The following is a 122,459-nucleotide window of genomic DNA, read 5'->3' as shown; positions in this document are numbered from 1 at the left end:
AGGGTGGTAAAACTAAACCAAGTATGTCCTCTTGCGGATGTTTAAACATGACATCTTAAGTGATTTCATTAACCTGTATATGGTCTACGTACGGTGCAGAGATGAAGGAACTCAGTCCCTGCTGGGTTACAGGCTTAATGACTGTGTGCCCTAAATTCAGCAATATTATTTCCCTTCTTTGACAAGGTGTGTTTTCCACTTTTTCTACCATCTCCTGGAGAAACTGCCCATTCGCAGCTTGCATGGAAGTACTATTCTTTAGGTAAAGAACTGGCTGGGTGGATGGGTCCAAAGAGTTGTTGTGAATGGAGTTAAATCCATTAGACAGTGGTCACAGGTGGTGTTCTCCAGGGCTCAGTATTAGGGCCAGTTTCCTTTAACATCTTTATCAGTGATATTGGTGAGGGGATGAAGTACACCCTCTGTAAGTTTGGGTAGGAGTGTTGATCTGCTTCCTAGGCTCTGCAGAGGAATATGGATGGGCTGGATTGATGGGCAATGTCCAATTATATAGTTAAATGCCAAGTGTGGCACCTGTGTCATAACAACTCCATGCAATCGGGTTGACAGCAGAAAAGGACCTGGGAATGCTCATCAGCAGCCAGCTGAACATGAGTCAGCAGCGTGCCCAGGTGGCCAACAAGGTCAATGGCATTCTAGCTTGTATCACAAATAGTATGGGCAGCAGGACTAAGGAAGCACTGAGCAATGGCGAGACTGCACCTTGAGTGCTGCGCTTAGTTGTGGGCTGTTCTCTACAAATAGGGTGTCGAGTTGTTCGGCTGTGCTGTGCAGAGAAAATAAGATGGCGCAGAAAACCAGAGTTATGAGGAACAGCTGAGGGAACTGGAGCTGTTTTGTCTGGAGAGGAAAAGGCTGAGGGGAGACTTCATAGCTCTCCACAGCCACCTGAAAAGAGGTTGCAGCAAGGAGGACGGTGTTGTTGACAAGGGAGGAAATGGCCTCAAGTTGCACAAGGGAAGGTTTACACTGGATATGAGGAAAAAGTTCTTCATGGGAACGACATGAGAACAGGCTGCCCAAGAAAGCAGTAGAGACCCCATCGCTGCAGGTGCGGGCATAGCGCTTAGAGACACGGTGTAACAGCAGCCTCGGCCGTTACGTAGCCGGTCGGACTCGATGACCTCAAAGATCTTTCCCATCCCGAGACCGCAGCCCGAGCGCCGCCCCTCGCCGCGCTGAGGAGAAGCGGGAACGCGCGCTCGAGCTCCCCGGCAGCGACTGGCTGTGCCTGCGGCTCCGCCTCGCTCACCGCGCATGCGCGCTGCCAATCCCGGCATCCTGAGGCGCGGCGCGAGCAGAGCGGAGCCATGGCGCTGCACGTCCCTAAGGCCCCGGGCTTCGCCCAGATGCTCAAAGAGGGAGCGAAGGTGAGAGCGGCGCCGGGCAGTGCGCGCGCTTCCCGGACTCCTTCCTCCGTTCCCCCTCCCGCTGCGCTGTGAGCGGGCTGCGGGGCGTTTCAGCGCGGCGGGCAGGGAAGGTTCTGGAAGGCCTGGCGGCTCCACGCGGCCCGGCGCGGCCTGGGTTCCCGGCTACTCCTCTCGGACAGTGGGCGCCGGGAGGGCGGCCTGGCCCTGTGTGGCTGCGTGCTGGGACGGCCTTCTAGAAGGCTCTGCAGTCGGAGATAGAGCCAGTGCTACCGAAAGATGGGATAGAAAGCAAGCAGCTTATTTTTCTTGTAGGTGGAAGAAAGGAGGGGAGCTTTGCTCGCTGCTACTGAATAGAACGGATAGCGAAGCTAAGCAGCTCAGCCCTATTTTTCTTTCTTTTTTTTTTTTTTTCTCCTTTTTTTCCGGAGGTTTCTTTGAGGGCAAGGAATGGCTTCTTTCAGGGGTGGGGGAGAGCAGAGTGCCATAGATGCTGGTGCTCTAAAAGAAAAAAAGACCAGCCATAGGGAGAGCTGTGTTCTACCGAATGAAGAGGATGCGTTCTGAGGTGCTTGTTTTGCATTTAAAGAGAGATTCTTAGGGAGCTGCATGCTTATAGTGGCCTTCCGGTACCTGAAGGGAGCCTACAGGAAAGCTGGGGAGGGCTTTTTATAAGGGCATGTAGCAACAGGATGAGTGGAAATGGTTTTAAACTGGAAAAGGGTAGATTTAGACTAGATGTTAGGAAGAAATTATTTACTGTGATGGTGGTGAGACACTGGAACAGACATTGGTTGCCCAGAGATGTTGTGGATGCTCCCTCCCTGGAGGCATGCAAGGCCAGGCTGGATGAGGCTTTGAGCAACCTGGTCCAGATGGAGATATCCTGCCTATAGGAGGGGGTTGGAACTAGGTGATCTTAAAGGTCCCTTCCAACCAAACTGTTCTATGGCTCTCCTCCTGGGAGGCATAAACTATGGCTTACCTGGTTCACAAATAAGGCCCTTTCAGGAGATTCCTTTTTCCAAACTGGAGCCAGGCTGATCAGCTTCTCAAACACCAATATTTTCTGAATCATAAAATCATTTAGACTGGAAGAAGATTGAAGATCGTGTAGACCAACCGTCAGCCTGACCCAAGTCTCATGACTAAACCATGTCACTTGGTGCATGAGCATACACACTCCAGTGTGTTAAATTAAGTCACCAAATTAAATAAATGTGCAGACTGTCTACTCTTAAGTTTTTAAGCCATTCATTTGAATATAAAACTGAGTTAAATGATTTTGTGATGTGGAGTTGTGCATAAAGAAGCAGAACCCTTTGTTGCATGTCCCTGGTTCTCCCTTCTTTATCCAAGCTGCTCTTTTGTTATTTTCTATATCCATTTGGTATGCCATTAATATTTTGTTTAGTACCCTTTTGACATATAAAGAGGGGCTATAAGAAAAGAGACAGGGGAAATAGTTTTGAACTAAAAGAGGAGAGATTGAGATTGAATGTAATGAAGAAGCTTTTTTTACTATAAGGGTGGTGAAGCACTGCAACAGGTTGCCCGGAGAGGTGGTGGATGCTCCATCCCTGGAGACGTTCAAAGTCAGGCTGGATGGGGCTCTGAGCACCTGATGTACCTGTGTGTGTCCCTGCTTATTGCAGGGGATTTGAATCAGGTGGCTTTTAAAGTTCCCTTCCAACTCAAATGATTCTATGATTTTTTATTTTTTTTTTTTTAGAGGAGTTTAGATATAAAACTATAAAAAAAATCATGTCATACTGAGTTGAGTAGGAGCACATGCAATCTCTTGCCTCATTGTCTTTGGGTAAAGTTTAGGTTTTGTTTAAACTTCTTGTGAAGTATCGACTCTATCAGAAAGTTTTGTGAACTTGCTGGATTATTACTGCTTCTTTGGGAAGTGAGTAGTTCTGAGCAGTTTATTTCATTTGTTTTTAGCATTACTCAGGACTAGAGGAAGCTGTCTACAGGAACATCCAGGCATGCAAAGAACTTGCTCAAACCACCCGTACAGCTTATGGACCCAATGGTAAGTAAATCCAGAAGCTGCAGTAGTTATTTTGAGCAAAATTACGTGTCTGAAGGCTAATCTTGCCTTGACGAAGAGGCAGTTAATTGTTTCTTGGGAAAACTTGTTGGACTTGCTGTAGAACTCCAGATACATTTGTTGTGTCTGGTTAGTTCTTAAGTTATGCAGTATGTACCTGCCTTATGGCTGAGGTTTTTGTGCCTGTTATGCTGCAGTTATTTTGTCCTCTTTGCTGTCTGATTGCCAAATGGAAGACTTACAGAACTTAGAGGTGGTAACATGGTAGTCATGATTAATGTAACCTTACAATTTTCTGACAGATACGCCACAACAGCAGTGTTCTCCAGTGTTAAATTATGCACCAGTATTTCTGAAAAGAAAACTGCTTGTTCAGAAATAATGAGTTCTGATAATGTAATGCATTCCCAAGTGTTATTTGACAAAAGTACATAAGAATCTGAAGTTATAAATAGAGCTCATGTTTTAATGCGTCAGATGAACTGGAAAGCTACGGAAACTGTATTTCTGTACAATGCAACAATTGCCTAATGAATACTTTTTGTTTTGTTTTTTCCCCCCTAGGAATGAACAAAATGGTAATCAACCATCTGGAGAAGCTTTTTGTTACAAATGATGCTGCTACTATCTTGAGAGAGTTGGAGGTGAGTTCTCTTAGAGTGAGTCAGTTGGAAGAGACCTTCAGAGATGAGAATCCGACTGCTTGACCGCTTCAGGACCAAGCAAAAATGAGATGATGATGTTGGGGATGTTATCCAAGTGCGTCTTGAACACCAAAAGCCATGGGGCATTTAGAGAAGAGTATGTTTAGACAATACAGTGTTTGGAAAACTCTGAGTGAAATAGCCACTGTGTTAATCTGGTGGTGTTGGTGGTTGCCATCTTCTGTTTGCTTGGAACATGATAATTGGATGTATGAAGCTGGACAGCACCCACTTCTAAGTAAAGTAAAAGAAAAAAATATAGAAAGGCTGATGTACAACTTTTTTCTTTTGCTGTCAAATGCGTGCTAGAAATGATACTTGCACTGAGTTTTTCTCTTAGATAGAAATTCTAGAATAATTAACAAGAAGCTTTGTCAACTGTAGTTTCTTCAAACCAGTATTGTTACTGGTGTTAATGACAGTGATGTGCACCTTCTTTTAAAGGTCCAGCATCCTGCTGCAAAAATGCTTGTGATGGCTTCCCACATGCAAGAACAAGAAGTTGGAGATGGAACTAACTTTGTCCTTGTTTTTGCTGGAGTCCTTCTGGAGTTAGCAGAAGACCTTCTGAGGATGGGATTATCAGTCTCAGAGGCAAGTTACGTTGTTAATACAGTTCATGTATCCTGAGATATTCAGATTGCAGCTGCTCGGTGTTCTCGAGTCATAGAGCTGTGAATAGCATACTTCATCTGAATCGAGTTTTAGTTAGAAGTGTATTGATTGCTGCTGGTGATTCCTTGTTTCCCTGGCAAGCTTTTTTATCTGTACGTTATAGTGGACTTTTGGAAGGAAACATAGGCAGTATGAATGCATAATGAGGTAAAGCAGTAAATATTTGCTGTTGTTGCACAGGTGATTGAAGGATATGAAAAAGCGTGCAAGAAAGCTCTAGAAATTCTTCCAGATCTGGTGTGCTGTTCTGCAAAGAACCTTAGAGATGTTGATGAGGTGGCATCTTTGTTGCATACTTCAGTAATGAGCAAACAGTATGGCAATGAAAGTTTTCTGTCGAAGCTTATTGCTCAGGCCTGTGGTAAGTGCATCTGAAAAATGGAGTGCGTTTCCTTGTGGTTCTTCACGGCCTGTTTGGTTTACTAGGTTAAGTTAATGAAATGCAGTAGCCTCTGAAATCAGTATGTTTCTCATGTTGAACTCTTCCTTGACACGGTGGCTCAGAAAAGCCCTGTACTTTCTACTAAACTTAGAAATTGCTCACTACTTCTGCCTTTCTATCCATCTTGTGTAGTCTTTCTTGACATTAAGGGAATATGCTACACTTCAGATAAGCTGTTTCTACTCTCAGCCTCAGAACAATGAAAGGAAGACTGTAGTTGTATTAAGCTGTTGGTTTCTCCTTTTAGACTTCAAAGTAAAACATGCAGTTGAAGTGCTTTCTAAAAATACCCTGGGTCAGGCTTCACTCAAACATAAGTTTCTAAATGGATATTGGACCTCATTCAGAATGTTCAGTTAAAGTAATATTGCTTTCTGATTACTGCTGCATTTTAAAAAGAATTTAAAAAGCAGGAAATATAACCACCTTAAATTAATTAGGCAGTTCAAACCATAGAATTCTAGTATTTTGGGGAAAGCTCTAGGTATCGTAATCTTATTCATTAAGCAACACGTTTTTTTTTCTCCTTTAAACAGTTTCTATTCTGCCTGATTCTGGTCATTTCAATGTTGATAATATCAGAGTGTGCAAGATTGTGGTAAGTTGAATATAGATACACTGTAAGCTAAGAAGTTTAAGGAAAGGACATAATTTTTAGACCTTTCAATTTTTGAAAAGTGCCTCTACTGCTCTAATCTCTGTTGTGCTGGGGAATGTGTGATAAGTTTTAGGAAATTGGTCTCCACATTCCTTGTTTACTGCCCAGCAGCTAATTCCAGGAATAGAAATAGTAAAACTTGCATTAAATCAGATATGTTAATTATCTAGAGGGACTGCTGCTTTGGAGTAGAAGCGTAGAATCATTAAGGCTGGAAAAGACCTCGCAGATCCCCCAGTCCAACCACCAGCCCACCCCCCCCACGCGCACTGCTCACGTCCCTCAGTGCCACATCCACACGGCTCCTGAACACCTCAGGGACGGTGACTGCAACACCTCCCTGGGCAGCCTGTGCCACTGCAGCACTGCTCTTGCTGAGGAGAAATTGTTCCTAACATCCAAGCTGAACCTCCACTGAATTCATGTGGATAGGCTGAGGTGCAGACTGGCAGAAATGTAGCGATATAATCTTAAGGTTTATTTCTAAGTGGGGCTTTAGGCCTCAGTAGATTATGTAGAATTGGAGCAAAGATTTTCCCCTTTTCATTTTTTTCTTAAGTCTTCTGTTTGTGTGACAGTGGGGATTGGTAGGTTCAAGTAAATGGGGGACTGCTTTTGGAAAGTGTAGTGCAACTTTCTGACAGTAAATGAAATGATGAGTGATGGGACTTTCCTTCTGTTCCATCCCTTTTCTACCAGGGTGCCGGTGTCTCTGCTTCATCAGTGCTACATGGCATGGTTTTTAAAAAGGAAACTGAAGGAGATGTTACTTCTGTCAAAGATGCAAAAATAGCTGTGTATTCCTGCCCTTTTGATGGTATGATAACTGAAACTAAGGTATGTAGAAGCTCAAAATAAATTCTGTATCTACATATACTTATTAGTGGCTCTTAGCCTCTTATTTTTAGACTTATCTATAAATATTTTTGACACTTGGTGATTAAGATATATTTGTTAAGACTGAGTTCATTAGTCTAAAAAAGTTCATAGAAAACTTCTGAACCTAATTTTGTTACGTAGGGTTTTTGATGGTGTGGGTGGATCTCATGGTTTTTTTTAATTATTATTTTAATACATTTTGCCTGGGAAGTGTCAGTGTGATTCAGTAGGCAGATTTGAGGTTTATGGATTGGTTGGGAGACAGTGATTTATCTAAAATTTAGGGTTTTTTATTTGACACTGAACTGATGTGTGTATGTGTTTTACTAGGGCACCGTACTCATAAAGAATGCTGAAGAGCTGATGAATTTCAGCAAGGGAGAAGAAAACCTAATGGATTTGCAAGTCAAAGCTATTGCTGATAGCGGCGCAAATGTAGTTGTAACAGGTGGCAAAGTGGCAGACATGGCACTTCATTATGCCAACAAATACAATCTTATGGTAGTCAGGTAAGTGCTAGAAGACATAAATCTGGCAGAGCAAATGTCTTATGAAATGCACTTGGCATATTGTCTCTTGCCTTTCAGATTACTTACAGTGCAAAGTACTGCAGGCAGTTTTTCTAGTAGGTAAAAACCTGAGATGCAGACAGGTGGTTTCCTAGCTTATGTTTCTTGACAGTATTTCACCTCTATGTGGTAACTAACTGGGTACTAATTAGTGTAGGTATGGTACTGTTTCTCTGTCTTAAGGTCTTTTACAAATCAACTGATTTTTTTTATTTAGAAGACAGATGTATCCACAAATGTGTATGAGGGTTCTTGAGGTTCATGAGGGTTCTTCCTGGTCAGTCGTCGTGTGAAACCTTAGCAATGGCAAGATGCATCTCTGTGCATCGCTGTTACGTTGATGAATGGAAAAACTAATTCTTAATACTTCTCAGCTGCTTCTTTGGATCTTAGATCTGCTTAAAATACATCCTGCAAAACATAAAGACAAATCTCTTGATAGCACCTTTTATGTCTTACCTAGATAAGTTGCTGAAAACTAACTTCATTGATGGTGTCTCAACATTCTTAACTTCTGGAAGTAGAGCATGATACTGCCATTTCTTGCATGACAGGTTGATGTGTTGGAAAAATCAACTGCAGTAGGAGATTAGTAATTTCCATGTATTTGGATTCTTTGTTTTCAAACTCTTAAAAGAGCCATTATATAGAATCTCTTTTACTTGATGGAGTAAATTTTGATGGATGTCACAGTTGACAAAATGCTGTCAAGTTAAGGGGAGAATACTTGCTCGTCTGTGTTAGCGTTTGTTCTGGAAGGCTGTAAACAAGACTGCTTTTGTTTCTGAAAGGTTGAACTCAAAATGGGATCTGAGAAGACTGTGCAAAACTGTTGGTGCAACAGCCCTACCCAGACTGGTATGGAATTTTCAAAAATGAGGAGCAGATAGGAGAGCGTTGTTGGAAACGTTCATCTCCTGACCTTTGTTTTTTCTTTCCAGACTCCCCCTACTCTAGAAGAAATGGGTCACTGCAATAGTGTGTATTTATCAGAGGTTGGAGATACGCAAGTTGTTGTGTTTAAGCACGGTATGTATCTTCTGTAGACATTCTAATGCTGCTCTTCTACAAGGATGGTACTCGTGTGTTCTCATCTAAAAACTTAGTTCAGTAATGAGCATCTCTCTCTTAACAGAAAAGGAGGATGGTGCTATTTCTACTATACTCATTCGTGGATCTACAGACAATCTGATGGATGATATCGAGAGAGCAGTGGATGATGGCGTGAATACTTTCAAAGTGCTCACAAGGGTAAATACCCAGAATGTTTCTGTTATCAAAACTGAGCAGTGGATCATTTGAGGCATGGTACCTGTTTGCTTTGGGCTTGTTTCTCAGGAAAGCATCAACTGCTCCTTTCATTGTCAGTTCAGGAGCATTTTTTAGGTTGAAAACGCTGTGTAGAGAAGACTGCTGCCAGCGTTCTCATGAATATGATGTATTTAAAAGCACTGTTTGTACTGAATTCACTTTTTCAGTCCTTGAAGATGCTCTTTGACCTCTTTATGTGTGCCCCTTGTAATGTTCCTTCAAAACCAGAGAGGACAAAAGCCAGATGGCCTTTCTTGTCTCTGAAAAGTGGGAGGAACTGTAATTTTCTCATTCATGGGTCACAAGATACGTTTTCCCCACGTATCACAGACACATTTTATAACTTAATTCTTCAGTGCTTTTTTTGTGATCAGCTTTTGTGGAGTAAATTTCCTTTTGAAGGAGAAAGGAAATGTTTGAAAATTTACTCGGAAGATGGCATGCAGGAAGACTAAAAGTCTGGACACTTAAAGTCCTGCATTCATGCATATGGACACTGAGTATGGGAACACCCATAAACTGTACATTTATGGCTGTCTGTAGTTATGGCTTACGTTGATAATTTTTCTGTTTAGAAGTTCTTGAGTGAACACTGGTTTTCCAGAGGGTTTATTAATTTCTTGGCTTTTTCTTTCAAACAAAAAACAAAACTGTTATGATACCTCTTGACGTATTGAACCTAGTTTTAGAGGATTTGTTTTATGCTTATTGTTTCCCAAATACTTAATAGAAAAGGTGGGGGAAAAACAAAACAAAACAGAGGAATTCAACCCTCAGCTTATGAATAATTGAAATAACTTCAAATAAATAAGTTGAAATATGAAGAGAACAAAAAAACCTGCATTGTTATTTTTCTTGAAGGATATTTGGAAGGAATGATTAAATTCTGGTAAATGTCTCTTGATAAAGTGTTCTAAAAAAGCTAAGAAATGGGTGTGATGCTTTCTGTTTTGGTATGGTCTGTTCACAGGACAAACGTCTTGTTCCTGGAGGTGGTGCAACAGAGATTGAATTGGCCAAGCAAATCACATCTTATGGAGAGGTACAAATGTTCTTTTGTTCAATGTTTTTTCTTATATATATATATATATACATGCTATTAAACAAAAAAATACATATATACATGTACCTACATGTAAATCAGTAGAAAAATGTGAAGGAAGTACCTCCCTTATATTACTGTTGTTTAAAATGCCTGCGTGGTGTTCACTTTAGACTTGTCCTGGGCTTGACCAATACGCCATCAAGAAGTTTGCTGAAGCATTTGAAGCCATTCCTCGAGCATTGGCAGAAAATTCTGGAGTAAAGGCAAATGAAGTCATATCCAAACTTTATGCCATGCATCAGGAAGGCAACAAAAACGTTGGATTTGATATTGAGGTAAGTAGTTTCTCACATTACTTACTGCTGAGTAATACAAGGTTGTATTTAAAAGTACTTCCATCAGTGGTACTGAATAGTTTAAGATGAATTGAAATCTTTGAAGCTTGGTGTTGCACATTCTACAGCTAATGGCTTTTTTTAATTCATCAAGCTATTAAACTGGATGTAGCGTAGTAACCACCTGTAGGAGGTAAAGCGAGATACTGAACTAACTTGATAGATACAATAAATGTTTAGTGATTACTTTGTCTTCCTGTAATGGATTAGAAATGAAGATTTTCTGAAGAGAGAAGATAAGAAAATTGTAACCTTGCAAACTTAATGACTTACCAAGTAGAAGCCTGTATAAACTTAAAAGATTTTCCTCCTATTTGAAAGGCTGAAGCTGCTGCTGTGAAGGATATGTTAGAAGCTGGCATACTAGACACATACCTGGGAAAATCCTGGGGTATCAAGCTGGCCACAAACGCAGCAGTAACTGTCCTACGAGTGGATCAGGTAAGCTTAACAATACTTTGGGTGCTAAACTGAAACCTCTGCTATAACTCAGTGTTCAGAACACTCATACAATGTGTGAGAGTGTTCTGGGATCACAAGGCATATAAATCTGACGTTGGAAAACTTGGTTTGTTTTAACTTTCAAAAACTGAGGAATTGGTTTCTTCAGGAGCTCATATTTTGGAATATGAGTGGAGATGTTTCAGCTACCAAATGTTGCTGTTTCATGTTCCTTTAACATTCAGTTGATACTCATGCCTACAAGGGAATCTTCTATAGGAAGAAGGATTATCACAAAAAACCTTTTCCCATATATGATTCTTAAATTAAAATCTCACTTCAGGAAAATGTTTATAATCTTAATGGAAAAAAAAAAAAGTTTATTTCTTGTGTGGAATTCTAGCAAAAATGTATTTGCATGTAAAATTTCTGTAGATTATTATGGCAAAAACAGCAGGCGGTCCAAAAGTCCCTAAGCAACAAGGACATTGGGATAAGGATGACTGGAGAGATGAGCCTGACAAGTAGTATCAGTAAGCTCTGTCAGAGAAGCATCAGAGTGTTAAAGCATGTGTGAACATACTGACAATCACATGATAAATCTGCTTGTTTCTTGAGGGCATGTAACACTGCTGTCTTATGTGTGCTGATTTCTTATTTCCATCTCATTTGTGCCACAGTGAACGATGAAATCTTACTCTTTCTAACTAAACTTTCATTGAAGAGATGATGAGTGTGGTTTTAGTTTTATCTGCCACTGGAACAAGCGCAGAAAATAAGCCTGTAACAAAGCATTGCTGGTGGGACTTGTGCTTTAAAGGGTGTATCTAGGCTGGAGTTCAATAGCTCTGATAGTTTTGCTTTGTGTTGAGGGCAAGCTGTAAAGCAGTCACTGCTTAGTTTATGTAAGCACTCACATTTTATTAGACTAACTTATTTTGCATGCAAAAGTAAGGTAAAAGCACTTTGTATGTGAGGGCTCAGCTTCTGCCATTTTCAAGAAAAGATGTGTTTCAGTAAGATGGATAATAGTGACTGGGAGTTCAAGTTCAGAGCAGAAACTGCATAACTTAAGAAATGTTTTCAGTCAGCATCATAAGGCTATAAATTAGAGGTGGGAGAAAAGTGAGTCTAACTTCTTTTCTTTTCTACTTTCTCATCATCTTCAAGATCATAATGGCGAAACCAGCTGGTGGTCCTAAACCTCCATCAGGAAAAAAAGACTGGGATGAAGACCAAAATGATTGAACAATTGTACCACTTAATTACACCATTATGTGAGTTTTGTAATATTCCAGTTGGGACCTGTCATGATGTGTTGGTCTCTTGCCTTTAAGTTATGAACTGTAGCCAGTAGAGTGCAGAACTTTGAATGAACACTTCAATAAACTTACTACTACTAAACTGTTTGGTTTGATTTTTATTTGGAATTATCATAACACAGTTCTTCCCTGCTTGGGCCTAGCTGTGTCAGGCAGGGGGCAGCCCTAGCCTTGCCTCCCCCAGGAGCTCAGCCACCCCCTTGCCTCTGCCTGGGCAGCTTAGCTTGGTACAGGAGCTGAGTGAGACTGGCCATAAGCCTGCTATAAGGAATACAACTGAAAGCACAGTCCATAACCTTTGCACCTCATTGCAGTCCTTGCCCTTCTGTGTAAAAAGTTACCTGAGTTCTGAAATAATACGGTGGTTACGCTGTGGTCTACGCTTTGTGTTGATACACGCATCTCTCTCATCCTCACACGTTCAGAGGCTCTACATGCTCAAATCTCAGTCACACAGTGGTGAAACGGATCTCCTAATAGCTTTACAAATGAAGAGAAGGTTAGCTGTTGAGAGGTATCAAGCACATACACGCAGAGCACTGGAAATTTTTCACACAGACATAAAATTTGAAGTCCTGTGCTAAGTTTCCTTGGAGAAAGTAAGAAAACCTGTGTGCCTTAAAGTCCCTTGAAATTCAAACCACTTCAATTTTATTTTTTTTTTTAAATTACTCTTGTCTGTACTTCTTCACAGCCAGAAGGGAGTGGACAGCTAAATCAAGTCTGGAACTACTGCATGCCTAAATAAGGTTGCCATGCAGCAGCTATACCAGAGCTAGCCTTACAGTTGGTAGCTGGCATGGCTGAAAAACTCAGCAAGTTTTTGGAAGGATTGGCATACTGATTTCATCAGCTGCACAAGTGCTACTGCTGATGACTTCAAGGGTAACAAACACATGAGAGCACTCATTTTCTAAGGAAGGGTGTTGTAAAAAATGCACTGAATGTAAACAGCTGCTGGTCTAGCATGAGGAGCCAGGACTTCATGTGAACCAGTATGAAGCCAAGCCTGGGGAGAAGGACAAGCTTTCTTAATCCTCCAGAACAAAAATAGTTAACATTAAGAGCTGTGATCACAGCCTTGTCAATATGCTGCAGTAAGGTGCTTGTACCAAGGACCTCCTAGAAACTTTGCAAATTGAGGGCTCTACTGGAAATAAACCAGCAACACAAAGACAGCCAGTACAGAATCTGTTGGCTCTAACACACCTAGAAAGTTCTGGAATACATACTGAAGTAACAGGTAACTGTAGTCAATGTTATAGCTGGTCTCTGGTGAAATGAAAGAGCAGCAGCTGCTTGTTTGTACCAATGTAAGAACACTCAATAGAAACGTCAGGTTCTAATTTTGAAGAAAAAAAAAGTTCTTTATTTATAAGTAGTGAAAACACTGGAAAAAGTATAAGTTAACCATGTGCCAGTGTGTCTAAGAAGCACTAAGTATACTCTTGCAGTTGCATACAGTAGCTCTACCATGTTAATAGGATTTGCTTGTTCCTGCCTTCTTTTAGGGTGCTGAAGGTGGTTACAGCCCGAGAAGACATTGTGGAGGAGTTACAGCAGTCGCTCGTAGAACAGAAGATAGGCTTGTGAGCTCAGCACTTTTGATGTAGACACAGCTTGTACATGGGTATCGCTGATGTGGAACCACTGTCCTTCTACTGGTTCAGTTTCTAAAGCTACAAAAGTAAGAATTTCAGAGCAGAAGTAGAGCAGGGATTAGAGCACTCAGTCTTGTTACTGTTCGGCAGTAAAATGTGATTTGTAAAATACAGTTAATTATTTACCTTGAGGAGGTTGTCCTTGAAGGACAAGATCAGAAAGATGGTTGTTCATATTTCTCATTTTAGCATAAGCAGTGTAGTGCCCAGACCTCATTGTTCCACTGTGTTCAACAACTCCATAGAGAGAATATAATACTTTGGTATTCCCTTCAGCCACGTTCTAAAAAAGTGGAAATTAAAGCATGTCAGTGTGGCACTGGCTTTTGAACTATGTTAGAATATAATCTCTTCACTTTGATTTGTTTGCCAATGAAAAGGAAGGTGGTCATCTGTGGTAGTACACTCAAATTAAGATAGCTTTGAAGTGCCACTTGCACTTATCACAAAACAACCTGATAAGCATTCAACACAGATTTTGCTAAGCAGCAGAACTGTGAAAGCACATTGAAGCGTGGGAGAATGCAAATATTATTTCACTACTTACTTTACATTTAACTGTACAGAAAGGAGCCAAGTCTATCACTTCTGGAAACTTGATATGCCTGTTAACCTTCCGCAGGTTAAATCCAGCCTTAAACAGACAAAAAGTAGAAGGAAAATCCATATTTTAAGTGTAGCATATTAAAACTATGCTTAATTGCTAAATACTTCAGGTTAATTTTTTAGCAATACAAATTAAATGTTACAAATTTAGACAAGATCATAAGGAAGGAAAATTGTCTCTATTTTTCTCCCGTGCCCAGAGTGTTCTGGCATTACCTCCTTGCCCCTACAGGCTGCACAAGTTAAGATGGCTCTTCAGCTCACTCTTATGGTAACTTAATGGTGGCAGGAGAGAACGAATCAACTCAGTGTACACTTCTCTAACTATGAAGACATCTCTTTCTTCTAGATACTGCAGTATACCTGAAGACCTAATTTTAGATTGTCAAAACTGATGGGAATTCTACTCCCACCTTATTCAAATAATCTTCCAGCATCAAACTGGAAAAGCAAGGGAAAAAATGATAAATGTTATTTCCTTAGTTGTATAATCAGCCTTAATAATATCCTATACATTTGCATTTTCTCTGTGGAATTGCTTTTCATCTACAGTAAGTCACCTCCCTTATTTTATTTTTCTGTCTTGAAGTATTTTGACCAAAATTTATATGGTTTTAAATTGAAAAGAGACAATACTGTCTACTATCCTCATCTATTCCCTTTTTTTTTTTTTCCTTTCAAATTTAAAGCCCTACGTGTAAAGCTTTTCTAAGCCTATTCATTAAATTCTTTCAGTGAGGCATCCTGTTCTATCTGTACAGGAACAGAAGAGTTCATCAGCTGCTGCAGTAGCAGGAAGCAGCGTTAACAATGCTGCTGAATACAGTCTGCACTAACAATAGTGAAGGAAAAAAAATTATTAAGCAAATAAGCTCACAACAAGAAGTTCCTTAGACCCCTACTAGAATGTTTTGCTTTTTTTTCCCCCCTGACAAAACACACCCACCTCACCACCCCTTGAGAAGCAAAACAAGCCAATGAAACAAAAAACAACCACAACCTTGCGTGTATCTGCCTCCCAAACGCTGGAAGGAAGAACAACAACAACAGAAAGAAAAACACAAAACAAGTTTAGAGATAAACGGAAATATGCTACCATCAGATTTAAGTTAAGCTAGCACAACAGCACAAAATCATAATGGCTTGGGTTGGAAGGGACCTCAAGTACCATGAAGCTCCAAGCCCCGTAGAGTAGGCAGGGCCACCAATCTAATCTAATACTAGACTGCCCAGGGCCCCACTTGAAATAAATGCTGTTCATTACCTGCTGGAATCTCTTTAAGTGAAGAGTTAAAATTGGAGGAGCAAGAGAAATCAGCATTTGCTTTTTGGCATTAGTATAAACATGCTTTTCATCTGCAAGAAAGAAAAAACATCAGTGATTAACATGTAAATCCAAGCATTCTGCTTTAACACGATGCACTGTGAAACAGTTCCCATCGTGCAGCTCTCAGATCACAGAATTACTAACTGCTCATACTATGTCTGATCAGAGCTAGCACACGCAGGATGAGTTCCTGCATGTTCTCTACAACTCTCACAATCTGAAGCTGCATGCTGCTTTCACTGGTCTTTTGAGCAAACACCAACATCATCTCCCCATGACTGTTACAGAAATTCCACATTTGAGAGAAGGAATAACAACCACTTCATTCATCCACATTACAAAGTTCTAGATTGAAATGAACCTCCTGAATTAAACCCACTCCTCTTTAACCATCTGTTCCTGTCCTCCAGGATTCTGTACCCAAGCCTGTGAGCACGTTACTTTACTTGATTAATAACTTGTAAACAGTCTACACAAACAAGGTTCTCACAACCTACACATCAAATACTATTCTACAGATCCAAGTCAGGTTTGAAGCTACACAAGAAATCACACTCTTCTAAGAACACCCCCCTTCAACCCAAGCAGCAATCGGGACATTTGTTCATTTAAAAGATTAAAAAGTATATATAATCAATCATACTTTTTGCGTTCTTTGGTCCATAACGTCTTTGTGTACATACATCACACAGCAGTCTATTGTTCTCACTAAGTTTTTCATTACGGGTAAATTGATACAAACAGTGATGGATTGAGCCTTCTTCTGGGTTCAGGTCTTCCCTGTTAGCAAGAGTACGAAATGCCATTTCTGCATCTTCGGTCAATATTTCACATGTCTTGGCTGGAACAGTTTGAAGGTCATCTATGACGTTTATATCCGATTCAGCACTGGCACCCAAGTGTAGTTTTGAGAAGTCAGCAGCAAGCCCTTCTTCATCTTCATTTTCTTCATCTTCATCTTTCAAAGATAAGTCATCAAGGCCATTGACAAACTCTACAGGAGAATCTAAGTCTTCCGTGGGGGGATCCCCTATAGACTCCTTTTCTACACATTCTTGCTCTGGCTTTCCTGTGCTTTCATGCATGCTTTGAACATCTGTACTATTTTCCTGTACATTTAAGTCATTTTGAGTTAAGTAGTCATCTTTGCAATCATTTGATGATTCCTCTTCCTGCTTCACATCAGGAATTTCAGAGTTAATTTCTACCTCTCCTTCCTGGTCACATGCTACATCTTTTTCTGACTCTTCAGTAGCACAGATCTCCGTCAATTGAAGCACCTTTCCCTGGAGTTTTTGCTGGCGGCGCTGGCACTGCAAATTGGTATACATAATATATAAGCATAGAAAAAGCATAGAATCATTTAATTGCTCAGGATGGAAAAGACTTTTAAAGATCATCCACCACGACCTAACCATCCTACCCTAACTCTAACAGCCTTCCGCTGAATCATGTCCCTGAGCACCACATCCAAATGGTTTTTAAACACATCCAGGGATGGTGCTCAACCACCTCCCTGGGGAGCCTATTCCAGTGCTTCACAACCCGTTCTGCAAATAAGTGTTTCCTGATATCCAAACTAACCCTCCAGCAGAGTATGCTTAAATGATACTTAACATTTCTGACCATTTCTTGAGGAAATTCCTTGCTGCACCTCATATCTGGGTCAAAAGGGAGAAAAATACCTACTATTAAGTGATCTGATGTCAGTTTAACTAACTGAATTTATCCTTGCTCAGATATAACAACCCCCACTGCACCCTGTCGCATAGGATCAAGGAGGTACAAAGGGAATTGCTGTATTTTAAAGACACTTTCTTAAGCCTGTATTCTAAAGTTTTGTGACTATCTTACAACCAATGAGTAGAGAACCTGACACAAGCACGTTGCCCATCTGAAGCAGCATTAATTTCACATTCCCCTGGATATCAACTTATTCCTTGTACAGCAGCTCTTAACAGAATGTATCATTTCTTCACAGCAATGCCCTACATACAATTGGTCTTTTTTGTTGTGCATTTGATTGATTCTAAATTGAAATTCTAAATTCTCCCCTCTTCTTCCACGTAAACTGAGGAAGCAAAAAAAACAAACTTGTTTTACCCCAAGTTTCAAGTGCTTCTTAGTAAAAATGAAATACTTATCAAAACCAACCTTGGCTTGTTTTTTGGCCTGTTTCTTTGCTTTCTTCTGAAGGTGCTTACTTGTACCAGGGGGCTCATCTCTCTGCTTAATATAATAATCATTGTTTTTACCTTCTTCTTCCTCTTCAGATTCCTTTCCTTTATTTTTTTTTACGTTCCTCTCATTTGCATTTTTTGTTTTCTGGTGGTAAAAAAAGAGAAAAGCCACAGAACAGTCACAGAAGCAGATATGTTACTGTCCTGAATAACAAAACAGCATTCCAGAGAAAACTACACGAATGTTATTTGAGTTCTGAGCCCCAGACATAACATTTTAGTGATTAATATACAACCAACTCATTGACGCCAGCCACCCTAATGCTTAGAAGAGATGGATCTCACTCCACGTGAAGCCCATGAGAAATGATGACTTCAAAATGAAACAGTATGAAAAAATTTGGTATATTAGACCCATATTCTGGACCCATAAAGGAACAACCTTTGCCTCTAACAGATGTAAATCTCATCAAATTCACTAAAGAGTAGCATTTCCCACAAGTAGAGACGTTTGCAGTTGAACTGCATGCCACACAGTTTGCAGTATTACCGTTTATTTGCTTCTGCTAAAATGAAATCTGTTCATTTGCACGATTCCTTTGGTTGAGGGGATTTCATTTCAATATATATTCATTAGTTGTGCAGTGCTACATGGCAGATCTGAAATACTACACATGCTGATTCTTAATTTGAAGCACAAAGCAAATCAAGTATTCCGAGTGTCAATTTTTGAGAGCAGGCAAATCAAATAAGTATTCAGACACTATTCTAGTGTGTTTCTCAATTTTATTCAATATGCATTTAGATTATGAGAAGTATTATTGCACTGAGTGTAGAAAAATGGATGAAAAGTCAGAAAATAAATTGCTCAAGTAGATCAGTAGGCAACCATCACTGTCATGCCACTTAGTTCATCAATAACAGTGAAGGCAAACTGGTAAACATTGTTTTTTGCAACTCAGTTTTCCACAGTAGTGAGAAAGCATTTGAATTTACCAGATTATTCCCTAAGCCAATGTCTACACCAAAGGAATGAACTGACAATGCAGCAAGATCACCAACATACTATCACTGATTTTACAAAGGCAACTTAAGAGCCGTAACTTACTTTCATGGGACTTACATGAGTTAAGTGCACAAGAAAATCTTATTCTCTGCCTTTCTGAGGCAAGATCAGTACTTTAATATGCAAAGAGGCATTTAGAAAGATGCATAATTTAATTCCCAAATGATTATATAATATGTGCTTTCATATAAGCAGACAAAATTAAGCCAGGTCTCAAGCACACACAGGTCCTTACCTGATCATCTAGTACAGGAAGCGACAAATCAAGGAAAGATTCATGGACCAAGGATACCTGTAAATGAACATTTAAGAGTTCAATTTAAGTTTTTGGATGTGGCTGGTGTGCTGTCAATAAGCTTATCTGTATGTATCCTTGTTGCACTCAATGTTGGGGTTTTTTTCCCCACTTATGCATACAAATGTAAAACACAGTCAATATGTATTCACAAAGAGCTATCCACAATCAAATTCTACCAATTCTATTGCCGAAGAAGTAAGAAATACTTTCTCAAGTCTTGGTTTTCTAGAGCATGAGAATACAGCCTAAGGCCTATGAGATTCATTCTGAGATCTGCCAGGATAATCATCTAACCCACTCACTCATATCCATAACGATCCCATTTTTGGGGTGCCTCATCCCCACAGTGCCTTCTTCCTTAACCATTTTCCTAGGAACCCCATGGTAATTCTCACATGGGAAAGGGATTAGGAAAGCCCATTAATTGTCTAATGAAAAAGTAAAGAGAGACCTTCGTAGCATACTGCTGCTGGTAACAGAACAGAGCAATTCATTCACTACAGTTTGCATCACTGGAAGGCATTTATCTGGAATCTGATAATAAATTATTTTGGTAGGGGCAGCTTGCTGCTGCCACCCTCTTTTTTTGGAACTCTTGAAAAGAAATGGAAGATTAGCTTTGTAGGAATAAGGAAGACAGATCTCCAGTCAACCATGCGACTCATCAGCTCACAGATGTGTATTAACTGAAGAAAATCTCTCTAATTCCATTTATTTCTACAAAGTTACTTTGGGGTTCTTCTCAAAAGGACATAAAATCATACTCCAAGGCATTCAAAGCAGGGCCTTTACTCACTGTTCTGCATTCCTCACACATAATTGCACTGGTTAGCTCTCCACCAAAGATCCGATCTACGAAACTTTTTATTCCCTTCTTCTTCTCATATTCTGAGAATTGACAAAGTATACATCACAGTTAATAATACTGCATATAATATACTGGCAGCCCATTTAGTTATGGCATACCAAATCCCAAAAAATCCCACCAACATTATGCAAGAAGTACAATACATGTGTTAGTCTGTTCCAGTCTACTCAGGAAGCGCAGTAAGACTCTTACAGTAAGATCCTTTCATATCTTAAAGGAGCAGGTGTAAAAATACATCTGCAAAAGACACCTTGACTGAACTGAAAACGTCACAGCTTTCTAAAGTCAAATGCATTTTTTAATTGCCTCAGAACTACCACACCCCAGGAGTTCCTATTTTCTCTCTGGATTTACCTCAGACAATTGTCTGAAGCTAAAGCTAAATATCAGCTTTCATCACAGTAAGACCTCTATAAAGGTCTTACACTCTATAACACTCTATAAACAAAACCAATTTCCTCAAGCTATATTTCCACTGTAGCACATACTGTCCTGTTCCACTACAGAAAAACACCACAAAGGTCAGTAAGACATCATTTAATGTTTTATCATTCCAAGTCTTATGTTCTAGACAGACACATATTCAAGATTTGGCACTCAACATGTATCTTTTAGTGACAACTGTTGGTGTCAGAATGAAAAAGAAAAATTTATATAACTTTATCATAGCATCAGTAACACATTTTTACCTTTAATTTTCCTTCTCAGTTCTTCTTCATTTTGTTTGTCTGAATCAGTCAGAGCCTTCAGTATTCCAACACTTATTCGCTGAAATGTTCAAAACAAGCACACATTTTGCACAATTTCCTAACTGAATTCAGTTAGCTTTATAAAATGCCTCAAAGTGAGAAAAAAAAATTCTCTTCACTGTTAAAAGAATCCATACAAACAACACAACTGCCTGTAAAGATGAAAGAGACCTCCTGCATTTTGGTGTTAAAAAAAAATAGCCGACCAATCCAGAAACAAACTTGCAATCGTAACATCACAATTAGTATATAAGAAAATTAGTCCAAGGATTAAATACTTTATAAGATATAGAACTGGACATATATATAAGATATATAGAACTGGACAAATACAGCATGAAACTTCCACAAACGTTCCCCCAGATTTTTCAGAAAGGAACACAAAAAGGCATTCTTTAGGATGACTGCACATAATCCAAATCACTATTTTTACAGTAGTTTTGAACAAGTCAATCACCTTTCTGAAGAACAACAGACATTTATATGAAAAGTGTTGAATCTACTCTAGACTCTTAGAGCAAACATAACTGAACATTTCTACTTGATTTTAACAGAACACCATAGAGAATAACAAGTACAATGCTTTAAAAAAAACAACACAGAAAATATCATTGCATTTGCAACTTAAACAATGTGTGCAACCTTGAAGAGATACACGATAGGAACAAATTTATTTCTTTGAATATTCTTTTCTAAAATTAAAATAGCAAGACACATGATGGTCTCTTCACAACGATTCTACTTAGAGCCTGCTATGTTCTACAGCTCTATTGTCAATCCTCTGCAAATAAGTGCTGATGGGCAGCACAAACCACATTACATAGGGTTGACCTCTCTGAGAAAGAATGCATTTTCTTCCTTCAGCAGAGATGAAAGTCTTGATCTGAAGAAGAAAGTTATATGCAACTATGAAACTAACACTCACTTGTATTTCTTCTGCTCTCATTCCATCAAGTAAGTACCGAAGCAATTCCTGACTATCTTGCTGCTGATAACCTTTAAATCGTATTGCTCTGTTAAAGGAAACAATAATTGTGAAGTATAGCTGATCTTAGAGATAAAAGAGTAAAAACAACATGCTCCAGACACAAAAGTGCACAATCTCAAGCATCCATGCATGTAAGAGCACCAAACATCCGCGTACGTTAGTTTCTAAAAATCTGAACATATCACTGCATCACTGAATCTCTTTCATTTTATTTCTCTTCACTTATATTTTGCTTTTCACCCTTTCAGAACTTTAAGTACTATGGTAACTTCAAATGCAGTGATGTAAGCTCAAGAAAAAGAGGAAGAAAACTCACCTTCTGTTTAAAGAACACTCCCCCCAGCTCCCCCCATACTCATTATGCCATGCAATTATATAGATACTCACTTTTTACAAACCTGAGCAAAAAGTTCCTTAGGAGTGACTACCCCTCTCTTTGTCTCTTGCATTTCTGTCAGGAATTGATGCATGGCTAAAGTCAAAGGACCTGGCTGATCTAGTTTTACCAGTTGAGGTTCCTGTTTTAAACAACAACAACAGAATTGCTCCTTAGTTTGGTGACTGATCCTTCGGGATTAGGATTTTCCCTGTCTGATTTCTCAACTTCTTGAAAATACTCTTACAAGACAGAACACACGCAATTTCAAGATGGCATTGTGTTAGACTGACAAGAACAAGCAACAAACGGCTTCTCATCACATAATATCAAAACACTGACTTGAAAGTCATTAGCTATTTCTTTTTTGTTCAGTTCCAAGTCCATATTTCTTGTTTTTATTTAGTGCTTTAACCCCTTTTTTTTCCCCAGCCAAATCCCCACTGGGTTTGTGCTGGAGACATTTTCTAGTTCCCTATGTTGCAGTCAGACGAATGCAAATGTTACACAGTTCCATTTCTTTGAAAATGAAAAGCATTACTGACTTCGGCAGCAGCTCTGTTAAATTCAGTGGTGAAGTTCACACTGATTTTACATTTTAATCTTGTTGATAGTTAAGCAGTTTTCAAATCTAGAGAAGAGAGTATTGCTTGCTTTTTTTTAATCAGACCTGAGGAAAATAAACAAACACAATGAAGGTTGAAACATATATACCATGGACAACTCAGGTGACTCAATCTTAACTGTTGTGTCAGGCATTTTAGCTTCTTTAAGCAGCTCCCTCAGGACTGGGGTCTGTGATAAATTCTGCAGAAGACAAAGGAAAGAAAAATAACCAGGGAACTGGTAGCCAGGGAACAATAGGAAGGGAAGTTCCACTTGCCACGTGTTAGCAACAAGATTAACAGTAAGTTATATTTGCCAACCATAACTAGAGAGTTAAATATGACCTTGGACACAAATTTGGAAATTCTATAAATGTTTAACTGCTCAAAGTAAATCCCACAGAACTAAAGGGACTTGCAAATATCTTCTCTCTATATTCTCATTGGTCATAGAAGCCCTAGACGTATTCTACAGACTGACCTTTTGATGGTCTACTCACTAGAGTCTGTTTTAAATCAAAAGGTTAATCTAGTGCACATATTTATTCCCTTGCTTTTAGATGTATTACAACATAAAATCAAGCTGTTCATTAAAATCTACAAGTGCAATGTGAATTTTGCTCAAGAAAAGCCAGCAGCCAAAGAGTACAAGGTAACACACAAGTTTTAAAACATTCAGAAGAGTAAGCTTACTTTATCTATGCATTTCTTAGCTAAGAAAAATGGCAATGGAATATGCTGATCCAGTTAATATTTTCCTCTATTTGATTTCCTGCTGCCTACAGCGAGTATTTTTTTCAGTAAACATCCATGGTCTTTGGGTATTAATGTCATATTCTAACAGGTCAGGAAGGGTAACATACCAGGCTACTTTACAACGTATTTTTACATTATTACTAAATTTGGATGTTGGCATGCTTAATCTCTATCAGTAAAAGATGCTGTCCCTCAAAGGCAAGGCAATTGCTTAGATCTCCACTTAGTGCAAGTCTGAACCTGTAGTGCCATTCCTTCATATTGCTCTGGGCCAATGCACTATTTTTAAAATGAACCCGTCATTCTTGGCAGATAAAAATCATATTTTACTGGTGCCATTTCTTTGCTTGATTTTTTTATTCTTTACTTTCTAAGAACAGCAGTAACTACTGTACCTGCATCACTGCGTTAAAGAAACATGTATTCCCCAAGTTACTAAGTCCTTTCACAGTCACTTCAGAGTTGGTACTGGAATGAGAACTCTCTTTCAGCAAGACTTCTTTTTCTTGCTCATTTCTGCTGTCTTTTTCTACTTTTTCAATTCCAACATCTTTGTTCTCTTGTTGCTTTTCTGCTGAAACAAAGAAATCTATTAACCCAATAACAACGAAGGGGCAAGGATAAAGTAGTGATATGCATGAGCAACACAAACATATGATAATTAATTCCATAATCCTACAGATGCAAGGTTCTTAACTCCTATCACTTAGACAGTCTAAAACAAACAAGAAACTTTTGAAACACCATTTCATATCAGCTTAGCACTTAAACATGACACTCAGCCCATAAGCCATTCATGCCAACAATCTCTGCAACTCAGCATGTGTTATCTGAAATGTCATTCCCATTGCAACATCCTCTATGTTAGGGGTTTCTACAGCATCCAACAAGATGGCATCTGGCCCTCTTGATATGGCATTATTATCTGAAATTAAACTCAAAAGGATTCCCACTGTGAAAGAATCCTCACATTTTCCTTATTATTATAAATAGATAAAACAGAGAAGAACATATTCTTCAAGAGACATTAAAGATACTTTCCCCAAAACTACCTTGGTGTATAGCTCAAAATTCCAATGACTTGTTTAACAACACTGTAAAGGAACACCAGGTAGTTTCCAGAATAACACCTGCACTGGTTCTACCAGTTTGGCAGTCTACCCTTGATAAGGTTTCTGACAAAGAGGGCTGGGAGTCAAGGTAACTTTTAGACAACGTAAAACAGCTCTGAGAAAGCAAAGAAATGGACAATATCATATTTACCGATGAACGAGGAAAGAATAACTGCTGGAATTTCTGAAACAGGCAACCAGAGGCAGGTATGAAATCAGCAGTCTACTTCAAATCTGAGAATAAATATTCCAGCAAGCAATCTAAGTCCAGATACTACATGCAATGAAACTACTTATCTGGCAAAGACGGAGCAAACACACCCAAAGATTCTGATCCCCTTTGGGAAAAGCTCAGCTGATTCCTGCACAAAATATTCAGAGACAACTACTTGGCGTTGCTGGTTTGGGTGTGATCTGTTTCCAAAAGGGGCTATGAGGTGACTCAAGCGTAGGACAATGTTGGAAATCTTGGTAGGAGTTAGAGCATTTATTTTGCTATGAAAACTCCCCCAAGTGGAAATGCCTTGTTGAGAAACAGTTTTGCATAACACAACATCCATAGCATAGCAAACTGGAGGAGCAGGTTGGGCTTTTTGCTTTTAAACATCCACATTTTGAAGGTAGACTGCAGAGTTCTCAACGCTTTGCAGCAACATGTACGCCCTCAGAAAACAAATCTTCTTATATCCTAATGGAAGGAGTGTACAAGCTGCAACAGCTGAAGACCTAGCCATTCCAGCTGATACTTGCAAATGTCTACATAAATACATAAAAAATAGAAATTAAATTACCTTTCAGCAATAACAATTCATTTTTTTTCCCCTCAAATCTTGAGACTGGGCAATACTGATGAATTAACAGGACCCTTCTTAGTACTGAAAGTCGATTGTTCAATCACAGTATATCCTAATAACACGCTTAATTTCCTGCTCCTCTTTCATTTTTCAGTCTATAAAAGTTCACGAGAGATTAAGAAAAATCTGGTCCAGTTAAGTCTATGGGCTAGAATGTTTTGTTTTCAGAACTAACAAAGAAAAATCAATGAAAAAATTAGCCGTTTAAATTATCATAAGATACTCTTTAGTAAGCAAAGAATTAATGAACGTTCTTAATTTACAAAATTATCTGCTGTAGTTAAGAGTCTTTCTGATCTACTCTATGGATACTACAGTTACTTACCTAAACGTGATGAGCTGACACAAACTTGTTTTTTAATATAATCCACAGTCTGGCCCAAACGCGTTGAAGTGCTGTATGGAACTTCATTATCACATATGTAGCACCTGTGGTGGCCCACCCACACCCCCCCAAAAAAAAGATAACAAAAATTATTCCTATTTTTTTTTTCCCATTACAATTCCTAAACTACTTACTCATTTCATGCAATTAATTACACAAGCACATAAAATTACAAGTTATGGGGGTTTGGTTTTTTGTTTTTGAAGATTTTGAAGTCTGACAGAAGAGTGCTCAATATATTTCTGATTAAAAAGTAAGTACAGTGACCTACAAACAAAAACGAGACCTCGAGACCTGTAAGGGAAGTGCTTTACAAACCTAGACTGCATGCAAAGGAAGCATTAGGCAAATTTTGGCCCAATAAAGGAAGTCAGATAATAGGCCTTATAGGAAATGGCCTTCCAATCTCATAGCACTGAAAAAAATACCTGATTATTTTTGTGCTCCATTAGTTCTGCATGCTTTTTTTCCCCCTCTTTCATTACTGAAATAAATCTATTTGTCTCTTCACAAGCAAAGAAGTAACTAACCACAAGCACACAGTTACACCACTGATCTGATTTCAACAAAGTCTTGATAGAAATTACAGTGATAAAGGCTTGAGTAAGGGTTAATTTTTGCTGGAACACATAAAGCATATGGAGAGCTGTATGTATCAATATTGTAGTCCCGTTCAATCAACTATTTGAAGAGGTCTTAAAAGCTATTGAAGGGAATACAAACACTTCTGCACTTAGAAACATGGCAATTACAGTTATTAGGCACAAATGCATTTAGCAGATCTCAGGATTATCTATAACTTTCTGGTCTGAAAAGCAGCAGAAGCCTGCAGTAAATTGCTTCCCTGAATCTCTAGCATCTTCAGTACTAGCTGTGATTTTTCTATTTTTTTTCTTTCCAATGTTTCATTAAAAAATAAACAAAAACAACAACAACACACCCTGGCTCTACCTGTGGAATCCTTGAGTATGTATTTATTGTCAGTTTGTTTAATTGTAAAAATTGGCATTCTCACTCTTAGAATAACAGATGACAGTTACTTCCACGGGCAACTTTTAACACAATAACCTTTCAACAGCTACTTTTATAGGAAGTCTTGAAGAAATCAGAAGATTAAAATTAAGTTTCTTCAGTGATGCCAGTTTGACTAATGTGTGAAAAACCATCATTAGATCCAACTGTTAGGTCCTACTGCAAATGCGTACAATAACATTTCTTGTAAACCCCAAAGAGTAGAAGATAACGAATCGCTAGAGCTCTCCTCTTCCTCTCCATATTCAAAACTGCTTACAGGTGTTATTCGAGTCCAATTTCAATCGTGTATGCATATGCACTCTGTACATTAATTGATCAATTCATAGCATTAACAGATGCTGATTAAAATTGCTTTTGACTTTTTGGCTTTATGTACTAAAGTCACAGTGAAATACAGTTCTGGATAGTTCTGATTCATGACAATACTTTAAGCCCAATATCCAGTTCTCTGGTTAACATCTTATACAAGTTCATACAAGAGAAGAAAGCAAATATTTTGTTTAGACAACTTTCTCTCATTCAATAGTACTTTCATTTAAAAGCTATGGATATTTTCCAACAAAATACCTCAATTAATTAAAATCACAACTACTTAATTAAAATCACAAATAAATTCATTAGTTCATAAGTAATATACATGTATTACTAAAACTGTTTGCATCCAATCAAGAATAGTATATAGAAACATGACAAAATATTAATCATCACATGTATGTGCTAAGTACGATCACATAAAGAGACAGTCTAATATAAAAATCAGCATAATGATGAATAATAAGTTTAGAAGAAGGTGACTTTAAGCCAAATCAAAACTATGCCAGATACCATACTTCTATACAGCACAGTTGAGGATGCTACCGTTCTCCATTACACACTAATGTACTGCTCCTTTAAAGAGAAGAGAATATTACCAGGAAGACAGAATTCGTATTAACTGACTCAATAGCATCATTTAATCCTGCAGCTGTGCCTCTTGAACAATGCATCTTGTATTAAGAGGTCATAATTACTTTTATTTTCTCAGTAAGTAAGGCTTTCATTAAGTTTGCACCAGAAAGGAGCTTCTACCAAGCATCAAAGTTAAGATTTAAAGCTATATAACATGTTTCTGCGTGTCAGTATTTTGACCAAGCAAAAGCAAGAAATCAACAGCATTTACTGATTGGTTACTTCTAAGCTCAATTATAAAAACATTCTATTTAGGAGTTTTACAAGAGAGTAATATTTACTCAGCAGATCTTAACAAACACTACTGTGTGTGGAAACACTTCACGTATTCCTAAAGAACTCCCAGAAATCACAAAGAAAACACAAGATATCCCAGCCTCTGTTTCCCTCTAGCTACATCTTAACTGTTTCCTGACAAACTCACCACACACTCCAGTTGTCCAAACTGAGAACCAAACAATGGGAATCTGATCTTGGCGTTGTGTAATGCTTTAAAGCATGCTGCTCTTGAGAATTTCTGCCACAGCCCTATAATGTTGATAACCAGAAGCGTCACAAAATCCAGTTTTGACTATCAATGAAACATAAAAAGAGTCAGAGTATAAAGAAAGTATTTAAACGAAAACCATTCAATTATGTTCAACCAATTAGGATGAATAGATGGCTCTTTATTTCAAGACATTTGTTCTGCAGACAGAAAAGTACCTTCCTGAATGCAGAATAAAGACAGAGTCTTTCGGGGACTGAAAATCTAATTTACAAATTCTAGTTTGAACGGCTTGAAGAACCCAACAGGAAAAGAACAAACAAGCAAACAAAACCAAAAGCAACCAATTGTTTGGCATGCAGAGTTCTAACTTCAACAAACTAATGTTAGCACAAGATATTATGATGAAAATAAAAAATTTAGAGCATTAACATAAATTTATACTTTCTTGGAAAAATAATTTGGACTTTCATAGAAAGCAAACCCTCAAGATTGTGTTTTAGCCTTAAGTCTGCTAAATGCCTTTGTGCCAAGCTTTGAAGTACTTCATGTGCAATTCAGAGCAGACCTTTCCCATAAGACTAACGTATATCAAATCACTCACGTAGCACATTTAAAATGATAATGAAAAGGTGCAACCGTTTAATTAAAGCTCTGTTGTTTCACTCTATTATGAGGCACTGAAAGATGTTAATAGAAATTAACAAGAAAACAAGAGATACCCTATGGCCACATTTTAGACATAACCATATTGGAGGGCTTTCATCAGTCTCTTCCTCATTCTCTTGTGTCTTGTTGTTGGCCTTGCAGTCCTGACAAACATGCCATTCCACATTCAGCAGTGCCTTTTTCAGATGACTTTGTTCCAGTCCTTTACGAATATGCTTGCATACAGGCTCTACAAAACATAAAGCACAAGAATCTTGTAGGTATCATAACAGATGTGGAATGTCTATGGGTTTCAAAGACGCACGATATAATCCAGAAACTGTGACGATCTCTCCAAACTCAAAGGAACACTGAATGACAACTTAGTAGACATACCAGAAAACCCATTCAGAAGCCCATACTTTGTTACCTCCACTCACAATCTGAGCACATTTTTGATGAATTCTAAACTCCTGCATTACTACGAAAAAAATACTAATTCAAATATCACTCATATCTACATTGTCAAAGCTTTTGGTTACAAACCTACCTAGTGAGCCAGGCTGTGGGCTTCTACTACTGTGGTGTTACGATTCCCACACCTCTCAAGGAGCAGCCACAGCCCACTGCCACAGTTCCCAGTCACCAGGGCAGCACCTGGCTGGCCTATAAAAGTGGAGATTGTGGAGGTTATGCTTCCAGCTGAGCTGCTCAGTGAAATTATGCAGCAGATCGTGGTTAAAAAAAAAAAAAAATAATGGCAGAACCATCCCACTTTATACCATCATCATTTTGCACTCTAATACTACATTCCACATACAGCTACATCTTCTGGGCCGGGTTTGAACTTCATCTATTCAGACTCTATTTACACTGAGAAAAAGCGTTTGCTGCTAGAAGGTTTGTTTTCTTGTTGGTGGTGACACTGTCACTTGAGAGTGAAGATAAGCTACCTGTATGCTTAAGTCATATACAGAGAAATTGGGCTAGAAACGTACATAGTTCAGCCATTTTATTATCATCACCCTACAATTCCTCACTATTTGCAGTTACAAATGTTTAAATTTGCAAATAGAAGGTCAAATATCTGACAGTATCAATAGGTAGCTCAGAAAAACAACACAGAATAAAGAAACTCATGCTGAAAGAAAAATGTTCTCTGTATTCCATATCTTAAACTAACATACTTTAGTGAAACTTCTATTGAAAACAGTTATCTTGTCGTTTACATAATTCAACCCTTATTAACTTCTTGCTACAGAATTACTGTTTTCCTCTTCAGAACCAGAGACTTCTCAGAAGAAACCTACCCACTATATCCAGAGACTCATCAGCCTGTGCAGTTTTGCCTTTGGTGCGTTTCTTTCCCATATTTGTAGCCTATGATTTTCTTCACACACAACAGTGACCTAGCAATGAAAAAAATCAGAAATTAGGTTTAGGTTTTATTTGTTAGTTGCTAGACAGTACACTGTTTCTGTGGCCGAGATACTCCTTCAGGAAAATTAACTTGTAGCTTGACATTCTCAAAAGAAATTAATTCTAATTTAACAGAAGCAACTGTGACTGTGGTAGAAACAAGAAGCCAGCACGAATTATTAAAAATGGGCTAAAACCCTAAAGCAAAAGCAACGCAAAGGAGAACAAAGTGAATTAGTTATGTACCAAAAATCCTACAGATTTTCAGAACTTGGATTTTAAGTAACTAGTAAAACAGCAATTCCAGGAAATGAAACTGACTTTTTCCCTACTAAGTCTTCAAGACTTGCACAATTACAGTCTTTCACTTTTGTTTTCTGTAAATCCCTTGTATCGTTGATAAGACCTGGCATGTGCGAATACTCGAACATATTTTAAAATATACAAACAATGGGGTTCCATCTTTTAAATTACTTTGTTGGAGGAAATTTATCACTGCTTCCCAACATTACAAGAAAATACAGGGGCTGGTATTTGGCATACCCGTAAACCCTTCTACAAAAACCAATCTACCACTGCAGAGCCCTATGCCAAGAGGTTGCCTTCAAAAAGTTTGTTGCTTGTCTCACCTTTAGCCTGGAGTTCCTGCAAGGCTCTGAGACTTATCTCACAGATGTCAGAACTGACATTTGCAAAGATGTAAACTGAAAGGATGGAACACCTCCTCTGCAAGAACAGGCTGTGAGGGCTAGAGCTTTTCAGCCTGGAGAAGAAAAGGTTCTGGGTAGAACTGAGAGTGGCCTTTCAGTATCTACAGGGGAGCTGTAAGAAAGAAGAGGACAAAGTCCTTAGCAGGGTCTGCTGTGATAGGGCAAGGGAGAACGGTTCCAAGCTAAAAGAGGAATACATTCGATTGGATAGAAGGAAAAGGGTGTTTTGTTTTGTTGTTTTTTTTTTGTTTGTTTGTTTGTTTTTTGCAATAATGATGGAGAGGCAGTGGAACAGGCTGCCCAAAGATGGTGGATGCATCATCCCTGGAAACACCCAAGGTCACGCTAGACAGGGCTCTGAACAACCTGATCTAGCTGTGTTCTAGTGTTCCATTTATCACAGAGAGTTGAACCAGATAGCCTTCAAAGGCCCCTTCCAACTCAAATGATTCTATGATACTATGAAAAAAGTTCCTAATTGAGTCCCTGCAGATTCATGCACGCTTTGCAAGCTGGCCTGGTTCTGCTCTCCACCCTTCAAGTCAGCTGCGGGTAAATGCGTAAGCACAGAACTCAGTCTGACTCATAGCATCCATCCTTTCGAAACCAGGTCTAAGCTTGGAATCAGCACCACACCAAGAAAACAGCTGCCTGCTTGGTGCTGCCACAGCCAGAAAACAAAACCAGCATAAACGAATCAGCATAACTGAGCTTGGGGCAGCTCAGACACACTACATACAAAGGACTTTTTTGTATGAAAAACCTTTTAAGAAGCATGCTTGTAGAGCTGATGACCCAGATGTTAAATGAGAAGTAGGAGAATGGCTAAATGATTTCAAGAGAAGTTCCTGGGGCTGCTCAAGGCCAGGTTGGATGGAGCCCTGGGCAGCCTGAGCTGGTGGGGGGCAGCCCTGCCCATGGCGGGGGGTTGGGACTGGCTGGGCTTTGAGCTCTCACCCAGCCCAAATTTTTCTTTCACCCAGCCCAAATGTGATTCCATGATGACATTTATAAATATGCATTCAGTTTATTGAGAAGAGTTCATCCAAATTCCCTCCACAGCACATTTTTTTTTCCACAGAAAATCACAATGCTTGGTCTTTAACAGTCAGTCCTAAGCCATTACAGCCCTTTCCAAGCTGATTTAGCCCCAGCCAGGCTGATAGGTCAACACCAAGCTGTTCACATAACCCGCTGCAGTCAGCCAGACACGTCTGACAGGATCTCCGCCAGCAACCTACGCTGGGAAGTGGGCCACAGAACCCAATACCTAACCCAAGGAAACTCTGAGTTTGGTTTCAATTCACGACGGCTTTATTTTTTTGCAAAGAGCACTCTGAAAAGCACTAAAAGCGCAGGGTAATGCCCCCAGGCCGGCCAAGCCCATCGGTCCCACCGGTCACCTGCTGCCAGCAGGGAGCCGACACCCCCACCCCATGGCAGGAGCCGGACAGGGCCCGAGGACCTCGGGATTGGGGCTGGGGTTGGGGCTGGGGTCGCGGCCACGCCACCTCACTCACCGCGTCCCGCGCCGCTCACGTGTCGCCCGCACGGCCCCACTCCGGCCTCTCCACGAACCAGCACGCGACTCCGCCTTACTCGCTTCCAATTGGCCAAAAACGCCTTCGTGTCTTTACTGACAGAAGGCGCAGCCAATAGGAAAAGAAGAGAGCCGCGGCTGGAGGAGAGACAGCGGACAGCCGGCAAAGCAGGTGTCGGGATTGAGGTAGCCGGAAAGCCCGGCGCGCCGCCGACCCTCACCTACTCCGATCGCAGCACGGACAGCATGGCGATGCATGGCTCAGCCCCAGGCAGCCGGCAGCTTCACCTCAACCCTTAGCAACGGTCAGCCGCTGCCGCGCGTACTTCCGGCGCGCTGCATTGTGGGCCGTGAGGGCATAGGGTGGGCCGTGGAGGGGAAAGGGAGGAGGCGGCGGCGGCGCCGGCGCCGGCGCATGCGCGTTAGGTGGGTCGCGGTGGCGGAGCGACGGCCGGGCGCTTGGAACGGGTGCGGGTGGGGGCGCGGGCATGGTCACGGCAGTGCATTGGAGCTGGGTGAGCTTTGGGCTCCTTTCCAACCCAAAGCATTCTGTGATTCGATCGTGTACCATTACAAATTAATGGAGCTGTCGCATGAACTTCATGTTTCCCCCAGTATCTATGAATTAGTTTTGATGGAGTTGGTTTTAAAGACTAATTGGGCTTACGTGGGGGTATATGATTGACTTCTTCACGTATTCATACAACATACACGTATGTTTTTCTTTTCCCTCACTTAGGAAGCTGCAGAAATGACTAACCGAGAAGAAGCCGAGATACAAATATCAGAATTAGATTTACTCTCTAGCATGTTTCCGTATGAGGAAGAGTTCACTGTGACCGACCAGCTGGCAGTGGCAGAACTAAAGCACTTCGTTGACAATGAGTCTGCAGAGATGCCATCTTCTAAAATTCAGTTTATACTGAACGTGAAGCCAGAGGACTCTAATGCCTCTATGGTATTATAATAATGTTTTGGAGAGAGTGTTTTTGTTTTTTTATGATTTATTATTATTTTTTTTTCCTAAGACTATATTGAGAGACACCGAGGTTTCTTCAAACTTAACATGTGCTTATTGTTTTTTTTTTTTTAGGTAAAATTTTCTATGGTCTGTGCTTTACCATTTAAATATCCATCTGTTCTACCAGAAATTACCGTGAGGTATGTTATTGAAAATATTGCTAGTAAAAATAATTAGAAGCTGTTGTAATGTGTAAATAAAGATCTAATAGCAAACTACAGTTCGGGTGTTTTTTTGGTAATTTACTATCAAATTATTCAAATTCGTTCGCTAGTCAGATTTGGCCAGGTGGACAGTGGTGCTGAATAAAGTCATACCTACAAGAATTTGATTTCATCAGTCACCTTGGCAGATAAGACAAAAAATGGGAATAGTGAGGAGTTCCATCTTCCGTACAAAGGGGTTATGTGTACATAGTGTTCATTGGTCTGATGCTCAAGCAGAGTACATTTTCCATTTTGACAAGGTTTAACGCTCTTGAGAGGAGTGAGAAGTTACTCACTGGTACTCTTTCTTGGCCAAATGCTGTTACTGGCAGACCTCAAGTTTTTGGTTGTTTTTTTTTCTGTATTTTCTGTCATTGTGTGTTACAGAAAATTAGTTCAGTCACCTTGCCTCTTCCTCATGTGCTTTTTCCTTCATTCTGATTTTTAGTACTGTACCTGTATTCAAGAGTTGGCACAATAATTGAAAGCTTTTTATGACATTTATATTTCACTTGACTTAAGTGTCAATAACAAGTCCATATGGCCTGATTTGTTTGGTAGCCTAAGTAAACTGTCTGAAAAAATATGGTAGTCTGTAAGCATATTACAACTCCTTTTTTCTTTTCTTTTTTTTCCTGTAGATCACCATTACTGAGCCGCTCTCAACAAGCCCAGCTAAACTCAGATCTAAAAACATATTTGATGCAGAACTGCAGTGGTGAGCCTTGTGTGTTGAGTGCCAGAGAATGGGTTAAAGACCAGGCAGCTGCTTACATTGACAGAGAACTTTCACCTTCCTCAGTGACGACATCTAATGCTGTTCGGTCAGAGGACGTCGTTTTCACTAGATTGTGGATCTATAGTCACCATATTTACAACAAGCAAAAAAGGAAAAATATTATAGAATGGTCCAAGGAACTCTCTCTGTCAGGATTTTGCATGCCTGGGAAACCAGGTGTTGTTTGTGTAGAAGGTCTGCAAAGTAGCTGTGAAGAGTTCTGGTCAAGGTTAGCCTTTTCTTCGTACTTAAATGCTGTTAATATTAAGAGTAATTTGTTTTTTTTTGTGTTGTGTACGTGGGCAGAAGATGTGACACCCAACCACCTTCCAGCCTATAAGGGTCTGCAAAGGTTGTGATTTTTTTGTTCTTGTTGTTGTTGCTTTTTTTTTTTCCCCATAATGTGCTTGCAACTCTGAGTATCCACTGTAATGGCGGTTATAGCAGTCAAAGCTACTAATACTGCACAGTGCACATATATTTCTGTTTTTATCTTGCTCTGTATTACAGAGGTATAGCAATGGACAGCAGTACACCATTCTTGTTAGATATGTATATAGTTGTATTGCTTTATGTTCACAATTTATTTTGCTCCCATCACTCGTATAGGTAGTAGAGACTAAATGAACGTAATTGTTTGATTAAAAGGATTTGACAACACGTGGCAAGAATGTTAAAATTCTTAGCACAACAAGGCAGAAGTGAGTACTGAAGTTGAATTCATCAATTATTTTGTGAGGAGACATAACGGTTTTTGAAGGAGATGAAACAAGCTGCTGCCTGTGGTAGTTATTTACATGTGAGCAGTATTCCTATAACCAACTAAGGAACCATTAGTTCTGTCCCGATGTACATAGGAAATCAATTTGTTGAGTTTTGCGATAATTACTAGTTCATCCTATTTTCTAAAAGAGTCTGTATCTTATAGGTAGGTTGACATTTCTCCATTTGCTTTCAGAATAAGAAGACTCACATGGAAAAGAATACTAATTCGGCACAGAGAAGATATTTCTTTGGAAGGTGGATGTCATGCTGAGATTCAGAAACAAAGAAAGTTCTCCGCTTTGGAAGAAAAATGTTTTGATGCACATGGTGCTAGAGGAAATCATATGGATTTGGGGCAGCTATATCAATTTTTAGAAGAAAAAGGATGTGCTGACATTTTTCAAATGTACTTCGGGGTTGAAGGGCATTAAATCATCACAGGTCCAAATGCCTGCATTTCTAATTTAATCCTCATAACAGATTCCTTAGATTTTCTGCAACAGTTGATCAGGGAGGAAATTTGTAATTCTTTCTTAATGTGATTTCCAGTTTTCTAAGAAAACAAGTATTCAATGACAGCTGAATAATGAAAATGACTTAATGAATGGACACCTGGATGCTTTCCTGTGCGACCTGCTCTAGGTAACTGCTTTAGCAGGGACTGGACTCAATGATCTCCAGACATCCCTTCCATCCCCAATGATTCTGTGAAGGTGTTATTACAGCTGCTGATTTTAAGGACCTTTGCATACACACCGAATTACAAAAACTGTTTGGTAGCCTAATGGGTAGAATTACAGAATGTGGGATTGTAGTGAGTGAATATGTGAATAGGAAGAAGAGGGAAAAAAAAGTGTGTGCATTGGAGAAGAAATAGGATGTTTACATGTTTTATTACTGTTTATGTATGCTATGCTCAGACTTCTCTAACAATGTTTTCTATTGATTTCTATATGAAAGTTTATGAAGCTGTGAGATCAATTTTCATTTTTCAGGGGAAATGGCTTTAAGTTGAGGGAGGGAAGATTTAGGTTGGATGTCAGGGGGAAGTTCTTTACAGATTGGTGAGGTACTGGAACAGGCTGCCCAGAGAGGTTGGATGCCCCATTGCTGGAGGTGTTCAAGGCCAGGTTGGATGGGGCCCTGGGCAGCCTGGTCTAGTATTAAATGTGGAGGTTGGTGGCCCTGCATGTGGCAGAGGGGTTGGAGATTCATGATCCTTGAGGTCCCTTCCAACCCTGGCCATTCTGGGATTCTTAGAAAAAAAGAGCAGACTCAGAAAAGCCTTATTTATGCAGATAGTGAGCTCGGATATCTTTTGTAGTGACAATTCGCGGTGATTTTGTTTGATACGCAGGGATTTCCCGGCCGCAAACCGCCGAGCACTTGTAATTTTACACAGAACACAGCGCCTTAATAAAGGCGCCGCGCCCTCCTCCAGGTGCGCGTACGCTCAGGCGTGAGGTGAAGGGGCGGGGCCAGCGAGCGGGCGGGCTCACGAGGGAGGCGGGACTTCCGCTGGCTCCGCCCCTCTCGCGCGTCGCTGCTGCTCGTCTTTCCGGAAACGCCGCTCCTCGGCCCGTAGCGCAGCCGCAGCCATGGGGGGCAAGAACAAGCAGCGCACCAAGGGTAACGTGCGGGTGAGTGAGCGCTGCCGCCTTCCTGTCCTAGTCCCCTCTGTGAGGCCGTCTTGCCCAGCCTGGGTGGGCGGCTGGGCTCGGCTTCGCGGTTCGTGGCCTCCGCCGCTGGCGGGCAGTTGAGGCCGTCCTGCTCCGTCCGTTCCCTTTGTAGGGGCTGCGGCATGGCTCTTCGCTGGACTGGGGTTAGTGTGGCCTGAGTGAAACTTGACCGAGTGCCGGTGAGGGCTGTTTTTGGGTACCTCTGACCCAGCTCGCCGTCGTCTTCAGAAGGGGTACCATGGGGCATGTCACTGGTGCTGAGGTTTCATGCACAAGAAGAGTATCTTACTACTGTGGGTAGTGTGTCTATGTGTCTTGTGAGGGGAATTAGGAAAGTAGGGTGAACCTCAGCAAGTTGTCATTAGCCCAGATCAAAGCTAGTGACAATTAGGAATTAAAAGGTGTTTAGTGTATATTAGGGTAGGAAGGTTCTACAGAGGGATCTGGGTAGACCGGACCAGTGGGCTGAAGGCAACCCTTTGAGGTCCAGCAAGACTGAGCGCTGGGTCTTGCGCTTTGGCCACAGTAACCTCATGCAGTGCTACTGGCTTGGGGCAGAGTGGCTGGTAGGCTGTGTGAAGGAAAAGAATGTGGGGGTGTTGGTCATCAGCCTGCTGAACGTGAGCCAGCAGTGTGCCAAGGTGGCTAAGAGAGTCAACTGCATCCTGGTTTGTGTCAGAAGTAGTGCAGTCAGCAGTACCAGGGAGATAGTCATCCCCAATACTCCAGACTGCACCTGGAGCATTCGGTTTTGCACCCCTCACTATGGGAAAGGTGTTGAGACCTTTGCCTGAAGTCCAAAGAAGGACAGCAAAGCTGGTAAAGGATCTGGAGCACAAGTCTTATGAGAAGTGATTGAGGAAAGAGTAATTCAGTCTGGAGACCTCATCGCTCTCTACAGCCACCTGAAGAGAGGTTGTAGCACAGTGGGGGTCAGCCTCTACAGGTATCAGTGATAAGATGAGAGGTAATGACATCATTTTCTTCTGGGGAGGTTCAGGTTGGATATTAGGAATGATTTCAGAAAGAGCGGTGAAGCACTGGCACAGGATGCCCAGGCAGTGGTGGAGTCACTGTCCCTGGAGATGCTTAAAAATTGTGTGAATATGAAGGATGTGGTTAGTGGGGGTGGGCTGACATTTGGACTGGATGACCTTAGTGGTCTTTTCTAATCTTAATGATTCTATTGTTGGATTCTATGATACAGTATTACAGATGACTTTAAATCATCACGCAGTTTCAGGACTGCCTCTTCAGAAGAGCATTCTTGAAATAAACATGAGGCCATAGTGTGATCAAGGTGTTGATTTAACTGGGGCGGGCGAGATTAAATGCTGAACTCCAAACCACCCACTGCAGTCTGATGGGATAGCATTACATTGTCTTACATACGTATCCTTTTGATTCATTTTTCTAAATTGTTCTTGACCTTTTACTTTGTTGCCGGTAGGATGTCCTTGCTGTGTTGGTTCGATTTCAACGTTTAAATTGTGGATGTCCCGCTTTGGAAGGCTTTGTTTTAAATAGAAGGTTAATTATAAATCGTACCGTTATTTTGAATGCCTGATGGATGCAAAATTAAATAAGTGATTGATGTGTATAGCTGACTGATGTCTCTGTCCTTTGTTAGCCTTCTAGCAGCGGCCGGGCTGCAGAGCTCCTCGCCAAAGAACGCGGAACAGTGCCTGGGTTTATCGGCTTTGGAACATCGCAGAGTGATCTAGGTTATGTTCCTGCAGTTCAGGGTGCAGAGGAAATAGACAGCCTCGTGGATGCTGATTTTCGAATGGTCTTGCGAAAACTCTCTAAAAGGGATATCATAACAAAATTAAAAGTAAGTGTATGCTTTCTACCCAATTAAAAAAATTATACTGGAAGAGTTGTCCTGATTTTCTGAGGGTTTGGAGAGGAATTTATCAAGGTATCCAGTCTTATGTTCCTACAGTATATTTATTAGAGCTCCAGTACAGAAGATAATTTGAAAGACTTCTAAAGCTGCCCATCAGACAGTGCTGACAGAACATTCATAAAATTAACTCTATGGATGCTGAATTTCAAGAAATAAATTAATTTTTGAAAGAGAGTTGCAGTATCTCGAAGAAGCTAATAAACTGGAAAATGTGGCTATGTGTCAGTTCTTAAATCATGCTGATATCTTTTTTTTTAGGCTATGCAAGAGTTTGGTGCGATGTGCAAAGAAAGAGAAGCAGAAGTTGTTAAAGGTGTTCTTCCTTACTGGCCAAGAATTTATTGTAAAATCTCACTAGTAAGTACAAAAGTATATAGATTAGAAATTTCTATGAAGGTTTTCTGTGAAAATGCCTAAGGTGGTCTTATTGATCTGTCTTTTTTTGTTGGAATTGTTGGCTTGATCTAGGAAGAAGACAATGAGGGAAAGTAGCATTCTTTGTTAGTGAGATGTTTCTGTATTGGCAGTGGGGTAACCTTCAGCTGTTGATGCCTGGGCTTTTTCTGTTGTTTGGACCTTGTTCTTTAATCATGATACCTCCATCTGGAATGGCTACTGTTGAAAACATGATATTGATCAAAATGAATCGTTAGAATACATTGAAATCATTCCTGATGTTTCTTTTAGATGCCAAGAGCATAGAAAATATGATCTAAATTGATATAGAAATAACCATATATACACAGACAGACTGCAGATAAGTGCACAATTTGTGTAGGCTTATGGTCGTTTCAATTCACAATGACTTCAAGGCTTTCTGTTTTTGTTTCCTCCTGTCTTTTTGTTAAATGTTTGTATAAAACAGAGATGATGACTGTAGTTATATCTGGGAAAGGTTATGGTTCTGGATGTGTGATGTATCAAGAACATGTTAGTGTGGAGTTAGCACTCTTCTTTATTGGGGAGTGTTTGAATATTCAAATCTACATAGCTTGATTCATTGCAAAAAATGGCTGAATTGAGAAAAAGCTGCTTTTGTTTCTGTGTGTGTGTGTGTGTGTGTGTGTGATTTCTTTTGCTCTGAAATGCTTAGCATCAGAAGTATACTTCTTTTTGCTTCAACAGGATCACGATCGCCGTGTTCGAGAAGCAACTCAGCAGTCTTTTGAGCAACTGATCCTTAAAGTGAAAAAACACTTGGCGCCTTACTTAAAAAGTATCATGGGATACTGGCTAATTGCACAATGTGACACTTACTCCCCTGCCGCTTCTGCTGCAAAAGAGGCTTTTGAAAAAGCTTTTCCTTCAAGCAAACAACCTGAAGCCTTAGCGTTCTGTAAAGATGAAGTTCTTAATGTGAGTTGGTATTTCTTTAAGGCTTTGTGTGCACGTGTCAACTTCTATTCAAAGTTCAAAACTCATCTTATCCCCACCTATTCATTGTTAAATTTCAGTAAGATAAATTTGGTTTTCACCTGAAGCTGTGCTCCTACTAATGTGAAGAAAAGGCTGATACAAAGATAACTCTTGTTTTTTGACATGTTGTTTCAATGGAACCATACAACCAGAAGAATTAATGGGATGAATGTTACTGTGTGCTTTTCTCTGTAGTGTTGCTTGTCATCAAATAACGTTGCTGACAGCTAGAATAATGATGCAGATTAGCTGCAATAGTGGATGATTAAAGAATGCTGAACACTCTCAGAAAGCCGCAACAATTGGTATTGTTACCAAGTTTAATACTATTCTGCTATTCAATATGTGAAACTGAATTTAAGAAGATAAAGTTTGCATTGCTAGCCATCGTACACCAACTTAACCATTTTGCTTAGCCTCAGTTTATCATCTTTTTCGCCAGAAAAATGTCAGTGTAGGACTGCAGCTTAAGTATTAGAAAGTCTGGATTCAACAACAGCCATTGTGGGGTCAGTAATACTGTTCTTGCTCACTAGCATGTCTGTAATACATTTAAGAAACTCGGCTCAGGGATTTGCAAGTTTTACTGTGGAGCTGTTTCTGAATAATATATGGGCTATACTATTCACAGAAGTATTATATTCTTGTGCGTGTGTATGTGCATAGGCATATTATTATTTTTTTTTTTCCTCCTTAGGTTCTTCAAGATCACCTTCTGAAAGAAACACCTGACACACTCAGTGATCCTCAGTATGCTAACCTAAATATGTTTAAGTCTTGGTCTATGTTGGGTTTTACTCTTCTTGCTGATGTAGTGGATCTAGCTCTGTTAAAGAGAGAGAATAGTTATGTGACTCTAGATCCCAGGAACTTTCCATGGGATTTGTGAAAGTATTTATGCTTATCAGTTGCCTAATTCCTCTTTCGGATCTTTTAAAGTCGTATTTACGAATAGCTGTGGAAGATGGGATGACTTGAAACTCCAGTACTTTATAGAGTAATTTGGTAGCACTGGAGCATATGGGAAGCCTGTTCATTAATTTAGGGTTCACTTTAATTTTGTTTTCTTTTTTTTTCCTGAGAACTGTACCAGAGGAAGAAAGAGAAGCCAAATTTTTCCGGATTTTGACCTGTTCCCTGTTAGCTTTAAAAAAGTTGCTTAGCATGCTGCCAAAGAAAGAGATGCATTCATTGGAGGAAAAATTAATGTCACTTCTGTCTCAAAACAAATTTTGGAAATATGGTAAACACAGCGCACCACAGGTAATTTTATTTTAATTATTTTGGAGAGTTTTCATTCAAGATAATGCATTGGATCTAAGCAGATAGGAATGCCTTATGTCCTTCAACAATTAACTCTGTATTTTGTTGCATTACGTTTGAAACAGTTCCAGATCTCTAGACTGTAAATGGATAATATTGTTCTAAATTTCACCTAACAGAAGATGTGTTAGGAAGTGAAATGTAACGTTAGTAAAATGCATGTTATCAAGGACCGAATTATTTTAAAATATTAAAAGTTATTGTAATAGTATTTAAGCCTTTGCTGTTGTGCCAAAATATGGAGCCTGCCTTTTGTCTTTAGAAGTAATGTTACATAACAATGTGTAGCAACACTGCTTTGCCATTTGCCTAATGACTTTGTTTTTCTGTGGTCCATCAGGTTCGTTCAGCTTTCTTTGAGCTGGCTTCTGCTTTTTGCCAGTACTTGCCTGAGCTGGTGAAAGCTGAAGCACCAAGAGTTTGTCCTGCTGTTCTTCTCAGTATTGACGACAGTGATGCTGTGGTGTGTCCTGCTCTTTGGGAAGCTGTTCTTCATGCTATTGCCACTATTGAGGTAACATAATAGACATAATAGACCTAAGGGGCAGATGTTTCACTGGAATGTCGCATTTAATTTTTCACCAGGTACCAGAATTTTGTGTGGAATAAACAACAGCTTATCTGGGTTTTCTTCTTAATAACATGAACTTATTAATGCTTCACACTCCTTCCTGCTCCTTAGGATATCAGTGAAACTTTCAAATCTGTTGTATCCAGCAGGGCTAGTTTTATAAGTTTAATTAAGTTTACTTGAACCTGTTGGATTAAAAGTAGATAGAACATTTTTCTTGGTTGAAGAAGGTTACGAAAATGACCTTCAGTGCTTTTTTGCTTTCTTTGTTTTCTCTTCTAACTTAATGCTCAGTTCCAAACTTTTTTTGTTTTTTTTTTTTTTTTTTTGAATGAAATATCAGATTCACTGAATTTAATAGCAGGGCTAGCAGTGCTCCCCATAAACATACATTGTACATGTTAAACAGCTTTGTTGTAGATACCTTGAATGATGATAGGTCAGAGGACAAAAATCTTTAAGGTGTGAGATGAAATCGTGAGGTTTTTTTTCAGGAAGTTTTGAAGTTAGTGATGCTTCAGAAGTTAGGATTTTGAAATCAATGCTTGTTCTTAATGATAAGAACAGAATTAAATAACGAAGCACTTATGCTAGTCATTTTTTATGAAAGATTCTTAAGTGCAGCATCATTAAATAAAAGTGTTTAACTGCAGTTTTATCGCAATTACTTGTAAAAATTCACAGCTAAAATAAGGATTTTTAAAAATAGGGGAAATCAATTTAAATTTAAAATAAATTGCTTCAGCTACAACTTAACCAGACAGATTAAATGTCTATCTAAGGAGTTCCTCCAAAGTAACACATTCTCTTTTAATTTACATTAAGTATATTTCTTTCTCTAGGACTGTTGGAGTCATGTAAATGCCAGAAAAGGAGTTCTACCGAAACTGTGGACAGTACTTCGAGAAGGTGGACGAGGACTAGCTACTGTTATATACCCAAATATTTTGCCATTCATTAGCAAGGTACCTCCTGGCATCACAGAACCAAAGCTGGAATATTTCAGAACTTTTTTCAGCTCAATGATTCAAGGGTATGAACCACAAACTGCACTTATTTGTTATCAGTCTCTTATATTTGGAAACAGGACTAATCTTTAAGTATTTAAACGTAGGTAACTGTATCTCTTGGCTTGAGGATATTTAAATATGCATGTATCGTTAATTTTGAGGGGAGGAAAAACCACTCTCTTTGCTGTTGTATCTGAAAATAACATTTTCAAATTACTTTTGCAAATCTAGTGCTAAAGTCAGTCGTTTGCAGCTGTCCTGCTGAACCTCCTGTGTGATTTTTATTGCATATTCCTTGCCAAAACCATTCTTACCTTTCTTTGTCAAAGTTTTGTGTTCATTCCATGATAAGTTTTGAAAGGAAAAATGGGAAATGAATTTCAAGTTGAGCTACTTCGGAGAGATCAGGTTCTTCTTTCCAGTGTAGAGGTCTCACTTTATTGAGATTATTGAGGGTTAGTGCTGTGATTGTGAAATCTACTATGTGTGTATATAATCTACCTTTAATTCTTATTACATTGATTTTAAAGGATTTCAACTGCTACCTTATTTTTTCCATTTAAAATGTCAATAGCAGCTGTCTGTCAAATGTAACTTACATACTTTGTATGCATTATATACTCACAATATGTATCTTTCTCTGAAATACTAAAATTATTTAAACCAATCTTATTTAAACTGAGTTCTTGACTGATGGTGAGGTGATCATTAGCAGAGTTCTTTGAGGATGTGTTGTGCACTAATTTAATGTGGTCTTTAAATGGTGATTTAAGCGTCAGTGTCGCTCTGAATCCAACTGATTGTGGTGAAACCTTCTTTTGATGGCTTTTTGTGTATTTTTTTTTTCATTTCTTGTGATGATTAGTTCCTTTCTCTTTGTATTATAACATAAGCTTCAGGCTTAAAATAATAATAGTCTGTCATAGAATAGTAAAATCATGGAATCGCCAAGATTGGAAAAGACCTCTGAGACTGTCCAGTCCAACCATCCAGCAACCAGCAGTATTTCCCCACAAATCCGTGTCCCTTAGTACAACAGCTAAATGTTTCATGAGCCCTTAAACCTGTTTAGTGTGTATAGAAAACTGCAGATGAGCTTTTATGACCTTTTACAAGTAGCTGAAACAGTAAATTGTATTCTTGATTGGAGAAATTTCCTCAATTTACGTAGCTGTTATTTTTTTCCTTTCTACTTAATATTGAAACAAGAGGAAAAATATATTTTAATACAATTTGTATTACATGCTTAGTTTTAATGTTTTGACTCTTTGAGCATGTCCTCTTGAATTCATTTCTGTCTGACAACTCAATGGGTTTTGTCTGGATAAAAGCAACGTAATCAGGGTTACATCGAAGCGTTACGCTGGGTTTCTCTGAAGCTTAGACAACTGGCTGTTCCTACTCTCACCTCAGTGTTACCTTTCACAGGTTGTCAAATGAGCGGGCACTAGCCAGTCCTTCAGAAAGTTCAGCAATTGTAACTACTTTTATGGAATGCCTGCGCTTTGCTGTACTGCAGAAAATAGATGAAGATGAACGAAGACAAATACATCAGATGTTAATATGTGACCAGGTATTTGTTAAAACTACCTTGTGTTCTTTCAACGTGCACGTAATAGTTCAAAGTTAAAACCATCAACTTCTTTCAGGATTTATTTCTCTGTTCAAAGTCTCACTAGATTTTACGGAGAAAAAATAATGTTATTGAAGTTGTTCCTTGCTATAAATTCAGCCTGAATAGTTCTGAGGTTTTTGGTCTTGGTTTCCAGAATGTTTTTCAAAATGAATAGCATTTCCTGGTATTAAGAACAACGAAAAGAATTTCTGGTTGGATCAATTTATTTTTATTTTTTCCTTCATAGCTAATTCCTCTAATTGATGCTGTACTTCAGGAGCCCAGGTTACAAAATGGACCATTATTTTATCAAATAGCAGAAACAATAAGCTCCTGGGAAGCCAAAGCTGAAGTCTCCAGTGATGATAATACAAATGAAGTCTTCCAGAAACTATTGTCAAATTTTTGGGACCATCTTTTAAAAATGTGTATACTTCATGTTGATAAGTTGGAGGCTGATGAGAAGACATTGTTTGCCATATCTGATATGCTGGAAGTTCTTCAAAATCCGAAGACTGCTACGAAACCAAACAGTAGAAAATCCCTAAAAGTAAAATTTTCAGATGAGGATGAATCTGAAAGGAACACGGAGAACGGAAAGTTCACAGAAGTGAGGAATAATAGTGACTCTGAAATACAAGCTGACCTACAGCATAGTTCAATTCTAAGGAAAGAACCTTTAGAAAACTTAGTCTGCCACGTTTCTGAGCTGAGTATTGTGTATGTCAATGAACAGAAGTCAGAGCAGCATTTGAAATTCCTTTCTGCCCTCCTCAACTCTTTTTCTTCAAACAGAGTTTTTCAAGTACTTTTAGAGCAGGGAAGCAATGCAAGCTGTCCTCCAGCTGAATCCCAAGAAGACATAAAAGTTCATAATGAAAATCCATCTGTACAATTTCTGTATATGAATTTAATAACTTGGCTTAAAGAAGACTGGAGGAAAGACATGCATTTTCTGGTTGATATTTTGTACAGTGTGCTTAAGTGTTGCAACAGTAATGATGAAAGGAAAGTCATTCTTGATGATTTAATGAAGGTATGTCTTGAGTATTTTTTTTTAATAGATTTTACTATTTTTTATGGTATGTGGTTGTTTAATCTTTTTACTTTGCAGACGTAGATTTAGAAAAGGTTGACATTACAGTGTTGGAGTTATATTTTAATATAAATATATGTAAAATAATTGTTTACATAATATATGTACATATATAAATAAGTTCTCTATTACAGAAATTCTCTCTTCTTCATCTTCATACAGTGTGTTTTTATGCTTAGTAATGGGAGGCCTTTCTTTTAATTACACACCTTTATTAGTCTAGATGCTAGAGAGAGACTTGGGGGGCAAAATAACTGATAAATAACTTTGTTACTTTGAAACTTAGCAACTGGTGCTTATCACTTGCAGAAAATAAAATTTTACAACTAACAGTTAAAAAGATGTTAAATACTTCCAATTCAGGAAATACTTTCTGTTAAATTTTCTGGAATTTTGTTTTTCTTCTAGATGGACCTGAAATGGATTGTTTTTCTCCAGATAATTCAGAAGGTACGTCTTTAGACTTTGTTGTTGTTGTTGTTTTGCTTAGTTTTTAATGTTTCTCTGGTTTCGAGATTTAGGTGTATTAAACCCCTTTTTCTTTTTCTTTTTTGTTTTTTTTTTCAAACTGATGGTAAAGTAATGCAGCAGTACTTTCAAAGTGTTTGTTTTAACCCCATTTAGAACTAGGGTTAGTCCTAGAAATGAACACAAGAAATCCCACATGCATGCACACCATACATCCATGCATCTTTGTCCCTTCTATTTTTGATCAACTTGCTCTTTGAGCCAGAGGGATTCCTGATTAATTTCTGGGGATCCCTTCAAAACTAGAGAAAATGGAGGTGGGTGTTGGACTGATAATTCTGACTAGATCTGACAGACTGATCATCACCAATACTTGTGTTGTCTTTCTCTGTTTGTTATGGAGTTCATATTTGCTTCAAAAATAGGTATGTAAGCTCCTGTATTGTTTTTGAAGGCTATTAAATAGTGATGGATTAGGGATCTAGACATCATGCTGAAAAATGATTATCACTCATAAATTGTGTGTACAAGAAAAAAGCTAGTATCCCATTATTTCTGCACAAGGATATTGAAAAATTGGTATGCAAGTGAATACCTGGAATGAAATATGGAGTGTATTACAAATTTTTTAGACGAGAACTTGCATCATTTGGCTGATTATCTACTAGGTTTACATTTCCTTACAGATACTATGGGTTTTTGTTTTTGTTTTTTAAGCTTTTATCCCATTATTATTCAGTATGCTTTTCTGACTGTGACCAGTCATCTGTTTTTAGAGAAATTCAGATGCTGTAAATAAAATTTATTTCAGCAAAAACTTTTAGTTACCAGAAAGCTAGCTTTTTTTTTACCCTGATTTAGGCATTTTCTGGCCTCTGTAGTTGGAGAAGAGAGAAAAAGGAGAGCTCTTAGAAGGTGTCTGGCTTCACCTTGAAGTAGAAGTCTGACCTAGCAGTAAATTACTGTCTTTAGCCAAAAACGAAACTAAGGGAATGATCACTGACATATTTACCTAGAGACTTACTGTTTCTGACACAGTAGGATTCCTGCTTGTGTAGGTTTGATTTGTGGTTTCTGAGGACTGCATATTAATATTATACTTCATAATAGAAGTTAATAGCTTTAAAAGATTATAACAATTATTTTCTTTTTGTCATTCAGGCATGCTCTAGCACAACCAAACTTTCGTTAATCTCTGGGTGGCTGAAAGGAGATATGCTTGGAGAAAGACTTGTAATGCTGGCAGATGATCTGTGTCACCTGGGTTTAAAACCAATAGCAACCTCATCAGAATCATCCTCTTCAGAAAAATGGACCGTCCTGAGCTTGGTGTTGTCACAACACATTAAAAATGGTAAACATATTTCATCTTTGGAGTTTGTGAATTGTAAATGCTGCACTTAAACTTGGTTTTTGTTATCAGAATTCTGGAAGTTTCAGTGTAGAGGAGCATCAGAACTTCCTTCTCTCTCCAGACAGAAACTTCAACTAACTTGATTCCTTATGGTTCATGGTGTCCTGGGACTGATTTCTCAGTGACTTGGCTGTTTATCAACTTGTAGAACTTGAATATACTGCTAAGCTCAAGGCATTCATTTAATGTTGGGTGCTTTGTGATGTGTTTTACTGCACGTTGGATGAAGTCTAAGAGACCTTCAGGGTTCTTCTTGACTTACTTATGTAAGTCAAAGTACAGCATATGACTTTCAAAAAGATTTTTTATGTGTTCTCTATTCTGAATTTCTCAAGGTAAGCTGGCATGAAGTAAAAGGAAAGGCTTTTCATGGCTCAATAACCTATTAAGTGATAGGAATTAAAGGGAAATGAGGATGAATTGTGAAAGGGTGGTAGTTATTTCTGATGTATTATTCAGATTAATCAAAACTAAAATGCAGGGATTCGTAGCAGTGTTATGACACTGGATGATTAACTGACAAAAATAAAACTGAAATTTGAGACTAATAAATATAAGAAGTATGTCCAGGGAGAACTTAATTGTGATTTTCTCTCTTCAGTGAACTGTTAAAATTCAGAATTAGTTTTTAGGAACTGCTGTAAGAAAAACTGAGGACCTGTGAATATCATTGTTAGCGCTAGGATGTCAATATCTTGATTATAGTCTGTAGTTTTGGTCACTTCAATATGCTTGTTCACTTAAATGTTTTGTTTTTTTGTTTTGTTTCTGTTATTTTAAAAAAGCTACAATAAAATCAGAAAATATCCAAAGAATTTGTTAGACAAAAGTGATGGTTTCTGTTTAGAATCAAAAGAATGAGAAATCTTCAGCTTACTGAGGAAGTTTACAAAGGAGTTTGTTTTTGATAAAGAGCCATGGACTCCATAATTGATGTGTAAAGTGCAAATAGGAAGGATCTTCTCACTGCTTTTGAGAAGAGAAGAACCCAATGGTTCTATGTTTAAAGCCTGAGGAAAGACATAGGTGTGCTGCTTCATACAGTTCCACATTAGTGAAACTCAATGCAACAGTATGCTGCGGAGTTTGAGTATAAATGGAAGTAGCATAGTACATAGATTCACTCCCAGAAAGAGAGTGATATTCATAGGAGATAGATAGATCTGGCTGGGTTAGTTATATCCAATGCCCGTGTGGAATCTCTGGCTCACAATGGGTTGCCAGAAATTAGGTAGTCAGAGAAGGGTTAAAGGTATTTTTTATATATATATATATATATATGTATATATATATAATATATATATATATATATATATATTATATATATATATATTATATATATATATAATATATATAATATATTATATATAAATTATATATATATTATATATATATATATATATATATATATATATATATATATATATATATATATATATATATATATATAATTTGCTCTGTTGATATGTCTTTTATCAAAGCTGGTTTCGATAAAGATATTTGACTATATGGATACTTGGCTACCTGATCCAAGATGGTTGTTGAATAAGGATGAGAATTTAGGTATCCATAAGAATGCAGCTAGTTGGCACTTGATTTTTGCATGCTGTATTAGTAAATAAAAAGCATGTAGGTACATGTTATGTCTTTGAGGTATCGTTTGTCAATTTATCAAAGCTTGTTGTTCTTTTCCTATTCCTAATAGAATCTTTGATTGGTGAAACTTATGTCAAAAGGATTATTGATAAACTTCAAGCAGCACTGTCTAAAGCTAAGGATCTTTCAGAAGCTGGAAATACCGAACCATCTGTATCTTTTATCTGTGATGTAGCCTCAAGCTTTTTCAGTTCAGTTAAAGGGTGTTTACTGATGCCATCCTCAGAAGACTTGCTGCTTACCATCTTCCAACTGTGTGCTCAGAGGCAGGATGCTACACATTTAACAGGTGATCTGGAAAAAAGAGTGTTTCTCACCATGTCTGGTTTTGTACTGTTATTTTTTTTGTCAGTCGTTTTATTTACCTCTTAGGTCTTGTTGTGAGATGGATTATCAGCTAGGGGGTGAAAATAATCACTCTTAATCTCAGGTAAAATATAACTTATGTATAAAAATTAATTTAAAATTGTTCTGCAGCCAGAAATTTACATATTTGCCCATGACAGTGATCATGTGTAATAATGTAGAAAAAAGAATTCTTTACTTGCTCTAGCACCATTAGTCACGCGATCATTGCTCTAAGATGCAGCTTTTTTATTTTTTATTTTATTCTTTTTTCAATAGATTTGCTTGTAAGCAAGTTAAAGCACACTTGGATATCTGGGGTAAATTCGCTCGTCCGTCATCTTCGGAGTATGCAGAATCAGAGCACTTTTTTGCATAAATCTGCACTATGGATCAAGAATCAAATTCAGTCTTCCTCTTTGGATGTCAAAAGGTAATTGTGATGTGCATGTCTGTGTCATAGTATGTTGTTCCCTAAAACAAATGAAGATCAAACCTATACAATTTCATATTTACTTGGCATCTGTGTTATTTAGAGTTTTTTAAACCTGTCAGAGGTGGAAACTGTGGCTTATAAAAGCATAATTAAAGCATAGCATGAAAATAGCATTGTCATTTACAACAAGATTTTGCTTGATAGTGCTGAACTTGTTTGCAGCATTTTTTATTTGTTTTTCTCAGCCTTCAGGTTTTGATCTCTGCAGTTAGTGATTTATTGTCTACGCTTCTGGAAGCTGACAGACAGTCTGGATGTCTTGTGGGAGCTTATGTTGAGCACGTTATGCCCAACAGAACTGAATGGGAAAAATTACGTGAGTCTCTTTCTGCTGAGGTATGAAAATGATAATTGATTTTCACATTGTAGTTAACCTCACCTGTCTGCAATTGCATGACATTTCAGGTGTGATTATACATATCATCACGTGTCCTGTGGTTCTTTTTGGCCTCTATCCCTGTTGGACAAAATCTGTATGGTTATGGCCCTACCGGTACTACTGGAGACAAGCAAAATCAGTGAAATTATACTTTTTGGCATGAAACATTGGCAACTTACTTTACAACTCTGAAATTTTGTCTGTCAGAATATATCTCCTGAAGATATTCTATAAGTAAACTAATCTATAAGATTATTTTATGTGTAACACTAATACCTGCAGGGTAACCTGATGTGCTGATTGTAAACTAAATGCTGGTATGACTAGATTGAGAGAGAGAGAAATAATTTTCTGTCCAACTATTAATCTTCAGTAACCTCACTATTTTTTTTTTTAAGCTGTGTAGTGTTCTAAATGTGTGTGTTTGTTTCTGAGGCAATAATGCAGTCTCAAGTAACTGCTGTGGATTTATTTCTTATGTACACAAGGGGGTGATCCTCATTGTTATGCTCTTGGTGTAAACTTGTATCTTCCGTGGTTATTTTTTAGTCGTTGTGAATTTTTAACATTAAATAGATCATTCATCTTCTGTGTATCATTAAGATCTCAATCATTTGTTCATGAACTTTTTATGCACGTATTACAGTGGATGCACAAACCTCTTTTGGAAGGAAGGCTGAGTATGAATTGTGAACATTTGGGATCGTGTGTTAAGCTATGTGGCACAACTAAACTTCCAGGACATCTGTGTACTTCAGCCTTATTAAGTAAAATGGTGCTACTTGTCCTGGAAAATGATATGGTGAAGGGAAATGAGGATGCTGAAAGAAAGAAAAATGACAATATAAGTAAGTTACAGTGGTAAAATTTAAAGGAATTTGATTTTGTAGTAGTTCTAATTGTCGATTTTGTTGATTTAGAATTGAATAATGAAATTTTGGCACGTATCAGAAATATATATGCATATAGTTTTGCTTTAGGTGTCCTTTTTAAGTATGAGTGTGTGCTTACACTTTTAGGGCCTTTTGCTTCATATACATGCTGTCTCAACAGGAGTTTGATTTTAGGGAAGTTTGAATTTACAGTGAATCTCAAAGTTGTTCCTCGCCAAAGCATGTATGGTGCACTGGTGTGAGTGGATAACAGTAGATGTATCCATGCCATCAAATAAAAGCCTTTAGCATTTAGATGCAGCTTTTCTGAATTCTGCTGGATGAAATTTAATTTCCTTTGGTTTATAAAAATGTAAAATCAGAGACAGCATAGTCAAATTAACAGTTCTACCTCTAGTGTCCCAGTGTGAAGATAAGTGTAATTGTTCAGTGTGGGTCTTTGTAGGCCAATTTGAGGAGAAAAAAACCCACAAACCTAGTACATGCCAGCTATCTATTTAGTTGTATTTTTGTTTGTTTGTGCTCTGGATTTAGATCTTGTTTGCCTTGTCTGCAGAAATGTGTATTAAAAAAAAAAAAAAATGTTACGGAGAGGATGTAAACTTCTTGTGCTTCATTTCCTTTAAAACTTTTTGTACATCTATGGTAGCTTATTCTTGCTTTTTTTTTTTTCTTTTGTGTTTAATGATGTGATGTCAAATAACTCAGTTTGTGCTCTAAGTATCTGAGCTTGTGTATAAATGTTGTTGTCTTAATTACAAATTACATTACAAATACATTAAAACAACAACAACTATAACAAAAACCAGACTTCTTACCTATCCATTGAATATACTCAACAGTTGCTTTTGTTATTTAATTAGTTGCAGAACTGTTGTATTCATTACAATGGATTGAAGAATTGGAGAATCCTCCTTATCTGCTTCTGGAATATCTTCATATGTTAGAAGAAATGCACATCACATATGAGAAGTTCAGTGCACTCAGTAATACAACTACCCTTCAGCAAACAATATTTGATAGGTATGTAAGAGCAAGTAAAAACTGAACCACAGTACAGCCCTTAGCTCTTTATACTTTGCAGTGTGTAGAGTATTGACTGTTAAGCACTTCTGTTAAATGCTGTAGTTTTTCCTTATGTATATTGATTCATATTTCATCCAAATGCTTGTGTGGTGAACTGTTTCTGTGTAGTATTTATTAACCAAGATCTGTTTTCTTCTTTTGAAGATCAGAGGAACACGGAAGACTCTGGTCCTTAACCATGGCCAAAGTGATTTGTGGAGAAGGCTCTGTGTCCTGTGAGATGAAAAAGCTTTTTAAGACGAGCGAAGGGTATCTAAATACTGTTGCCTATCAGCTCTTAAGCAAAATTGACATTGCAAATATTGCTGATGTTAAGTAATACTGATTCTGATGATCAACATATGAAGAGTGAAAATTTGGTCGTGTATGTATGTGATATGTAAAAATGAAACATTGTATAGTGCGTGGGATTAGTTACATTGTAGGATATTAAGTGGCCTCTAGATCAATATGAACCAGTTATCATTTTGTTTACTAGTTAAAGCGTTGAGTTTATTTTTGATGTTCTGCTTGTTTGAATAGGTTTCTGCCATTAACAGAGGGCAGACTGCATACACTTCAGTGCCTGTCACACTTTTTAATTGAAGAAGAGAAGAGAGAACTTGTTTTCCACTGCGTGGCCAAACTTATGACATGTCCACAAACAGAGCTCTCCAGTACTGATGGTCAGTATGGTTTTCTACCTCAGCACGCTTCATTATAATTTAAGAACATTGTTTTGTATTAATGTTTGCTTTTTTGTGAATTAACTATAATCATATCAATTTTACTAGAAATCAATGTGTCTGCAGTTTGCATATTTCTTCTAGACTGTTTGGCGTTGTGGTTTTCTGTCTTTTTAAGGAAGTACATCTATACATGCCTGGTCTAAAATTAGAACTTAGAGATTAGCAGTATCAGTTAAAAGAATGTTGATACAACCTACTTGTTTGGTCTATCTGATTTGGACACATTTGCAAACACTGGATTTTTCAATTCATCATTTAAGCTTTTTATAGCATGCAGAATATTTCTGTTGTTTACTGGTAGTGTTGTGACTGGTTTTAGTGAGAACTCCTTTGAAGTTCATAGTTTTTTGAGCAGTTCATGTAGTGAATGCCACGTTGTGTGCTGAATAAGAACTGCTGTACATGCATTTCTAACTGCTTTTGGAAAATTACTTAATGAGGTAATTAAGATGTTCACTTAAATTGAAAGAAAACCTCTATGGCCATTTTAAACTGTTGGCATCTGTTCCTTGGTAGTGTTCTCATGTTTTCAGATGAGCTCTTTCAAATGAATGTCCTTTAAGTATGGATATCTTCAGTGTTAGTTTCATGTAGCAATTGAAGATAATGTTTCTACTGTTACAGTTTCTATAATGCTTGTTCTTCAGGCTTTGTTGTGAATCTTACAGGAGTTTTTTGGTTATTGGTTTGAGTGTTTGTGTTGGTTATAGTATTTCTAATGTAATAATGGCACCTATGGATTAAGTGTTAAAAGCAAATACCTTAGCTGCTGTCCAAACTGTTAATGATATTAAGTGTCTAATCTATGCACGTTCTAATGTTTGTCTGACCTTGATAATCAATGCCTCCTGAGGGATAATATTTTTATTGTGTCGTAGGAGCTTTTGGGTGTCTCTCCATTTTGAATTCCTGCTTGAATGACAAAAGTTTTGGTTGTGATCACCTCTTACCCGGAGTACTAAAAATCATAATATCTTGGAAAAATGATAATGAGGACAGCTTCCTCTTTAGCTGGTGGGTGCAACTTTGAGATATTTTCACTTCCCCCCCTCTCCCTCCCCAGTTTCTGAAGAGTTTAAAAATATGGGGTGGTTGTGAACTCAAACAAGACCAAGAAAATAATAACTTAATGCTGTCATCTACCATTTTAGTACTATATTTTTAAGTTTCTGTTGAACTGCATCTTGCAGTTTAAGATTGCTTTGTGTAAGTATCTAGTAACTCATACTGAAAGGAATTACCTGAAGGTAAGCATATGTAAGCAAGTCAACCTGACAGTAATTCTGTCTGTAAGCAAAGCTGGAAAACTAGGAGCACTTTCTGGTTGTTTTCAAAGCATGCAGAACTGAACAGATTTGCAGGTGTAGCTGAAGATTCAGTTCAAAACTGTGATTGCTTAAGACAGGAGAAAGACACTTAAGTTTGGTATCAAGGTTTTCTAAAATTCTGGACCTGTCATTGTAGTTTGGAAAGCTAAACTTCCAGCAGAGTGTTAAAACGTGCAAGTATTTGTTTGGGTAGTGAGAAAAATCCAGGTAACACCTTTTGTAAATAATTTATAATATTGGGACTATTGAGGGCTTATATTTTCAGTAAGTTATTAATTAAAAAAGAAAACTATTTTTCTTGCTCTTATTCTGTTAAAATTGCTACATTTTGCAGTTCAAAGTTTTAGGAATCTGTTAAAATAACATACAAATGACAAGTACCTCTGATCATCCATTTTGTGCCAGTTGACTGACTTGTTTTGAATTGGTAGTTAATGTAGGATTCTCATTTTGAAAGACAAAGTGTCTAAAGCATGGGTGGTAGTAGTCTGGAACAAAACTAATGTGTCCTAAGTGGAGAAGCAAAGGTAATGAAACTAATACTTTCAGTTATAACATGACAATGCGTAAGCTTTAGTTGTATTTTTATTTCAGCAATCTGAAAGAAACAAGTGCTCAGTTGCTTGGTTTCAACATAGAGATGATCCGCTACCTTCCCTTACTGCTGAGGTATTCTACAGCTCCTTTGGCTGATAATGAATGGGACTTTATCATGTGCTCCATGCTGGCTTGGTTGGAGGTAATATCAAAGAGACTATTACTAATCATTACATTGCAGTTTATAATGCAGTCGTTTTAGTGCTCTTGGAACAAAACAGGCTAATTTAGACTGGGGAGCAAGGAAGGAGGAATTTCAAAATGAGACTGGGAAACAGCTACATTTTTGTACATTTTTTTTTTTTTCCTGCAATTTGGAAATGTAGGCATGGTCTGGGTACAGTTTTACGTTTAGAAAAGTGAGATGATTTCACATTGCATTTTTGGCTCACTTGGCTGCACAAATGCAGTGGAAAAGCTGCAGATGCATACATTTCTTTTTGAATCCACTTGGTGGCAGTTTTAGACTATCATAAAGAAGATCATGTAAGAGAAGTAGTCTAGAATTATAAACATTGGTGAGATTTAGAATTTCATTTCAGCATGTCTTATTAAAATACAGATTACATTTTCAAACTTTTAAAGTAGTTATAATATAGTCTTTGCAATTGAGTCTTTTTTGAAATAGTACTTTGGGCTATAGGGAAGGAATGTAAAACATCTACTTTAAACCAAATATTATTATGAAATCTTCCTTTTTTTTTTTTTTCTTCTTTCTAGACAACATCAGAAAACCATTCACTCTATCATATCCCACTTGTGCAGATTTTTGCCTGTGTCAGTTGTGACCTGGCATCTGCCCTCAGTGCTTACTTTGAACTTGCAGCTTCTAAGACTACTGAAAACCTTCCTGTGAATTTGGTCAGTGAATGGAAAGAATTCTTTTCTGAAGGAATTCACAATTTGCTGTTACCTCTGTTTGTGAAAGTCACAGGTGGGTATATGGTAGCTGGCAAGGAGGCCATTGGCAGTATGTAATCAGGCTATTCTGAAGTAGAACTTGATGGGCCACATTTTTTTGGTTCAGAGGAATATGATGTTAACATAATATTATGTTTATAAAAGTAAAATGGTATGTTTCAACGTATGCTAGTTAGTAAAGTAATTGTATTGCATTGATTTTGAGGTAGATTCTTCTAATTGTAGTCTGAATTGTTACTAGTTATGCTTGTTTATCATAGTATCCATACACTGTGCATCACAGCTTGCCTGTCTCCTTTTTGTACAGGAGAAACAAAAACTGCAGCTGAAGGCTCTTTTCAGAACTCTGTATTAACGTCTTTGGGTGAAGCTCTAACTTACATCTCGAAGGACCAGTTGTTAAACCATAAGCTACCAGCAAAGTTTGTTGCAGGCCAGAAAACAAATCTTCCAGATAATCTACAGACTCTGTTAAATACATTATCTCCACTGCTGCTTTTCCGGGCTAGATCTGTTCAGGTTTCAGTCTACCACATGTTGTATAAGTAAGATCAACAAAAGTCTCACTCTCTTCACTTCCTTCCCCCTTATTTATTGATTTTTTAAATATGCTCTAGAACAGGCACTTAAACGTCTAGCAAAGTGATATGGCACTATGGAGAAAAAAATGCTTAACTGGGCAACTTGTGTTCTGGATTAGAACATGTGATGTAAAGCCATGAATGGTAAATTTAACTGTCAAAATGAACTAAGTAGATACAAAGAAGTTTTACTGCATGAAAAGTACATGAAAATACAATTTTATTTTCTATGCCACAGTTAAATATGTATTGTTGTAACTGTGAAGTTATTTATTTTTAACACTTGTTTTAATACTCTTAAAATCCTGAAATGTAAACTGCAACATTCCAGGTTTGATTTGGTAACCACAGCATCATTAAATAGTCTGACCTTCTTATTTTCACTGAATTAGATATGAAAATGAAGAAAATAAAGAAAAATGAGTTCTTATGAACTTTTTTGATATCTCTAATACAAAAAGAGTGAACGTAGAATTTAAAGATTGCTGTGTGCCTTTGACTGTTCGAAATGCAGGCAGCAAAGCAGCTGACTGGAGCATAAGAAACTACCATTATACTGAGGCATTATGTTGTAAGAGCTTTGTTCTGAGATGGAGATGTTTCTTTCAGTATGAATTCAGGTGTTTGGGAGGTTTGGAGAACTAAGCAGGGCTTACATGCTCTTTGGCTATTGCCATTCAGGAACCAATTTGGATGACGTGACTTAAAGATTTCATGATGTTATTAAAAAGTAATTGCTTGACTTTACTCAATAGTAAAGTCAATAGTATTGGCATTGATAATTAGAAAGCTATGCATTGAATACATTAAAAATGACTAAAAATTAAATCTAATTTCTTTTCTGTTTTTCTACAGGTTAATGCCTGAGTTGCCTAAATTTGATGATGAAGATCTCAAGTCCTATGGTGATGAAGAGGAGGAATTAGCATTGTATGTATTTTCTCCTCATGGTTCTTTCTTTTTTTTAATATTGTTTTCCCTGTTGTTATTTGTTAAAGAGTTGAGAATTGCAGCACAATAGTCATCTTTCAGAAGCCATTAAAGTGCTTAAAAATGACATGCTTATGACAATAAGAGGTATGAATATTGAAAATCTACAATATAGTTGATTATATCTGTATTTTTACTAAAACTGGAAACATTTGCCATTGTTTTCTGGATCCAGTTACTAAAGTAATTAGACTGTATATGTTCTATTGTAAAATCTCAAGGGATGTTTAAACTGTATTGCTGTATTGAGAGTATTTCTAGCTGCACCAGTAGCTTCAACTTCTTTGATTATTCCTTGTATCCACATAGCAAATTAAAGATATCCAAAATTGGAGACGTTTTATATAGATTAAATCTGAAGTCAACAATTAGAACAGGGGATAGGATAATCATTTTTATTTATTTAGCACAGTTCAATGATTAATAACGTGTTTTAAAACAGAGCTGCACAGGGTGTTATAATCCATTGCCAAAACCCAGCCCATCACATTAGTTTGCCCCATTGTTGGTGTGACTTGACTAAAGAAAAAATTTAAGCATTCCATGGTGGAGTTTAAATCAGCTCAGCCATAGACCAAATTCATCCTTTCAGAATGTGGAAAGAATTCAGTTTATATCTTTCTTCTGAGAAGGAGAGAGACCAACTATTATTTACAGGAGAAAGGACTATTAAGATGTAGCAGTGGTGTGTGAATCTGAAAATAAGTTTTTTCTGTAGTGAAAGACCCCTTCTGTGTTCTGCATGCATTGCTTTATTTAAAGGATGCTGGGAAGGTTGTGGATATAAATTCAGATAATGCTCTGCTAAAGATTCCAGTTCACTATGCCAGATAACATTTTTCCATAGATCACCTCCAGCAGCTCTTATGTCTGTCCTTGCCACTCAAGAGCTCTTGCTAGAAAACATCCTAGAATGCATTCCAGTTGGGGAGTTTGCAGTTATTCAGCCCCTGAGCGATGAGTTCTGCCTTGTTCTAGGATATCTTCTCACTTGGAAGTTGACATTAACTTTCTTCAAAGCAGCTTCTTCTCAGGTATATGCTCAGTTTCTTTTCTTTTATTTATTTATTTATTTTTTTAATAGCATGTTTACTTGATTTGGGTATTGAGATTTTATTTGGCCTCTTTCTTTTAGTTGTATATTGTCCTACTTCCTTTGGACTTACTGGGACTCCGTTCCAAAAGCATCAGTAGATGTCTGTTGAGGATGGCAATATTAGAGGAATAAATTTTAAAATTCATTAATACAGGTTTTTTTTTTTTTTTTTGCTGGTTTTAAACAAGCTTGTGACATTTGATGATCTTCAAGTCATTCAAAAGGTTACTGAGAACTAAATCGCTCTTCTAAACACTCACTCTGAATCTCAGAATAACTTTTCCTCCATGTAGAAGGAATAAGCTTTCTATTCTCAACTTTTTGTTGTTTTTCTTATTTTTGTTGTTGTTTGTTCCTTTGTCCAAACATCAGCTGCGAGTTCTCTATTCGCAATACCTTAGAAGAACTAAAAGCTTGAACAAACTGCTTTATCACTTGTTCAGGCTTATGCCTGAAAACCCTGTCTTTTCTGGGCTGACTTCAGAAGTTCCGAATAAGGATACAAAAACCTTCTTTACCGAAGAGCTTCATTTAGATGTCAAAGGTTAGTAAAAATTTGTGTATTTGAGAGAGGTTTTGATACCTTTCAGGCTTTAAAATAAAGAAAGAAAGAAAAATAAAGAAAAAAGAAAATTGTACCTGTAAAATAGATACACATGTGTACATAAACACAAATATATATTTACTTTTTTTCCCAATAAATTCCCCATTTGAAGCTCAAGGGAAGCTGAAATATTTAACAGAAAAAGAATTGAAACAAAACCGGAAAATGCTACTTAGCAGTGATGTATTTTTTTCTCTATGCACACAAATATTCCAAAATATTAAAATACGTGATAATGGGATTTCTTCATTGTTTCTATTTTTTTTATGCTAAATTGATTTTTTTCTCTATTTGAATTTGTAAAAACAAGAATGGATTTTAATATATATTTTTTAATATTTAAAATTTTTGAGACATTAAATTCAGTCTTGCTTTTACCACTGTGTTTAGAAGAATCTTGGTTATTGTAATTACCACTTCTAGCTGCAAAACATGGAACAGAGAAATGGTTTTGAAAGTTGCTTCAGTGAAAGTTTTTTTCAGTGTACCTGTATAGATGTTGATACATCTGTTGATGTACCTACAAAGATACTGAGAGATCATTTCCTAGTCTTGTGCTTGAACATCGCTGTATGTTGCAAAGCCGTTTATCTGGATGACAGAAAAGCAGAAATAGGGTAGTTTGGGGAATTAACAACACAACATTTTTTGAGAGAAAGATTTCCTTTATCGCAGAATCGCAGCATGACTTGGTTTGGAAGGGACCTGAAGTATCATCATCAAGTCCCAATCCCCCTGCCACAGGCAGGTTGTCAGACTCTAGATCAAGTACTGGATCATCTCTTTGTACACTTCTGTAGAGCATTGCAAACTTCCAGTGTACTTCAAAAATCACTCCAAAGTAAGCAGTTTGTAATTTCCAGAATGTAAAATTATTCTTGATTTTTGGATTTTGAGTATTCTACCTACTGTTCATCCTCTAAAATCAGAAAATGCTTTTCTAGCCATTAAGCGTTACTCCAAGAAACAAAGAAACAAGACAGATGGAGAAAGCTGTATTCAAACAAGCAGTTATAGTAAGAAATAGAGAACTAAACAGAATTTCAGTTTCCACACTTACACTGATATCAGGTTGTTTTGCTTTTCTTTTGTTTGTTTGTCTTGTACATGGTGCAGAAGAACCAACATTTGTGAATAATATGTTAGAGTATTTTAATGTCCTTTCTTTTCTTTCACAGGGGTGGGAGCCCTGTCATCCCAGATCCCGCATTTGGCTTGCTCTGTGTATCATATCACACTGAAAGACTTACCAGCCATGGTTAGGCTTTGGTGGAATAGCTGTGAGAAACGTGTCTTCAATGTTGTGGATAAATTTACAAGCAAGTATGTCAGCAGCGTGCTTTCTTCACAGGAAATATCTTCTGTTCAGACTAGCACACAGCTATTTAATGGCATGACGGTTAGTAAGACTTCTTGTTCCTTTTTTATTTTGCTTTTTGTAGAACATGAAAGAAACACTGTTTCTTAACTATTACAGTATTTTACATGATTGCATTTTAATATTCTACATGGTTGATGAGAAAATAATTTAGCTTGCTATTGATATAAGTGTCTGTTTATGAGTGTTCTGTTTTGAATGAGTTCAAAAAGAATGGGTTTTATGAATGTTGGAAAAGTAGAAGAGGTAAATGAAAGATTTTGCTATCAGTATACTACTTTTTGGTTTATTTAAAAATATATATATAATTAACCATTAGATTGAGAAATGGCTGTTAATTTCTTAGATTGCCAAGATATGAGTGAATTTTTTCTCTTTTGAGAAAAATGTTTTCCTAGCCTAAGAAAATTATTTATTGTTTGTAGGACTTACAGGTCTTATATCTTAAAAAGGCTAGAGAAGGATGTGTGTCTCAGATTGTAGAGATTTTTAATATTTGCATTTTTTGCATAGGTAAAAGCTCGGTCTGCTGCACGGGAAGTCATTGCTACTTATTCAGTTGATGATATATTTATTGAACTAATAATACAGCTTCCATCAAATTACCCACTGGGGTCTATAACAGTTGAGAGTGGAAAGAGAGTTGGTGTGGCTGTTCAGCAATGGCGCAACTGGATGCTGCAGTTAAGCACGTATCTTACACATCAGGTGAGTTTAGAGAAAGCCTCTAGTTTTGAAAGCATACGACAATATTCCTAGCAATATACTATTTAGATTTATATAATGCATCTCTTCAGATCACATACTTCTTTATAGAATTGGTTACTCTTATCATCTGCTTTTCTCCAGATGTTAAAACAAAAAAGGGAGGTAAAATTATCTGCGTAGTCCTGAAAAATCCATAGCCAAAATTGAGAATTATAAGATCTCATAAGGCATGGGCCAGTAGTCACAGCATGTGGCATTGCCATCTCAACTGCAGTTTGAAAAAAATACATACCTGAGATTGGTGATTGCTGAAGTTGCATCATCCGAGTTTAGAACAAAGGATTTTTTTTTGTGAGGCTTGTTTGCAATTCTAAAGATTAAACTAGTACGTATAGTTCATATGTTGGTGTTGTAAATTACTTAACTACACGTTGCCAATAACTTGATTTTACAGTCTTCAGGTTTCATTTCCTTTATGTATAATGGTAAGAATATTCTGAAGGAATTCTGTGATAGTAATAACTTTTTCTTCTGTTAGAATGGAAGTATTATGGAAGGCCTATCTCTGTGGAAAAATAATGTGGATAAACGTTTTGAGGGCATCGAAGATTGCATGATCTGTTTCTCAGTCATTCATGGTTCCAACTATTCTCTGCCCAAAAAAGCTTGCAGAACATGCAAGAAAAAGTTTCATTCAGCTTGCTTGGTGAGTACCTACACTAAATCCTTCTAATAGGTAAAGTATCCTTTAATAGTTTGAGTAGTCCTACTCAAGTGTTGAGTAGTCAACCTACTAATCTAATCTAATCTACCTACTGTAGTCCTACTGCAGTGCCATCAATTCTCTATTGTGTTGCTGGAATATCTGGGATTAAGTGAATTCAAAATAATTTGCAGGAATTCTATGGTAAGATGCACTGAGAGAGAAATTCTACTCCAGAGTTTTTGTGTTTGCTAAAATGTAAGCCATTACGTCTGGCTTTGGTGTAGCAAGAACATCTTGATGTTAGCAGCTTAGATAAGGGAGGAGAAAAAGTTAAAAATTAATTTACACAGCATGCTCCTCTTCTGACCTGCTAATCTGGATAATAAACTATATCCAAGATATCATAGGCATTTTTGTATGGTTACTGAGTATGCTGGAGAATATTGACACCTGTATTGCCATACAAGAGAGGAATTCCTGCTGCTTTGAAAACACAACTTTTGGCTAAAATTAGACTGGACAGGAATTACTTTGTGCATGTATTTGGTTTTTGTTTGTCTTTAGAATAAAACTTCTGCACATGCAGTGTATGTGTATGCACACACATTCAAATGTGCATATATACACACACAGATGTATATATGTAAGGGGAAAGGGCTTTTTAGCTGTTTTTTGTGTTAAGTAAAATGAATGTTCTGATAGTTTCCTTCATTCACTAGTAAAGCTTATTACCAGTGACAAAACAGTGCTCTTGGTACTTAGCTTGCACTTGTCTATTAAGCTGTCCTATTTCTTTTTCAGTACAAATGGTTCACGTCCAGCAACAAATCCACCTGTCCACTTTGTCGAGAGACATTTTTCTGAATAAAACGGTCTGTCTTCTTTCTGTGAGCTAAGTAATACATGAAGAAGAGGCAATAAACTGTGTGTTGAACAAAGCAAACTACTTGGAAATGATTTCTATTACTTAGAATTCTTGACTGTTGGGATATGACACATATTTACCTCTGGACTGTTTTTTGTAAGAGATTGAAGAGTCTTTGATATAAAGAAATATATAAGAATAATTTATTTTGATTTGTATATTTTTAAGGTATTAAGATATGTTAAAAATTCCTAAGTGATGTAGAGTTATGTCTGAAAATTGGTGTTTAAGCCACAGCATAGTTGATTAAAACCTCTTATTTTCAGTGTCATGGTGGCATGCACTTAAGGCCAGATCATGCCTATTAATGTAACAGGTGAATTTAACATTGGTGGCATAAAGACTTGATTTTTTGATTATAATATATGTGGGTTCACAATAGTTCCTCTTACGGGGAAGGTAAAACAAAAATTAAAAATAATAATAATAAAAAAAAATGCAGGTAAACATTGAGGCATGGACTTAGGGCGATAATTTTCTGTTGAAGTATGAAATTTAAACGTAGCATGCTCTAAATTAACATTTATAAATTGAGTTTTCACCTTTGTCTTATTTTCTGAAAAAACCTCAGCCAACCAGCACTCAAAAACCTTGAAAACCCTCAAGTTTAAGGTAGTACAGAGGGCACTGTCATTCCTGCATGACAATGAGAAACTGCCCATTGATGGCAGATTGGCTTTTAAGAAGACATGCACACCAATCAGTTCTTCTGTGGTCATTATTTCAGTTAATGTCTTCGTTAGCTGAGGCATAAACTATGACTGAATTTATCACGTAATTCCAGTCAAAAAGTCCCATAATAATAAGGGCTCTGAATGAACATGATAGATGTATCAGAATTTAACATCGTCTTCATTCCACTAGTCTTTTTTCATATTGTTTTGTTAATAGCAGTAGCATACTAATATACTCCAACTTGGATGGTGTTGTTCCATGGCAGATTTCTTGGAAAACTCAATAAAAGAAGAGGAATGAATGAATGTTGTTAGTCTGTGTAGTTTCTGGATTGCTTTCTCTTCCTCCTTGTGTTAAACTTCCAGAAATTAATAGTATAATTTTTCAGATAGTTTCTGGCATACTTAAGTGACTGTATCTCAACAGCTGGTTGCTTCAGGTGCTCTGTTCACTCAATGCTGGTCCCTTTAGAAGTAATTTTTAGCCGTTAAGTCTTTAGCAGATACCACTGTGCTTTCAGAAGAGAATTTTAATTTTTTTTGAGAGAGAAGGGGAATCGTTCACAGGTGGTACTGAAAAATTCTAACTGGAAACACAGGCTAAAGGAGTAAGCTGTGTTATTTTCCTAATTACTGAAACTCTGGTTATTGTGTCTGTTGTATTACTGTTTCAGATAAGACTATTTTATCTGACTTAATTGCAGGTTTGATAACTGTTTTGAAGGCCAACTGATGTTAACCAGGTATTGCTTGAAAAGAGCCACGTTAATTTACTCGGTCAGGCTCGAACTTGCAAATTGTCTATGAGTCTAATTGGTTTAATTGTTTAGTTTGTCTAACAGAACCAAGTGCAAGTGCTGGCGAGTCTTCTGATATGCCACTGTCTGTATCTGAATAACAGCTTTCTATTTCTTACAGAACAATGCTTAGGAGTACTGAGGAACAGAATTCTTGCATTCCTCTTACTAAGTCTGGCACTATATACATAATCTGCATCTGCCATGCAGCTTATTCTCATGCAGTGAATGCAGGGGTGCTCCTTCCAAACTTTTCAGAAATAGTATTAAATTCTCTAGTCTCCTAGAAGGCAATAGTGTACCCTGGCAAATGCTAAGTGTCTCTGCAGTCATCTCTGTAGATGCAGCAAACTTAAAAGTTCAGAGGAAAAAACAGTTTTTGCCTGTCACTAGTTCCCAGTCTACAGCAAGATGATGATAGTAGCATTAAAAAAAAAAAAGTGTTTAAAAAAACCTCACCCATGTTCTTCCTTGGACTGAATTTTGAAAATTTCTTCCACAAAAATTGCAGCTGACATCAGTACACCCTGGCCAGGAGAACTGATTCATTATTTATTGAAGTGGACACATCTATTTCCTTGTTTAGAAATCCAGCTGCCAGATAGTCCACTGTCATCTATTTTTGTTGAAAGCATGTTATGTTTTATTACATGTTGTACTCTGATCCATTACTGTCATTTATAACTTGTATTAAAACCACGTGCTCAAGGGCTAACTGCATTTTTTTCTCCTTTGATTACCTGTTTATAAGCTAATTCTTTAATTACAGCTCAGAGTCAGATGAATTTAAAAATTCCCTTTGTTAAACTTGCAGTTTGATTCCATTATATATTTTAACTCCATCATAAAATTGTTTTTTGATGTCATGATCTTTGCACAGCAAACTTTGGTCAAAATGATTAACAGAAAGCCTACAGAGCAATCTTAAGGATGAACAGCACTACAGCTGTAACACCAAAACCATAACTCTGCATAAAAGCAATATTAATGAGCAGAGAACCTCCCCTCCTTACACTAAAGGAGGTAAATTGCAAGAACATGAATTGCTTAAATTCATCACTAGAAAGAGTCTATGGAATTGTTATTTCACAGGTGGTCACAAAGTTTCATCTCAGTTCCTCACCTTTGGCAGTTCTTAGACAAGGTATTCTGAAGTTAAGAATCAAAGATAACTGTAGCCTCACTTTGGTCAGTGAGACTCACTTTATTTAGGGATTCTTGTACTTAAACATCAGGTAATATCCTTTGCATAATTGAATCTTCTGTCTAAATTCTCCTTCTGAGTGTTTGTGCTCACATTCATATTAATACATATAAAAACATATTGACACAAAAAAAACCCACGTTATCTGAAAGTAAGTAACACATTAGCTGTGCTTGAATTGAATTGCAGTGCTTGTTTTTCCACAGTCTTCTGAGTTGGGGAATAGTGATCTTGGAATGCAGAACAATCACCACTGTGTACTGCCTGCTCTCTAATTCTGTATGCTCTTCAGCATAGTATAAGGAATAAGCTTTCTGCCTGAGAAACATCAACTTCTGACCTGTAGCCTCTCACATTACGTTGCAATAAAATGTTTCATCCCCAGATGGTTGGTCCAGCTAGGTTTGTAGTGGTGTGTTTCTGCTAACAGGCCCTACGCTTTTATTTCTTTCATGGGGTGAAAAGATGAAAAACCTTCAAGTTTTTGCCACCTAGACTTGTAGCGAGTTATACACCCATAGTCAGATAGAATAATTATTGTAAAGCCCCAGTAACTGACAAAACAAATGAACAAAAAATTGTGATTTTAGTCCCCATGAAAAGAGCTAACCAATCATTTAAAGTTTCTGTTAACACAGCACCTTAAAGATCAGTTTCTATGAAAGCTGTGCCTTGTATTACATCAAAATGAATAACATGATTTCAAATTTTCATTTAAACCAAACAGAGGAACAGACTAACTGTTAAAACAGTACAAGTTACATCAAATACATCCGTTCTTTCAATAAGCCAAAAAAATAAATACACAAACTCCTACATGTAAAAGTAGCAAAGTGCAGAAGATGATGCGTTATGGTATCTTCCAGTTCACTTACAACTCTCCTGCAGCTAGCCAGAGAACAGCTGTACCTGACAACCAGATAAAAGCTGGTTGGCATCCAGAATGAAAATAAGGACAGTCTTGATCAGTTTCATTGCAATGATGAGGAAGTAAGGATGCACTTTGTCCAAATATGACTTAGAAAGTGATTTGACAACTTCAGTACTCTGTATCCAACCTTTGGCATGCCTAGTATATATAATAAAAACAGTTATCCAGGCTTCCTAAATTTGAGGATGGTAAGCATCTCTTGTCCTGCTTGTCTGGAAAGCAGTCGTGTGCCTTCTAAGCCATGTTTCTTCATTGTTTCCAGAATTTCATCTATAATGAAAAGTACAGTGTTACAGTAAGCTTGTAGAGAAGTCACCTATAATAAGCAATACTAAACTGCTGCTAAACATAAGCTACAGCTGTCATTTTAGACAGTAATTTTTAGACGAAGTAGTCTTCCACCCTGAACAAATAAAGTTTACATTTTGCTGAACAAAGTTCAGTATTTTGGTATAACAATCAATAATTCCAAATTGAATTATTGTTCTTCTCAAAACCCCTTCATAATGTACAACCCGTTAAACATTAGGTCAGAAGGAGCAACTCCGACCTGTGTAGAGAAATGATTCAGAAATAAAAACATCTTATTTCCAACCGTCAGATTTTGCCTTTGAGTTTACAACACCAGTCTCTTTTGTAAGAAGGGGTTGGCCTGGATTCATTACCTAGTTCAGAAGATTTCAGACTTGGAATTGCAGTCTTAGAGCTGCTGGGCTTGGGACATGCATACTACAGTTTCTTCGTACTACTGTTTTCTGAAGTAGCTTAGAGAGTTCTTAGTGTTGGTAAAACATGTTCTGGTTTAGTTCACCATATGCTGAACGTGCAAGCCACAAATCCAGAAAATGGACAGTAAGAGGCATCAGGTTATATAAAAGTCACTCTGCTGTTTAGTCACCCACACAAGTGTGTGGAAACACGAATCCACATAAATGACATGCTTTGTACGTGGCATGCAAATATGCCATTGCATTTCTAACAGATGGCCTCACATACCTATCTGAATTGCAGTCCACACTGTCAAAATAATGTGCTAGTTCTAAAACAGATTAGACTTCTGTACTACTTTGTTCTTGTTTACCGAGTTCTGATAGCCTCCAGAGCATTGTTGTAATCAACAATTTGATTAATGGTGTTAAATATGGTTTGGAACAAAGGGGTCCAAAGAAACTGATCACCTGGGTTATTTTCTTTAATTGTGACCAAGTAGAATAATCCTCCTGTTGAAAGCAAGTCTGCTACTAATGGAAAAACTCTATCCATTACTTCTCTGCCCTTTTTGCCACCAGCCCAGGATGCTTCTATTCCGTGGCTTTGCACCTAGGAAGAAGGAAAACAAAAACCATCTTCCTCAATACAGAATAACAAAGATGTCAGAGGTAATTGAACAATTACAGTCTGAGTTCTCATACCTCAGCTGATTTGATTTGCCAACTCCCTTGACAGCAAAAAAAGCACATTTATTGCAGATTTTGCATCTATTTTTTCCTACCTCTTCAGAGGGTGTTACCACATATGGTGGATTAAAGAGCAGTAGATCAACCATCCCATTTAATCTTGGTGACAGCCCTTTGACCTAGAGATGAAATTATCAATTCCTTTGTTAGTATTATTTTATTTATTTTTACTATTACTTATTTCCATTTTGCAAGCATACAGTTACATAGTGCTGGCTATTTTCCTCTCAATTTAAACTGCCACACAGACAAAATTGAAATAAATTAATAAATAGCAGAGAGTGTGCTATTAAGGTGCAAATGTGTTAATTGATGAGAATTCAGACCCACAGGTGACCTAAGAATAACCAGGAAGTATTTAACAAGTTTGTTACATTTCCGAATAGTTACAGGTTGTTTTCTAAGAGATGATAAACTAAATTTGATGTTTGCCAAACCTGTGTAATACCACCTCTATCACTGTTCAAGAAAACAAGCTACTTGTCCTTCTGTCCTGTGTGAGGCCAGTAAAACTGGGTTAGTACATGTAAATCCTTATCTACTTTGCTTTCTTCTGAGTGTAGCATGCTGTCAACTTTGGCTGACTCAGGAACACCAAACTTTCCATGTGCAGGAGAAGCAGAACAGTATTCCTAAGACAATGTTACAGTGAAATGTAGAACAGCAAGAGATGCACATACAGATACAAAGGTAATATTTCATTCTTGCAGTCTAGTATTTTCATCATTGTTTTTACTCTGTGCTTATCAAGAGAGCGTTCTTCTGGAATTCGTGGTTATAAACTGTAAAGAAAATTACAAAAACTATCAAGAAGTTGATATTGAAGCTATCTTACCAAGTCAGTAATGACTGGCTGAAGGTGAACATTGTTCAGCTGAGCTGTCTCCAGTGTACAGTAAGCTGCCATAGGGTTGATATCTGTACATCTTAAAGCAAAACACTGTAAGTTACTGGTTCCTGTATCTGCAAGATTAATGCTGCAAACTGCATGTTGACTAAGGCAATCTCAAGAATAGCCTTTATAAAAAGTAGTGACAAATAGCTAGGAAAACATACGCAGTGTACCAGCAGCTACAACACTCAGTTCTATACTGGAAGCTGGATTTGGGAAGCTGAACCAGATAACCTTTAAAGGTCCCTTCCAATTCAATTCTGTGAGTTCTTAATGACTGTTTGAAAGCTGAAGTATGTGAAAATAAGCATTTCAAATAATTATACTTTAAATACCAGCTCTGTACGTAAACATATATGCATACACTCCCTAGTAAATCTCAGTTAACCACCAACAACCTAATGTGTCATCACCGTCTAAGGAGTGGGAAAACTGAATTCAAGCCATATTTCTGCCTAATAGGTACACAATTTAAGGTAAGCAGACAAGGCTCCCTTCAGTCTGACTGTCGTCTCTGTAGAAGTGACGTGCTATTTCTCTACGGAATGGGGAATCTTTAAAGCGAGACGCAAACACGGCGAGGTCTAGGTAGCCTTCATACAGCAGCCTCGCTGTTATACTCACAGATAGAGCGCACTGGCTCCAATGATGGAAGCTATGAATGTTGAAACCACGCCAGACCCAGACCCTATTTCAAGGCAGACGTCGATCCTAAAGACAGAAAACTCCGGGTGAGTTTTTTTGGTGACGTACCCGAGCCCCTCCAGCAGCCACAGAATCACTCAGGGCAGTGTTACGACACGTGCCCCGCCCCGCTTTCCCCACAGCTGCCTGCAGCGTGTACCCCGCCTGCCGGAGCTGGGCCGCATCCCGCTCTAGGGCGTCCAGCAGCAGGAAGGTGTCCTCGGCCGGTTCGTACACGTCCCGGTAGGGGCCGCGCGGCCCCATATGCTCGTATCGCGGCGTGGGGACGGCGGGCACCGCCATCGGCGCTCGGGCGGTCGCGCATGCGCACACTCGCCCCCTACGTCCCGGCCATCAGCGGAAGGGAAGGGAGGCGGGGCCAAGGTCTGCTCCACCAATGGGACAGCGTAGGTTTCGCCCCGCTCCCAGGTCAGCTCTATCGAACTTCACTTGGTCGGTAGCGCTGCTGAAGCAGCGGGCGAGGGGTATTGGGGTGCCCGTAGGCTCCGCAGAGCAGTGATCAGTGAGACTGACTGGTTTCACCATCCTGATCCGCTTTCAGAATCTTCACAAGTCAGGGACTTGCACCAGCTTAGAATCATAGAGTTTGAAGGTGCCTCTGTGGGCCACCTAGTCCAGCTTTCCTGCAATGAGCAGGGACACCACTGCCCAGGGTCTGATCCAGCCTAGCCTTGAAAGTTTCTAGCTTCTCAAAGCTCTTCCGGAGAAATAGGTCTGCACCACAGTTAGCAGGAAGCCAAGCTAGAGAGGCACTGGTGAAGAACGTGGGTGTTAGTTCACAGTGAAGATCACAGCAGAAGGATTAACATTGCCACTCAGTGTTTGCATGAGTATGTCTCTATGGATCTGCCCATGATTCTTGACAGCAGCCTCACATCCAACTGTATGAACCCTCAATTTCAAGCAGAAATGAGGCCCTACAAAACTGGGAATAGAGGGGCAGCTTCGGGGCAGAGATCAGGAAAAGAGCAATTTGCTTTTGATAGCAAATAGAGGAAGGAGGGTCTGTGTTCTGGTCACCATGAAATGTGTCCCTTTGTTTGTGTGCCAAACCCTCTTGTTCTGAAAGTGGAACAGGTACCTAGATGAAGGAGATGTGAGGAGCTAACAAAGGGGCTAGAATCTTACAGCATTTTTATAATCATCTCAAAATGCACTGATTCTAGGAAAATTAGCAAAACAGTGCAATCTGGAGGATTAATCTGTGATGAATTAAGGACCTTTAAGGATTGAGATGTGTCTCTTCCAATGGTTTTACACCTGCCAGTGAGGTATCTGGAAGACTTGGCTATTATTTCAGTATTAGTGCTGCCTGCCTTATATCTGCTTTTTTCTGTGGCCCACCTTCAACATTTCCGGTTAAACCAGCTCCCTACTTTACTCACAAAACAATGCTTTTTCAGGTAATCAACAGAAATTAGATGACATAATTAATATACCAGAAATACACGCAGGCCAGTATGATCAGCTGGTAAACTCTTTTACCCCACACTTTTGAGCTAAGTCAAAGCAAGCAGATGTCCAGAAATCAATAACCACAGATCCAAAGATGAGTTTATGACTCAATCTGTGATGGGATTCTTGTCCCATCACAGAAATGAAACCATCAAGCTCTGTCTTACAAGAGTTTAGGTTCCTTATGCCACCGTGTAGCATGTAAAACAGTTCTAGATATTGGATAATTCCAATTTCCAGAGCAAATTTATTGCTGGACTCAATCTTATACAAATATTACCTTTTAATTTAAAACATTGTTTTCCCTTAATTTATTCCATCAAGTATATTTAGAAGTATTGTCATAACCGATCTCAACCTTTATTTTGCCAACAAAATTAACAGTTTTTTCCTTTTAATTTACCTCCTAACCCTGCTCTGTCCTGAATTCACAGTGGTAAATTACTCAGTCTTTCAACATGTTGTCTGCATAGAGTGTAAATGAGATCTCAGTCTGTGAGAAGGTACTAAAAGTTTCCTTTTCTGGAAGTTCCTTGACTGATGCCTAGAAAAATTGTTACAGTTGATAAATGTGATAATTCTGTTAGAAACTCTTCCTATATTTTCTTTGTCAATTGAGAAAGAGAGGCTGCTTCAAGGAGCAGTAGTGAGTGGAGCCTGACTGGAGATGGCCCCGGGGTTTTTAATGCAAAAAGGCAATCATTGGATACTTCTTCATTTTACCCATCTTCCTAGCAATTTCCTCCTGCACCAGAGAAACAAGTACTTATAAAACATGTTCAGTTTGCATAAAATTCCATTACTTTGTTAAAACGAAATCGTGTTAAGAGAGAGAGAGTTTTCCTTTCTGTCCATATTAGGAAAATTAATTCTTGGGATATATTTTTAAAATCTCCACAGGTGGTCAGGCTTTGGACTGCAGTAGAAGAAATGACTTCACCATCTTCAGCTGTACAAGTTGTTGGTTTTGGCTGTTCAATAGTTCATGAAATCTGGTTAATTATTATTGTTTGTTTTAATACTTATAAGTCCTTCTGGGTGAATTTTATAAAACATTTATTTTTATTGCTTATATAACTACCTAAAATGTTTTTCTTGGTAGACAGCTGTACTGTTTTTGCCAAAACAGATTCTATTTCAATTTGGGGAAATTGTTGGAAAGTTAATATTCTCGTTTTCAATGGTGCCTGTGCCATGCTATTAAACTGAGCTTTACGGAGATGAAAAATGGTTCTTGACAAGGATCATAACCATTTGTTTACCCTAACTGAGCTGTGTGGCCCTGTCCCATTTGGAATTGGGTGGCGGTTCTCTCTCATGCACAGCAATGCTTAACCCGTACCTTCCTAGCTGCCTGTCAGCCCTCAGTGGTCTCAGTCATAACATTCTCAACCATTCCATGGCTTCTGGCCTTCCGTGTCCCGGATGAGATGTAGGACTGTGCTGGACCTGTGAGTTTCCCTGTTTCTATGCATGTGAAGAAGCAGAGCCAGCAAGAAAACTGCAAGGCCAGTGCTGTTAAGAGCAGGCTGGAAGAAATCTCTCTATCGATAGAATCCAGCAGGCAACTACATTTTTCAGTATCTTTCTTAAAGTGAACAAATATGTTCATAAAAGGAGCTAGGTTTCTTACAGTCTTCCTAATGAAAGGCACTTCATTCTAAACACTTCTGTGCTCTAATGGTAACCTTGTAATTCAGTGTTAAGGTGGTGGTGACAGGCTTTATACTCACTTATTCTTCTGGCAGCTGTATCAGCTTAAACAGTTCACAGCTTTTGTTTGATAGATTTGTAGACAAAGGAGGGCTCTCATCAGCCTTTGTTCTGCTTGACTAAATAAGAAGTTTCCTCTTCTCTTAATTTCCCTTACCATATTTTCATACTATGTGTAAGGATTCAAGTCTGACTTAACCCTGAATGTTACTTGTACAAAATATTCCACTAATGGTAATCCCTTAGTGGTGCTTGATGAAGCACAGTGGCTACTTCGTCTGTTCTGGGATACCTCAGTATCATATTTGCATTTTCCTTGCAAAAGTGTTTTTGTTTTTACATTTTGTGCTCATCTGTTTTTCTAAGCTTTTCCTCAATAGTTTCCAGATAACTGATTATGAAGTGAAAATTCTGTAGGGTTTTATTGTTTTATTAGTCCACTTCGAGAGTCTGTTGTTCATGTCCTGGTCTCTAGACTACATATTGTCATCAGAGTGGTGGCAATGACATCAAGTAATTTCAGCCCCAAGAACAATCTTTAAGGAAGTCAGCATTAGAGACTTACTTTTAACTTGATACTATTCCTTTTCAATATGATGCATGGCTGTATCATCTGTATTCAGATCCTTGTTCACCTCATGTTTCCTTTGCCAGTGCCATCATCCCCAGCTTAGTATATACTTTTCCACATAACACCACATCAAAAGCTTCATGGGAGTCTAAGTAAATTCACTATGTTTCATTTTTGTATTTTAGAAATGGAGACAGACACTGCAGTAATGTAAGATGTACTGCTGTTACCATCGTGGCCAAAATCATCATCTGTCTGTTTTTAATCACTAAGCCAGCTTAGTGGTACAGAGGTCCTGCTTCTTTCCTTCTTGTGGAGTCTCACCACGTGTACAAAACCTTTTGCTTTGTATTTTAGCATCTTCATTGAGAATGGTTCAAATGATTTTAACAGTTCTCACTTTACATTGTATTTTCTTGCTTCTGAGGCATAGCTTTCTTATTGATCAATCTTTTTTCTCTTACTTTTTGACACTTTGTGTCATATCTAGAAATATCTTTCATAATCTGAAGCATTCTCCTGCTTGCATTCATTCCCGTGCTTCCCCCTTTAACCACCATCAAATATTTTCAGCCCTTTTGACTTGAAGCAATTCAGACCCTTTCACATTCACATGCTGAAATTCTGTCCATGGTTTATTTCAATCAATTACTCTTGTAATTATTAAAGCTTGTCATTTCAGAGTTGTGAGGTTTAGTTATAGACCTGCTTTTGTTTCTTCTTTGTTTCTGTTAAATTATTCCCTGGTCAGTCATGAAAGCTTATTTTCCTTGACGTGCCCAAAGCAACATAGTCAAAAGTCACAAAGCAGTAACATCTTTGATGATACAGGTACTATAACATTTTTACTGCTTCCTTGAATATAGAGTAAAGAACTTTGAGTAAAGAACTGTTCATGTGAAGAATACTTGGATGTTTCACATTTCTACTCATTAGGTATTTCTTTTTTTCCAAATGGCAGGTTTCCCAATTACATTTACCTCTCTAATTGTGCATAGGTCGCTCTGAAACTAATGCCCCCTATTTATTTCCACGGAGACTACAACTGATATGAACAGCACAATAACACTTTTGACAGAGCAAAGTCTTGGCTACAAAACACTGTTTTTCAACATAATCACCACCACTAGTTGTGCATTTTCACCAGCAGTGAATAGGAGCCTGCATGCTGCGCTTGTAAAAATCTGCACCAACAAATCTTTCCCACTCCACATTCTCCACAGATACTGTCACATGAGTGAGTGCTATTTTTTACACATTTCTCTTTCTTTTACATGTCTACAGTGAATAGTTTGAATCTTTGTTCACTTCCTTACTTCCCTACTGACTGATGAAAATTCTTGCCCTTACATCATGACATTGCTTCAATACACTGTGGCATGATAATGTTTAATCACAGCTGTGGAATTTCTAAACCTGCTAAGAAGAGGACCAGAGATGACATACTGTAGAATAAGTGATGGATACTTGTTTGTATCCCTCCTTGGAAATATCCCAGAGTGCATACTAAACTTTGCAAACCAATTACAAACTATTATATTGAGGGAATTACTTCACTCATCATTGAAATGCAGCTACCTCAGGGAAAAGGCAAGAAACATTTTAATAGTGTACAGAAGTATTTCAACACTTCAGGAAAGAAAATGAGTAATACCATATTCAGCTAAGCAGAAACAGAAGATTTAGTTAAGTAGTCATATATAATTATTTTACCTGGATTTGAGCCAGAAACCAAGGAAAAACATACTCCTAATGCAAAAAAAGAAAAAAGAAAAAAAAAAAGGAAAAAAAAAAAGAAAAAAGAGAGAGACTTGGCATTTTTAAGTCACAAATGATCAAGTGATCAACTTTGACATTACATCTTAAAATATAGCACCTCAAGAGGCAGAGTTATAGTGAAGCTTTTATAACTGAGTTACCAAGATTGCCTCCTTTAGAGGTTAGGAATGATGTTTGTTCTCCACAAGAAACTACAGCAATGCACCTGGAGGCAGATTGGCTCCTTCAACTATTTTAAGGGCATTTCCTCATTTTCTTGCCATTTTAGAGTGTTAGTTTTGAGAGGAAAATAAGATTAAAACTGTTTTGTATCACTGGTTTCTAACAAACAAACCATCAAGATTCACTTCCTGCCTGACAAATAGTGAGGTGCTTGACCATGACTGCTAGAGTTGACATTGCTTTCTTACTTTGTCTCCAAGATCTCTGGAGAACTGAGAGAAAGCATGAAAATAATATGCAGTCACATGGCAATATGCTCATATTCCTTCTTGACTGTGAAGAATGGAAGTCCTTTTGAAAAAAAGGTTAAAAATAACACGAGTTAGCCTCCAGATTAGTCTGTCGGTAGCAGTCATGGTAGGCTAAAAAGCACATTCTGAAGAATAGATTAAGATGCTAGAAAAGGAAAGAGTAAGAATAAAATGTGATTGAAGCTTATAAAACTGAACGTTGAAAATGCTTTACATGAACTGAAGAAATTGAAACATTAAACAAGTTCTCAGGAATTCATAAAACTCACGAGTAAGAAGTGCATTTTTTTTCACGGTATATAGTGAAATAATAGAGCTAATTTTCAAAATATGTGCATGAAACCAATGGTCTGAAGAAGCAATTTATTTAAGAAACAATCAATTTAAGGCACTAATCCTTCAAGGGATGCAGCCATCCACAAATGGCCATTTAGAATAGGATATATTAAACAGCCAGGTTATTAAAATATCATGCACTTAGTTTTAATTCCAGTGCTGTTATTCTACATGAACAGTGACTGCTGAGAGATGTTTGTAGTAAAAAAATGTAATATTCTGTTGACTCACTGAAGCTTATTACACCAAAAATATAGGGAGAAATTCACTAATTAAAGTGATTGACTTTTACCTGAGTTACCTTCTTTATTCTTGTTCTCCTAGGAACGTCCAAGAATTGTGAGAAGGACTGAGTTGGTATTTTTTTATCTTGATATTTCTTTTGATCTAACTACAGGATGAAAGAGTGACCCAGATGGAGAGGGCCACAGGAAGTCTCTCACTCCTTCTCTTGCCCCAGACAAGCCCAGCTCTGGCATCAGATCAAGCTTCTCAGCGTATTTGCCAGGCAGTTTTGAAGCTCTATGAAGATGGAGCCTGGACAGCCTCACTGGTAACCTGCTCCGCTGCCTGACTCCCCTCAGAATGAAACTGTTTTTCTTAATAAGAAGCACATATTTCAATCTGTGTCCATTGCATCTCAAGAGCTGGTCCTCCCAGTTTGCTGTCATCCCAAAACTTGCTTGGGAATTGCTTATTATACAACATACTTGCAAAAATGGCAGTGAAGACACCCACCGTGTAGAAGATTCTATGTACCTTTTCCTGGCTGACACTGCTGAAAATGATTACAGTGATGCTGATCTTAGATTAACAGGCAGTGGTTCTTGCACTTCTAAATATTATGTCTCTTTTTATCTTTTTGTTTGGATACATTATGAACATTTTGCCAGCACGGTCTTATCTGCATTATTTCCTGGATAATGTTAATGTGTTCAGATAACCGGTATGACTGTTATGAAACTAAACATAATCTGCATGTAATTACATTTTGGGTGGCAGTTTTCCCCGTGTGTATTTTAATATGAAAATCTAATAAAGAAATATTAAAAAGGATTTTTGTTTCATAACAATCTTGACATGTCTTTCATAATGACTCCATTACTAATACCCATAGTTCAAAAGGGGGGATGTTAGGCAGCTGTCTACCAATGTGTTGGGTGTTGATACAGCAAGCTTGGTACATCTCATAAGGCACATCAGAAGAAAGATCTTCTTGAGTGTTATGGAAATAAAGTGTCTTGACAGACTATAGGAAAAGGACACTAATGTGAAAATATGAGGGCTGCTCTGAAAATGATGCCTCCTATTTTATTATGTTGGTCCACGAGCATCTGAGTTGAATGCTGAAGGTATGGCAGTAGAAGTTAAAACTTCCTACCAATATTCTGTTGCTGTGCATCAGATGGCAGCAGAGGAGCTGTGTATAGAGCTGAATATCAGCTTGATTGCATTGGAAATGATGGTGGCAACGTTGAAATATCGCAAAGCTTGTGCCAGGTAGGTTCCGCAGATGCTTACACAGGAAAGAACACTGTATACAAATTTACCAGGACCTATTGAGCCAATATGAAGTTAAACGTGACAGTTTCCTGGATTATATCATTACTAGTGATGAGATATGGTGTGTGACCACTATAAGCCCAATTCAAAACAACTGTAAATGAAGTGGCAACAGGTTAATTCCTTATTGAAGAAAAAGTTCAGGACACAGCCCTCAATGGGTGAACTGATGGGCACTGTCTTGTGATAGGAAAGATTGATCAAACAAGCAAAGACTGGACAAACCATCAACTCTGACTCCTGTATCATGATGCTGACTAAGCTGAAGGCTCAAAATTCCAAAATCATGCCAGAGAAGAAGGCAGCCTTTCTCATGCAATATGATAACACCAGTCTGAAGACCATGGAGCACATCACCAATCTTCAGTGAACTGTCCTGCTATGCACACTGTATAATCCAGATTTTGCCTCTTCTGATGGCCATCTGTTTGAGATAACAAAAGATGAACTGCTTGGGCAACATTTTCCTAGCAATGACACCATCATAGCTGAATAGCATCATAGCAGCTAAGAAACAGTTGGTCACCTCCACTAGTGAAGTTTTTTGTGAGTGCAGCACGCAGTTTTTGTTAATCAGTGGCAAAGATAGATAGTTAATGGTAGTGACTATGTTGAAAAAGAGTATTTTGCATCTGAGAATTTTCTCTATCAAATAGTGTTATTGTGATCTTTGTTGCTGTTTCCATGGAAATAAAGAGACATTTTGGAGAAACCTATTTCTATATTGACTCTATAGCTATCCATATTGTAGATGAGTGATAAGTATACATTGTAAAAATGAGTCATAGTTACTCATGTAAGACTATTTTAGTAGAATCATTTGTGAAGCCACACATTGTTTAGTAAAAGAAATAACAGCAGTTTGGCCCACGCTGAAGAAATTCATCATAGTACAAGACAGTCAATACAATATTGCCATCAAAATATTCTAACACAGCACTAAGGACCGTGGATCGATCTCTGCATTTGCAGCAACTTTCTCTAGCAACAAACATCTGCTAGCGCTTCATAAATTATGACATGATCCTGTATTTCATAAGTTTTTCAGGCTTTTATTTAACTTTACATTTATTGAAATGCATCTCTTGGATTTTTAAAGGAAAAAATAAAAGGAGAATATACTAAAAAGCATGTCAGAAAGAAAAAAAGCCTAAATGTTTTGTGGAAAGGAGCCTGCAGATTAGCTTCTTTTTGTTTGAGTGGCCTGATTTGCAATCTGAACAAGAGATTTGTTTGGGTTTTTTGTTGTTGTGGTTTGTCTTTGTTCTTTTTTTTTTTTTTTTTTTTGGCTTGTAAGGCTACATAGTTAACATTTTCATTGGACTACACTCAAACTGAGGCTTCGTCCAGCAACAACAATCTCCTTAAGCTGTCCATTTTTTTTTCTCACATGCACACCTGTTAATATATTTTAAAGGAAATGCTAAAAATATGTTACAAGTAGAGACATAACATATGTCAGTATGAATAAATGAGGTGATTTAGAATTGTATTAAAATCTTCAAGGTGCTTGGTTGGTGAGCCATGCTCTAAAGCACTGCTCATTGACCTCATCTAGAAACAGGATCTAGCCAGACAAGAAAAATGGTTGCAGCTGATCCTTGTTACTCCTGCTGTCTTTGCACAGCTCATTTCATGTAGACTTTTGTCTTTCATTGTGGAGTTAGCATTTGTAAGAAATGTTGGAAAACATTTTGTGGTCTGTTCTGAATTGAGTCAAAGCTCTGCAGATCTGAATCTTTTCAGTTTTTCTCGTAAACTTGGGGAACAGAACGCAAAAGGCCCATTTTGTTTCTTTCAGCAGATAAGAGGGAAATAAGAGTGAGGACTTAAAACTGTAAAGGTTGAGAAGTTGAAAAGGTGCTCATGGGACAGAAGGTCTAGCATTAGGAAACATTTTAAAGCACAAGGAAAGCTTGATTTTGAAACAGGGAAAAAGTTATTTGCTTTAGAAAGATCAAAATATTTTTGTATCTGAGTCTTTACCTGCTTTCCTCAACACTCACCTACCTCAGTAGTAAATTGGAATGTGCCAGGAGAGCAGATTTTGTGGACTTTCAGTCTCCAAGGGTATCTGTGGAGCCTGGAGACAAGGATTGGCAGTATTTGCTTTTTGGAGAGTTATTTCCAGCAAGCCTGGGGAAGTCTGCCCTCTTGAAGCATGCCACTAAGTACATCACTGGAGCTGATGGCTGCATCCTTCCCAAGCAGGGAGAATTTAAAGTCTTTGAAGCCCACCCATGTGTACAGACATAAAAATTGGATGAGTGTCTGCAAAAATGATTAATGGCTGCGTTAATGTAAATGTTAGACTACCATAAATACAAACGTGAATAATAGAAATAAAAATTGCCGTTACATTTTTCATTTAAGGAGAGCACTACACATCTTGAAGTAAATGTTCCCTAAATTACTGACACCCTCTATAATAACCTCACTTTGAAATGGTTTTTGGAAACATCACTTTCAAAACTCTAATAAACGGATGTTCAATCAAACAAATATTTTACGAGAGATGTTAATAAGATCTAGGAGATAAAATAGATACACAAACATGCTCACTATTTAACAGATCTGCAACCACTGTACATGGAAAAAATGTTACATATCATTTCTGCCTGTCACAGTCCTGTGTATGTTAAATAAAGCAAGACTGATCAAATATTGAAGGATGGGATGGTGGTCTGATTAGCTAATATAATTCTCCTGGATATAATTAATTTTTCTAAAATATGCTAGACGCTACAGTTAAAACTATCAAATAAAAGTCCATGTGGCCATATTTTTTTCATTTGCAGCTTAAAATAACAATACTGACTTGGCATGAGGTATATTTTAGAGATTAATGACCAGCTTGGGTTAATGATCCTTGGCTGTGCTGCTGACCTTCATCTCCTCCCAGCCAGTCATTAATCCTCAGGAAATTCACTATACCTTGATTGTTTTTACGAATATAGTCCATGTTTAAACCTCAGGAACTGTGGCAAATATGTAAGTGGTACTTCGCTTACAGAACTCCTTCAACAGAAAACAAAGCAAAAACAACTTCCAAACTTTTAAAAAGCAGAACAACAAATCATATGATTTTGGTCAAAAGTATTAATAACAACCTCACTTTGATTGTGTGCTATTTTCTCTGTATGAATCTTATAGTAATTAAGGAGGAATATTGCAGAATTTGAGAAACATAGTATTTGACATTGACTGTCTAGTTCAGGCATATCTGAAACAGCTATCAGCTTTGTATTTAAAAGCCAAACGCTTTGATGTAATTCTTCAAAGTACCGCTCATTCTTCTTTCACTGGCAGTGGTGGAGATCAGAACAATGCATTTATAAATGTGTAAAATGAGTGAGGAGAAACTCAGGTTTTTGCTCCTCAATTATTTTTCCCTGTCCACCTTTCAGATAGTTAACTCCTGTAATGAGCTGCAGGTGGGGATTTTGAGGCAGAGAGATTTGCCGAAGTCCTTACAAATAGCCGCATGTGGAGTTATGATTAGAAGATGAGATTTTTTTCTAGTTACTGCTGATAATAGTGTACATTTCTGAAGACCATTTTTTTTCTCCCCATGCTGAGGATCTCTTCCTGAAGATAGTGTGAAAAACTGAATTACCCTTCCTAGTGGTGGGAGCATCATCAAAGTTACGGGCTTAGTAACAAATAGTAAGAAAGATAAGCAATACAATACTCCTTTCTAGAGCTTCTTGAATGGGCAGTTCAGGAAAAAACAAAGAAGCAAATAAAACCAAAAATCTCTGTTTTTGCTGAAATTTAAGAAATTAATACTTAAAACTCTCCCCATTAGATTTTGATCTAGCCATGGTTCCTTTTCTTTCACAGAATGAACCAGCTATTCTTATGGTGGGGGTGAGAAGCCTGATGTGAGCACACTGCCTGTAGGCTCCATTGTTTGCTAGACCCACTGGTGAGCTGCTTCTGGCATGATGAAATAAGTTGGGTAAGTAGCCTGGTAGCTTTAAGCTGTGTGGTTGGACAATCTTAGGGGTCTTTTCCAACTGTAACGATTCTATGAATACCAACCTAGTAGCCTTCTGTGATGTCATCACCAGCTGAGTAGATGGAAGGACAGCAGTGCATATCGAGTGCCTTGTTTTCAGCAAGGTGTTTGACACTATTTCCCACACCATCCTTGTACTGAAGCTGAGAAAGTGTGGGATAGATGAGTGGACAGTGATGTGGATTGAGGGTTGTGATCAGCAGCAGAGTCCGGTTGGAGGCCTGCAAATAGCAGTGTTCCCCAGGGATCAGTGATGGGTCTGGTCTTGTTCAACATCTTCGTTAGTGACCTGGATGAAAGGACAGAGTGCATCCTCAGCAAGTTTGCTAATGGTACAAAGCTGGGAGGAGTGGTTGACAAACTAGAAGACTGTGCTGACATTCAATGAGATGTGGACAGACTGGAGAGCTGGGCAGAGAGTGGTTCAACAAAAGAAAGCACAGATTCCTACACCTGGGAAAGAATAATTCCACCAGTACAGGTTAGGGGCTTACCTGCTGGGGAGGAGCTCTATGGAGAAGGACCTGGGGGTCCTGGTGCACAGCAGGTTGGCCATAACCCAGCGGTATGTCTTGGTGGCCCAGAAGGCCAGTGGTATCCTGAGGTGGCCAGCAGGTCTAGGAAGCTGATCCTCCTTCTCGTCTTTGCACTGGAGAGGCCACTTCTGGAATGCTGTGTCCAGTTCTGGGCTCCCCACTTCAAAAAAGACAGGGATCTTTTGCAAAGACTCCAGAGAAGGGCTGCAAAGATGATTTGGAGCTTGGAGCATTTCCCTAATAAGGAGAGGCTGAGAGACCTGGGAACTGTTCAGTTTGGAGAAGAGAAGGCAGAGAAAGGATCTCGTAACAGTTTATGAACAATCTGAAGTGTGGGAGTCAAGTCATTGGGAGGTGGGCTCTATATGGTAGCAAGCAACTGTAGAACCAGGGCAGTGGGCAGAAACTGAACAAAGGAGGTTCCGTACTAATATAAGGAAGAACTTTGCTGTCAGGGCGATGGGCACTGGAACAGCCTACCCAGAGAGTCTGTGCAGTCTCCTTCTCTGCAGATATTGAAGACCTACATGGATGCCTACCTGTGCAACTTGCTGTATGAGAATGCTTTAGCAGTTGATTGAACTCAGTGATCTCCAGAGGTCTCTTCCAACACCTACAATTCTGTGTTTCCATGATTCTGTGATATCTTAGTAAATGGCTTCATGAAGGAGACAGGATCTTTTTCGGTTTGGAGCTGGAAAACTCATATTGTCTTCCATTCTTTTTTATGTTCTCAGTTTGGTTTTCTGTCTTACTAGGTTCTGCAGTGCCTTCCAGCAGTGTTTCAGCTATAGAAATGTGGATGAGAGGCTGTGGAATAGAGCCATATTTTAACCAAGTAGGAAGACTTTTATTTTTTCCTCCATAAACAACTGATTTCAGTGTATTCCCAGCATTTGCGGGTCTGCCAGTCTGAGAAGAAAAAAAAAAAAAGCCACCCAAAAAACAATGACCCCCACAAACCAAACAACAGGAATAGAAATAAACCAGCTAGTAAATCTTTCATTTCTGCTGTAATTTCTGGCTCTGTGCAGATGCAGACTGACCAAGCAAAGGAATGATTTTCCTAAAAGAAGCTCACACATCAAAATGCAGTTACTTTATAAGGAGTGTTGTTATGGCAAAAGCATATTCTAATGCGAAGGAGAAGAGGCGTGTTTATTCACACACTGTATATAACTTTATACTATTTGCATGCATACTTAGGCCATATAAAAAAAAAAAAAAACAAAACAAAAAACCCAAACTGAAACAAAAGAACCCAAAACCAACACAAGGATAACTCTGAAAACTCTTAAAAAGTCAACATTTTGTTGAGTTTCCCTTCTGTGTTTTTGTAATACACAACTGAAAACCATTTAACTTTTTTCCAGATCTAGGAAGATTTTGCTGAGAGGACTTCAGGAGTGAGTCAAAAGCCTGGTTTTAGTGCAAATGTAGCATCTTGCAGTGGAGGGAAAGAAGAAAGTGAACTGACAGAGTTTATTTCTGCAAACTCTGTGACCAGATGATGTAAAGATAAAAATTTTCAGTCAGTAGTAAGATGCTTAGAAAAAAAAAGGTGAATTCTGCTAAGAATTTGTTTTTTGAGACCAATGGTGGATGCTGGTGAGTGAACAAGGTGGCAGGTGGTTGCCATAAACAAGAAACAGAAAGGTGAAGGTTTCTAGGAGTCAGCCATCTTGGCTGCAAAAAAGGAGTGAATGGGTGAGTAAAAGAAGGCAGGAATAGGCACACTCCTGCTCAAATGAACTGCAACACCATTGCAATCTGTCAAGCACCTTGATGCACATATTGGATTACGAACTAAGATGTGGAAGTTTTTTTTGTTGTTTTTCTTTTTTTCTTTTTTTTTTTTCAGGGAGACTGAGTTTACTAAGAAAATGTGCATGTAGCAGTGCTAAGTGCATAAAACATGCGTCCGTTTAGTACTAAAGGAAGTAGCTTGGTGTCAAATGAGATTTTTCAAGGCTCTTGCAAAATCCTGATTATCACAGAGTCATGGAATGGTTTGTGATGGAAGGGACCTTTAAGATCTCCTTGTTCCAACCCTCTGCCATAGGCAGGAACACCTCCCTCTAGACGATGCTGCTCAAAGCCCCGCTTAAAGAACTGTTTTGTACAATTATGTATTTTTGGCAACAATTTGGTGATTTTCATTGAAAAATACATTTAAAGAAGAAGATGCAGAAGATAGTATAAGCATCTTTTCAGTAGATTAAAAAGACACAATTTCCCATGAGAAATACACTAAATTTTCCTGCAATGAAAATACAATGCATAGGGTAAGGGCATCGAATTAATATTGCCTAGATGAATTTAAATGTTACATTCCTAAACCTTTGAATGTCTTGCTTTACAACCTTAATTTTGTTTTATTGTAGTTAAATTGAACAATGCAAATTATACGGAGAGGATAAATTTAAATGAAGAAGAAAATGCGTGTATATAAATAAATGTGTATATATCTAGATATAGCTACATATATATCTATACATATCTATATATTTAGATATATATATAAATTGCCCCAAACCACCCATAAAAGTAATGGATATTCTTCTACTAACAGTAGTTTGTCTAAAGATCTTCATGTTAATATTTTTCTTCATTTTGAGTAGTGACATTTTACTGCTTCTTAGAGCCTGCACCAAACAGTGTAGATAATTTCATGTTATCCTCATTATCATCTTTTTGAATGTGTTTTGCTGTGAGGAATTCACATAAAGAAAAAGCAAAAATACGTCAGGAAGCAAGGTTCAAAGGAATGCAAGCATGTCACCTGACATCGTATGTCAAGGCTGCTTCTAGAATAGCAATTTATTTTGAAACTGTAGTGTGTTCTCGATGATCTGATTGCCTCCAGTTTACCGTACATTGATCCAGCTTATTAAGTGGCTTTAGTTTGTGTGGGTGGGCATCACTTTAGGGGAAACTGAGGTGGAAGCTCCTTTTCAGCAGTGTGACAGTCTTCGATGGGGTACCATGAGTACAAAAATGAACTGCTTTTTGTACACTTTGTACTCATCTGCTGTTGAAGTGATGGAGTGGGTGGGAAAGGATTGCTTGAGGATTATGGAGGAGTTTTGACCTTTGGCTTATTGTTCTGGGGAAGTGCTGCACATGTCAAGTCTGGCTGCAAGAATGGGTCATGTCTTCTCTTGCCTTTTTGGGATGCTGGGCTACAGGGCACTGGATCTTTCCATGCTGTCTTGTCTCCTCTACTGCTGTGGTGGGATGGGTGAGAATACCTAAACCAGCCTTTCTCTTCTTCTGGCTGGAGAGGAAAATCGTTGTAGCTCTGATACAGGGAAAGATAGACGTGATCTTTCTCTGGACAGCTGGACAGCATATGCTCTTGCAGCCTGGAAGGCCATCAGTATCCTGGGCTGTATCACAAGATGTGAGCAGGGTGAGGCAGATGATTGTTCCCCACTGCTCTGTCATTGTGAGGCCATATCTAGAGTACCGTGTCCGGAGCTAGGGCCCTCAGCACAGGAAAGTCGTGGAGCTGTTAGAGTGGGTCCAGAGGAGGGCATGAAGTTTATCAAAGAGCTGTTACACCTCTCTTATAAAGAAAGGCTGAGGGAGCTGGGCTTGTCCAGTTTGGAGAACAGAAGACTCTGGGGAGACTTTGTCATGGCCTTTCAGTACTTGAAGGGAGCTTACAAGCCGAAGGGGAGCCACCATTTTGATACTGGTAGGACTAGGGGGAATAGCTTTAAATTAAAAGAAGAGAGATTAGGTCAGATGTTAGGAGGAAATCCTTTCCTCAGAGGATGGTGAGGCACTGGCATAGCTGCCCAAAGAAGCTGTGGTGCCCCATCCCTGGAGGTGCTCAAGGCCAGGATGGATGGGGCCCTGGGCAGCCCAGGTTGGTACGGGGCAGCCCTGCCCAGGATGCGGTTGAGGTTGGGTGGATTTTGAGGCCCCTTCCAGCCCAAGCCATTTTATGATTCTATCTTTCTGTGATTCTACAATTCTATGATTCTTTGATTTGAGCCTGCAAATGCTAGTGCACAGGAGCCAAGAAGGGTGCAGGGAGCAGTAAGCAGAGGGCTGCATAAAATGCTGAGGGCATCCAGAGCTGGAGGACTTGGTCAGTCTTAGACAGGTCTATAGCATTAAGGCCTGTCCAGGGGGCTTCTCAGATTCATTTTTCTTGTGAAAAAATAGAAAATATACTTAAATCTGTCATTACTTTCACTTCCATCCAAGAGAATTAAGTAGCTGATTCCATATACCACAGGATCAACAACATCAGGGTCATTCTTGACAGATACCTTTGTGGTGCATATCTAAATATATTGATGATGTAGACTCTGTAATTTTGTAAGCAATCTATTACACTTCCACATTTTCCTTAAAATTAAACTTCACTTTACAAAATGCCTACCCTAAATAGCTTTCATTTCAGATTAAGCCTGTATCTCCTTGTTGTCTCCATCGAAGTTGATGAATAAGAATATTATTCCTTGCAATGAAAGATTGTCCTTGTGTCTATCACTAGGTTTTCCTACCTTTCTGTTGTCTGTTAAGGATTTCAAATATGTATATTTAATCATAGATTCCTTTAAATTGAAAGGGATCTTTAAAGATCATCTAGTCCCACTCCTCTGCAATGAACAGGAACATCCCTGGCTGGATCAGGTTGCTCAGAGTCTGGTCCAGCCTAGCCTTGAATGTCTCCAGGAACCAGTCTTCCACCACATCTCTGGGCAGCCTGTTCTAGCATCTCTCTACTCTTGCCATAGAACACTTTTTCTTATATCTAAATGAAATCGTTCCTCTTTAAGCATGAGACCATTTCCCCTTGTCCTGTCATCACAGGCCCTGCTGAAGAGTCTGTCCCCTTCTTTCCTGCAGCTCCCCTATAGATACTGAAAGACCACTATCTGGTCACCTTGGAGCCTTCTTTTTTCCAGGCCAAACAGGCCCAGCTCTCTCAGCCTTTTCTCATAGGAGAAGTGTTCCATCCTTTGGATCATTTTTGTGGCCCTCCTCTGGAAGTGCTCCAACAGGTTCATGTCTCTCCTGTACCAAGGACACCACATCTGGATGCAGCACACCAGGTGAATTCTCACCAGAACAGAGCAGAGGGGCAGAATCACCTCCCTCGACCTGCTGGTCATGCTTCTTTTGATGCAGCCCAGGATATATTTAGCTTTCTGGGCTGTGAGAGCACCTTGCTGGCTCATATCCATCTTCCCATCCATCAGTACCCCCAGGTCCTTTTTGGCAGGGCTGTGCTCCATCTTTTTGCCCACAAGCTTGTATTGGTAGGGGGTGTTGCTATGACCCAGATGTAAGACCTTGCGCTTGGTTCTCCTGGGGCCACTGCTTGAGCCTGTCTTGGTCTCTCTGGATGGCATCCCATGCCTTAGGCACCTCGACCATACCACACAGCTTAGTGTCATCTGCAAACTTACTGAAGCTGCCCTCAATCTCACTGTTGATATTACTGATGAAGACCGTAAGTACTGCACTGACCCATGGGGAGCACCACTCATCACTGATCTCCATCTAGACATTGAGCCATTGTCCACCATTCTCTGGACTCAGTCCTGCAGTCAGTTCCTTGTCCATCACACAATCTATTCATCAAACCTTTCTCTTTTCATTTTGGAGAGAAAGATGATGTGGGGTATCTTTTAATAAATAATTACTGAACACTGTTTTACTCAAGGAGTATGTGTTAAAAGCTACAGAAAAGGCTATACAAAAATTCCTTCCCAAATAAAATATTAGTGCTTAATTTCTTGCTACCAATTTGAATAGATGCTGCAGTTAAGTATGGTCACACCCAATTCACAACATATGCGCCAGAATGAGAGAAAAACAATTAGTCCTTCTGTTCTATTCAAATTGCATTCATTGTGAAGGAAAAAAGTTTCTTTCTTTACGCAGGAAGATTTTTAAAAGGGATTCTTTTTCTCTCTAGCTATGCCAACATTCTTTTCACATTAGGAAACTTGAACAGATTTAAGCCCTCATTCAAAGTACAGTTTGTAGTACAAACATGCTACAGTTGTCAACACACAATGCACAAACACACAGGGGCAAAAATAGAGTGGAGCAGACAAGAGCTCTTATTACTAAACTGCTGGTGGGAGGAGGAGTGAAACTATTTTTACAAACAGCCAGCCAAACTCATCGAAGTCTCAAAAAGTCTATATTTGGAGTAATTATACTCCAACTCTGTGTTACATCTTGGCTAATTGCAGCAGACATTAAATAATTAAATTATTCAGCCATTTCCCTTTGTGTGTGAGAAATGGCCTCAGATGGTCACTCTCATCCGTTTCATACCAACGCAGCATAGCGGCACTGCTTATTAAGAGCATATGGAGGAAATATTTTAAGTGTAGTGTAAGTAGTTTTATACTGTCGTTCGTTTTAAAGCAAACTGCAATAATTCCTTGAATTTTTTATTCCAAAAAGAGCATTGCAAAATTCTTGTTATATCCAGACACTCACAAAATAATTTGACAAGGTGGCATAAAATTAGGTGTTACAAAGACTAATCACTGTTCTGTATGATTCCCAGCCCAAAAAGTGGGAAAACTAATGTTGCCTATAATATTTAAGGTACATACTCAATAAAAAAGAAGTTCAGTCTCTATAAAATACAATTTACCTCAACACACTTTTGCTTAATCTTCTTGGATTCCACAGGTTGGATTTATAACAACCAAGGAGACAAAACTTATTATTGAAATTCCACCTGTCCCCATTGGTATGTACCCAAAAATGATGCCAAGTCTATCAGGATGTCAAAATGAATTCCCTCACACAAGAGCAGAATTAGCCTAACTGCAATCATTTGACATTATGCAGACACTCTTAGGAAAGGGAGAAAAGCTGAGCTGGGATGAATTTTGATCAGGGAAAATATTATGTAAAAATGAGGTGCTAAGATTTCTGCTGAATATTCATCACTGAAAAATACCTCATCAGTCTTCTCATTTAGTGCTTAGAAACTCTGGGTCAGAGTTGTGTGGCAACAGCAGTAATATATACACAAGGCTATCTTACTGCATCCTAATTGAATGCTTCAATATTTTCTAAATGGTTATACACATCACTAAAGACAGTATTAGTGGAACAGCTCCTGAGAGTCTTAACCTCAAAGATGACAGAATAAAACTAGAGTCATGCAATATTTCTGCATTGTCAGCCTCAAGTTGGTACTAAGGAGATCAAAAATCTCTTTTCTTTGTATTTGCTGGTGGCCATGTGTGCTTGTGTTAAGGTTTTCATGTATGCTGTTTTTTTGTGAAGCAAGTTTGAATTAGGAACCATTTGGGACCTGGATGAGGTTCTGGGTGGAGCTGCGAGGGAGGTTCTGGATGAGGTTTTTCAATATTCCTTAAGGTTATCCTTAAAAGAAGCATAAGTTGTCTAAAGTGGGGACTTCTGAAATTTAGTTGAAATTGAGAAATATTTTGAATTCAGTGTCTCAAATAGTATTATTATTTCCTACATCTGTCACCGGGTGATTTAATGGGTGATTTCTGTACAATATTATTTTGCATGAAATTGCAAAATAATCATTGCTTTTAGTCTCCATGAGGCTTATAAGGATCTGCGTTTCTTTCTGGTGCCATAGTGCAAATCAGTTGTTTAGTGTAGTAGTTAACATACAGTTTCTGAAAGGTTATTTTCCCCTGGAAAAGACATTTAGTTGAGGCTTCTGACTATTAACTTGGGAAGATTTATCAAGAGGACCAAAAAAAAAAGGGAAATAAGCTCCAGTATTCCCTGGCTGATGAATCTGTAATGGCAAATTTTATCCGATGGTTATAAACAACATTTAGTGTGCAGTTTGACAAGACATTGTTGTTCCTTGAGAACATAAAATTCATATGTGTAAATATTAGAAACATATTGTAATTAAAAATGCTGCTTTATTAGTAGGTGGTTTAAGAACTATGCAATTCTCCATCCCAGCAAGTTGGAAATAGGACAGCCACACTTCATGAGCTGAAACAGTACCAAGAAATTCAATGTAAGTATTCAAACTGGGAAAAGGCATCCATATAGACCAGACTATAGTGTGAAAACCTGAGATTTTCAATTAAAGTTCTAAGAATCTTTATTTCTAAAAGAGCAAATTTTAGTCTGAAATGTGCATAATTTCCTTTGTCACACAGTACATGAGATCATTCCTCAAAATCTCTTAGGAAGTACTAAGACTTAGTGTTCTAATAGACTGGTCTACGTAAGATTGAGCATTCCTTACACAGTGCCATTACCCAGGCAGTAGAAGGTGCTCTTGTAACAGTAAAAGATGTCCCTTGATTTGATGAGTGCTTAAAATAATTCTGCCCATCGTGTAGTTCAGCATCTTGTATTTCAAAAGCAATCAAGCCAAATGATTGCACAATCTAATTGTTTTTAATCAAGCAAGGCCAGTTTTGGTTATTGAAACTATGTATATATAGCTATACTTTTCAAACAGTTTCATTTGGTCTCTTGGGTGTTTTCACGCAAAGATTTCTAAATTGTATAAATAGATCCTATTGTTGTCAATGTGAGGGATTTGGCTAAGAGCAAGTAAATAAATGTCAGTATCACACGTACTACATGCAATGCTAGAGTTGACACGGACTCTCTGTACATAAGTGAGGGAAATTTTGCAGGATTTCCTCACTGTTCCCTGGGACAACAAGTAATTGGATAATAGTTTTCTACACATTTCTTCCAGATCCTAATCTTACATGGATCTTTCTGTAGGGCTAACCACTGACCCAGTCCTTTTCCTTAAACGCTACGCAATATCCTGGTATGATCTGGCTCTAAAACACAACTACTGCCAGCACTTCCACCACCCCAAGGCTCTCCTGAATTTACAAATGTCCAGTGAAATTTTCAACAGAATAGCTTCATGGATTTACCCCATTGCTCTTTCTTCCTTAATCAAGTCTTTTATCTTCAGTAGCTGGCATGTCCCACATGCTGGTAAGTTCTGACAATTCTGATGGTGAGGAATATTCCCCTTTTAAAAAGATAAGAAAAGGTCACTTTACTGTGTTTAGTTCAGCTGTGTATCCATTAGGAGTGATAAGTATGAAATAATTGTTACTGTTTCACTGTGTCTTTACTGAAGAAGACTTCACTATCATTTTTTCAGTTGTTTAAACTACTTATCTGGTAGCTGAGAGCGTATTTAGAATCATAGAATCCCTAGAGTTGGAAGGCACCTCTGAGGGCCATCTAGTCCAACTCCTCTGCAATGAATGGGGACACCACAGCTAGATGAGGTTCCCCAGGGCTTTATCCAGTCTCACCTTGAAAATTTCCAAAGATGGGGCATAAACCATCACATCACAGCCTTTTCTTCTCCAGGCTGAAGAGCCCCACCTCTTTCAGCCTGTCCTCATAAGAGAGGTGTTCCATTCCGTGGATCAATTTATATCCAACCCTTGCTTCAGTTCTCTAGAACAGTCAGAGCTGACCAAGCACTTTATGTCATTAGGTGAAAGAAATGGGTAGTTGCAAAAAGAGCTTGTGGCTGGGCTGTTGCTGGAGCTGGTTCTGATGGGATGTGTTTCTTGAGACTCAGAAAATGAAGTCTGCAGAAGAGAAACTGCTAAGTAACGCGTGTTAATTTAGCTGGAACGTTTTGAAAACGGTAACATTTGCTGTAGAAACGAACAGAACAATTTTGGTTAATTCCTGCAAGAAATAAACCAACTGATGACTGGTACTTTCTGGAGGAAGATGGCTCTGGTATTCGGACCACACACAGGAAACATTCATATATTTTCACATGCTCCTTAGAATCAGTATACCAACCACCACTGTTCTCTAAGTTCCATTTTAGGATTTTTATAGATAATGATCTTTCCCTGTTTGAATATATTTTGTACCAGTAAGAAAATGCTGTGACCTGCAATATTATGAATTTAGAAGGTAATGAAAGAACCGTGAGTACTTAAACTGAAGTGCACCAGCATCTGAGTAGATTCATATCCACCTATGTAGATAAATGCAGCCTCATTTTCAGGGGTGTCTGGGCACCTGTGAAGAGATGGAGCAGCAGGAGGTCAGTAAGTGCGAAAGCCCAAGTGTTTTATGGTGAGTGCAGATGCCTATGAAAACTTTGGCAGCTGTATTTCGTTTTTGGCCTGAGGGCCTTAAGGGCTTATTTGACTGCAATTAATTAGGAACATAGTTTATTTAAAATATTTTTACACAACTTTTTAAGTAATACCAATATCTACCTGTAAAATAGAGTTAGCTTTTCAGTTTACTTGTGGCCTTTTCTCCTAAATGTATTTTAGAAGGAAGAGTAACCTGCCTACCATGTTTATACAATCTGGAATAAAGTCTCTTAAATTTCTTGTAATATGAGCAAGTGCTAGTGAGACTAAATTAACTGCATGATCCTACATTGGCTTGTTATCTTGTTCCATTGCAAATTAAGGCATTTTAATGCAGTAGATTTGGAAATGAGCCACCAAAGAGAGTCACACAATTAGCAGCACAGATGTGACAAAGCAGTTCAGAAAAAAATTGATCAGCAGTAGGTAAATTTTATCATATACACTCAAAAACCACACTCTGAGCTGGTAGCCACTGCCAGTGAACTGCACTGTTGGTGGAGTGTTGTACTAGGGACTTGCATTGTATATGCTACATGTCTAAGCTGTCCATGTCTATTACTGTCTGTATTTCCATCTACCTTGCTTTCTTTTGTTTTTGTTTCTCAGCGAGTCAGCAATTTTGGTATTGCAGTTTCTGCATATAATTGCCTATAAAATATTCTGTCTGCATACAGAATATTTTCAGGGAGTTTTTGATAAACACTCTCAAAATTATCAGAGGTTGTCGTCTCAAAATTGACAGCACCACATGATTCAGATTCACTGATACATGTCTGCATGAAATGAAAAAGCATCAACATACTTCTGTAACTCATTTTTCTGAGGGATTCAATTTTAAATACTGAATGTAACTATCAACATGTAAGTGGAAAATATTAACTTAATGCTATTTCATTGGGGAAGTGGCTTTTCAGTATAGAATTATTTTAGGCAATGAAAGAATTATCCTGAGGGGTATCAGCCATTTGAACTGCAGGGTAAAGCATTCAAGACGTACTTTCTTTTTATTAGGGGGAAATGAGGCAGTAATTCTAAACATACAATGTACTGTAATTTTCTTAAGCACTTGCATGGTCATTGATACAGCACTTGACCTCTACATTCTGCAGCATGTAAATATTATCAGTGTACTTGTAGGGAAGGAAAGGACTATTGCCCAATTGTAATGATAGGGAAATTCAGGTTCAAAGAGATCACAGAATTACAGAATCACAGAATCACAGAATTGTAGGGGTTGGAAGGACCTCCAGAGATCATCGTGTCCAACCCCCAGATGAATGGTCTTTGTTCAGGTTGCTGAAGATATAAATGATAGAGCAGGGAACAGAAAACGCTTCAGATCAGAGATTTTTGATATAGATGTGCTTATTCTCTAAATTAAGTGATCTTCTTTTGCTGTTTTAGGCTTCCTATGCACTCCTACTGTACATCTATTACATACAGAAAGCAAAAATCAGAAGAAAACACACAAAAAATTACTCTGGCTTTTAATTTACTATTATGAAAGAACCATTTTACAGTGGAGAAAGCTTTACCTACCATTTCAGTGTTGTACTATAACTGAATTTAATCAGACTTAGAAATAAAGAAAAAGGAAAATACATGGAAAAGATACCTAAAATCTTCTCTCATAAAAGTAAAAACTACAGAAAGTTCTGGTGCAAAATATGTGGGTCATTGCCAATGACAAATGCCACACCATTTACTATTTTTACTTTTATTATTACTTATTTTTTACTTTATTATTACTTTTAAAATTAAAAAGTAATTCACAATGATTTTACATTATAACTACTCAGAAAAAACATAGTATTTCCTAAGCAAGTTGGAGCTTTGGGATAGAGCATCTATCGCTATGGATGGCCGTAGCAATTTGCTGGGCATGGTGGTAATGGGTTGATAGTTGGAGAGATGATCTTAGTGGTCTTTTCCAACCTTAATGATTCTACGATTCTATCAAATAGGAAGCAACATTTTTCCCAGTTTTACATTTTTAAGGAAATATTGACAACTATAGCTGTCAAAGGACTGAATAGTGCCTTGCCAAAAAACACATAATTAAGTACACAAAAGGATCGATTATAGCTCATTGAAACCATTGCTCCTTCACATCTGAGACTATTTCTCTTTGCATTAACAGGAAGAATAGAAGGGCCTGGTATCAGGCAAGGTCTACCTAACTTTCTGTCCAAGGACCCTCAGTCTGAAATCTATTCTCTATCCTTTTACTTGTACTGTTGTCTTCTAAAGGCAATTTGCAGAAGGATCCATGTAGTCTATAACCCCTCTTTGGTAGTGATATACTACAATGCTGATTCTCTATTCAATTTTCTTATTGAACTCTGCCTGTAAACAAAGCATCAGCTCTGTTCTCAGTTTGGGATGGCAACAGAACTGCGTGTCTGGGATCACGAGAGAATTCTGCAGTGCTAGTAAAGGTGTGGCCCCATTGCCACAGCGAAAGGGAGGTCACTGACATGGCAGGCAGACATGAAAATCTACCTGAAGGAGTTTAATGCACCTTGGGAGTAAAGCCAGCAGCCCAAAGCGAGCCCACCGTGCCCTGTGAGGAGCTGGGAGCAGCCGCTTTGTTTAAAACGGATGTTTCCTTCCTCATCCACCGCTGTCCTGTTTATTACCAGTCATGCAAAAGCCACTTGGAGATGAACCAACGGAAGCGGCAGTGTTTCTGGGGTCCAGTCCTGCTTCGTGGTTTTGAGGGAGGATGAGTGAGTCTGTTTGCATTTATGTTCTAAATGTGAAGTTTTATTTACAGCCTACCGCAGTTGTCCTCATTAGCATTGGTATGCGCTACAGACTGGAAAGATGTGCCAACAAGTTTCCATACGAGATTTTTCACTAAAAAGAAGAAAAAAGGAAATTTAAAATGACATGATCATGTCTAGTCAGTCGTTTCTTAACTACAGCATGGATTACTACATGGCAAGACACAGAATTATGAACAGATATTGTCCCAGATGAACTGCTACATTGCTCTACTTGATATTCAGACATTATTACTGCAATAACTTTGATCTTCAAGAAGGCAGGGCAACTCACACATCCTCAAACAGCAGCACCAGACCCCTCTTATCTTTTGCTAGGCAGAATGTTCAAGTAGAGAAAATACAACAGATTAAGTAATGAATGCATCTGAAGAATCATTCCTGCCTCCCTAAAGGCAGCTCTGCCCATTATAGCTAGATCCATTGCCCTGACATCTTACCGTGCTTGAACATGTATTTGTGCTCAATTTAACATGAGTTTATGCAAATGATGCGCTTCTGTATGCACAGTGTCCTGGTCTCTGCTGCTTTTGACTGAGGATTGGCAGGGACCAGCTCATCCCCAGGCTCAAAGTGCAGTTTCCATTTGTCCTTTCCCATGTGTATTCTCTGCGAGATTCGCTCCTTAAATGGATCTCACATTCCACCAACCATCCCTATCCCCACAACAGATACCCGTCAGAGGACAGATCATCATGAGTGGAAAGGAGCCAGAGTGGTCTTATTTCTTAGATGGATTTTTGGCAAATGAGCAGACAGTTTGGAGCATGCATGAAGTTATGAAGTGCAACTGCCAAGTCACAAGGCATTTTCCTTCTCTTGATCAGCTCCTCTCATCCTGCTCTGATACAGAGGTTTCACCACAGCTGCCTCATGATGTCTGTGATTTTTCACCACCCAAGTGAGTTCTGGTGCTTCCCCTCCTGCAGCCATCTCTAGCAGCAGTGAGAGGGAGAGAGCGACTACCAGGCAGAGAGGCTAAAGGAGGATTCATTAGCCTTTGTGAACCGAGCATGGTGCTTTGTATGAAAAGATGTAATGAATATCACTGCTCAGAGGCAGATAGAGCCAGGAATGATGCAGCCATTCTATAAGCTCCACACACATTTATAGTACAGCCACAACCCCTCTGACCTCATATTCATCCTCCTTTTCAAAACAACCCGCCAATCATGCACCACTGAGCACTGCTTTTGCAGTGTGCAGGATGACCTCTGAGGACACCATTTAGATATCTCAAAAACTGGGCTTCAGACCTTTCCATCTGGAAGTGCTGGATATCTGCTTGAAAGCTCTCTGACATCTTGCAGAAGTCCAGGCTCCTTGTGCCCCCGCTCTCCTTTCCAAACTTTGCTTTATATTGAACAGAGCAGGAGGAAGTTTATCTTGCTCTGAACATGAGTTTAGTTCAGGACTTTGTAATTAGTTAGCTTGTTTCAAAGAATGCTGCATGTGGCATGCAGCAAATGACTGCAAAATGAATAATAAATTAACTGTAAAAAATGCGAAGCTTTTGCTTGTGACAGACTTCCAAACAAAAGTGTTGGAAGTAAGATGTTATTTTGATTCCTAACACCTGCAAGTGCACGAAGATTTATTTCCCCACCACACGCACATGCTACAGAGAGGTTTTGCCCACGCTGCAAACCTGCTCAACTGGACTGTAACTTCTGATTAAGCTTTCAGGTACCAAAGCAATAGCAACGATTAAGATGCACAGTTGTGCCTGCTGTAGTTACTCTGTGCTTTTTCAGCAGGTTTTGAATTTTCATATATGCATTTATTCTTCAGTTTATCCTGGCAGTGCAAGAAACATTCTTCACAGAATCATAGAATCACAGAATCATGTAATGGCCTGGGTTGAAAAGGACCTCAAAGATCTTTAGTTTCAACCTCCCTGCATGTGCAAGGTTGTCAACCACCAGACCAGGCTATGATTTGCTGAATTGATGTGTATCCTTTCATTCATACATTCATACAGGAATGAGTTTCTAACAGCCTGTTAAGAAGTATTGGAAATTATTTCTAATCCAAATGCTAGCATTTGTCTAAGTGTGCTATGAGACACTCTTCCTTATTTTCCTATTCTTTCTCATCCAAACAATTGGCTCCACCAGCTTGTGGAAAAAATTGTGTAACTACCACATAACATCTGAATCTAAGACTCTCATGATAAGCACAGAGAAGTGAATTAGTAGATGGGTCTCCCTACAGGGACACAATACATTTTTTTATTTGTAATATATTAAAATATGCTTTACATTTTAATATATTTTTGTTGTCCTCTTGCATTCCCTGAAATTAGAAAAAAACACTGTAAATTCACTAAATAATTTTCTTCAGTGGGACTTATCCTGCTGGTCAACATATGTTAAATACTTGCTCTATAAAAACATTATTAAGCTCACTAAATTCAGATGAAAAAAAAACAAGAATAGAAAAGAAGTCAAAGAAATAATCTAAGTTTAAAATAAAGTGAGTCCTTCTCTTTTTCTTAAATATGTATTGTTAAAACAAAATGAATAGCTTGTAAAAATACTTTTTGGTATATTCTACTTTAGTTTTTTAAGACTTATATATGAAAACCTATAATGCTTACATGCATTTGACTAAAGATGACAAAGCCTTCGGAATCATTCTGTGGTGAGTGTGCAGACTCAGAAAGGATGCTCTCTTATGGAAATGGCTTCCCTGTTGAAATCTTCACCTGGAAAGCAGATATGAGGATGATTCCCCTCTTCCTCTACTAACGGCTGTCTGAAGGGTACTTCTGGGCTGTGGTGGGCTCTAGCCAACTTTTAGGAGTTTGTCTTTGGCACAGTGGGACCCAATATGGACTGCAAATCAATGCCTAGGGGCTGTCCTGTGAGCTGACAGCATGCCGTACTGCATCCTTCCAGGAGTCAGCTTACTGTGCATCTCCTTATTCTGCCTTATTTTTGCCAATAGAGTATGAACTGAAGTCCTGCCCTTTGAGATTAACTTTGGATAAAGGAAGAAAGATTTTTACGATAACGGTGATGAAACACTGGAACAGACATGCTTCAGACATAAATAAGACACCATACTTGAGTCATCAACGTACATTTTTACATACATTTTTCTTGTAAATTGCTTGTGGGAGCAACAAAATTTTCATCCACCATCTTTGCTATCACAGTTCATATATTTTTGCTGTGAAAACTGTTAGGTTTGATATTTCCTTAAGTTTAACACTTCTTCCTAGGTCTCAAAGTAGTGAACATTGAACAGCAGCTGTAGTTTCTGAAAGCTGTCAGCCATTTATGTGAAAGAGTTTGATAGCATTACTTTAGTTCTTGGGGGCACACATCATTACTTACATCAATATCTTCTGCCTTCTAGTTCTCCCCTGCAAAATAGAGGCAGAGTTGTGTTACTTTGCCTGCTTCAGAGGAGACTGGGAAATGTTTTCCCTCTTTTTTGTACTAACAGCCATGTTGCCAGGATTTGTGCTTGCTATTTTAAATTCTGTATTTAGTTAAAGTGGAGACTTTCCTCTCTATGTTCAAGCTATTTTATTTTCTTTTTTTCAAAGCCTCAGTTTATTTTCTCATCTTAAATTCTGTTTAAAAATGCCATTCAGATTTGTTAACAGTTGATTGCTTATGTTGGAAAACAAGCTTCAAGAAGATATCCAAAGCAAATGTTTTTTGTGCAGTTCTTTAGACTGTGGATACAAAGTGAGTGACTTGTGTCCTTTAATTAATATACAAAAATCACTATTTATTGAATTACAAATTTAATTGGCAGTACATTAAGAATTCCAGAAATAACTGAAGATTTAAATTCCTATACAGATATGTTACTGAATTGTTCTGCCACAAATCATCAGGAAGAATGCTTTTGTTTATACAGCCTGTACAATGATTAATCCACATATTTCCAAATAAAGCTGATCTGGGTCTCTGCTAAGAGAGAAGGTTCTCTTCAGACTTTGTCAAAGGCTGAACCTCATCCATCCATCTTCGCACAAATGCACAGAAGGTAAATTATGGTCTCTCAGAGCAAGTCAGGAAGAACAGCTGGTGCTGTTCTATTCACTGTGAACTCAACTTCATGAATAGATACCAGGGTGACCAAGCACTGGCCTTGCTCTAAGAAGGTTTCACATCATATTAGGGAGAGTGTACCTCAGCGTACGTACAGTTCAGCCAGCCAGACTGAAAAGTCAGAAATGAGCCTCGTCTGAGCTGCACTGAACATGAAGTTCTTTGATTTGTTTTCCAGCCTAAAAGAACTCTGAAAGAGTTTTTATTGTGATATTCAACAAAATTGGAGTAGTGCATTCCTGTCTGGAATGTCTCTAGTGGGAAGTGAGGAAACAAAGGAGCTGGCTTACAGACCTTGTGCAGATGGGCTCGATGGCAGTGCTATCCATGCATCCAATTGACCAGGGAGGTTTGATCCCCACTATGTCTGTAGGGTTTTGAATTTACACCTTCTGCATGGGTAAATTGCTGGATATCACAGACAAACTTTACTCTGGGCCATGCTGTTTAAGAAATGCCTACCCTGGTTAACAAAGCTCAGCTCATCCTTCTAAGTCCTTAGTATTAATGATAGCCTCATCACCAACTGCTCTGATCTGCTGATCTGCTCCTCCTGTGCTGCTCTGCTTGCTGAAACCTGTGGTCTCACATGCCTTTTCTTTAGGCTGGCCTATCCTTTCTTCTGGTTATTTTTTCTCCTGAGTACTTCTGCTCTGCTTCTGCATGGTTTAATCTTTTGCATTTGTCACTCCACCAAAAAAGGGGAATGTCATTTTGTGAACAGCAGATCATGAAGTCACAACAGAAATTGCACAGACTGGGATTTTTCCAGCAGAAAATACTTTGCCTCCACACATGCTCATTTAAAAGCTATTTGTTTTCTTGTTTCATCTGTTTCTTCTGGTAAGTACTGTATTTCATTTGGGTTTTTCAGTTATTCCTTGTATTTTTGAAATAAGCTGGTTCATCTCAGCTTTTGGACACTGGATGCTCTCTTCTTCCTTTTTACCTGCACACTGCTGTTTTATAAGAACTGTGTGTTTGGTGTGGTAGGGTGCAGTGGGCTAGTGTATAACAAAAGAAGAAGTACCGTGGGGATGTGGTGAGAAGATTTCCAACGGTTTATTGAATGTGCATCAGAGAACGATTTTGTTCTGGAGCTTCCCAGTCCCAGTGCAAGGTTCAGTGCAAAGAGACGCTGATGGAAGGCCTAGGCCAGTGCTTATTCAAGTGATAATAAGTGATTCAAGTAAATAATTTATGCATTTTGATACATTGGCTAAACACAGTCCTGTGAACAGGGCAAAATATGCAGCTGTGTTTTCTGTTTTGGTACAGGAACTTGAAAATAGGAATAAAGATTGCAAAACAAGTGATCAATTTATGTCTGCAAGACCATTGTCAGTTGACATAAATACGCTGCCTGCAAATTTTTAAATGGAATGTATAGAGTTGCAATTGAATATACAATTCATTCTACATACAAGAGGTAAGAGCAACAGCACAATTAAGCAGAACATAAACCTTCCTGATAAGAAGCCTCTAAACATCTCCTTAAGGTAAATGCTGTCTTTGGTTCTGGTAAACATGGTGATCAGAGGTCACAAAGGGACATGACCAATCTCTTTTCAGTGGTCTGCGGAGACAAGACAAGGGAAAACAGCCATAAACTGAAGCATAGGAAGTTCTGCACCAGTATGTGAATGAACTTCTTCACAGTAAGGATGACAGAGCACTGGAACAAGCTGTCCATAGAGGTTGTGGAGTCTCCTCCTCTGGAGATGTTCAAGACCTGCCTGGATGCCTACTTGTGCAGCCTGCTGTAGGGAACCTGCTTTGCAGGGGGTTGGACTCGATGATCTCTGGAGGTCCCTTCCAACCCCTACGATTCTGTGATTCTGTGATTCAATAAAAAAATTAGATTGTGTCTCCTTACCAAGCTTTTCTAAGACCTCGCTTACCAAATAGAAATATCCCTAACTTCACAGTCACATCTTATTCATGTCATTGCTTTTTAGCAGTAGTCACATTTGCCAGTAACTGTCAAGAATGAAGCACAGGAAGAGTAAAACTTCATCAAAAATCTCTGATGAACACCTGGAGAACTCACGAAGAATTGCTGCCGCTGCCATCAAACCAGACTGGTGCGTTGGTTTCACAAAAACACAGTTTATGTTTTCGTTGCCTCTCTTTTTTAGTGTTTTAATAAAAATACTGAAAAATAAAATGCTTTATTACTGATATATTAACTACAGCATATATTTTACTGGGGCTGCTCCAAAAGTAATGCCTTCTATTTTATGATGTTGACAACATCAGAGGTGGATGTTGGTGGTATAACAGTAGAACTTGAATCTTCCTGCCAATATCCTGTTGCATTTTGCTACTGTGTGACAGATGGCAGCAGAGGGGCAGTCTGACAAAATGGCGTCTGATATGGAAGTGTGGATGAAGCAAAAGTGTAACTGAATTCCTCCATGAAAAGAAAAATTGAGCTTATTGACATTCGTCGATGGTTGCTGAAAACTGACAGAGACCAAAGAGTGGATGTGAGCACAGTGAGGGGTGGATGGTTCATTTCAGAAGTGTTAACAGTGACATTGGGTCATCTCTGCTGGCACAGGTTTTGGCAATTGCAGCATGCAGGCTCTAGTTAATCACTGATGACAATGCATTGCTACCAGTGGTGACTGTGTTGAAAAATATTGTTCTGTAGCTGAGAATTTTCTCTATCAAACAGAATTACTGTGTTCTTTGTATCTGTAGTAGATCCCATGGAAATGAATAGGAGGCATTACTTTTGGAGGGAAATATGAGGCTTAAGACAATTCCTCTTCACTGAGTGTGGCCCAGGTAAGCCAAAAGGTTGGACAACCAAGTCCTAAGTCATCAAGTTGCAGAATTAAGCACCTGACAGGAAGTGCCAGTAATAGGAGTTTCTAGCCAACTTCTATGCCTCAGAGTTATGATTCAGTTCTAAAAATATGTCGATCCCTGTCTCACTTACAGTGCATGGCAGACTGCAAAGCACTTCTTTATTTGATTTATATGTATGAAAGAGGATTTATTTTTGGAAATTAGGTGTTCATCTGCAATAGGTTAAATAAAAACCATGCAGTCTTGCAGATGTAATAGTGTCTTGGAGAGACTTTACCTGCAGTTTATCAGTGTCTCCTGTTGAAGAGACAGTTTATCTCCCATCCCAGTCTAGCGACTTTTCCTTGTGTTGCACAAAGGATCCAGTTCAGCAAATGCATATTAACCACAGGCATAAGCTCTTATGCTGAATTGGGGCCCTAGCAAATGATGCCTACCACAGTATGTTTTCTTTTAAAAGTAACTTCCAATTATGATTTTGATTTGGAGAGGCCTGAGATTCTCTTTAAACAGAAGACACCTATAAATTTGATTAATCTCTTTCCATACTGCATTGCCAATTTTTAATATTTCTTCACAACCCCTTTTCCATTGCATTTAAACTGCACATTTTAAGGCAAAGTATGCTATCCTAAATATTCCCATGACAGCTGCAGCTTAGCAGCTCTCAGACACTGGAACAGAGATACCCGGCACTGTGCTTGGGAAGTGTGTTTGCACTGATGTATTGATGAGGTGCAAGGAACACATGCTGTTTATGTACACTTACAAATCTTTCACTGTGATTTTCCATCCTGTGTATTTGCTGTGTCTACCCAGTGGCTCAAGCAAAAATTTAGTATTCACAGCATTCTGCAAAAAACTTGTACATGGCATGAGAAAACATGTAATTTGTTTTGTCTAGATCTTGGCTCCTGTAAGGTTCATTTAATGCCCTGTATTTCTTACAGGAGTAGGAAGCAAACCCTCCATGTCTTGATGTGATTCCATAGATTTCCATCACATTCACTTTCAGATGTCTCTTTTCCTGACTGGAAGAGAAGCTGCCCCATACCTTTAGTCATGCTTACTGTGCTTTTCTGGTCAAGGATGGCCACACATAACTCTAGCCCTATCGTAGAATCATAGATGACATCAGTGTCTCCTCCCTTGTCCGTTGATGCAGTCATGCCATCATAGAAGGCCACTAGATTGTCAGGACTTGCCCTTGGTGACGCTATGCTGGTTATCCCCTATCACTTCCCACTCTTCCATGTGCTTTAGCATGGATTTTCTCCAGGATCATCTCTGGCACAAAGGTGAGGCTGATAGGGCAGTAGTTCCCTGGGTCATCCTATCTACCTTTCTAAAAATGGGTGTGACATTGCCTTTTTTCCAATCACCAGAGACTCAACCTCACTGCCATGACTTTTCAAATATTACTGAAAGTGGCTTGGTGACTGTATCAGCTAATTCCCTCAGGACTCTGTGATGCATCTCTTAGGGACCCAAAGACTTGTAGATGTTCAGGTTCTTCAGGCTGTCATCAACATGATCTTTGCTTACAGCGAGAGGAGCATTGCACTCTCAGTCCCTACTTTCCAACACCTCTGCTTGAGGGCTGTTTATAGAGCAGTCACTAGTGAAGACTGAGGCAAAATAAAGTGGTGGAGTACCTCAGCCTTTTCCTTGTCTGTTGTTACCAGCCTGCCTGTATTGGTCACTAGAGAGGGTATGCTCTCCTGGACTTTTCCTTTTCCACTTAATATATCTGTAGAAGTCTTTCTTATCCTTTTCCAAGCAACTTGCCAGTTCCAGTTCCAGTAGGGCCTTAGTCTTCTTAACCCCATCCCTGTACAGCCTAACAGTGTCCCTGTGTTCCTCCCAAGCTACCTGTTCCTGCTTTCACTGCCTGTGTGTTTTCTTCTTGCTCTTAATTTTGACGAGCAGTTCCAGATTCAACCATGCTGGACTCTCGCCTTCCTTTCCAGACTTCCCACATCTGGGAATGGAAAGCTTTTGTGCCCTAAGGAAAGCTTAGCTAGCTTTTCCAGCTCTGCTCCACTCCCTTGTCCTTGAGGACAGATTTCCAGGAGGCTTTGTTGACTCACTCTCTGAAGATCTGGAAATTGACTCTCCTAACAATTATCATTCTGATTTTACTCCTTGTCAGCTCTTGCCATGTCTGTCCATTGGTCAGCCGGTGAAGATATCCTTGATACATTCCAGGAGCCTCTTGGATCACCTGGATCACCATGCTACTTTTCCAGCACATGTCAAGGTGGTTTAAGTTCTCAAGCAGGACAAGAGACTGTGAACTCCTGTAGCTGGTGGAAGAAGGCTTCATCAACAGGCTCCTCTTGATTGAGTAGCCTGTAATAGACATCAGCCACGAGACTCCTTTTGTGGTCTCAGTCTCTAACTCTGACCCATGGGCTTTTGACTTACTCACGGCCATTCTTCAGGGACAGCTCTTCAGCACAATAAGCAAGGAATATAGTCATATACACTTAATTTCTATAGATCACTTAAGCAGACATAAATAATGCAGAGCTGGTGATTGTCCAGGACAACAGACTTCATCAGGTTCTGTTTCACAACAGCAACAAAAGATACCGTAAGAATCTTTACTGACCTTGAAGACTCAAAATCCTATGACTTCACTGTCCCATGTATCGGCATAGTGCATCCTAAGAGTAAGCCAAGGCACTGAACTTATCCTGGGTGAGTCACTGACACCTAGGAACAGACTGAGGACTCCAAACAAAATGTTGACAGTGCTTGACCCTGTGTGATTTGTACTAGATGAAATCTTGATTTCGTGTGGCTAGAACGGATCAGTAACATTATTCATTAGTTTACTGGCGCCTCCTTGAATTTGGAATCGTGCCCAGATGTATCAAATCCCTAGAACTATTTGTTCAACTTGGCAAAGGTTTTGTCTCTTTTAACCATTAATCACTAAATTGTGGAAAATGTGGGAGAAAGAGCTAGACCAGTGTATGGTCACAGACATAATAAATGTCGTACCCAAACTATTAGATGAAGTCACACGTATTATTTGCTGTTTATTTATCTTTCATACACATCGGCTATAAATGAATTAGAGAACATTTGGTGTCAAGATTTGTCTGCCATAAGGAAAACATTTTATAGAGCCTCGACAATACTCAATGACAGTGTTAACACAGTACCTGGAAGAACTCCTCTCAGTCATAGGGTGATTTTAGGTCTGTGGATGGAAAAGACAAAAAATTTGTTTCATCAGAAAAATTTTGAAAGCCAATTAAAACATTTCACTTTCACAAATAGTGTGATTTGGTGGTTATTTTGTAAACGTTCCTTAATTCAAGCAAAAATGTTTCCCATTAAAAAAAAAAAACATTCTTTTGCTCTTTTGTTGCATAAGACAAGTCTGAGACATCCATTTTATTGCTGAAATCTCTTTAAATCTTGTGAATAACTGAGCTTTGACTAAAGTACAATCAAATAGCTTCTGTAGGATGAGTTCTATGGTTGCTCTTTCTCAAAAGATGTATTTTGAGCCCATATGATCCAGTATTTCAGGATTTCTTATTCCGAGGAAGTACTGATCCTGCAAGTACTTGCAAAAATTACTTTCAATGTGTAACATTTTGTGATTATTTGCAGAAAAAATACACTATAGAATACAACATATTGCTTTGCTATCTTTATAAAAATTACCATGGTTTGATTAGCTTGTAAAAACAGCGAATGTTAACTCTCAGGATGGGAGCTAGGAATTCCATGTCTCCAATAGCATTTGTGAAGTATTCAAAATATCTCTTGCTCTGAGCATCTGCCATAAAATCTTGTCCACCTGCCAACTCTGCAGGCTTCTGATCTTCTTCTGAAATCCAAGATGTGTTCTCTTTGAATTCTTCAATATCACCATGAATTTCCACCAGCCAAACCATGCGTTGTGTTGCATTTATGCAAGCACATGTTCTTCAGATCCTGGTTCTAGTTAATCTTTCTCACTCCCTGTCTTCCAGAGGATGTTTGGAAAGACAAGGGATTACAGCCTTGCATTTGGGATATATTGATATATGATGAGGAGCAGAAAACACAATGAAGAACAGAAAAAACATGTTCATACATGATGCAAAACAGAATGTAACTCATTCTTTCTTAATGGATATGGCTTTGCAGTACTTAGAAGGAATACAAATCAGAATAAATATCTACTTCAGGGAAGTTAATATAACTCCAAATATCAGCAGGAATACATTTGTTTTACAAATCAACATTCTAACTCTTGCTATGTGTTAGTGTTGACACCACGTATATTTTAGAGGGTATGGTAGCACGGTCCAGTGTTTAACACAGGATTCAAGAGGATTCAAGTCTCTTTCTTGCTGTAATTTCACTTAAGTAAGTTACCTAGACTCTTGTGATTCACTTCCCTACTTCTTAGAAATGTTATGAAAACAAATGCAAAAATATTTGCAGTAAACACATCTAAAACAGACTGCAGTAACTAGTTTGCTTATCTTTCTGTACAGTAATATAATGGCAAATAATCTTTATTTTGTTTAGTTTTCCAGAAGGGCCTATTAAACACATGATGATGATCATGCACAAATTGCTGAATTCATTAGCAGAATGTTTTGAAGCTGTTTGTCCTGAAAGTGTTTTCTTACAGTTTGTTGGGCAGCTAGAGTGGTTAATTTCATTTTTTCTTGAGCTATTCAGAAAATGCAGATTGTTCTGTGGCCGTGTGTGCAGAAAGCTTCTCTTGATGGTTCACTTAAAATGTATTCCTAACATCAAGGCAGATTACAAACTATTTCAAGAGATGTGCTTCCTGAAAATCTGGTATTTTTGAAAATACCTCAGAGTGAAAAATTTATGCTCTTCATTTTTGTTGGATGTTGCATAGTTATTTCAGATGAGCTGCTGCATGGAAATAAGACAGAAAGTTATAAAGAGCCATCTACCTGGACTCAAGAAACACCAACTTGCATTAATGGTGCCATTAAATCTGTCAACATTGCCAGAAGTTTTTGTAGTGCCTATGAAGGTGGATCCTGCAGCTCCTCCTTCAGGGATGTGAGTCTTGGTGAGTGGTGGTAGTAGGAAGATAGAGAATGGGATGCGCAGACCAAGTACCTTGCTAACTGCCCTCTGCATTTTGCACTCCCTGAGTTTGAACACAATTAGTTTGACATGATCCTCATCCTCTTCAACCAGCAATCTGAAATCTCTTGATGCAACCAATGCTTTTGTAGACTCATTTAATCGCAGAAGTTATCCCTTGAAGGGCTGTGGTGAAACACAGATCTGTGTACCACCTGAGGCAAGTTCTGAGATAACACTGTGCAAAATTAACTCAATCTTCCTTTTTCCTTGCTCTACAGCCTGGCTCCTTTGCTGATTCATGGGTAGATCTCAGACATTTCAAAAATTTAAAAAAATAATAAGGAAGAGAGGATAAGAGATCATGAATCAAACAAAACTCCAACAGTAAAAGAGTATCAAATAACATCTAAATAACAACATTTCATGCAACTCGAACACCTCTGTACTTTTCTCATTTAGTATACTTGTTTCCCTCCCCCCCATTTACATCCTGGCTTACACTGTTTTATGGACAAGTTCCTTTGGATAGCAACCAAGACTTGTTCTCTGGGCAATATCTAACCTCATGGTGTGTTGTTCCATGGTTGAATTTCCTGGGCACTGTGGTGAGGTGAAAAACAAATCAGTTCTTCTTTCACCAGAGAGGGAAGCCTACATAATTCATTGTTCTTCAAGTTTACTCCGTCATCCACTGAACTTATCCTATGTGTATCTTGTCACCTGCCTACCCTGGCTTCTAACCTCTTTCTGAGAAGACATCCAGAATTTGACAGAATCACAGAAAAATCTAGATTGTAAGGGAACCAGGGACCAACTCTCTATTGAAAGCAGGGCCTTAGGTTTGGTTATCCAGGACCCTGTCAAGCCGTATCTGTAGCAGTGAAGAATGATTCTGCCACTGTAGTGAGTGATTCTACCACTTTCTCTGAGCAACCATTTTCAAAGTGTAGTTCTCATGGTGATTTTTTTTTTCGGGGTGGGGGGAAGAGAGGGGGTTGTGGCATTTTTCTTGGTAACTTGTATCTGTTGCACTTTACCTTTTAGAATCATACAGTTGGAATTTTGGTTGGAAAAGACTTAAGACTGTTAAGGAGAACCCTCAACCTGAACTAACAAGTCCCATCATTAAATAGTGTCCCTTAGAGCTCATGTCTCTAAGTGCTCTCGGGTGATAGAATACTGCGATTAAATTCTTTATGGCTTTTTCTAGGCTGAAAAGCTCAATTCCTTCCAATTTTCTTTTTAAATCAAGTTCTCCAGCACTCTATTCATTGGTGGTTTTCATCTACCAGTCTGTCTCTGATTTTTCGATGTCTCTTTTGAGCAGGGAGAAAGCAAAGCTATCAAGCCAGGTGTGGCTTGACAAGTGCCACGTGCTAAGGAATAATCACATCCCTTAGTTAACTGGCTGTACTCTTGCTGATGCAGCCTAGAATACCATTTGCCTTCTTCTCTGCCAGGGCAGGCTGTTGGCCTATGTTCAGCTTGCAGTCTACCCATACCTCCAGGGCTCCTTCTACCGAGCTGCTCCCCAGCCAACCAGTCTCCAGTTTGGATTGCTGCTTGGGATTATTCTATCCCAGCTGCAGGACTTCACATTTGTCTTCATTAAATCTCAAGTATTTATTGTTTTAACCTCACGTTAAATAACAGTCTTGTTGGCTCAGTATTCCAGCCTATTGAGACCTCTCTGTGGTGGTTCATCTCCTTCCAGCATATTTACCTCTTTTTTTTTTTTTTTTTTTTTTGATGTCATCCATAGACTTGGTGTGGGAATTCAGTCCCCTCATCCAGACCATTTTTAACTAGGGTGGATAGTATTGGATCTCACGCAAACCCCCAAGGAATTCCAGACATGAATGGCTGTTGGTCCAGTTTTGAACCATTAATTAACCATTACACTTTGAATTTGGAATTTTAGCTGGGTGCCATCCAGCTTGGTTTGATGTATTCTTTGGATTTCAAAGAGATCAATGGTATCACTGCAGATCTGTGGGCTACAGAGTCTTCTAGAAAAGAACAGATTGAACTTCCATATCAGAAAAGGCAACAGAAAAGCAGTAAACTTAGGAGTAACATTTTACAGTGCTAAGGAAGAGGGCAAAAAAATTGGAATTAAAAAAAAAATTGAAGGAGAAGGAGGAGTGATGAAAATGGGACAAAGAAGCGGCATGCGTATGTTGATCTCAGAGAATGACAGCAGCTGGCAACTGAGATAAAAAGTTTTGCAGGTGTGACAGTTTGACTGGTAGTTCAGCAGCTAAAAAAAGAGGGTCTTCGAGAGGCATCAAACAGGGAAGGGAAGTGGTGAGCACACAGTCTGAAAATGAAGGAAAAGAATGGGAAAGGCAAAGGAAAAGAAGGAAAGAAATGAGCACTAAAGAAGAAGAGGTTCATTGGGTGAAACTGAACGTGATAGGGCAGCACTGACAGGCCATCAGATGAATAGGACAGGTGAAATGGAAAACATAGTATACCCAACTGTAAACATATGGGGTAGTTTGAATATTGTATAGCTTTACCACAGTGCAGCATTACCAACTGATTCTTGAAGTTTAAAACTGTCATATAAACCCACAGAGTGCCCCTAAGCTATTTTAACTAAAGTTAGAGATTTGTAATTTTCTTGGTATTTCTGAAGATTTTTTTTTAACTCGCTGTTACCACATTCCAATGACAAACAGAGCATCTTGTTTTGTAAACATGCCTATTTATTATCAAAACTTCTGTAAGAGTCGCCTGTTTCCTATACTGTAATAAATGCTAAAATGTTCAGCTGGAACCCACAGTATTGTTGGTGTAAAACATAACAGGGTGTGGTCATAGATTTTTGGCTTAATCTAGCTCCCACTGAAGTTATTGGAAGAATTGCCATTGACGTCAATGGGAAGAGAATAGGGCCCATGATAGGAACTACAGTAGTAACAACAATGTATTTGACTTATATAGCTCTCTCTGCCTGCCAGAGCCCTTTGAGCACTGCATGTAAATGAATACAAAACAATAAAAAAGATTAAAATGTCTCTGATTCCTGCAGGATTAGAACAGACAGTGAAAATCAAAGTATGCCTATATATGGGCCATTTCTTATGCAATGGTTCTGACTGTGTCATCACACAGTTTATGGCAGGTCACTGTGTACTTGATCTCCACAGAGCTGTTGTGGATGAATTCATGAAACTATTGGTCGCTTAGAATTGTCTTAGCATGCAAAGAAGCACAAAAAATGGATATTGATAAAAGAAAATATTTTTAGGCTTGCAAATCAGCCAGAATCAGTCAAATTCTTGGCCCCAACCATGTGCTGCTGAGTAGTGTCAGATGCTCACACATACACAAATTGACATTTACAAGGCATGCTGTGCCTAGTGCCAAGTTCAGAAATAAATTGCTTCTTTTGATAGGTTCACCAGAGCCTCCTAAGTACACCAGAGCCTCCTAAGATTCATTTATTGTTTGCTACTGGAGGGACTGGAATGCTCCTGGACACAGAACGAAAATCCATTCAGCTCAGCATAAGGGAAACTGCATAAACCAAAGTACAATAACTGTGAAACTGCAATTTCATAGGGTAATGTATTCGGCGTGCTGCATATGGTGGATTAGGTGCTTGGCTGTCATTAACAGCAGTGTGGGCTGCATTAATTAACTCCATGTGTATGCTGCTGAAAACCTACTCCAATAAATACCAATGCCACTTACCTGGGGAGCATAAAGAAGGACAGATCTGACCTCTGGAGCATTGCTTGTAAAGGACACAGCCTGGAAAATGCTGCATGGGGGTGTTGCTGATTGCTGGTGAATCTCCCCAAGAACGCTAAGTACTCTGGTGCTGATGGAAGATGAAGGTCTTCATTTTGTCTCTTCCCTTATCTGGGACCCATCTGTGATTAACTTCTGCAAATCAGTGCGAGGGAGTCTGTACATATCTATATTTCAAGAAATAGGATATCCTTACTTGATCAGAAAAACAGCACGCTGTCCTTTAGCCTGACCAATACTGTTCATGGTAACTCAAAGGAAACATATAATTCCCATATGCAATTCTGCAATACTCTATGCAATAATTAGATATGACACATGCTAGACACCACAGCCATGAGCTTAATTCTCAGAGCCTGCAAAGCCTATCTGAAAATCTTCATGAGGCTCTGAGAGTCAGCATTTGCCAAACTCAGATTTCTCAGGCTTTGTTCTCTTTCTTGGACAGTATTGCCTCCTGGAGAAAGTACAAGCGCTGACTTTGCTGACAGGACCAGATCTCAGTAGCACTGTTTTTTTTCATAAATAGTTACAATATGAGTCTGGAAATTTGAAAATGTTGACCTGTGCCACATGATGCTGTGATATTTATCAAAGGAACTGAAGAAAAAAAAGTTTACCGCAGAGTGGCAAAGATTGTGGCGATGGTCAGAGTTCTGTTCTCTGTTACAGTAATGGAACAGACTGTGAGAAGCAGATGAGGCAGAAAACTTTTTCATTGTAATTGTTGCGAGAAAAAGAACTTGTGTGTCTTCCAGCTTCGCTGTTGTTTCAGACCCAAAGAAGGTCTTGAGTTGCTGTGGTGCTGCCACTAGCACTAATCATGTTGCTGTGATGGTCTCTCATAAATGAGAACATGTTTCTAGGGAGGAGTATGGTGCTCTAGCTTGTACAGATAGGAAAAACTGAACAAGTTCAGAACATGTGAGCCTCTTTTGGCTCAGAAGAGCACCTCCCAGTTCACTTGTTTGTTCCAGTTTTATCAGTATGTCTAATGAAAGGCATTGCTTCATCCTGAAAACCTTGCTGTTCTTACATCCACATTTCCTAGTAGCTTCAGTAATATTTCAGATGGATTTGTTCCATTTAAAACTGGCCTCTGCATCTTCAGGCACTACTATGAAAAAGTGTTGAGCATGTGACCTGGCCTGGACTTCAGCAGTGACAGTGTTGGCAGCCGTGGCTGGGATGTCTGCTCAGATTCTGAGAAGGTTAGAGCTCTCAAGATGTACTAGTTGCTTAATGTCTCAAGAATTTCTTGCTGCCACCTGCCATTGTTTGACGCCTCTGTCTAGGGCCAGGCCAGAACTGTGAAGGCTTGCAGAAAGGATTTCTGTAGTCACACACTTGCATATCAGTTGCCACTCTTGGAACAAAGTGGTCCTGAAATTAGTTATTAATTTCATTGTCACTGCTCAGAATTCCTTTCTGTGGTTGTTACCAGCTGTGAAATGTGTTGACCTGACAGATTGGAAGACAGCACACGTTGCATCCACGCAGGCGTCTGTGTTGCAAACACTGCCCGCTGCCTAGCAATAAATTCCAGTGAATCTTTGTCTTTAGATAATGCTTATATTTTAAGGAACTATCGAGACAAATGAAATTTAAGACATAGAATGGTGTTGTCTTCCTCCCTTTATTATACTTGGTTTTAAAGGTGGTGGGAACTAGAAGGAACTTGAGGTGGCTATGGAAACTCCGGGGGCAAAACTGGGAAACCTCATATAGGTAGTATATCCCCTCACTCCCACAAGCACACACCACTGCTTTTAAATATGCTACTTTTAAATATTTCCACTCTTTCATGGCTGGAAGGTGGAATCACCTTGTGGGAGGAAGAAGGAAATATGTTGAGTGAATACCTTTCCCACCCTTTGTCTTTCTTGCAAGAAAGAGGGCTTTGGAGACATTTTAGAGGCAGGCTGTTGAAAGTATGTTTAAACAGCAAGGAAGCCTGCAGGAGAAGTGGCCTGAAAGCAGCAGGCTGGGGAGGATGGAACACCATGAGGCTCAGAGAAGTGAACTCCCACTCTTGCCTATTGGTGCCTTAGTAACTGTAACCAAATAGTTCCCGTCCGTTTTTATTAGCGGGCTTTATGTGTTTAGGGATAAATGTTAAACGCTACAGTTTGGTGTGAATGTCAGCTACGGATGAAAAGCAGATCCCAGCTGGGACAGCAAGGACATTACATCCAGACTGTGTTTGAGGTACATGAGTGGAGCTGTGTGGGAGAGATCTGACTGAGTTTATTGCTCAAGTCCCACTCGGGCCACTTCTTTGTAACTTCAGCTGAAGCCATTTGATCTACTTTGGTGTGCAGCTCCATTCTGCCCTCAGAAATACCTCTCAGCACAGTGACATTAATTCCTCTCTTTCTGTTATATCACACTAAAAATAAATGACAAAGAAACAGCTTCTATTATCAGAGCCTGCTGCTTGTGCTAGTGCCACTTGTTATCAAGGATAACACCCACACTCCAGCTCCCTCTGCAGTGTGGGGGATGCCTGAATGCATATTGTGGGCATGCTTGCCATGGGATTAAACCAGAAAGGTCTTGCAAGTACTATTAGAATTTCTGCCCCTAACTTCTTTGGACTCTACCCAAACAGCCCAGGTTAGGAGATAGATCTTTCTCAACTCCTTTCTCAGGCCAGATCTGAAGCAGTCCATTCTTGCCTCTGCTCCATCACAGAATCATAGAATCACCACAGAATTATTTGAGTTGGAAGGGACCATTAAAGGTCATCTGGTCCAAGTTCCCTGCAATGAGTGGGGACACATACAGCTAGATCACGTGCTCAGAGCCCCATCCAACCTGACCTTGACTGTCTCCAGGGATGGGGCATCCATCGCATCATCTTTGGTCTCATTCTCTTTGCCCTACATCCTGAAAAAGGGAGAACTCTCGGGCTCTTGGCACTCGGAGTTGGATTCAAATGTATGTGAGAATGGATACCATCATTATTAAGACTGTTGAAGTTTATATTTTCAAATCTTCCAATTTCATTTGGGCAACACCATATTCTTCTGTAAGAACTTACTGCTGGTCACTGGAGACTGATGGAAGGCCAGACGTCAGCTGACCAAAAAGGGCTGTTTTTTGTGCTTCATAAGCCATAACACTGACATTAAAGGTGGAGAAAAGTAGCAAGGATCCATGGTTAGAAGTAATCTTTAAAATGTCATGAGTGTGTAGCCAATTTTAGAATTTTTGCTGCTAGATACATCCTTTGAAAGATTGGCTTTATGTGCAGCTGTACCATTAGACTGGGACATGCAAACAGAGATGGGACTAGCAAACACATCCAAAAGCAGAAAATGAAACGAGAGTTAGTTTATCTAAATTCTTAGTGACTGCAACCTCTAACACACTGGGGGAGCCACATACCATTCTGATGAAAAAAGGGTGTATCTCACCATGCTGTAATAACATAGAAGTTAATTCTCCCCAGGTGCATATTTAAATGTTCTGCACAAGCCACAAGATGTCAGTCTGGCTACATGAAAATTCAGCCTCAGCACTGCATGCTGATTCATTCAATGATTTTTAACTCTAATATCTCTAGTAATATAATCTTTTTCTTTACTTCTACGATTTGTCTTGCATTTTTTTCATTTTTGACTTCTTCAGATAGGACAAATATATTGAAGATAAAATTATGTCAGGGAATGTAATTTCCTTTTTTTAGAATAATTTTTAATATTGATATGTCCTTGGTCTTTACATTTTGGTTACTGATTTGCTATGCTAACACTTGCAAGTACACATACTGGCAGCAGGGATTAGATGTACTACCGTGTACCATTTCTGTGAAGCAGTTTGTGCAGTAGAAGCATTCTGTATTACACAAGTTTTGGGTCACTTTCTGTCCTCATTTCCCTATTTGATCCCTAGGACAGAGTTCAAATTTGAACATAAATTTCCTGAGATGTTTTCTCTGACAACTAAATGTATAGGTTTTGGGGACCTTCAAATGCTCAGGTCAGGGTGCCTGACCTCATCAGCTACAGAGCTGGAAGCCAGTTTGAAGTCTTTATTTTAACTTTCTTGATGTGATGGTTTTTCTGGCCATGTACCTGTGTCAGACGTGCCTGAAGGTCAACTCACTGTCTCCTGAGAGGTTCCTGAGGCTACTGATTTGACTGGACACTGGAAGAAGCATTTGGCTCTTAATACAAAGCTGACCAACAGCTGTTCCCCAGCAGCATCAAGGGGGCTGTAGCTGCAAGTGTCTGGAAGGAAGAATCTGGACCGTTAGCTTCAAGTGAGACAGCATCAAGTGTTTCAGAAAATGTTAATAATCCTGAATTAGTGTCTTGAGATTATGGATCATTTCAGGCTCATTCTTCATTTCAGACCAAAGCCTACCAAATCCTTGTATTACACTAGCAATATTGAAACAATTTACTTTGAATATTTGCTGTAGAGCAGGTGTTAGTGCCAGAAGCAGGAGTTCCCAAGAGGAGGTGTGGGTGGGTTTTAAGTATCAAGCAGCAGGACAGAGGCAGGTGCTTGGTGCTTCAGTAGCTCAAGTAATGCATCTGAACAGGACAGCAGCCACAGCTCCTCACCCTGCTGTCTTCTGAACACAGTGAGAGCCAAGAGCTTCTGCCTTACAGCTGCACTGTACCCCATTAGCTTGGTTCCCAGCTATGCTCACTCACTTTTCAAGAGCAACAACCTATCTTGCAGCAGGAATGTACAGCGAATTCCATATCTTCAGATTGATGTGTCGCTTCTGAACAACAGAGGGACAAGAAGTGCAGAAGAAACGCTAAGCTGCTGCTCAGTCACCCAGCTGCTGGCAGGTCAGATTTGCACTTGATCTACATTAGGGTTTAGAGGGATTATGGTAAATGGTGCAGCTGAGCTTGAGCTACTCCCTTCAAGGCAGGACTTGATGTTCCCAGCTGCCTTCTTTGCTCTTTGACAGCCAGCAAATATTCTCAGTTTAGCTTACAGCTATAAAACAGTCTATTCTTTCTAAACCATGTTTTCATGTTTATTTTCTCTCTCTCTCTTTTTTTTTTTTTTTGCTAGAAAGGTCATTATGATTGTCCTGTAGCATTCCTGCTCTAGCAATGGCTATAACCCTACAAACAGTGCTAATTCTCTGCTTTACAAACATCAAGCAAAATAAAGCCATTCCAAAAGAGAGGAGGGGATTGGCCATATTAACTGGTTACCACAGCTTATTACATTACCACCTCTCACATGATGTACCTGTGGCACACCTAGGTGACTCATTTGTTTCAGCAACCCATAGTGGCTATTTTACCTCACAGACTGGGGGAAGTCTCATGGAAAATTGTGGTCCACTGTGGTTGCTTACTGTTGATACGTGGTACCCTGCTAAGCCACCATACCTCTGTGCACTGTCATGGGCCCTGCTCCCTGATAGAATATGGCCCAGTGCTGTTTGTGCTGATCCATTTCCAGAACTCAGAACAGAACAGAGCTAGAGACAGTCATCTCCACTGAAAAAGCATATTATAGCATGTTTTTCACATCCAAGAAACTTTTGCATACAAGGAAAGAAGCTGACATTTCTCCAGCTGTAGGTATTAAGGGATATTTTTAATTAAAACTCAGGTCAAATTCTGTAATAATAATGGCACAAATTAAAAAAGAAGTCAGTATGTAACAAAGGCATTCTGTGTGACTTCTGAAATGCTTTATATAATATGTATCACTCTGGGTCTGACATTTATCTTCAATTAACAAAAACATCAGAAAGGTGAGAAAGAAAGCAAAGAAGGCTGGAAAAAAGAGCAAACATGCAATTGAAAAAAAAAAAAAGTAAAATTTTGATGTTTTCTTTTTTTCCTTCTTATAACTGTAGAAAAAAATCATCTGTTGGCCATGGAACACTCATGCTTTGGATCATGCCATTGTTTAGAACGCATGCCTTCTGTTTAGAAATCCTGCTGCTATCAGAGGCTGTAGATGGCACTAAAGGACTGTGAAAAGCTCCTCAGAGGCAAAATATGAAATAATTCATCTTTGAAATTGTTTGGTTTTGACACAGTTTGCTGTTTTGCAGATAAGTTATTCAATTACTCTTCATTATTTATGATGAAATTCAGTTCTATAATCAAGCTTGCTACTGCTGTGCTCACTCTGTTGTTTGAATTTCAGTTAATTTGCCATCAGATGGCCATCCTCCTTCTAAGGATATTCCAGCAAATATAGCAAGTAATAACAGCTGAAAAGAGTGACATAGTTCAGCAGCAGATGTAAATGGAAATTCATCTTTTTTTAATTAGATATTTGAAATTTCTCTGGTCCATACATTTGTGTTTCTGATGATGTTCACCTGTTTTCTATGGATCTAATACACCATTGCTTTAGTAGGGCTTAGGCTCTGGCAAACCTTTAGATTTCCTCCTAGCACCTTCCAAGATCCACTTAGCTGTGCTAGAGCTGAATTGTACCTTGCAAGAATGACTGAAAACAAATCCAGGCCCTGATCTTGCAGACATGTGTTTTAGTAGTCTGACACTGCATAAGATTAGTTACATGCAGGAAGTATTTATGGAACTGATGCTGATGACGAAAGGCAAAAACCAGAAGGCCATACTTCCAAATAATAAAATAAGACGCAAAATGTTTTTGCTACATAGAAGAAATTAATTACAGAATTATAGTCAGTTTGGGATCTGAGAGATCTGGATATGAATTCCAGCTCATTTATAGACATTCCCCTGTGACCTTTAAACAAGGCAATTTTCTTTTCTGTAGCACAAAACAAAGCTCTTTGAGAAGAGCTACAAAAGCCTTGGAATATGTATTATTTGTTTCTAATGAGACTAGCTCCAGAGATAAATTCACTCTCTGCAAGAATGTGTGTGTGACTTCTGATATTCTGCCAGTGCAAGCAAGGACAGATACTATAGCTGCTACACTTGAAATAAAAGCCTAAGAAACTACAAAGGAGAACCTGCAAACTCTGTAAAAGTTTTGGTGTCTGTGTGCATGTGTGTTTCTCTCTGCCAGTGCTGTTGCATCATTAGTATCGGGTGCTCTCCATTTCCTGAGGTTCTTACTGCAAATGTTTTGGAAGAGCAGAAACACCATGTGCCGAGCCAACCATTGACTGTGCCTCCACCTACAAGAAACCACAGTTTGTGACTGCAAATGGTGCTTGCAGAATATTCACTTTTGCAGGGCTGGAAGGTTTTTGTGAAGTGAAAGCCAGTATTGTGTGGTTTGGATGAAGCTCTTTTGAGATTAACAGCAGATCAATAGGTTTCTCCATGGTCTCTTGCTATTATGAGGAGAGGAATGGAGATCAGCCTGAGATGTGGACAGCCAAATTTATGCTCATCCATGTTCTCCTTGGTGACTTTGTGTCAGACAAATGGAGCCCAGAACTATGAGCTGGGGCACCCTGGGAAGAGGACAGAGGAGGAAGAAGAAGCCCTCACCCAGCCAGATTTGTTGCAGCTGTTGCAGTGGTGGTTTCATCTACACCTCAGTAGGCCTCTATGTAGGTAGCTAGAGGTAGCAGGGCCTCTCGACCCCACCATCACTCTGCTTTGCCAGGTCAATCTGCTCTCCATTGATGTCCTTGATCTTCAACACTGTAAGCAGCAAGTCTGTGCTGCTCCATGCTTTTTCCCTTTAGCTGTATGAGGGAGAAACTGCACAGGAAGTTATTCTAGCAGACCTGAGTGGATGTGAGCTGTTGGCAAGGGAAGAAAGTAGGAAGAGCAGCTGGGGACAAGGATACCTTCACCTCATACAACTAGAGCCAGGATGGGAGACGTGGGAAAAAAACTCCAGCTAGCTTACCAAAAACAGAAGGTAACTAACAGCCATTTATTTTGGAGTCCCTGTAGTTCCAGGCCTCTTGATAAAGTAGAGATAATGGAGTGTCCTTGCCTCACCCATAGGAGATGAGAGTGTTGATGTAAACATTATCAAGGCAGTCAAATGGGATGTGTATGTGTCCTTGGATTGGTAGCAGGCTGAAATGCATGTCTGTGTGGTTATTTCAGTCTAATTCAGAAGCTAAGTCAGAATTTGAGTTACACTCAGCTCTGGGATGGAGCTGGGAAGCCAATGCTGTGGGTGGTTCACGAGTGTGCCGTTAAACTCACTCTGATCCACCTGGTAGATAACAGAGAGAAGTGAAATGTTTAGACAGACATGGTAAAAATGCAAATACTGACATTGACTACTACATCTGAAAAAGTGCCTGCTGGTGAGAAATCCAAACTTCAAGCCTATGAGTGTATACTCGTCTGTTTACCCAAAAAGCTGGTCCAGCAAGGGGAGCAACTGAACAAGCTTCTCAGGTTTCCTCATCAATATGCCATCACTTTGTCCTTCAGGGACCACGGGTTAGCAGTGCCTGATCAGTGCCTGGAACATGGCCACTAATTCATGACACACAGATTTCTGTAGCTACTAGATGGCCTTGGACTACTGCTCGCCATACCTGGACTCAGACCAGTGGCTGGGCTGGTGAAAAAGATCATATTTTCCCTCCCACTATTCATGCTACTCAATGTCCCCTTCTCCCAGGACTGTAACTTTGAAAGGTGGAAAAAGAAGCAAGTGAGCATTGAATCTTTCCGTAGCGTCAGCTTTCCAGTATGAGGAAAGGACACCTTCTTAATTATATCTGTAACAGTAATGTGCTGTTTTCTGATTTTTACAGGTTGGGAAACACACATACAGCAACGTTCACACACTTACACAAGATAAAAAGGTGTTTTGTTTTGTTTTATTTTCTTTAAGAAACAGCCCAAGAAATTGTGGTTGTTAAGGTACAGATAGCCTATATGTAGACAGAGCTTACAGTAAAAAATACATATGGGATTAGGAAGGTAATCTGTATATGTAGAACAGAAAAGAAACAGACAAGATACAAGCAGATTTTCCAAGTGATGAAGAACATCAAGAAAAGACAGTGGCATTAGTCACAGTGAGTTCATCTCAGTACTGTGGAATGGTACCTTATTCAGCTGAGATTTTTGAAAAGGTCAGACTGATTTACCATATTTTAGAAAAGAGAGTCTAATTGATTAGCTTGACTTGAGTCATACCTGTTGTCCCACCTCCTTAAGATAATGGACACAAGCTAGCTGTAGAGTTTGGTAGCTGGTGGAAGAAACCAGGTAGAGTTTGCTGGGAATTTGAGTTGGAACAGTTCTACTCAGTCAGCACATGCTAACTTTTAAGTAAAACATCAAAATTTTAAATTACAAACAGTTGGAGGACCTTGAATTCTCCAATACCAATACTGTCATTGCTCTATCTATTCAATTAAAAATAGTGAAGTGACTTTCCAGTGGTGGTAACTTCGTTATGCTTGTATCCTAAATTACTTTTAAATAGGGACAACTGGTTATGCTTTTCTTCTGGAGTACTCTGAAACATTTATAACAATTAAAATATCATTAGAAGCAATTCATAAAATTATAATGTTGAATCTGAACATCTGTAAATGTCCTAAGTGTCAGAATATTTCATGACTCTAAAAAGCTACCGGAGTGACCTCACCATATGATTGAGATCAAGGTACTTCTATTGGGATTCTTGTATTTTTCCACGGAGAATTTAATTATGATATATTAGGAGTTACCAATGTTGAACTCCTGTGTGTTTCAGTCATAGAAGAGCATTATGCTTTCACAGTCATGTAACATTTCATAATCTTAATTTTCTTAATTGTCTTTTTAAATTCTTGAGCTGCTCAGCTAATAGTATTAAAGAGATGTCCTCAGACAATTAGAAAACCACTAGAAAACAGTAACTTCTGCAAGTACCTAATTACATTAAACTGAAAAGTGATCTGCCTCTCATACAGCCTAACTAGCACAAATAGCTACATAACAACTGCCATCCTCTTGGACTCAGTACTTACATACTTAGTTATGCTTTCCTTTTGCCCTTCTTCATTCACTTCATTTCTTGCTCTAGTCACAAAGTACCTAGAATATGGACATCCACAGAGAGGCACAGGCTCCCTTTTGGCATAGATATAGAGGTATATAGTGGTATAGGTATACATGTGGGGTGAGAAGTGTGTACACAAAGCTGAAAAAAAAAGAATATAAAACTACTTGCTCCAGATTTGAATTTCCACATTTCTGTCTACCTGAATCATAGTGTGAAGTACTTTGTAACTTATGTTGAGATGGGGTGAGAAAAACAATCAACTGTACTTCATAATGATACGAGACCAATGGTTTAGTATTATCCATTGTGAACCAAATTCTCCAAAATTATACTGAATTCACCTTCCAATTAAATTTCATACTAAAATTTGAATAGATTTTTTAGCTAACAGTATAACATTGGAACACAAATTATTTCTGAAGCTGTAATTAAAAATCTTCTCTGAGAACCTAATAAGGAAAAACAAAGTGGAAATGATGATGAAAATTCTTCACTCTTAGAAGCTAATACTGTGTGAAATTTCCCAGATAATGACCACTTACTTATGGCTATTTCTTAATCCATTTTTAATGCACCATCAACTTTGAAGTCCTTTCTATCTAGTATCATTCAAAATTATCTTGCTACATGGGCTGTCACCATATATACAGCTTTGCTATCTGCATTCCAAACTAGAGTGCCAAGAAGAACTGTTGGGTTCATATTGTCATAGAGAGTCATAGAATGGCTTAGGTTGGAAGGAACCTTAAAGATCATGAGTTCCAACCTCTGTGCCATTGGCAAGGACATCTCCCACTGGATCAGACTACTCAGGGCAGAGAATGACCATGAAGGAACAGCAGTTGAAGCGTTATGAGCTGACCATAGCCCCCATTCTTCCCTGTTGGTTTGTCCTTCATGCGGACTTACCACCATGTGCTGCCACCAAAAGCAGTGTTTTCTTCTGCACAGGGAATGTCCATCATTTTATTAAGCACTGATGCTATTATTCAAACATTATTGCATTCTTGTATAATTGTGCTGTTTTTCATTTTTTAACAAGTTATTGTCAATTGTGTATACATGTATGGTTTTGGCTTTGCAACATAAGCATTTTTTAATGGTACTAGCATAGGAGTGCAACATCCTTTTGTTTTTCTTTTTCTTAGGCTGTTCAATTGTTTCAGTGACATTATATGACTTTCATCATAGCTGTATTTATCTGACTGCAAGCATTTCCTTGCAGCAGCTCACAGCAAGCTCACCTTGCAGCAGCTTATTATTGTCAACTCGACAATAATAAGCAATCAGTAATGACAGTAAAGCAGCTTATCGCTGTATTGGAGCAGTTTACCTTTGTGATTTCAAGGTTGACCTTTCAGGTTTGATGAAAATTCTTGTTTTGCTTCAATACACAGCAATGCTTTGTGTGACACATTGTATCATCAGTGTCAAAGGTTGATTATTTTTCCTTTTCCTTGTAATCCTGGAATATGCTCAAAAATGAAATTCATTGTCCTGATACACTAATTTTGACAAAGACTCTACCGTAAAATTTTTGGATCCTGGGATGAAATTCCTTTTTTATTCGATGGAGAAATAAACAGGACAAGAACTTGTATCTTCTGTGCCTGGAAAACA

General features: G+C 38.7%; 5 protein-coding genes across 13 annotated transcripts; 3 read left to right on the top strand and 2 right to left on the bottom strand.

Moving 5' to 3' along the window:
* Positions 1-1,243: 1,243 nt before the first annotated feature.
* On the top strand, positions 1,244-11,964 carry CCT8 (chaperonin containing TCP1 subunit 8). 2 transcript variants are annotated; one of them, XM_048934156.1, is made up of 16 exons: positions 1,244-1,391; positions 3,339-3,429; positions 4,012-4,091; positions 4,596-4,745; positions 5,007-5,187; positions 5,805-5,866; positions 6,626-6,763; positions 7,136-7,314; positions 8,166-8,232; positions 8,316-8,403; positions 8,510-8,625; positions 9,656-9,727; positions 9,901-10,065; positions 10,447-10,566; positions 11,002-11,099; positions 11,737-11,964. In XM_048934156.1, the coding sequence occupies exons 1-15, from the start codon at positions 1,332-1,334 to the stop codon at positions 11,092-11,094; spliced, it is 1,662 nt and encodes a 553-aa protein (XP_048790113.1). In that variant the 5' UTR covers positions 1,244-1,331; the 3' UTR covers positions 11,095-11,099; positions 11,737-11,964. The 2 variants fall into 2 exon arrangements, with proteins under 2 accessions (XP_048790113.1, XP_048790114.1); XM_048934157.1 differs by lacking the exon at positions 11,002-11,099 and having other exon boundaries at positions 1,248-1,391.
* A 1,280-nt stretch (positions 11,965-13,244) lies between these two features.
* On the bottom strand, positions 13,245-32,840 carry USP16 (ubiquitin specific peptidase 16). 4 transcript variants are annotated; one of them, XM_048934140.1, is made up of 19 exons: positions 32,487-32,551; positions 30,886-31,078; positions 30,148-30,246; positions 28,912-29,087; positions 28,127-28,230; positions 25,660-25,763; positions 23,764-23,942; positions 22,722-22,814; positions 22,019-22,149; positions 21,569-21,656; positions 20,584-20,662; positions 19,823-19,914; positions 18,964-19,020; positions 17,637-17,807; positions 16,126-16,795; positions 15,420-15,511; positions 14,097-14,183; positions 13,676-13,832; positions 13,245-13,567 (listed from the first exon to the last, which is right to left on the bottom strand). In XM_048934140.1, exons 3-19 carry the CDS (start codon positions 30,206-30,208, stop codon positions 13,443-13,445), a joined length of 2,466 nt encoding a protein of 821 aa, XP_048790097.1. In that variant the 5' UTR covers positions 30,209-30,246; positions 30,886-31,078; positions 32,487-32,551; the 3' UTR covers positions 13,245-13,442. The 4 variants fall into 4 exon arrangements, with proteins under 4 accessions (XP_048790097.1, XP_048790095.1, XP_048790099.1 ...); XM_048934138.1 differs by lacking the exons at positions 30,886-31,078; positions 32,487-32,551 and adding an exon at positions 32,728-32,840; XM_048934142.1 differs by lacking the exons at positions 30,886-31,078; positions 32,487-32,551 and adding an exon at positions 32,728-32,840 and having other exon boundaries at positions 23,764-23,939.
* Positions 32,704-36,630, top strand: RWDD2B (RWD domain containing 2B). Of its 4 annotated transcripts, none has more exons than XM_048934161.1 (5): positions 32,704-32,811; positions 33,246-33,464; positions 33,600-33,667; positions 34,375-34,740; positions 35,470-36,629. In XM_048934161.1, the coding sequence occupies exons 2-5, from the start codon at positions 33,258-33,260 to the stop codon at positions 35,705-35,707; spliced, it is 879 nt and encodes a 292-aa protein (XP_048790118.1). In that variant the 5' UTR covers positions 32,704-32,811; positions 33,246-33,257; the 3' UTR covers positions 35,708-36,629. The 4 variants fall into 4 exon arrangements, with proteins under 4 accessions (XP_048790118.1, XP_048790119.1, XP_048790120.1 ...); XM_048934162.1 differs by lacking the exon at positions 32,704-32,811 and adding an exon at positions 32,842-32,932 and having other exon boundaries at positions 35,470-36,630; XM_048934163.1 differs by lacking the exon at positions 32,704-32,811 and adding an exon at positions 32,941-32,974 and having other exon boundaries at positions 35,470-36,630.
* A 159-nt stretch (positions 36,631-36,789) lies between these two features.
* Positions 36,790-64,174, top strand: LTN1 (listerin E3 ubiquitin protein ligase 1). Its single transcript, XM_048934097.1, has 30 exons — positions 36,790-36,916; positions 38,586-38,789; positions 39,123-39,221; positions 39,990-40,220; positions 40,978-41,030; positions 41,363-41,543; positions 41,944-42,117; positions 43,017-43,207; positions 44,613-44,757; positions 45,047-45,835; positions 46,304-46,345; positions 47,525-47,717; positions 49,483-49,722; positions 50,058-50,211; positions 50,460-50,610; positions 51,300-51,501; positions 52,410-52,569; positions 52,777-52,881; positions 53,155-53,297; positions 54,239-54,374; positions 55,283-55,427; positions 56,006-56,219; positions 56,514-56,751; positions 57,643-57,717; positions 58,625-58,811; positions 59,246-59,417; positions 60,656-60,876; positions 61,369-61,563; positions 62,102-62,269; positions 63,071-64,174. The coding sequence occupies exons 1-30, from the start codon at positions 36,875-36,877 to the stop codon at positions 63,131-63,133; spliced, it is 5,313 nt and encodes a 1,770-aa protein (XP_048790054.1). The 5' UTR covers positions 36,790-36,874; the 3' UTR covers positions 63,134-64,174.
* A 115-nt stretch (positions 64,175-64,289) lies between these two features.
* On the bottom strand, positions 64,290-70,178 carry N6AMT1 (N-6 adenine-specific DNA methyltransferase 1). Of its 2 annotated transcripts, XM_048934172.1 has the most exons (6): positions 69,994-70,178; positions 69,774-69,860; positions 69,093-69,183; positions 68,293-68,376; positions 67,979-68,120; positions 64,290-67,070 (listed from the first exon to the last, which is right to left on the bottom strand). In XM_048934172.1, the coding sequence occupies exons 1-6, from the start codon at positions 70,134-70,136 to the stop codon at positions 66,961-66,963; spliced, it is 657 nt and encodes a 218-aa protein (XP_048790129.1). In that variant the 5' UTR covers positions 70,137-70,178; the 3' UTR covers positions 64,290-66,960. The 2 variants fall into 2 exon arrangements, with proteins under 2 accessions (XP_048790129.1, XP_048790130.1); XM_048934173.1 differs by lacking the exon at positions 68,293-68,376.
* Between the last annotated feature and the right edge of the window lie 52,281 nt (positions 70,179-122,459).

Source organism: Lagopus muta, chromosome 1 (genome assembly GCF_023343835.1).
Source record: "Lagopus muta isolate bLagMut1 chromosome 1, bLagMut1 primary, whole genome shotgun sequence".
Taxonomy (NCBI): domain Eukaryota; kingdom Metazoa; phylum Chordata; class Aves; order Galliformes; family Phasianidae; genus Lagopus; species Lagopus muta.
This window is presented reverse-complemented; position numbering and strand designations above follow the sequence as displayed.

Excerpts from the sequence above, each read along its gene's own strand:
- N6AMT1 (XM_048934172.1), bottom strand. The coding sequence starts at position 70,136 with ATGGCGGTGCCCGCCGTCCCCACGCCGCGATACGAGCATATGGGGCCG. Across the intron at positions 69,861-69,993 it reads GCCCAGCTCCGGCAGGCGGG|GATCGACGTCTGCCTTGAAA; the intron begins GTACACGCTGCA and ends TTCTGTCTTTAG. Across the intron at positions 68,377-69,092 it reads AGCCAGTCATTACTGACTTG|GTCAAAGGGCTGTCACCAAG; the intron begins GTAAGATAGCTT and ends TTTCATCTCTAG.
- CCT8 (XM_048934156.1), top strand. The coding sequence starts at position 1,332 with ATGGCGCTGCACGTCCCTAAGGCCCCGGGCTTCGCCCAGATGCTCAAA. Across the intron at positions 5,867-6,625 it reads TCAGAGTGTGCAAGATTGTG|GGTGCCGGTGTCTCTGCTTC; the intron begins GTAAGTTGAATA and ends CTTTTCTACCAG. Across the intron at positions 9,728-9,900 it reads AAATCACATCTTATGGAGAG|ACTTGTCCTGGGCTTGACCA; the intron begins GTACAAATGTTC and ends TGTTCACTTTAG.
- USP16 (XM_048934138.1), bottom strand. The coding sequence starts at position 30,208 with ATGGGAAAGAAACGCACCAAAGGCAAAACTGCACAGGCTGATGAGTCT. Across the intron at positions 22,150-22,721 it reads AGTCACCTGAGTTGTCCATG|GAACCTCAACTGGTAAAACT; the intron begins GTATATATGTTT and ends TGTTTAAAACAG. Across the intron at positions 19,021-19,822 it reads TGTGTGAGGAATGCAGAACA|GTATCCTTGGTCCATGAATC; the intron begins GTGAGTAAAGGC and ends GTTCATTTACAG.
- LTN1 (XM_048934097.1), top strand. The coding sequence starts at position 36,875 with ATGGGGGGCAAGAACAAGCAGCGCACCAAGGGTAACGTGCGG. Across the intron at positions 49,723-50,057 it reads GGATGCTACACATTTAACAG|ATTTGCTTGTAAGCAAGTTA; the intron begins GTGATCTGGAAA and ends TTTTTTCAATAG. Across the intron at positions 62,270-63,070 it reads AGTTTCATTCAGCTTGCTTG|TACAAATGGTTCACGTCCAG; the intron begins GTGAGTACCTAC and ends TTTCTTTTTCAG.
- RWDD2B (XM_048934160.1), top strand. The coding sequence starts at position 32,995 with ATGGTCACGGCAGTGCATTGGAGCTGG. Across the intron at positions 33,668-34,374 it reads CTACCAGAAATTACCGTGAG|ATCACCATTACTGAGCCGCT; the intron begins GTATGTTATTGA and ends TTTTTCCTGTAG. Across the intron at positions 34,741-35,469 it reads TGTGAAGAGTTCTGGTCAAG|AATAAGAAGACTCACATGGA; the intron begins GTTAGCCTTTTC and ends ATTTGCTTTCAG.